Consider the following 129,288-nt stretch of genomic DNA (forward strand, 5'->3'; position numbering starts at 1 on the left):
ACAATTTAATGTTTTTATGGCCAACTTTAAATGAAAACAATTTCATTTTAACATGGAATTTATTTTTTCACGTGCCAAGTTTACGAAAACAAAGTGAATTTTCCAAACAGATGAAAAAACCAAAGAACAACTAGAAATAAACGCTGCTGTAAAAACACGGATACGACTTAAATAGTGGCCATTACTTTGAGGACATTATTACCGGGGGCCAAACACACACACATTCTCTTATACACATGTCGGAAACTATACAAGCTAGAACCTTTTACATGTTCAAAGTGAATAATATATGGTAACAATTTTAGACAAAATAAAAAAAAACAGCAGCATCGGTCCATGCACACCGAACACATCATGTCATCGGTGTCTTGGGAAATAGGGCGCCTTCAAAGCAAGCAAGCAAGCACGGCGAAAAAGGAGAAGAAACACGTCATTGTGGCAGAACTAAATATTTTATTTGTGGAATTTTTGTGTTTTGTGTTTTGTTTTTCTTTCCACCACACCGCAACAAAGCTTATAAAGGCTTTAATGGCCATCCCTTGCCACAACATAAAGCTCGGGCAGTGTATTTTTGTGACATTTTTGTTTGCACCTTTGTGTCCATTCACTTTAAGACCATAAAAACACAGTGAGTGTATGTGTGTACACACATATATATGTACATGTCATTCAATGTCTTTTCTGACACTTTATTTACGTATCGTTACAACCGAATAGTCTCTTTAACGGTGACACAAATGTTGGCCATTGGCTATAAAAACCGGAATGTTTTTTTCTGTTCAGACGAATTTATTTTTTAGAACAGCAAAAAATGTAAACACATAGGACAGGTTTTAAATAAAACAGGGGAAGAATTAAAGCGTTGTGGAAGATGTTTACATGTTCCGTGTTTTCAAATGTTTTTGTCATGTAATGTACAAGCTGGGAGTTGTTGCACACACAACCACATCAGTAGTACCAAGAACAGTAAGGAAGAATTGTTGATGTCAGGACCATTCGATAATTAAATAAAAAAAGGGACGGTATATACCAAGAAAATATAATGTCGGTTAACGAATATAAATACCTGGGAATGATATTAACACCGAAGTTATACTCCTTATATAATTATTATGACAAAAACAAGGAACACTATGATTATTCCGTATATAAAATATATTAATTTTATTCAATATATTCAAATATTCAAATATGCAAAATATGGAATCTTCAGGTACTTTAAACTAAATGTGTAAGAAAATTTGGCACAATAACCATTCTTATAACCGACGAGGGTATATACACTTTCATGGCTTTCGTAATATTTTGTTAAAAACTTAGTTTAAGTTTAAAGGTGAGCAATATCGGGCACTCCTTCAGATACCTCCACCACAAAAGTTCGAAAATGTTACACATCATAATACATATATCTACCAAATATAGGTCTGGTTCGAATATGGGATATTTGTCCACTCCTTATTGTACACAAACATTTCGGAAAAGTTAACTTTAAGACCTGCTCTCGTACGTGTGTCATAAACGTATGTATTATTTACTTCATCCATTTTCAATATTAAAATATTAACAGCTCATAATACTTTAATATTACACTGTGAGACACGAAAAAAATTAACCACATTCTGACACCGCAGCGTGATAGAAGACGAAAAATAAGAAGACACGTTTTTCGGAGTTTTTCCCTGTTACTTCGAATTTCGCGGTTATGGACCCCCTAAGACCTGAGGCCTTGATGCCAAAAAGGATCATTTTGTCAGGCTCATATCTTCTAAACCGCTAAGAATTTTGGCTTACTCGTGGAGGCAAAGTTGTAGCTCTCATCTTAAAGAATTGTGAAGACATTAAATCCATTCATCCTTATCTTCAAGGTCAAAATCGTTAAGGTCAAGTTTCCGTTATAATTTTTTCTTAGATTTTGGCCTACAGATATCAAACCGATCAAAATTGAATCAAACAACCAACTACAAAAATGTACCTTAGATCACAGTAAACAACTTTCTAGAACATAAGAACCCTGTAGGAACGGTTCTTAAAGGTCAAAATAGCAGAACAAATGCAATTTTTATTTTTTTTCGGTTTCTGCTCCACAAAATTCAAGAAAACATTCAACCACAATAATGTAGCGAATATTTCAGTATACAACTTTGTGAAACATCAGAGCCCACTACGAACTGTTCTTAAAGGTCAAAATAGCAAAAAACTTTAGAAAATATTAGATTTTTATACTTTCTTTTTTCTCCGATTCTGGTCCATAGATACCGAACCGTTCAAAATTCAAGAATAAAATGAACTACAAAAATTTTCCTAAGATCTCAGTTAACAACTTGTTAGAACATATGAACATTCTTGGAACGGTCCTTCATGTTCAAAATTCACTAAAAATTATATTATGGTTAATGCTCAGGTCTGGAAATAACAAACTGTTCAACACTCTAGACAATTTGAAAGGTTTGTTATTTACGGACCTGACCAGGAAAGAATGGGTAAAACTAATGGAATTTTGAGCGTAAAGGGTTGCTCCTAGAATGTTCATTTGTTCTAGAAAATTGTTAACTGAGATCTTAGGTACATTTTTGTAGTTGCTTGTATTCTTGAATTTTGAACGGTTCGGTATCTGTGGACCAGAATCGGAGAAAAAAGTATAAAAATCGAATATTTTCTAAAGTTTATGCTATTTTGACCTTTAAGAACTGTTCGTAGTGGGCTCTAATGTTCCACAAAGTTGTATACTGATATATTCGCTACATTATTGTGGTAGAATGTTTTCTTGAATTTTGAATGGTTTAATTTGCTATGGAGCAGAAACCGAAAAAAGAAAATAAAAATTGCATTTGTTTTGCTATTTTGACCTTTAAGAACCGTTCCTACAGGGTTCTTATGTTCTAGAAAGTTGTTTACTGAGATCTAAGGTACATTTTTGTAGTTGGTTGTTTGATTCAATTTTGATCGGTTTGATATCTGTAGGCCAAAATCTGAGAAAAAAATATAACGGAAACTTGACCTTAACGATTTTGACCTTGAAGATAAGGTTGAGTGGATTTTATGTCTTCACAATTCTTATTCTTTAAGATGAGAGCTACAACTGTGCCTCCACGAGTAAACCAAAATTCTTAGCGGTTTAGAAGATATGAGCCTGACAAAATGGTCCTTTTTGACATCAAGGCCTCAGGTTTTTGGCCGCGAAATTCGAAATAACAGGGAAAAACGCCGAGACACGTGTCTTCTTATTTTTCGTCTTCCATTACGCTGTGGTGTCAGAATATGGTTAATTTTCCGTGACACAAAAAATTACACACAGTGTTATTCACCAACCAAGAGTCACTGACTTCATTCATTCATGTTGTCAGTGGTCAGTTACTCCAAATATCTCTTGGTGTCGTACGACATATTATTCACCCCTTTAAAAGGAAGAAGGGAAACTAGAAATCCGTTGTGAAAAAAAAGATATGTCCGTTTAAATTTGAAAATGTAAGAAACCCAGATTTTCACTGCTTTTATCGTTATAAAAAAACAAGTAAAAAAGTATCAGTCGGCTTTGCCTACAGAGATATACCCTCAGCCTGTGCAAATTGAAACACTTTTTTTCACAAAAAACTTATGTATTTAGGGGGTTTCAAAATTTTGGTCGTCTGAACCGACAAAAATGTTGATTAGGATTAAAGTTCAAAAATTTTGCAGAAAAGTTACTTAAAGGAATGGACCGACATAGACCATGGGGGTGCCATAGGGGGTTTTTACACCCTTCGGGCTGTTTTCTCAAGAAGTATGGACCTGCCCCTGAAACAACTTTTACCATCGTGATTGAGGCAGTGAATGTAAGCTGCTTCAACAAAAATCAAAGTGATTCAAAAGCAGGTCTTAAAATGAACTTATCCAAAATGTTGTGTGGGAGGTACATGAAGGAGTGGACAAATATAGACCATATTTCAACCTGACCTATATCTGATAGATATTATGAGAATGTGTAAAGTATGGATCAAATCGGTCACTCCCATCAAGAGTTATTGTGCACACAATTTTTCCGAATATTTTAGAACTTATGTGGGGTAGGTACCTGAGAGGGTGGACCGATATGGCTTATCTACGAACTTAAAGTAAGATTGGAAACAATATTACGAAGGCCAAATTTTTGGCCGGAATCGGCATTTCCGTTCGAGAATTATCTTGCGCTTCCACCCATAAACATTGTGTCATAGGGTTTGTTTTTCAACTTTCAGGCTATTTTTTCAGGATATATGGACTTGCCCCTGAGGAAACTTGTACCTTCGTTTAGGGGACAGTGAATACAAGATGTTACAACAAAAACCAAGGCGACTCGAGAGCAGGTCCTAACTGAACATTTCCGAAATTTTGTGTGGGAGGTACTCGAAGGAGTTTACCGATTGAGTCCATATTGGAACCTCATCTAAGTCTGGTAGAAATTTCATAATGTGCAAAGTATGGACCAAATCGGTTACTCCCTTCAAGAGTTTTCGTACGCACAAATTTTCCGAACATTTTCGATCTTTTGTGGGGAAGGTACCGGAAGGAGTGGACCGATATAATCCATCTTTGAACTTGAACTAAGTTTGGACAAAATATTACGAAAGCCAAATTTTGGACCGAATCGGCAGATCCGTTCGAGAGTAATCTTGCGCTCCAACCACTACACACGGTGTCATAGGGTTTTTTGTAACTTTCAGGCTATTTTCTCAGGAAGTATGGACTTGCCCCTAATGAAACTTACAGCGTCGTATAGAGGACAGCGAATACAACTCGCGTAAACAAAAATCAAAGCGATTCGGGACCAGGTCCTAAACTGAACTTATCCGAAATTTTGTGTGGGAGGTACCCGAAGGAGTGGACCGATTGAGTCCGTATTGGAACCTCATCTAAGTTTCTTAGAAATTACACGATGTGCAAAGTATGGACCAAATCGGTTATTCCCTACAAGAGTTATCGTGTTTTGCGACAATTTTTGAACATTTGTGGGGGAGGTACCTGAAGGAGTGGACCTATATGGCCCATCTTCGAACTTAAATCGAATCTGGACAAAATATTTGGATACCCAAAATTTGAACCGAATCGATTGATCCGTTCGAGAGTTATCGTGCGCACCAGCCTGCCAGACAGACAGACGGACATTGCTAGATCTACTCAAAATTGTCTGAAACGGATATCGTACAAACATACTTGGGGTCTAAAACCATTATTTCGATGAGGCACATTTTTGGTCGTATCAAAGTGTAAATACCCTCTTTAGCCTAAAGGCTGAGGGTATAATAAAACGAAAAGGAACTAAAGAGATTGTCGTAGTCCCTGGATCCCAATACGATATAATTTTGCATCAGAACGCTTGAATATTTTTCTGGTCAACTTTTGTAGCACAGTGCCATTTATAGAAATTTTTCGAAAAGTTTGCACCTTCTCAAGGCTAAAACTGACTGAAGGAGCGTTGCAATGCTTTTGCGATGTATAAGAGAGTTCTTAACTACTGTCATGGAAACAATTGTTGTCCTTGTGCTCGATTCAAAATCTCAATGGTTTAGCTGTTATATGCCAAAAAGTCCAAAAACGTGGATAAAAAACTTAAAGTCAAAATCGGGAGGCTCGATTTTCACGATAGATCTATGGTCTAGAAGACTTTTTTGCTCAGTTCAATCCCAGGAATAAGAAACGCTAAGGGCCCATTAAGGTTTTCAAATGGGCCCGGCCTAAAGTTTATGTTTCATTCAAAAAAGAAACTAGTTTTTATTGCTTTATGAATTAGGTTCATACAATGTGAAAATCTGAACATTGGAAACAATTTTTGAGCACTATTCATATATTGAATGAATTTGTTTTTTTTCTGTGTAGACAGTCTGTTAACGTTGGTAGGAAAGGCGTCTTGGACATTCTCACGATAGCACCTGTAGTCCTTGCGTATGCGTTTGGGTGGTGGATCTCCTATCACAACCTGATGGTTAGAGTGGCCCGACTGATAACACGCTGACGAGACAGCAACGCATTATGTTAATAGCAGCGTCCTGACGTCTCACCCGTAGCAATTCGAAGGGCATTATTTTGGGACGTTTGCAGGATTCTCCACTATGTGTCGCTCTGGAAAAAAGTCCATACAGGGGCTAGTAGACCAATGGCGTTATATGTTGCTATGAAGGTCTCTATAAAGAGTACACCTTCCATAATAATTTCAAAACAGTCATCGAAAAACCTTAAGCGAAATTTTGGAATTGCGATGAGTTTGAGAGAAATATTTGGATTTTTCAGATGTGATCAGTGAACATTACTCCTTTCCATAGTTATCGTGCCAACCAGCTATTTTCGTTGAACACTCTAAGATTTTTCACAACTGTTGGCCCATTATGTCAGGAATCATAGACTTACTCGCCAAAAAAGCTTATGTTGCTGTAAACTGGACCACAGAAATCATCAAAATAATCTCAAGTCTTCCAGTTGTCGTAAGAAACTCCATGTTATGCCTATTCTCTGAGAACCGACTTATTTCATCTAGTCCTGCGCTGGTGAGAAACGGTTGGCTTATGTTCCCGTTCTGATGAATTGAGAGTTATGTATGTTATTCGGATTAATTTCTGGGGTATTCCCTTTTTGTTCAAGTGGTGTCTTAGGACACGCCGTTCGGACACGGCAATAAACAGTAGGTCCCATATCATTGAGCTAATATGAATCGGGGCGCACTCATTGATATGAGAGAAGTCTCCCTTGTCCCATATGGGATGTTTGTGGAACAATTATATTACAGCTGATATACGTAGGGGGTGAGCTATTCTATAGATTGTTCTATTATGACAAATAAAGTTGATATTTAAAACTGATCGGGTGACGTAGGGGATGGAAGATACCAAGCAACGGTCCTGACCGGTTTTAACATGGCAAAGCCCAGAATTTATCTTGGTCCCTCTTTCATCCCAAGTGGACACTGACCTCCCCGTGGTGTCACCTGGGGAACTGCCTTTAACACCCGTTAAAGGTAGTGAGCTAACATGTGCCGCGCGTTCACCCATAAGAACGTTAAAAACTTGGGTTTGGGCGTCGGGTTAGTAACCCTCCCCTAGAAAAAACAGCCTACTATGAAAAAACAAAAGAAAAGAAGAACAAATCCCTCTAAAGTTGACGAACCCCGCAAACGTTTTAAGGACCATGATCTGCGAATCTGCGCATGGAATGTTCGCCCTCTTTATAGAGAAGGTGCAGTCTTCGCATTGGCAGACGTACTTGAAAAGTACAAGGCCGATATTACTGCCATATACAGGAAATACGATGGATTGGGAAAGGCGTCACAACAACACCTAAAGGTGACGCACTGTATTATAGCTACCATGACGTAAAGCATGAGTTTGGTTGCGGATTTGTAGTTAGTCGGAGACTAAAACATCTGGTATCCAGCTTCACTCCAGTGAATGAAAGACTTGCTACAATTCGAATAAAAGCTAAATTCTTCAACATCAGCTTTATCTGCGCTCATGCTCCCACTGAAGAAAAGGACGAACAGACCAAAGATATATTTTACGAGCGCCTAGAAGAAACATATGACAGTCGCCCTGCCCATGACATTAAAATCATTCTAGGCGATTTTAATGCCAAAATTGGAAAGGAGAATATCTTTGGCCCAACAGTCGGGAAATTCAGCCTCCACAGTGAAACATCTGACAATGGTATGAGGCTAATAGACTTTGCAGCTGCAAAAACATGGTAGTTAGCAGTACCAGATTTAATCATCTCGATATTCATAAGGGCACCTGGCTGTCTCCAGATCAGAAAACAAGAAATCAAATTGATCATGTTGTAATAGATGGAAGACATTCATCGAGCGTGTTGGATGTACGATCGTTCCGAGGCGCAAACATTGATTCGGACCACTACCTTGTTGCAGCAAAGGTACGCACCCGCTTAAACGTGGCAAACAAAGTGCGAACAGACACAACACGAAAGTTAGACATCGGTAAGCTGCAATCACAATAGATAGCCACAGCATATTCCACTCAACTAGCCCAATTGCTTAATCAAAGCACTCCTCATCCCAATAACATATCAGCGCAATGGCAAAGCATTGCCCAGTCCATGCAAACAGCCGCAAAATCCATACTTGGGTACCAGAGGCCTCCACCAAGGAATCCATGGTATGATCAGGAGTGTCGTGCTGCCATCGAAGAGAAAAATGCGGCATATAGGGCTACTTTACAATCCAAAGGAGAGATGAAAAACGCCTTTTCCGCAGGAAAAAGAGAGAGATGGAAAAGCGGGAGTGTGAAAAAATCGAGATGTACAGGAACCATAATGAAGTCCGAAATTCTACCAAAGAGTCAAGCATCAAACTGATGGCTTTGGTACAGGCACATTCTCCTGTAGAGACCAGCAAGGTAATTTGTTAACTGATACAGATAGTGTGCTCAGGATATGGAAAGAACATTTTTCAAAACTGTTGGTATCCAATAGCAGCGAAGACGACGAAGATACCACAGACCCAATCCCAGAAGATGGTATTGAATGTATACCGCCCAGCGTTCAAAGGTATTCCAAGCCATGTCTGAATTTGGTATTCCCGCAAAGCTCATCCGTCTTAAACTGACTTAAACTGATACGAGGTCCTCAGTTAAAATAGGAAAGAACCTCTCCGAAGAGTTTAATACCAAAAGAGGTTTCAGACAAGGAGACAGCCTTTCGTGTGATCTCTTCAACATCCTGCTGGAAAAGGTTATACGAGAGGCAAACGTCAAAAGAAGTGGCACAATCTACACCAATAGCCACATGTTACTTGCTTATGATGATGGTATATACATCATGGGAAGATCAGTAAAAGAAGTAACTGATACCTTTATGAAGGTCGAAGGAGAATCTGCTAAAGTGGGTCTGGCGGTAAACAGTGAGAAGACAAAGTTAATGATGTCGACGCGCAATACATCCATTGAGCTCAGACCAACTGTGGAAGTTGGTTCCTATAATTTTGAGGTAGTAAAAGACTTCGTCTACCTCGGCAGCTTCGTAAACACAACAAACGACATCAGTTGTGAAATAAAAAGAAGAATTGTATTGGGCAACAGATGCTACTTTGGTTTAAGTAAGCAGTTTAAAAACAAATCCACATCTCGTCAAACAAAAATAATTCTTCGAAAGATCTACGGACCAATCTGCGTTGACGGTGAATATCGACGTCGCATGAACCACGAGCTGTATCTGATATACAACGACATCAATATAGTTAAATGTATCGAGATGCAGCGATTGCGTTGGCTTGGCCATATCATAAGAATGAGCGAAGATGAACCCGCTAAAAAGGCGTATAAATACGGACCGCTTGGCGGTGCACGCAGAATTGGCAGGCCAAGAAAGAGATAGCGCAAACAAGTGGATGAAGAGATGAAAATGCGCGATATTCTAGAGTGCGAAGCAACAAATAGAGAGAAATGGAGATCTTTTCTTAGTTCGGCCTATGGAACAAATGTTCTGTAATGGGCCAGCTAAGTAAGTAAGTATAAATTTTGCAATAAATCGGTTAATTTTTAAGGAAAGCCTTTAAATTTAACATAATATATTTTCTGAGGCCCCTGTTTAGTTTTACCGATTTTGATAAAAATATAGTTTCGTTCGATGTCCCCTCAATTACGAAAAATACGTAAAATTTTCCAAATTTCATCAATATAAATGTGAATTCATTGCGTGTTTAGTGGATCAAATACATAACATCGGGCGAAAATATATGTAAATGAGACCTATATCGATTTTTGTTAAAATCGGTAAAACTGAAAAAGGACCTGAGAAAACATCCCATGTTGAATTTGAAGGCTATATATCAAAAATTTTCCGATTTATAGCAAAATCGGTTAAGGACATATACGGGGGCTATATCCAAATCTAAGCCGATTTTTATGAAGATCGGTAAAACTATTCAGGGGGCTAAGGAAATAACACATATTAAATTTGAAGGCTATTCGCTCAAAATTGGCAGAGTTATAGCAAAATCGGGGAAAGATATATATGGGGCTATATCCAAATCTGAACCGATATGGACCAAAGTTGAAATTTGTCATTTCTATACCATCATAAGTCATTGTGCAAAAAATTCATCAATCTGGGTCAACTCCTTCTATTTCTGTCCACTTTTCTATGAAAGCGGCAACACTGTGCATCGCTCTTATTATTCGGATAATTTTCTGGGGAATTCCCCTTTTGTTCAATGCTTCCTAGTTGCTTCAACACTTTTTTGTCGTATCATTTATCCGAAAAACTCAATTTTGGTTGGTAGACGTAGGTTTTTAAGCAACTTTCGGAACCCCATTTTCTGCTACAAGGACAAAGACTCTGTTCCAGCTACCTAAATAAATTGATGCTAACATTTAGCTGTGCAAACATTACCATAATTACACAAAGTCAAGTCAAAAGTTGATGAACAAATGACCCCTAACTTTTACTCACAGTTGTTGCCAAACGAGGATCACAGACCTATAAAGGTTTCCTAGAATTAATTTTCATTTAAAGTTTGTTTAATTCTTCTCAAACATATACCCTATATGTTACCAACACATGCAGCACGCACATACATACACACTTGCCATCACACATTTGGTGTGAAGCAAACAATTCATCAGCGTACACCATAACATACTTTCCGTTTACAAAACTAAAACTTTTACAAAAGAAAATTAAGAAAATAAAACAGAAACAAAATTTTCCATCAACATCACAATGACGAACCCAAGAAGCAGAAGTCCCTGCTAGAACAGCCTAAACAAAAAGAAAAGAAGCACGATGGCAAAATAAACTCACTTTTAATTGCAGTATTTTACTTTTGATGCGAACAAACATTTCTTGCACTTGCTGTTGCTGCCACTTTTTTGAGGTTTTGTTTGGCCAAAAGTTGATGTAGCACAAAATTGTAACAGCAGCAACACTAACCACTCCACCAACACACCAGCAAGCCGCCCAATGGGCACTGCTAACGGCTTTGGGTGTGTGTAATTGCTTGCAATGAAAAACTTTTCCTGGTTACCTTCCCTCTGCATAAATTTTTACCAAAAAATTCGACAGAAAACTTCTTTGTTTTTACCAAGAAAATAAAACATAATTTGCAATGACTTGCAGTCCGGTTTTCTTATTTTGGTAACCACCATTCAGCCAGTTGGCGATGGTGGTTTCTCGACGTGCATACATTTAATGCAGTCATAATAAATTCATTATTACCATAATCTGGGGGAAATTTGCAACTTTGTTTCTTTACCACTGGGAAAAAAACAAAACGGAAAATAAAATCCAAACTAAGACCCATATCTGCATTTCACTGCAATTTGTTTTCACAAACAAAAATCTGCAACCATTGCAGGGGATTTTAGTTAAAAATTTAATGCAAACATAAATATTTATAACCCGGAATTAGTATGTAAAGAAAACTTTAAAATACCTTGGAATATTATGGTGGGAATTATACATATATTAAATATTTATAAGGAACAATTTTAGAATTTGTATTATTTTTTCACATTATATAAAATATATTTTAATCTTTTTAATTACAAACGAAACACCTCATAACGCTTATCATTTATTTCCTGTTGTTCACAACTGTCATTGGATTAAGGATAACAACAGCCAACAGCAATCACATTGTATGACTGACTACCTTCCGACATTGTTCCGACATGCCACCCGTACACAGGCACAACCACGCAGACACACATTCATGATGCGTTCGTTCATTTGTGGAAATCTCATCACTCGTCTTGCAAATGTGTTCATTTTTATTCCTTTCGCTAATTATTTATAATGAACGTTGAATAAGACGAACATGAGAGCATGTGAAAAGTGCAAAGAAAATCTGATATGCCAAAGGTATGAAGAAGCGTGGGAAAACAACCGTTATCATTAACATAACAGTAATCAAGAAACAAGAATGGCATCCAAGATACCTGGCTACCAGCGACACCATGAACATGACACAGCCATATAGCACATTACAATCAAATGGGGGCCATGGAGCTCATAGTAACCATTATTTCGTGGGTAATGCGGTATGTGTGGTAGTTGTTTACATGTGTCTGAAGCTAATGTAAAAAAAACATAGAAACATACAGTGAAAACACATGAAGAAAAAACGCTAACAAAGTAAATCCATTTGTGCGGCAGAGTGACTGAATTCAGCGGAGATAACTGAGTGGGCGGTATGTGAAGTTAGTAATAGAGCTACTTATTATATCCTACCGAATTTAAACTTATTACTAATACCATTGCATATGAATGAGTCTCTTGCCGGAACATAAGGACAATACCGAAACATGGACCTATGTTGACAATTTTTCGTGGAGAAATTTCATGACTACAGTTACGAATCTTTCCTATCTCCATTTTTGTGGATGCTAGAGTGGGTTTTTTACAGCACCAACTGCACTCAGATACTCAGATACATTCGCCAAAACAACAAAATGTGCCTCATCGAAAGAATGGTATTAGACCCAAGTATGTTTGGACGAAATCCGTTTCAGACAATTTGGAGCCGATTTAGCAATGTACGTCCGTCTGTCTGTCTGTCTGGCTGACTGGTGAGCACGATAACTCTTGAACAGATTAACCGATTTGGTCCAAAATTTGGCTTTCATAATATTTTGCTCAAACTTAGTTTAAGTTCGAAGATAGGTTATATCGGTCCACTCCTTCCAGTACCTCCCCCACAAAAGTTCGAAAATGTTCGGAAAATTTGTGCGCACGATAACTCTTGAAGGGAGTAACCGATTTGGTCCATACTTTGCACATCGTGAAAATTCTACCAGACCAGATGGACTCAATCGGTCCACCCCTTCGGGTACCTCCCACATAAAATTTAGGAAAAGTTCAGTTTAGGACCTGTTCTCGATTTGCATTCGCTACCTCCATTACGACGGTAAAAGTTTATTCAGGGGCAAGCCCATATCTCTTGGGAAAACAGCCACAAAGGTGTAAAAAAACCCTATGTCACCATATGCGGCGTTCGGAGAGCACGATAACTCTCGAACTGTTCAACCGATCCAAACATAGTTTCATGGGCAATACCGGTCCACAACTTTCGGTACTTCTCCCCAATATTTAAAAATGAATGGGGCAACCAGTTTGGTCCAAACTTTGGATCTCCTAATATGCTATCAAAATTTAGTTTAACTTCTAAAATGACCCATATCGGTCCTACCTAAGGGTACCTGCCCTAAAAAAGTTCAACATTTGTGTCTTAGTGCGGTTAATTCTTAATCCAAATTTTTTCTGGAGAGACCTTAAATACATTCGATCTGTCCGGAGGTGAAATTTTCGCTTCACATTGGCTGATGGTATATATCTGTCGGCAAAGCCGACTGACACTTTTTTACTTGTTTAATGAAAATTAAGCTATTACCTCCTCCTTCAAAATCCGCTATAATATTTTGCTATACGTATTAGTTTCGCGATATTTTGAATAATTTTACTTGTACTTAAAATATAGGCTGTACACACAACAAAAAATATTAGTCAAATGTTTCGATTTTTGAAGCTATTCTTAGAAAATCGCGTTCGAATGAAACAAACACTAATATATTTTTAAAAAGGTCCATGTCCTAGCTGTCAGTTTTGCCAGATGTTGTACCAAAATTCTAACATTAATTTTTTTTATTTTTGGCCAATGGGTGGATCCACTGTAGAACGTGGTTCGAAAGTTCACTCCTCCAGGTACCTCCCCCACAAAAGTTCAAAAATGATCGGGAAAAATGTGGACTATATTTGTCCACTCCTTCGGATACCTCCCACACAAAAATTCGGATAAGTTTTGTCCAAACTTAGTTTCAGTTCTAAGATGGGCAATACCGGTTCACAACTACCGGTACTCCCCCCAATATTAAACAAATGTCACTTAAATTGTATGCACCATATCTCCTGAACGGAGCAACCAAATTTTGTTTAACTTCCAAGGTGGACCATATCGGTCCTCCCCTATCTATCGGAAAGATATGACTTCCAAAATAAGATCTACTTCCATAATGTCGGCCCATTTATTTAAATACCTCCTCCGCAACACTTTTGAACATTTATCCTAATCCACATTTTTGTCGGCAAGCTCAAATGTCCGAAAAGGGACACAAAATTCTGAAAAGATCCTAAGTACATTCGATCTGTCCGTATCAGAAAGTTTAAATTCACATAGGTTGAGGGTATATATATGTTGGCAAAGCCGACTGATACTTTTTTACTTGTTAGTGGAGAAGTTTCGTGACCACTGAAAACCTCAAATGTCAAATTACAGCTAGTTCGGTTAAAAATTGTAGCAAAAGTTCTCAAAATACCGAAAATCGGGAAGGATTGACTTGCCCGCGTAAAAATATATGGTGTTAGTTAGAATCACAAGGGCTACCTTTGATGAAAATTTCAAATCAATCCTCGTAAAATCCTAAAGGAGATACCTAAAGGAGTTGTTCGATATAGTCTATATTCGAGCTATTCAGATGTTTGGACCAATGTGACTCCCTGTTTGTCGCATCAACCAGCCATTTTTGTTGGTCATCTTACTATTTTTGAAAGCTTTCAATTCATTATATCACTGTAACCAGGACCACAAAGAGTACCTTAGGTATTAATTTCAAAACTATGCTCGAAACCGTCCCTTAAGTGAAAATGTTGAGCATTTGTGAGGGAGTTACCCGAAAGTGTTGTCCGATATAGTCCCCCCTTGGCACTTGATTTAATTTTGGAAGAATGTTGATTTATTTTGGAAAAAAGTTTCAGCCCAATATTCAATTCGAAAATAACCGTGCTCATCAGTAGTATAAGTTGGCACCGGCAAAGATTTTTAGAGCTCTTGGAACATTATATCAGCCCTACAATATTTTCAAAATGAAAAATTTTGAAATCATTTTTAAGAAGTGCCAGAAAAATTAGACCGGTTTAGTCCATATTTGAATCTGATGTATGTTTGTTATACAAATTACTGTGTGTATGCGCACCATTTTAGCGAAACATGTGAACTTTTATATGGGAGGTACTAGAAAGAGTAGAGCCTGAACCAGCTTTAAATGAAAGGAGTTTACACCTGAGAATTTTTTGCGGATTCTGAAACAGCAATGTTTATAGTTGAGGAAAATCAAAAAAAAAATCGTTGAAGGATTTTTTAAATAAATTACGGTCAAAGTTCACATTTTTATGTTTATTTTAGATTTTCAGAATTTTGCTTGGAAACGGCAAGTTCTATCGAAATGGGGCTAAAGCTGTTGTAGCTGTGAAAATTCTCTAGATGATTGACGTTTATGATTTGTTCCTAGATTTTACTATTTTTGAGATATAGAAGTTCAGATCACATTTTTATGTTTTTTTAGTTCGGTTTTCACGATTTTACTTGAAAACGGCAAGTCTTATCGAAATGGGAGTAAAGAAAATCTTATAGCTGTGAAAATTCTCTATTAGAATGGCTTTAGCATTTTTTTCCAAGGTTGTACCATTTTTGAGACATATGGTAATATTCAAAAATGTTTTACAATCGTTGAAGTTGAGGTTCACCATTTAATAAGTCGCGAACTGTCAATATATTTTAAACAATATGAATATATTTATATTAATTGAAGTGTTTTAGCCACGATCTCATAATATGGACCATAACAAATAATTTTCGTGGAAGCTGCGTTGGTGGTAATATTAAAAAATGGGTAAAAATGTGTTGAAGTTTACAAGTTTTTTTGTGTTCTTTCTTGATTTCTGGTCAAACCACGGAAAATTCAGACATAAGCTAAAAGAAAGAATTGAGGAATACCCCTCGGGCAACATGATTCTAATGTATGACTTTTCGATATATACACTGCATCCCCCTAAAATCGATGCTGACATTTTGAAGTTTTGAAATCTGGGTTTTTTGAATTTTTCTTACAATTAGAGGGCGCAACCAGATAATTACCCAAACTATTTACTGGATTGTAGAACTCGTGATTCCACGTCGTTTGATGTATATCTCATGAATGTGCTTCATACAGCTTCCTAGTAATAGAAGTCCAAAGTCGAGATTTTGGTGTGTAAATTTTCTTTAAAAACCTATTTTTTGGTTTCAAAATTTACAACTGTGACTTAGGTACCCTTGAACCCCGCGTGATTTTAGTTTTTTTACGCGCCGGATCTAATGAACCCTTCCGCTTTCAAATCCATCCACTAAAACGGCGGTTATAGATACCTTGAAAGTAGGAAATGCTGCAAAATTATATTTTGATGATTCCGCGCATTGAACCGCGATTTTCTTTGGTTATTTTTACATAAATGGAACCTTTTATTCGCGATGATATTATTTTCCAAAACCGTAGGGCATAAATTACCGAGATTCTGGAGTAATATTCGTATTTCATATAAAATAGAATTTGGTAGCACATCCGCGGTTCTTGAAGAATTTGTTTAAAATTTGTTATAATGACGTATTTTTTATAGGCGGTCACTGAAATCAGATGCGCCTTATAATCTTATGTAGATCGCGCAATTTTTACCCACATTAAGGTTTTTTGAACAGTAAGATGCAGCTGACAGCACACTTTGGCCGCTGAATGAAAAGTGGAAAAATCGCTACATATTGACAGAGATGCACTAGCTGTATCTGAAAAGCGCATGCGCCTTAACTGATTTTAACGAATTCGCGAATTATACGTTTTTTAACTTTTATGTTTTTTCTTTGGATGTAATTTCAATATCACTTACTATTTCATAATCCTATTGTTTATCAAAGTAAGCAAATACACTTTCGGGTTTATCATCGCATTTTCCCTGAAGAAGTTTCAGCAAAGTCCGTCAGTCCTTGCATCGAAATTTAGCGAAGTAGTAGAATAACTCCCTAAAATGTTTTTTCTATTTTTCGTATTGAACAAAAAATATATTTTTGAAATAATATTCCAACAATAAGTTTTCGTCTTTTGTTGTTGCTGTAATATGGCAGTTATAAATCCTATCTTTAAAATTTTGGTCTCATATTTTTCTACGCGTTGTCCAGAATCTGTACGTATTTTTAATTTATTTTTTCGAGTTTTATTTGGACTCTAAATTAGAATAAATTAAATTTACTCCAAGATTTTTTCAGTATTTCTTGATTTTCCGCGAAAATAGAAATATATTTAGTAAATATTTAGGCATCTACGGATAGATATTAAATGCTGTTAACGCTTTATATATAAATTTTCTTATTACAACACAAAGGGAATTTTTAAAAATTTTTTCTTTATAAGGGTATAAAATCCCCCCTAACTTTTGGGCGCAGCATCCGATTTTGTGAACGCGAACAGATTTGAAACCACGATTTTTTTCTTAACCCATGTACCAAAAATCGTGAATGTGCTTGTACAAAATGTTTTTAATTTTTTTTCGATGGAATTGTAAAGGAAATTTGAAATTTACCATATAAGTTTATGTTGGGAAATTTCAGTCTAACATTGTTTTATAAGGTGGCGATACAGTCAGTACATTGTCCTAATTTGAACTTCTATATTTCAAAAATGGTAAACCATATGAAAATGTCATAAAAGTCAATTTTGTAGAGAATTTTCATTGCAAAATTCATTCTTTAGACCCATTTCGAAAAGACTTGCGGTATCCTAGCAAAATCGTGAAAACCCAAAAAAACCCTAAAATTTTGAACTTTGATGATTTTTTAAAAAGCTCTCTTCAGAATCAAAAACTTCCCAATTGTAAGAACTTTCCATTCAAATTTGGTTCGGGCGCACCGTGCGGATCGATATAGCCATATTCGAACTTGATCAAAGTTGATCCCTTCGAGAGTTATCGTGCGCACCAGCCAGCGAGAGGGAAGAAGCATCATGGCTTAATCGACTCCAAAACGTATTTCGTCCAAACATACTTGAGGTCTAAACCATTACATCAAAAGTTGTCGTTCACACCATCCACATGATGGTCGTTGTTCTTGAAGCAATGCAAATGTGTTCGTTAGTGTATTATTTCAGTTATCTGGTTCTGGCTCCTCTGTATCCAGTCTCAAAAATTCTGCAAAATATAAAATCAAATAAAAAAAAAGTGAGCAAATAGTCGGTACGGGCCGACAATGTGATACCCCACACCACTACCTTTGTGCATTATCTTTTCACTCGAAAATATTTCTTTTAGGGAGATACGAAAGTTTTCACCTATCTGGCTTTTATACCAAATGACATAATGCGAACTGAACCAAAATAATTAATATTTAATTTTATATTTGACTACTATCGACTTCACCAACATCAATATGCTTCTATCTCTGTGAGAAAATTTCGTGATGATCCGATCAAAATTGCGACCTGTAGTGTGATTGCAGAAAAAGTGGAAAAAGGGATGTATTACCGACTATTGCGATATCTCTATTATTTGATCACCTTGCATCATTATAAAGATGGAATCTTTTACTTTCATAGGCAGGCTTTGCTTTTGGAAAGTCCCGAACCAAAGCTGTGATATTCGTCATATAATTAAAATCGCAAAAATGAAAATTTGGGTTTTATTTGCGACTATTGTGATATATTCGTTGTTTGATCACCTACGAGAACCTACTTTACATCATAAGAAAGGTGATATTTTCTGCTTTTGGTATACCCCATGTAGAAGCTGAGATATTCGCTTTGGGAAAAAACTTTGTCTTTTTATCCACATATGTTTTTGACCCATTCCGACCCCTAAATATTATCCGACCATCACCAAAATCAATAGGCTTCTTCCCCGGCACCCTCATCAATATCCAAAATTTCGTGACGATCCGATCAAAATTGCGATCTGTAGCGTGATTACAAGGTTTATATGGACAGAGGGGCGGACACACATAGCCGGATCGCCTCAGCTCGTCGAGACATTAATTTTGCTATATATAAGTATGGGTTTAAGACCATTATTTCGATATGTTACAAACTTTTTGGCCAAAACCAACTTATAATACCCTCCCCACATAGTGGTGTAGGTTATAATCAGGAGACAGGTGAGTGGGGCTTGCTGGGAAGTCGACATATAGGCCATGTGTTGGGATGGGAGGTAGTCTCCAAGTACGCCATTAACACTGTATCTCCATGTTGCCTGTGCAACTGCATCAGTGTGAGTGCTATTCAAACCTGCCTGATAGGCTCGTTGGTGTAGTGGTTCTCGTTCTTTAAATCATGAAGGTCTCTCTTAATGTGCCTGGATGGTGGAAGCCTGTTCACTAGATCTTGTCAGGAATTCTCATGGCAATAGCGCAAAAGCAGGTACAGCATCGACAAGCATCTTTTTGTGCTGATGAATCGCTATACTATTTGTCTCATCATGAAGATGGTCCGCTGGTGTCATGAGGTGGCACCCTGTTGCAGTCCTCAGGTCGGCATTCTGACAAGTTTGAATATTCTTCCACTGTGTAGCGCTTATATTTGCATACAAATCAGGCGCCACATAGCTTACCGCAGGTAGGCCTATTGCTTTGTAAGAAGTCAACAAGATTTCTTTTTCAGCACACCAATTTCAGAAAGGTAGATGTTGAACAATTCCGCAGATGTCACCCACCTTGGGAAGTCCTTTTTTAATTCCACAAACGACCGGTGTCCACACATATAGTTGGTTATCCAACCGTTTGAAACAAGCTGAAATGTAATCTACTCTATATCCTTGAACAGATTGAAGGTATCGAAGGCCTGTTCGGTTGCACGACCTGTTCTGGTTTTGGATACGGCGTGTAAGACTTTTGTAGTACCATGCATTTTCCGAAATCCACGTTGATTTTGGGGAACTGAAACAGCTTATCATCGCGGGGAGGAGTAGTGCCTCTAGAATCTTTGCCACTGGCGACAGGAGGGCAATATACCTTGCCGGGCTGCAGTAGCGGGACCACCCTGCCAACTTTCGAGGCTTCTGATATAATATGGGTGGCTAACGACAGGTTGATGCCTCTTGTTAAAAACTCAACTCCAGGCTCATCCAGTTGCTTAAGCATTACCATTGCTACTCCATGTAGCCCCACCGCTTTGGATACTTCCGCGTTTCGAATGACGTCTGCAACATCGCCCATCGCAAAATATGGTAGTCCTCCTCGGCTGGTAGGGCTCTTCTTATAGATCGTAGCACACTCATCTTCCCTCTACTATCCTCGGGGTGCTCTATAAACTGCCGGTTACAGTAACACGCGCACCTCTTCGGGTCATCCTTCTTTCCCGGATTCGGGAGTGATTAATTTAATCACGTACCATGTAACATTGCTTCAGGTAGTCTAGTCACTTTTCCGCTTATGTTCGCTTACTATCCTGTTGACTTCAGGAAACAGTTGTGTAATTCTTGGCTCTTCAGGGTTTTTACGACGAAGCTTATGGCGCTTATTTGCTCTATCCCTCTCCTCTGGAGGGAAATTTGGTCGGAGTCCGAGTAGTTGTCCAGCACGTGGCTGCTGCAGTGATAATGATCCGGAATGTTCTCTGGACAGCTCTCTGAAGCAGTGATTGGTAATACAGAAAAGTACGGGTAGTCTATTACGGAGACGATGATTGGAAGGTAGTCTGAAGCAAGGGAAACGACTGGTTGCCGGGATGATATCTGGCGAACTGTTGCAATATCCTCTTATCTTCGTAGGAGCTAACAATTCGCTCGGCCAGCGCTGTACAGCTCTGTTCAGTACCTATAACGGAATTCTATAACCCGTGATGGGCATTGAAGTTCTCTACCACCAGACAGTGCTTGGCCCTCTAAAAGCAAACCGATATCGGGCATATAACGAGGGCATAGCTATTCATCGGCGGTATGTACACATTGAGCAGTTTGATCTCGGCAGTACCACACTTTACTGCTTCCCCATATATTCCATGTGTGGACCGTTAGAGTCAAGCTCAAGCGAGATTGATCTGTACAGGGCAGACTGGTGTCCCCCTCCTCCGCTTCTTGTACGATCCTTCCGCAAACTGTTGCAAGCTACAGGTGACGGATAGCTTTGTTTCCTGTACCGCGGCACCAATAATGTTTTGTCGACTCATAAAATCCAAAATTTCGCGGATCTTGTTGCAGATACCGTTGCAATTGAATTTCAGGAACGATGCGTTTCCGGGCCGCTAAAGAGCAGCTTATGTTAGGTGCTGGGTTTGTTGTTGTTTGGAAGACTGCAAGGGTGTATAGTATTCCGACAACGAAGAATCGAATGACGAAGTTGGAGAATGACGAAGTTGGAGAACAAACATAAAATTATTTTTTGAAACAAAAAAATTTTCAAACTAAAAAAAATGTTTCTCGAAACAATTTATCTTGTGAAGAAAAAACATTCACCAAATGTTCGAAAATCACGGTGCGCCTTAACTAATTTTAAATGGAAGGTGCTTACACCTGGGAAGTTTTTGCAGATTCTGAAACTACAATGCTCATAGATGAGAAATATCAAGAAACAAAAAAATCGCGATTTAAGTTCACATTTTAGGGGTTCTTTAGGTTTTCACGATTTTGCTTGGAAATCGCGAGTCCTATGTAAGTGGGCATAAAGAAAGTGTTGTAGCTGTGAAAATTCTCCACAGAACTGACCATTAGGATATTTTCGTTGGTTTTACGGTTTTTGAGATATAGAACTTCAAATTGAGACAATGCACTGACTGTATCGCCTCCTTATAAAACAATGTCATTACTGCAATTACCCAAATTAAACTTATATATCTTGAAAATGATACAACCTAGGAAAATATCATCCAATCTTGTAGAGAATTTTCACCGCTACACATTTTCTTTAGTCCCATTTTGATATGACTTGCGGTTTCCAAGCAAAATCTTGAAGACTTAAGATAAAAACCTAAAAATTTGAACTGAAAATCTATATCTCAAAAATCGTAAAACCTACGAAACAACCTAAACGTCAGTCTTGTAGAGAATTTTCACAGCTACTACAACATTTTCTTTAGACTCATTTCAATACGACTTGCGGTTTCCAAGCAAAATCGTGAAAACCTAAAAACAACCTAAAATTGTGAATTTTGATCCCGATTTATTTAAAAATCCCTCCGGCGATTTCTTCTTCTTTTTTTTGGTGTTTCAGAATCTGCGATATCCTCCCATGTGTAAGCGGTTTTCATCAAAAGTTAGTTAAGGCGCACTGAGCATGATATTGTTTTATAAGCAGGCGATACAGTGAGTGCATTGTCTCAATTTGAACTTCTATATCTCAAAAACGGTAAAGCCTACGAAAATATCATAAAGGCCAATCTTGTGGAGAATTTTCACAGCTACAATATTTTCTTTAGGCCTAAGGAAAACCTAAAGAACCCCTAAAAATGTAAACTTAAATCGCGATTTTTTTGAAAATCCCTCCGACGTTTTTTTGTTTCTTGATATTTCTCATCTATTAGCATTGTAGTTTCAGAATCTGCAAAAACTTCCCAGGTGTAAGTACCTTCCATTTAAAATTAGTTAAGGCGCACCGTGAAATTATATCGTGTTCGAACTTTTGACGAACAAAAGAACAACGTGCATGTGTACACACGAAACACATTTGCCAAACATTCGACAGTTATAGTCGTTTTCATAAGTTGTGCCGAACATTCGAATAATATCAGCAACTGTTATGGGGGGTAATAGAATTTGATTTCCAAAATATTTCCATACTACCCTCGTTCATTGTAAAATAAATATTCATCTATTTTTTACATCTATGTACATATATTTACAATTTATTTATGTATGTATGTGCTGCGTGTGTTTTGTACAATTTTATTTGGTCCTTTTGTTGTTTCATTAACATTTACTCGCTCACTCAACATTTGATATGTGTTTGTCTGCCTTTAGAGTGGGTTTCGTTGGTTTTGTTGATTACATTTCGCATGGCAGTTCTGTGACCGTTTTTGTCGTTACGTTTTGTTTCATTTCATGTCATTCATTTCACTTGGTTTTGTTCTTTTGTGGTTGGATAATTAGCTTTTTTTGTCCAACTGCCACTTTTGGACAACTCTTGGTCTAACACGTTCACACACAGACACTCACAGTCACACTTACAAACATGCAAACACACTTCATGTCATTTCAATTGCACAAAAAAGTGTGCAATTTTGTGAAATGTTAATGTTTTGTCATTTTCTTGTTTTGCTATTCTTCGGCTGGGTGGCTGGCTGCTCGGCTGGCTGCTCTATTCAAATGTAACAAAATTGTATATTTATATTAATTTACACATAGACTGACACATGTGTATACAATGGTACACGCAAACATACACATAGAGCATTTTCCAATGTTTGTCCCTAATGTTAATAATTTATGTACATAATTACATACAATTAGTTATTGTTGTGTTTATGCCATAAGCATGTATTATGTTAAGCAACAAAACAAAACCTTAGCCTTGCAAACTTTCAGCCAACAGGATAACCACAATTATATTATGGTTAAAAATATATGTATTTACATACATACTTATTTGACACAGGGTTAAAATTGTCCGCCTAATTAAATTATATTAAATTAATTAGGCATAGCATTGTTAATGTGAGTTTACATACAAGTGTATGTATGTATGTATGCATGTATGTAGGATTGTAGACTGCGAGTAATTGGTTCAATAACAAAAAGTCGAAGTCTGTATTTGAAATAAGATGTCGCTTTATAAATATGCAAGATATGATTTTTATATCCTTTACCTGCAGTATGTTTACTGTAACATATTCACATAAACACACATGCACATTAGGACTATAACCAACAAAAAAAAAAAAAAAAATACCACACCATTACCATGTGGGGAATATTGTTCTGATAAGGAAAACTCGCGTTTTACTTTGATTCGCTGTAAAAAATTTCCACACCGACTAAGATTTCTAAATGACTTTTAAACATTTTTATAAAGAAAAAAAAAATAGATTTTAGTTTTTTGAGCAAACATTTATTTGTATACATCACCAATATTTTTGAGTATTTAACATAGTGAAAGCCAAGGTTTACCCTTTTGGAACACGCGACTTGTGATTGTATATTATACAAATTAAATGTTTTTGGCTAAAATTAGATGTTTTTGGACGTGGCAAAAATATTGGCATCAAAAGTTAATTTGCGTGCAAGCTTTGGCTATATTTATGTTAAATTAAAATAGGTAAAAATGGATTGACGCCAATGTGTCTTTTTTTGTTTTCTCTTGATTTGTGAATAAACCAAACTTTTCACGATTTTCCTGTCAAAGTAAAAGTAGAAGCAAACTAAATGAGGATCATCTCGCTACTGTATTACTTTTCAAAATTTGATCTACCTTTACCATTAAATGATGCTGACATTTTGAAGCCAGACTTACAGTGTTTTTTGACATTTCCTTCTAATTTAATTCCGCAAACAGGTTTTTCAAAAAATCGTATATAGGATTGTAGAACTCGCGATTCTGAGTTATTTGATATATGTGTCGTGAATGTAGTCTACACAGCTTCACAGAAATCTGCATCCAAATACGCAAGTTTTGTGCGAACATTTTTCTAAACATCATATTTTTCGGGCCTAATTTTTACAATTGTCATTCGATTTACTCGTACTTGAATGCAAATATTAGATTTTTACGTTGCGGATCTAATAAATCTTTACTAGTGAAATTCCATCTACTAAAACGCGAGTTACGAGAAATTCCAAGGTAGAAAAATCACCCAAAAATGTTTTTGAAAATATCGCGTATTTTATCGCGTTTTCTGCGGTTCGTTTCCACTGCAATGAAACAACTAGTACAGCATCTTCGATTTAGCGGAAACAGAGATTTGAAAACTTCAATGATAAGGAAGCTACATTCATTTTACTCTAAAAAATAGTGTGGGATGCTACATCCACGGTTCTTGATTGATCGCCTTGAAATAGATATATATATCGATATAGATTCCCATGGTGGACATTGACATCGGATGCGGACAAAAATTGTATGCACTTTGCGCAAATTAGCGATATTTTATAGGTATTTTAATGCTAAGATGCAGCTGATGCTACATCTTAGCCTCCAAATTAAATTTCGAAAAATATATTTACAATAAAAGAGATATGGTCTTGCTGTACATGAAAATCACATGTGGACAAATGAATATCTATAAAGCAAAATCCGTATATTTTAATGGGAGATTTAAGCAAAATGAAGGAAGTATTCCTATAGATTTTTCCAAAATTTTATACTACATAATGAATGTGAAAAAATATTTTTTCAAACAAAAAATTATTTTTTTAACCAATATATGTGTTTATTTTGGCTATGACATCGAAACTACAATACCAATTTGTATGATTGTGGTCTCATTTGATTCGCCGTGAAGTTTTGCTTCCTTACGAATTTTTTCGTAATTTTATAGCGGGTAAATGGACCTTTATTTTGAAAAAATTTGACTTACATTCGATAATTTATCAATATCAATTTAATTTATTTAACAAATATTATGCAATCTACTAACTCAAGCCACGTCCAAATAACTTTTTAGTAACAATTGCTCGCGGTAAAATAATCAGCGTTTTTATAATATTTTTTTCTTTAAAACGAAAATAAAACCGCCATAACTTTTGTCCGCATCAACAAAAAACTGACTTGCGAGCTGATTCGTACTGGAAATTTGTTTCTTAACCTATGTACCAAAAATCTTTGATGTAGCGCGAAAAAAAAATTAACATTTTTTTGAAATGGAATATGAAATATTTGACAACATTTGTGACATAAGCTTTATTTATCTTAAAATTAACCCCTTAAAAATGTCGCGATTTGACGAAATTGATGTATGGGCACATGCAGAATTTTCCGATAATAAAGATAGCATTCAATTTTAATAATAATAAGTAAGCAAAGGCTATAGTCGGACGGGGCCGACCATGTGATACCCTACACCACAACTTCTAGGAATTAGCTATGTGCAACCACTTTGCACGCTGAATGTCCGGGTATGAATCCCACGCCTGGCCACCTCAAATTTTCAACAGTGGCATAATATCCCTTTGTAATGCTGCCGATATTTTCTGAGTATTTCAGCCATGAAAAACTTCTCTACAAGTGGCAACCTAGGACATGCCTTTCGGATTCGGCGGTAAAAAATACGTCACATATCAATGATCCATTGGTATAAGATAAGCCTCTCTTGTCCCTACTGGGATATTTGTGGAACAATTACATAAATTATACATTTCTAAACAATATTCCAAAATTGGAAAATTCACATTGATTGTGGGTTTATTGAAGATCTATCGTCCTCACATATGCTTGGTAATGCACGCAGTTTTGTGATTTTCAGGACATTTCGAAAATAGTTCATTGTGATTATATACATATTTTATACCGATAGAAATAACTAATAATGAATTCAATAATTTGCATGCAAATAAATTTATAAATACAAAAATTATTCATATTCAATCACACACTAAGTAAGATAGTATAAATCAGCTCCGCTAACGGTGACATACCCTCAGCATCTGACCAAAAAAGGAACAAACACAATAATTAGGCCGTATACAAAATGTATATATTTTGCATTTTGTAGGTATCGGAATGTAAGGCTATACCAAATCAATTGTAGTAAGCTAACTTCTGATTTATGAAAACGTTTGAGAATCTTCTTCAAAAAATACAAATCGATCCGAGAATGGTCCTAAAATTGCACTGATATAGTCCATATTCCAACCTGATACATGACTGGATGAAATAATAGGATGTGCAAAGTTTGGACCAATCAGAACATCCCCTTGAGAGTTATCTTGCGGATTTGCCATTTCAGTTAGTTTTCTTGTTCGTTTTTCAGGGTATCTTGGACATTTTCGGCCATAATCTCTGGAGGTATGGACTTGCCATTGCACCATTGCAAAGAGGGCCGCAAGGACAATCTGCTGAAAAAATCAAAACGATTCGATAGGACTCTTAAATTTCACATTGTGTGGTAGGTACTCGAAGGTTTGGACCGATATAGTCTTACCCGATCTATATCTGGAAGGAATAATAATATATGGAAAGTTTGGACCAAATCGATTTCGCGCTTGAACTTTGTGGGGGAGGTGCCCGAAGGAGTGAAACTGGGTCTAAAACCATTTTTTCGATGGGCACATCTTTGGTCGTATTTTGTATTAACCTAAAGGTTGAGGGTATAAAATAGGTGGCGAAGCGACCCCATGCTGCAATATTTGTATAAAAGTTCAATTGGACAAATGAACTGAAAATTTCTCTGTCTTGATTGAAACAATTTGTAGTATGAGAGCAAATTGTGGTTCTCTACGCAAAACCCATTATATATTAGGCAGTAGGCCCGTTATCTAGCAGACACCTTATTGCAATTTGCATCAGGGGAAATATCAGTAGTTATTTTTCCATATGTAGGCTACTTTGCCGGTATATGCGATCTAGGAATAAAAATATGGGTCAAAAATAAAATTTGTATATTTTTCATACAAAAGTAATGGTCCATTTCACCCGCTAAATAATATCGGATCATCATCCAAAATTGTAGGCATCTTCTTCAACCTAAATCCTTACCTCGTGCAAAATTTCGTGACTATTGAGCTATAAGTGCGACCTCTACAGTGCTTATGATTACACTTCAGGCAAAAAACTGGATATATGAGGCTGTAACTCTGTTATCTGACCGCGCATATCAATATAATTGGCATCAATGGAAAGGGCAAATATTATCCAAATATAATTTACGTACGTATACCCGGTATATAAAAAATTTTCATAATTTTCACACAAAAGTTATGGTCCATTTAACCATCTAAACATCATCCGATCACCATCTCAAATTGCAAGCATCTTCTTTGTCATATACTGTTACCTTGTTTTCGAGGCCATCGGGCTAATATTGCGACCTACAGAACAGCTACAAAATCAGATAAAAATTATGTTTTTAGTCCATTTCACCCTCTAAATATTTCACGATCATCACCAATTAATCTATTCTATTCTGATGTGAAACAGACATCCATACCAAATTTCGTGACGATCCGTCCATAATTGCGGTCTGGAGTTTGATTACAATTTATAATGGACAGACGGACACCTATTTCAAAATCGCTTTATCTCGCCGAGATATGAAGATGGGTATACCACATACGTAGGGGATGGATGATACCAAGCAACGGTCCTGACCGGTTTTAACATGGCAAAGCCCAGGATTTATCTTGGTCCCTCTTTCATCTCAAGTGGACACTGACCTCCCCGTGGTGTCACCTGGGGAACTGCCTTTAACACCCGTTAAAGGTAGTGAGCTAACATGTGCCGCGCGTTCTCCCATAAGAACGTTAAAAACTTGGGTTTGGGCGTCGGGCTAGTAACCATCCCCTAGAAAAAACAGCATACTATGAAAAAACGAAAGAAATGAAAAACAACCCCCTCTAAAGTTGACGAACCCCGCAAACGTTAGAGAAGGTGCAGTCTTCGCATTGGCAGACGTACTTGAAAAGTACAAGGCCGATATTACTGCCATACAGGAAATACGATGGATTGGGAAAGGCGTTACAACAACACCTAAAGGTGACGCACTGTATTATAGCTGCCATGACGTAAAGCATGAGTTTGGTTGCGGATTTGTATTTAGTCGGAGCCTAAAACATCTGGTATCCAGCTTCACTCCAGTGAATGTAAGACTTGCTGCAATTCGAATAAAAGCTAAATTCTTCAACATCAGCTTTATTTGCGCTCATGCTCCCACTGAAGAAAAGGACGAACAAACCAAAGATATGTTTTACGAGCGCTTAGAAGAAACATATGACCGTTGCCCTGCCCATGACATTAAAATCATTCTAGGCGATTTTAATGTCAAAATTGGAAAGGAGAATATCTTTGGCCCAAAAGTCGGGAAATTCAGCCTCCACAGTGAAACATCTGACAATGGTATGAGGCTGATAGACTTTGCAGCTGCAAACAACATGGTAGTTAGCAGTACCAGATTTAATCATCTCGATATTCATAAGGGCGCCTGGCTGTCTCCAGATCAGAAAACAAGAAATCAAATTGATCATGTTGTGATAGATGGAAGACATTCATCGAGCGTGTTGGATGTACGATCGTTCCGAGGCGCAAACATTGATTCGGACCACTACCTTGTTGCAGCAAAGGTACGCACCCGCTTAAACATAGCCAACAAAGTACGAACAGACACAACACGAAAGTTAGACATCGGTAAGCTGCAATCACAACAGATAGCCACAGCATATTCCACTCAACTAGCCCAATTGCTTAATCAAAGCACTCCTCATCCCTATAACATATCAGCGCAATGGTGAAGCATTGCCCACTCCGTGCAAACAGCCGCAAACTCCATACTTGGATACCAGAGGCCTCCACCAAGGAATCCATGGTATGATCAGGAGTGTCGTGCTGCCACCGAAGAGAAAAATGCGGCATATAGGGCTACTTTACAATCCGTAGCAACGCGTAGCGCACGAGAGAGCTACAGGGAGAAAAGGAGAGAGGAGAAACGTCTTTTCCGCAGGAAAAAGAGAGAGATGGAAAAGCGGGAGTGTGAAAAACTCGAGATGTACAGGAGCCAGAATGACGTCCGAAAATTCTACCAAAGAGTCAAGCATCAAACTGACGGCTTTGGTACAGGCACATCCTCCTGTAGAGACCAGCAAGGTAATTTGGTAACTGATACAGATAGTGTACTCAGGATATGGAAAGAACATTTTTCAAAACTGTTGGTATCCAATAGCAGCGAAGACGACGAAGATACCACAGTCCCAATCCCAGAAGATGGTATTGAATGTATACCGCCCAGCCAAGATGAGGTAAAGACAGCAATAAATCGGCTGAAGAATAATAAGGCAGCAGGAGCCGATGGCTTACCAGCCGAGCTGTTCAAAACCGGAGGCGACACGCTGATAAGGTGTATTCATCAGCTAGTTAGCACCATCTGGCAGGAAGAACGAGTACCCGACGATTGGAACCTGAGTATCCTGTGCCCCGTCCACAAGAAGGGAGATAAGACTGTATGCTCTAACTATAGGGGCATAAGTCTACTCCCTATTGCCTACAAGATCGTGTCAGGGATATTGTGCGAACGACTAAAGCCAATGGTCAACGAGATAATTGGAGCATACCAATGCTGCTTTAGACCTGGCAAGTCCACCATTGACCAGATATTTACCCTGCGGAAAAACCTGGAGAAGACCCAAGGGATGCAGATCGACACCTACCACCTTTTTGTCGATTATAAAGCAGCCTTCGACAGCCCGCTGCGTTCAAAGGTATTCCAAGCCATGTCTGAATTTGGTATCCCCGCAAAGCTCATCCGGCTTTGCAAAATGACTTTAACTGACACGAGGTCCTCAGTTAAAATAGGAAAGAACCTCTCCGAAGAGTTTGGTACCAAAAGAGGTTTCAGACAAGGAGACAGCCTTTCGTGTGATCTCTTTAACATCCTGCTGGAAAAGGTTATACGAGAGGCAAACGTCAAAAGAAGTGGCACAATCTACACCAATAGTCACATGGTACTTGCCTATGCTGATAATATAGACATCATAGGCCGATCAGTAAAAGAAGTAACTGATACCTTTATGAAGGTCGAAGGAGAATCTGCTAAAGTGGGTCTGGCGGTAAACGGTGCAAAGACCAAGTTGATGGTGTCGACGCGCAATGCGTCCATTGAGCTCGGACCGACTGTAGAAGTTGGTTCCTATAATAGTGAGGTAGTAAAAGACTTCGTCTTCCTCGGCACCTCCGTAAACACAACAAACGACATCAGTTGTGAAATAAAAAGAAGAATTGTATTGGCCAACAGATGCTACTTTGGTTTAAGTAAGCAGTTTAAAAACAAAGCCACATCTCGTCAAACAAAAATAACGCTCTACAAAACACTGATACTACCCGTGCTGATGTATGGCTCCGAAGCCTGGGTACTTGCGCAAGCAGACATGGCAGTGCTTGGTGTGTTTGAGAGAAAAATTCTTTGAAAGATCTACGGACCAATCTGCGTTGACGGTGAATATCGACGTCGCATGAACCACGAGCTGTACCTGCTGTACAACGACATCAATATTGTTAAACGTATCGAGATGCAGCGATTGCGTTGGCTAGGCCATATCATAAGAATGAACGCTAAAAAGGTGTATAAACACGGACCGCTTGGCGGTGCACGCAGAATTGGCAGGCCAAGGAATAGATGGCGCAAACAAGTGGATGATGAGATGAAAAGGCGAGGTATTCCAGAAAGCTAAGCAACAAATAGAGAGAATTGGAGATCTTTTCTTAGTTCGGCCTATAGAATAAATGTTCTGTAATGGGCCAGCTAAGTAAGTAAGTATACCACATTGGGGGTGTCCGACGAATATTTCACGGTATTTTTTCCAAATCAAACTTATAATACCCTTTCTACATAGTGGTGTAGGGTATAAAAACTTATTTAATAACGACATGCTATTATAATGGAAAACATATAATAAAAACAGTAAGGAAAGGATCAACGTCGGACTAGGCCGATTATATGAATATGTAAAATATATATGGGAGATACATATAAATCTGAACTGATTTCGATATAATATGGTACACTTATTACTGGACCAAATTCCGTCACACATTCCAAATTTCATCAAAATTGGACAGATATAGGGTGTTTGGTGCAGTAGATACGTGAAATCGGCCGAAAATATATCCAAATCTTCACCGATTTCAATATAATTTGGCACATTTATTTCTGGACCAAATTCAGTCACCCTTTCCAAATTTCATCAAAATCGAACGTATGTAACGTGTTTGGAGCAGCAAATACCTGAAATCGTGCGAAAATATATATAGGAACTATATCCAAATCTGCACCGATTTTCACCAAAAACAATATCGTTCTTCCTATGGCTAAAAAAATCATATCCATGATCTATACGGGTGGTGGCATTTTTGATATTTTCAAAAAAAGCAGAAAAGTTATAACCCTAATGCACATTAATTTACCTCAATATGTCCATGCAAACAATGTGAAGGTAAAGGTTAAGAGGGTCTAAACACATTGTTGGGTTTTTTTCTTTTTGCTTTTCTTTTATTTGAATCTTTTGAGATTTATTTTTTCTCAACATTTTAATTAATTAGATTTGAATCCTTTTGAATAATTCCATGTTTAAGGTTAAGGTAAAAGCATTGTTCAGTTTTGTATACAACTAAATATAAGTATGTCTGTAGTGTTCATTATACATTGTGTGCGAAAGTAGGGCATGTAACAACGAATCTTGTAACGAAACAAAAACTTTAAATTACATATAAAAAATATGTAATTTAATATATGGAACACTTTGACGATCAAAGAGAACGAAATTTAATTAAAACTTATAAAGACGGACCTATATTTATATATAAGTCTAACAAAGAGAATCAAATTAAAATTAAAATGTATAAGGACGGACATATATGTATATTTATGTATATATAAAGGAGCTTAGTGATGAGTGATTGAGTAAGTGACTGACATATCATCGCCCAGACGAAACCGCTGAAGCTTAAAAGTTGACATTTTGACTGTGAGTTGCTGTTGGTGTGTTGGGGTGAGATAAGGTTGGGTTTTTGGAAATTCGTCCTAAACGGGTACGAAATGTACTAAAATATACTAAATATGGTACCCCTTGTTTTCGGCAAACGGGAAGAGCTATAATTCTGAAATTTGGAATAAGGGTGAAATGGAGAGTAAGAAAGATGTACGAAAGGGTTTTTGAAAATTCGAACTATAAGTGTACGAAAGGTTCTAAAAGTTAATAAATTTGTATATTTATACCCTCAGCCTTTAGGCTAAGGAGGGTATATACACTTTGATACGATGAAAATGTGCCTCATCGAAATAATGGTTTTAGACCCCAAGTATGTTTGGACGAAATGTGTTTCAGACAATTTGGATTCGATCTAGCCATGTCCGTCCGTCTGTCTGTCTGTCTGTCTGTCCTGCTGGCTGGAGCGCACGATAACTCTCGAACGGATGAACCGATTCGGTTCAAATTTTGGCTTTCGTAATATTTTGCCCAAACTTAGTTTAAGTTCGAAGATGAGCTACATCGGTCCACCCTTCCGGTACCTCCCCCACAAAAGTACGAAAATGTTCGGAAAGTTTGTGCGCACGATAACTCTTGAAGGGAGTGACCGATTTGGTCCATACTTTGTATAGTGTAAACTTTCTACCAGAGTAATGTGAGGTTCCAATATGGTCTCAATAGGTCCTCTCCTTCGGGTACCTCCCACACAAAATTTCGGAAAAATTCAGTTTAGGGCCATCTCTCGAATCGCTTTGATTTTTGTTTTAGCAACTTGTATTCACTGCCCTCCATACGACGGTACAAGTTTCATCAGGGGCAAGTCCATACTTCCTGAGAAAATAGCATGAAAGTTGCAAAAATGCCTATGACACAGTGTAAGGTGGTTGGAGCGCACGATAAATCTCGAACTGATTTGCCGATTCGGTCCAAAATTTGGCCTTAGTAATATTTTGTCTAAACATAGTTTAGTTCGAAGATAAGCCATATCGGTCCACTCCTTCAGGTACCTCCCCTACAAAAGTTCAAAAATATTCGAAAAAATTGTTCGTACGATAACTCTTGAAGGGAGTGGCCGAATTGGTCCATACTTTACACATCCTAATATATCTACCAGATATAGACCAGGTTTAAATATGGATTATATTTGTCCACTCCATCCGGTACCTCCCATACAAAATTTCGGATAAGTTCACTTTAAGACCTGCTATCGAATCACCTAGACTTTTGTTGAATCAACTTGCATTTGCTGCCTCAATTAGGACAGTAAAAGTTTTTTCAGGGGCTAGTCCATACTTCTTGAGCAAACAGCCCGAAGGGTGTAAACGCCTCTATGGCACCATGTAGTGGCTGGAGAGCACGACAACTCTCGAACCAAATACTGAGTGGATCACCACACATTGCATGTCGTAGTATTTCTTCCAATATTGTACATCCACTCCTTTCGGTACCTCCCCAAAAAATTCGAAAATATTCGCTAAAATGGTACGCGCGATATCTCATAAACAGGGCAACCCGGTTAAGGGTATGTTCGAGGATCACTCAAAAATTTTTACCTAGTGGTCTTGTTTACAGCGATATCATGTTTTTCGTAGGCAAGTACATGCTTTCTGATGTAATGGTCCAAAACTTTTGAATTATATGGTGACCAACTGAAACGACAGGTGGTCGCGATATCTATCGAATGACACCCAAAATAAGACCCACTTCCAAAATAAACTTTTTCGGTCCATTCCTGTAGATATCTTCCCCGCAAAACTTTTTGAGCTTCTTTCCACATCAAAATTTTTGCCGGTTCATACGCCCAAAATTTTTAAGACCCCCTAAATATAAACTTTTTTGGAAAAAAGGGTTTAAATGTTTAATGGTGCAAAATGGAAATGGTGATGCAGTATTTCAATACTGGGTTTAATATAATGGTTGGTGATATGAACATAGATTTATTTAGAAGAACAAAATACCAGAAAAACTTGGTTGATAAATTCAGTTCATATGACATGCAATCTTGTCATATTCTCGTTACTCGTCCGGTATCTAAAAAATGTTTGGATTGGGTCTTTAGCAACAAAGGCAATAATGTTGTTGTTTATAGCATTGAAAGTTCCTTGTCGGACCACAATATTTTGAGCTGCTTCATAAATATGGAGGTGCAGCATATTAGTTCCATAGAAACCATAAAAAGGGTAGAATACGCAAGGTTTGAAGTATTTTTGGACCAAAACCTACATCTTTTGTCAAATATAGCGGATTCATCAGAATTATGCAAACCATTAGTTGATGTTCTGCAGACAGGTCTTAATCAGAGCACTGAATCCATTATAAAAACTGTAAATAGATGGCAGAATATGGCTCCCTGGTTAACAGATGAACTCATATCTCTAATCAATTATAAACACAAATTGCTTTATCTGAGGCGAAGGAAAGAAACGATTTAAATATTGCTAATCGATTAAAGCGGGTAAGCAACGTTATAAAAACCTGCAATAAAACGTTAAGGGATATTTACTACAAAAACAACATTAAATCATGTAACGGAGATGGCAGAGAGGTCTGGAAAGAAATGGGTAGAAATAAGAAGCCTTTGGAGGAGATCGTTGATGAAGAGGGCAACACTTTGACGCAAGATATTGACAAATCGAACAAACTGAATATTCATTTTATTACTTCAGTAGAGCAATTGAGTAATGAAATGCAGCATCAACCAAATGATAACATTAATATGTTTGGAACACTAACAATGGCAACCAGTCAGTTTCGTCTAACCAAAGTTGACAGGAATCGGATTTTAGAAGAACTTAATGCTTTGAATCCAAAGAAAAGTTGCGGCTCAGATAATGTTAAACCTAAGATGTTGTTGATAAGGAAAAATGAGGTTGCCGATATATTACTAAAAATCTTCAATAATATTATAAAGTCTGGGAAATATCCGGATATTCTTAAAGTCCACAAAATAGTTCCAGTACCCAAAAAATCCAATTCAAGAAATATTAATAACTTTCGACCAGTTGCAGTCTTGTCAGTACTAGATAAGGTATTTGAAAGGATTATTTGTGAACAAATAACGGCATATGTGGAGGAGAAGAAGATATTATTTTAAAACCAGTTTGGCTTTAGAAAAGCTTCCGCTACGGATGAAGCTGTATTTAATATTATTGAATACATATGCGGTGGTATTGACTCTGGATGCAAATTAGTTGCAGGAGTATTTTTGGATTTTACCAAGGCATTCTATCTGGTTGATCATGATACCTTGATTAAAAAGATGCATTTTATTGGTTTTAAGCCGGAAACCTTGCTGTTTTTCCAGGATTTTTTAAGAAATAGATACCAATATGTCAACGTTGGTAATGCCCAAAGTTCACGTGTGCCGGTTAAATATGGTGTTCCGCAAGGAAGTGTGTTGGGCCCTCTGTTATTTAAAATTTATATAAATGATTTGAAAAATATGCCTTTCTTTGGAAAACTTGTTATGTTCGCTGATGATGTAAGCCTGTTCTACAAATATAAAGATGAAAAAGTTCTTCGAACGCAAATAGAGTATGATGCAGCGTTACTAGCAGAATATGCAAGGTTGAACCACCTTTTATTGAATTCATCCAAAACTAAATTAATGCGATTTAAACTTCATGCTGAGGATAGTATGTTCGTGTACATAAATGGAGTCTCCATTACTGAATCGAAATCGATAACATATTTGGGTCTGACTATGGAGAATAACATGCTTTGGAACTCTCATATAGAAAAATTAAAATCAAAAGTCTATTCAGCCACACGAATTCTTCGGAAATTTAGACGACAATTGAGTTCAGAAAGTCTGCTTATACCTTACATATCTGCCTGGAATAATGCAAGTAAAAACACTGGATATTTGAAGGACTTGCAAAGAGCGCAGAATACTGCACTGAAGGTAAATTTACACCTACCCAACAGATACCCCACATCTACGTTATACAGAGAGAAAGCCAAATCAATTTTGCCAGTACGTGGCTCATACAAGATGCACATTTTGAAATGCGTCTTTAAATCCATTACATTGAATAACTCTAGATCAATATCATTCCCTGCTAATTTTCAGAGAACTTCAAGAATTACACGTCAATCTAGACAGTTGCATATAGCGAGGTGACGTTTTGAGACAACTAAACAAAGAATTGGTTATGCTGGACCAAGTGAATATAACAAGCTGCCAGTAGAAGTAAAGAATGTAATGCGAATTTCTTCTTTTAAAAATAAATTGAAACACTATTTACTATCTGATATCGATTCACTTCTAACGTAAATTGTATTAATTTCCTCTCCTTTTTTTCTCTTATAATGTAGTTTTGCCCCTACAATGCCTTATGGCGCTGGGGCATTTATATTAACACTTGAATAAATAAATGATTGAGAAAAAAGCTCTAAATTCTACGGTGACACACTGGCACGAAAGGAATCTCTCCCAATATAAGATCCTATCTCAAAATGGACAATATTGGTCCATTCCTTCAAGTACCTCCTCCACAAGCAATGTGTATTTTAATCCAAATCCATATTTAGCTAGTATTCGATCTGTCCATTGATGCAAGTTTTAATTCACACAGGCTGAGGGTATATCTCTGTCGGCAAAGCCGACTGATCCTTTTTTACTTGTTATTATTTATAGTCACATGCAGAGGGTGCCACCATGGTGCAATGGTACGCACACCCGCGCTGAAGTTCGTGGGTTCGATTACCCGGCCAAGCAACATCAAACAATTTCCAACGGTGGCAAAATACCCCTCAATTATGTTGGCGATATTTCCTGAGTATTTCAGCCATGTAAAACTTCTCTATAAGTGGTATCTTAAGACACGCCGTTCGGACTCGGCGATAAACTGTAGGTCCCATATCATTGAGCTAATATGAATCGGGGTGCACTCATTGATATAAGAGAAGTCTCCCTTGTCCCATTATGTCACATGCAGATCCCTGCTAATTAGCGATACAAGAAATGAAAATGTAACATAAAACGCAGACCGGGTCGGCTAGTTATCGTATAAAGACGAACCTATTATCTTACAAAACTATTGATATTTGACATTCAACTAAAAACATGTAAGAACGGCGTTAAGTTCGACCGGGCCAAACTTGTTATACCCTCTACCACGAACTGTTTTAAAGTAAATAGGAACAAATAGTTTCCTTTTCCGAATTGAAAATTTGATTAAAAAAATCCGAACTACATAAAATTTGGCAATATCGGTTCATGGGGGCTAGACTAAAACCTGCATAGTTCTTTGTGTGTAGGGTTTCTACCTTCTGGCAACACAAAATTTCAATTAATCTTCAAAAAATCTTAAATCGGGTGGTACCCCTATATGGGGGTATACCAAAACGAAGGCCTATACTGTCTGTTTTTATGAAATCCGACTGATGCTTGTGTACACATTTTCATCTCGTATGACCCTTTTCAGCAATATGTTTAATAGGTCACACGATAAACTGTCATCTTTTCGGAAACCCTGTTTGGTATTGAACGGCTTGGAGAGGATCACTTATATTTTAAATGCTGATTTAATGTCAGGTAATATTATTATAATCACATTCATTTTGCAGGAATACCAAACCCAGTTATGACTGTGGCGAATGGTTTTATAATGGACGAATAGGTGGTATGTGTCAATTGTTTCTTGAACAGTTCGGCATGCAGCCCATCAGCTCCTGTTGCCTTATTGTTCTTCGTCCGATTTATTGCTGTCATGTCCTCACTTTGGTTGGGTAGCATACATTCATTGCCGTAGTTTAAGATTGGTTCCGTGGTATCTTCATCGATGCTCATATTCGATACCAAAAGCTTGAGGAAATGCTTCTTCCACTTTTGCCGCATCATAACGACGACGGCATAACTGGCTGCTACAAGGAAACGGTCCAAATTGATGTTCGCTCCACAAATCTAGATGTCTGATAGATTTGAGGTGCCAACACACTAGAAGATTGTCTTCCGTCTATCACAACATGATCGATATGGTTTCTCGTTTTACCATCTGGGGAATCCACGTGGCCTTGTTTATGTCGACTTGTTGGAACCTGAAGCTGTTCTCTCTCGAACGGAGCAATAAATTTGGTCCAAACTTTGCACATCGTATTAATCCTTCAGATTTCGAATATGGACTATATCGGTCCACTCCTCTTTTTCCGGAGTGGCCCCAAAATCCCCCTTTTCAACTATTTTTTCCAAACTTCGTTTAACGTAATTTAATATTTCAAGATCTCAGTGAATCGGAAGTTTACTTCTGAAAATGTTTGGTATATATCAATGATTTGGTACGATACGATACCTGCAGATTCCACACATTTTAAAGCAAACTCATATTTTAAAGCAATACAAAATCAATCAATATATTTTATATACGGCATAATTATTGCTTTTTTTCCTTTTTGGTCAAAGGATGAGGGCATATCTCCGTCAGCTGTGCTTTCTTACTTGTTCAGGTTAGGTCAGTGTTCACTTAAGATAAATGAGGTAGCAAGATAAGTCTTAAGCTTTTCCATATTAAAACCAGTCAGGATCGCTGCTGGGCATCTTCCACTTCTATGTCACACCGCTTGATTGTCTTACCTTCTAAGAACTTTTATATATCTTCTTGGCACTTCCTATCACGTCAATAGAACTTACCAAATCCAAAAAAAGTTTGAATATGTCATGACTTCTAGGCATTTTCAAGAAAGAAAGCCACTTTATTCTCTTCAAGCAATTAATGTGGAGCCATTTATTATGATGCTGTCTTATAAAATGTATATACATACCTACATACGTATGTATGTAGGCATGGAGACATGCCTAAAAGTATTGTCATAAAAGTACAATTTTATCAGGTGATCTCTACGTAACAAATGACATGAACGTGACTTTTACTTTGTCTCAATTCAATATAAAATATAAATGTGTGATGCTGTGCGTGTGTGTTTGTGCATTTATACTTTTGCATATGTGTAAATGTGATTGTATTTGAAATATTGATGTAAGTAAAATGCCATAAATAAATGAAAAGAATGTCTAGTTCGTGAGTCTCAGTTTCTCTGCATGAGAGATGTTAAGGATGGTAGGCTTTTTTGTCTGTTCTCTTTTAAAGATATCTGCCTTTCGGGCTTTTACTGGTGTTGCTGTTAGTTTCAGTTTTTGTTAAGCTGGCAATAAACTCGTTTTTTTTTTTGCAACACGTTTTTAAGTTGATTTTGAAGTATTTTAAAGTAAATCCGTTATTTATCTGTTCCATAAAATGTGCCCACATACATTTTCAAGTTTTTTGGTAGTAAATATTTGTGTCACATTTTGTTTTAGGCAAATACGTGATCTTCTTAATTTATGCCAAAGGAGTTGGTTGTCTCGTCCAAGGTAGTGGCTTCTAGTTACATACGTACAAAGATATGTACATATGTAAATCAAATATATGCACGTGTTGTTCCTGTGGCTATATATAGTAACTATTACACTATAAATATATCTGGTGAAAGAGAATGCTAAACAAAGCATTCTAGAAGTTTGCTTGTAATATACATATGGGTAACTAACTAGGCACATACACAACTGGCAATGGCTAGATTATATACCTGTACTCAACTGCATCATTAGTGTTATCAAGGATAATAGCGTTAGTGTTTATATTAAAATGTTTATTTTAGCGGAACTATTAAATGAAGAGATAACACTTTAGACTTGATAGGGTTTTAAGATCGTTAAACATGATACAAAGTAACAGTGGTATTGATGGTAGTTAGAAATCTATGAAGTTACAAACTTTAGTTCATATAAATAACTTGGCTGTGTTATACCCTCCGCATTAGGGGTAAAGAGAGTAAATACTAAGGCATAAAATTGATGTCGGAATTTTTAAGGCAAGTGATTAGTTTTGTTAGATTTTATGATTGCCAAAGTTTGAGCACAATCGGAATATGTCCTCGAAGTTTCCATAGTAATTTGTATGGGTCCAAAGACGAATTTTCACCAAATCGCTCTACAGTCCACATTTAATTTCAAATCGATGAACAAAATGTTACCAGCTCTTGGTTGTGGCTAAAAAACTAATACAATAAAAAAATTGTGAAAATCGGCTCGGATTTTAATATTAGCTATGTATAGGGCCCATAGCATAAAGAATGACCATGAACTTAGTACCTATACCCGGCGAACGCGAGAAGTGTCAGAAGAAGAAAACAAGTAAAAAAAAGTATCAGTCGGCTTTGCCGACAGATATATACCTTGGGCTGTGTGAATTGAAACTTTCAAAACAAAATATTAGGAGATCCAAAGTTTGGACGGTTGCTCCGTTCAACCGATATAGCGCGTAGCTTTTTAGTTACAGTTTTTTGAACTTTTGGGAGGAGGTACCGGAAGTTTCGCACCGATAGTGCCCATCTTCGAAATTAACTTTTGGGAGGAGGTACAGGAAGTTTCGCATTGATAGTGCCCATCTTCCGAATTAAACAAAGCTTGGAAAATATTATGAAAACCAAACTTTTGACCGAATCGGCTGATCCGTTTGAGTGTTATCGTGCGCTTCATTCAGCCACTTTACATGTTTCCATATCGATTTTTACAGCTTTGTGGCTATTTTCTCAGGAAGTATGGATTTGCGCCCTAAAAACCTAGTACCGTCGTAATGGCGAATGCAAGTTATTGCAGAAAATATGCATTTTTTTTTTGAAAATTTGTGTGGGAGGTACTGGAAGGGGTTGACATATGTAGTACATATTCGAACCTGATCTATGTCTCGTAGAAATATTACGTTGCTCAAAGTACAGACCAAATCGGATACTCTCTTCCAGAGTTATCGTGCGCACAAGTTTTCCGAACATTTTTGAACTTTTGTGGAGGAGGTACCGGAAGGAGTTGACCGATGTGGTTTATCTTCGAACTTAAACTGACTTTGAACAAAATATTACGAAGGCCAAATTTTGGATCGAATCGGCAGATCCGTTCGAGAGTTATCTTGCGCCCCAAACACTACACACGGTGCCATAGGGGTTTTATGCAACTTCCAGGCTATTTTTTCAGGAAGTATGGACTTGCCCCTGATAAAACTTATACCGTTGTACATACCACTTGTTTAACCTTGTTATTGCCCAATTCCCAATAACTCCACCGGCGATAATGATATCCGAAACCGAAAGGCACTACCCGGTTCCGCCAAGAACGCGAACCGAACACACGCGTTTATGTAAACCCGATTGGAACACACAAAACACAAGTCTCGCTGGGCAAGATGGAAAAAGTTACACTGAGCCCACTGGAAAAAGCACAAACCCAGTCAGGGAAGCGGGGAAATCGGGGTAGCAAATACAAACCACAAGCCTCGTTGGGCCAACAAAAAAGAAGATTCAACCACAGGTTTAGTTTAGGTTAGGAGATAGATAAACACTTTCTTGTATTCAATGCACTTATCTTTTAGTTCTTAGGTATATTCAATTCAATAATTTATTGGATATTTGATTTCAATGGGTTTAAATACTTGACTTATATCGCTCGCTAATTTCGAACAACGAGAGGCGGCGTTTTACTTTATTTGTCTTGTTTATGAGGTACAGCGTTGTTTTCGTTAAGGAGTAACACAAGAACTGAGAATTCAAAAGCGAAGATAAAACCAAAAAGGCGAGAACTGTCACCAAATGCCAGTGTTGGCACATGCAAAAGTTCACGTACGCAGGGGATGAGTCTTACAATTGGTTTACACTACTTACAAACTTAAGCGATAATTTCTATAAATGTATGTATGATACCCTGCGTACGCCAACAAACCTATTCCTTGTTTATACCCCCATCACTATGAGGAGTCTTAACTTCAGTGTATTTCCTGTTGAGTCGCCTAACAAATGATTTTCATTCACTCCGTAAACCCCAAGGGATAAGTTGTTGGGGTTTCGTCGCAGAAGTTGTCGAGTGCTGGCGTTAAACGAAGTACAAGAGAAGACGTGTGGCATTGACCGCAGTCACTTGAACCGAATCTAACAACAGCCGTCGGTCCTGCTATTCGTGTCGCGATTAGTTTGCTCCCTGTCGATTAGTTCGCTCACTGCAATTCGTTCGCTCCTTGCGATTAGTTAGCTACTTGCGATTCGTTCGTTCGCTCCTTACGATTCGTTCTCTCCTGTTGATTCGTTCGCTCCTTGCGATTAGTTCGCTCACTGCGATTCGTTAGCGATTTGTTCGCTCCCTGCCGATTTGCTTGCTCCTGGCTCCTTGCGATTAGTTCGCTCACTGCGATTCGTTAGCGATTTGTTCGCTCCCTGTCGATTTGCTTGCTCCTGGCGATTCGTTCGCTCTCTGCTACACGTTCGCTCTTTGCGACACGTTCGCTCGCTCTGTTACATAACCATAATCTTTCCTTCCAGAGTAGCACAGCCTATCGACACACTACCACTCACCCGAACGACAACCAGCCGGAAACCGACTGCGGATCCCACGGCAGCGGGTTCTTTGTACCGGATTGACCCGGAACTACACAACATCATTGTTCCGGCCACCGGCTGCCTCCTCAACGTACTTATGTTTGTATTTGTTTCGTTTTTCTGTGTTGGGAGCAGCATATCCCGGAATGCCTGCTCCGAATCCCTTTGGTCCGTGCCGGAACGGAGGAAAACCCAGGACCAATATATATGTGCTCGGTTTGTCACATCCGCATCTTCACCCACATCCAGGCTTCGGTGAGATGCAATAGATGTCAGGAGCGGGTGCATCTAAGAGGTTGCTCTGGACTTGTCCACGTGAGGCACTACGACAGGGACTATGTTGCTGCATGCTATGTGAATACAGTCCCCAGTGAGTCATCATCGGATTACGAAACTCCCTCGTCATCTGATTATGAGACTACCCCGCAGTCACCTCGACAACAACCGCACATGCAGCCTTTAACACCAGACGTTGTTGTCCCAATCCCGGAAAATTCATCATTTTTGCAATTTAATTGCAATGGACTCCGAGGTAAGATCGAGGAAATAGTAGATTTCATGAGTCGGAGGAATATCAAGGTCGCTGCGGGGCAAGAAACCAAGCTCCACAACAACTGTAGCTTACAACGTTGCGATGGTTACAACGTGCTAAGGAAGGATCGCACCAGAAGTGGAGGTGGGGGATTAGCTTTCCTATTGCACCAGTCTGTCCAATACAGACCTATCTCGCTTGAGCCTGTCCCTAATGACCCGTACATGGAATTTATGGGGGTAGCAGTCAAGTGTGGAACTGCCGAGAACGTATACATCCCGCCGAGAAATAGCTGTATCTCAGACTACGTGCCTAACGATCAGAGAGGTACAGCGCTGGCTGAGCAGATTGACAGCTCTACGTTTGGCACGGTCAATGAGGACGCCCCTACCAGAATTAGAGGAGAATGTCACAGTTCGCCAGACATACTCGTAACCATCGTGTCACCTGGTCTGACAAATGACTTTACGTGGCAACTCGTCATTTCCCTTGGATCAGACCATCTCCCCATAATTGTCTCCATTAGCAGACCACCCGATTTCATTACCTCTGAACGCCGCACATTCGTCAATCATAACAAGGCTTATTGGCAGGGTTTCAGAGAGTTCACCAATCACCGCTTCAGAGAACTGCCCAATCCTTCTGATGTTCGGGTAGCGGAAAGGACGTTTCGAGACATCATCACCAAAGACCAAACTTCCCAGTATAGGCGGCGGGATTAGCAAATGAGCGTGATGAGTTTCGCCGAACCAACCCCAATGACCCCAGAGTCAGGGAACTGACATTGGAAGTTAACAGGCTGGTCGGCGAGCATAAGCGGAACAAGTGGTTAAATCATATGAAGAGTTGCAAAATTGGAGCCGGTATAGGTGAATTGTGGGCAACGGTTAAGTCACTCTCGAACCCTGGAAGAAGGGAAGTCACGTTTGGCGACGTTACGTTGACTGACCCGAAGAGGTGCGCAAGTTATTTCAATCGACAGTTTGTCGAGCACCCCGAGAGTGACAGGGCAAAGAGAAGAGTATTACGTCGCATCAGATCTCTTCCTGCCGAGGAGGAACCACCACAGTTTACAATGGATGATGTTTCCAATGCCATCAGGAGCTCTAAATCATCCAAAGCGTTAGGCCCTGATGGAATCTCCATTGTAATGCTGAAGCAGCTGGATGAGCCGGGAGTGGAGTATCTCACTAAAGTTCTCAACTTGTCGCTATCCACCCTCATTGTTGCCGAAGACTGGAAAATGGGCAGGGTGGTCCCTAGTGAATCCTACAGACCGATTTCGCTTTTGTCGCCCGTAGCAAAGAATCTTGAGGCCTTAGTCCTCCCCAGTATCAGAAATAGCTATCAAGTTGTCGATCACACTGTGCAACAAAATGGAGGTGAAAGTATGGGGCACGAGAATTCCTCTTGGGGAAGAAAGGCCTTGTTGACTATATTATGAACCCCGAAGGACAGATCCGCCGTGAGTCGAACTTCCGCGTTATGGGGTGATGAAGTTTTTGCTAGATGCCCTGTAAGCCATCAGGAATTAACGTTATATCTTTGTTCACTGTTGCTTTAGCTTATTTTTGAGATGTCATGTCTTCAGTCAAATTGAATGAGGATTATTTTTGCAGAGCACTTCGACCTTCTAACTCGCTCCCTTCAATGTCCTTTTAGTCCTTTAAAATAACCTATAAAAGTACCACAAGATGACGTTTTTCTGCTTCGAAATGTTCTGCAAAAATGTCGCTCAGAAAGTTTTAGGTACGGCCCTCATTGACAACTAATCGAGTTTGTCGCGTTTTCGTGGTAGTTTTGAGCATTTACCCTGTTTTTGATCAGACTTTCAATTGACACCAGTTGAGGGTTTAACTCTGTCGACAAAGACAACTGATAATTTTTTACTTGTTCATGAGTAGCTTCCTAAATTAACATGCGTGGCATTAAATCTGTTTCGGTTCAATAATTCCAATTTGTTTTTTGTTTATTAAAGCATTATACGCTGTGATTTAAAGTACTTCCTCACTATACCTGACATTCTGTTGCAATACACCACTGTTTGTTATGGTTCCTCTTATATCCACACGTACATATGTATATACAAAGGAAAGTACTCCAAATGGGCTTTATACGTACACATACTCGTACATAAATATATACATTTGTGATTTGCATACAAGAGTTAAGCCTACACACTTGCACACATCTTTGTACATACGTATATACACTTGATATGATAGATGCCTTTTGTTTGTATTCAGCATAACTAATATTTTTCCTGTTTCATTGTTGGTGTGTGTTTGTGTTGATTGTGGTATTGCTGATAGTAGTGGTGGTAGTAGTGGCGGTGGTGGTAAAGTGATATGTCCGTTTATTTGTTTGTGTCTATCCGTTCATCCATCCGTCCGTTTGTGGTTTTTGTGTTCACTGTTAGTAGTTCCCGCATTCTCCAACATTCATACATATGTTTGCATGTACCGCCACTTCCGTATCCGTTTTTATTATGCCCCCACACTTTCACCCACTCTCACTCTCTATCTGTGGCTGCACAAGGATACTTCACGCATCAAACGAAATAAAAGCATCGCAAAAGGAAATGTATGTTACAAGCGGCACAATGTACTTTTCATTTCCTGCCCTTGCTCCCTGGTGGCCCCCTTGCACTTTCATTCCTTTATTGTTGTTGTGAATACTTTCTAAGTGGATGTGTTTGTCTGCCTGTGTGGCGAGTGTTGGTGAGAGAGGCAGAGTGAATGTGGTAATGTTTATGGGCGGCCAATGAATGTTTGGTTGCCGTTTGTGGGTTTCCAGTTCACTTAGAGTCTCTATTGTTCCCTTCTTGTGTATTAATTGAAACGTAATTGTGGATTCTTCGGCTATGATTCATAAACATAGCGGGCCAAACCACACCACAAAATGACATGGTGGGGAATTTGAGTTGTGAAAAGGAGGGTGGGAACATCTAACAAACCAAAACAGTGACTGCCAGGCAGTCCCTTACCGCTAGCGCCTAAAGGTGCCATAAAAAACAGTTCCGCAAGCAATGATTGCATGAACATTTTTATGTAAACATTTCACGATTTCCACGTGTTAAATAAAAAATGTAAAACAACAACATCACAAACAAAACGAATACAATGAAATAACACGAAAAAAATTCAAATTCAATTGTTGTGTAACTCCGGAACTGTGTCATGTAGCAGATGTAGAATTTTTATTTGGTTTGAGATTCCCCCTCGATATATTCCCACGAATCACAGACAACAAAACAAACAAAAAACAATTTTAGAAAGAAGGCTGTGTTGCCTCGTGTTTAAAATGTGCTAATATTAAAGAAATTTACAACTTGTTGTAAAAATTTACATATTTATTTACATCTAGAAGTGTCTGTAAATATTAAATCCCGAACAGCAATAAAATGTTATTCAATGTGACTTTAGAAAATTCCAGGAAGTAAATAAAATATAGTATGTACATTAGGGCTATAACCAAAAAAATACCACCACATAGCCGTGTAGAGCATGAAAAACTATTATGAAATAAGGTGTAATTTTTTCTCTATCGCGAAAAAAGTTTCCGCACCAAATGCATTGAAGTTCTGTAATGCATTTTTTAATTTTAGCTGTTATGACAACATATTTGCTTTAAACTAAATTTTTTATTTTTTTGTAATCTAATTTAAAATCATTACCAAAGCGTTCTGGACCAATCTGTTCTCAAATCGCGCCATTTGGAGCATATTAGGAAATTTTGATACTATTGCAATTTTTGCTTTTTCTTTATAAACTCGTGAATTTTATGTTTATATTTTTTGTACCAACCGGACAAAAGAATATGGGGTCATTTGCAACGAAGTCGCGAAAGTTACAGGCTGTTTTTGTTGACTTTGCCTGTGAGAATCGTATATGTTTTTTACGAAAATACAACACCAGTACCACGTGGGGAATTTTGTTCTAATAATGAAAACGCGTTTCTAAGATCGATTCGGTGAAAAAAGTTTCCGCGCCGACTGAAATTACTAAAACCCTTTTGATATTTTTTCTACTTATAATTTTAAATTTGCCTTGTTTGAATAAATATTCATAGACAAAAATAAATTTCTCACAAGCAAAGTCATTAAAAACTGTCTGTAACTTTCGCGAATTTGTTGCAAATGACACCATATTCTCTTGTCCAATAGGTACAATAAATATAAACATAAAATTCACGAGTTTATAAAGAAAAAACAAAAATTGCAATAGTGTCAAAAATTCCTAAAATGCTCCGAAATGGCGCGATTTGAGAACAGATTGGTCCAGAACGCTTTGGTAATGATTTTAAATTAGATTACAAAAAAATAAAAAATTTAGTTTAAAGCAAATATGTTGTCATAACAGCTAAAATTAAAAAATGCATTACAGAACTTCAATGCATTTGGTGCGGAAACTTTTTTCGCGATAGAGAAAAAATTACACCTTATTTCATAATAGTTTTTCATGCTCTACACGGCTATGTGGTGGTATTTTTGATATTTGCAAAAAAGTGCAAAAAGTTATATCCCTAATGTACATGTTTTATGATTTCTTTATCTCTGATACATACAACAGGTTTAAAATAAACAAATAAACATGAAAATACAATAAACAAGAAATAAGTTAAACCGTCTCCATAAGTTAAGAGCCCAGTCAAACTAGACATAAGTATAAGGGGGAAATGGCATAAATTCCCACAAAACTGAATTTTGGTGGAAAGCTAGGGTTTACCAAAGTCCCCATCGCACAGTGGATGCGTCCAACAACAAAAATCTAAAAATTCATGTCGTCATATTAAAAATTTAAAGATTCAAATCGCTTCAAAACATTCCAAATTTTTGGGAACTCAACTTATTTTTTTTCCATTTTTCGCCGTTCTTAAGGAGAAAAAGCCTCACAAATATGACTAATTTTGAAGAAAACAAGAAAGTATCAGTCGGCTTTGCCGACAGATATATCCCTTAGCCAAAGTGAAGTGAAACTTTCACCTACGGACAGATCGAATGTATTTAAGGTTTCCTTAGAATTTTGTGGCCCTTTTTAGACATTTGAACTTGCCGACAAAAATGTGGATTAGGAATTAACTGCACTAAGACACAAATATTGAACCTTTGTGAGGGAGGTACCCTTAGGGAGGACCGATATGGTCATTTTACAAGTTAAACTAAATTTTGACAAAATATTAGGAGATCCAAAGTTCGGACCAAATTGGTTGCCCCATTCAAGTGATATCGTCCTAGCATTTTAGTGACATTTTTTAAATATTGAAGTGGAGAAGTACCGGAAGTTATGGACCGGTATTGCACCATGAAAATATATGACGAATAATATGACGAATACCAAATGTTGTACCAAATCGGTTGAACAGGTCGACAGTTATCGTGAACTCCGACCGCCACATATAGTGACATAGGGGTTTTTTACAGCTTTCGGGTTGTTTTCCCAAGAAATATGGACTTGCCCTTGAAAAGACTTTTACCGGAGGTAGCGAATGCAAATCGCTTTAACAAACATCAAGGTGATTCGAGAGCAGGTCTTAAAGTGAACTTATCCGAATTTTTGTGTGAGAGGTACCAGAAGGAGTAGACAAATATAGTCCATATTCGAACCTGATCTATATCTGGTAGATATATTTGATGTGCAAAGTATGGATTATGGATTCAAAAGTTATAGCGCGCACAATTTTTCTGAACATTTTTGAACTTTCGTGGAGAAGGTACCAGAAGGAGAGAACCGATATGGCTTGTCTTCAAACTTAAACTAAGTTTGGATAAAATATTACTAAGGCCAAATATTGGACCGAATCGGCAGGTCCGTTTGAGAGTTATCTTCCGCTCCAACACCTCACACGTTGTCATAGGGGTTTTTTGAAACTTTCAGGCTATTTTCTCAGGGAGTATGGACTTGCCCATGATGAAGCTTGTACCGTTGGAGGGCAGTGAATACAAGTCGCTAAAACAAAAATCAAAGCGATTCGAGAGATGGCCCTAATCTGAACTTTTCCGAGATTTTGTGTGGGAGGTACCTGAAGGAGTGGACCGATTGAGTCCATATTAAAACCTTATTTAAGTCTGGTACACGTTTCACGAATTGCAAATTATGGACCAAATCGGTTGCTTCCTTCAAGAGTTATTGTACGTACAAATTTTCCGAACATTTTCGAACTTTTGTAGGGGAGGTACCCGAAGGAGTGGACCGATATAACCCATCATCGAACTTAAACTAAGTTTGGACAAAATATTACGAAAAACAAATTTTGGACCGAATCGGTTGATCCGTTCGAGAGTTATCGTGCGCTCCAGCCAGCCAGACAGACAGACGGACGGACATTGCTCAATCGACTCTAATTTGTCTGAAACACATTTCGTCCAAACATACTTGGGGTCTAAAACCATTATTTCGATGAGGCACATTTTACCCGTATGAAAGTGAATATACAACCGTTAGAAGATTATGCTGAGGGTATAAAAAACCTAAAAATGTGACCTGAACATCTATATATCTCAAAAATTGGAGAATTTTCACAGCTACAAAATTTTCTTTAGCCCCATTTCGATAGGAATTGCGGTTTAAAAGCAAAATCGCAAAAACCTAAAAATGTGAATTTTGACCGCGATTTATTCTTGTTTTTGGATTTTTCTCATATATGAACATTGCTGTTTCAGAATCCGCATAAACTTTCCAGATTTAAGTGGTTCTCATTCAAAGTCAGTTAAGTTGCAACCTGCATGACATTGTTTTATAGGGGGCCATACAGTCAGTACTTTGTCCCAATTTGAACTTCTATATCTCAAAAATGGTAAAACCTATGAAATTACCATTGATGTTAATCTTGTAGCAAGCAAAATCGTGGAAACCTAAAAAAGCTCTAAAAATGTGAACTTTGAACTTTAACTCTCGAACGGATCAACCGATTCGGTCCAAAATTTTCGCTTTCGTAATATTCTGTCCAAACTTAGTTTAAGTTCGAAGATGGGTTATATCGGCCCACCCCTTTCGGTACCTCCCCCACAAAAGTTCGAAAATGTTCGGAAAATTTGTACGTACGATAACTCTTGAAGGGTTTATCTGATTTGGTCCGTACTTTGTGCATCGCGAAATGTCTACCAGATTTAGATGAGGTTCCAAAATGGACTCAATCGGTCCACTCCTTCGGGTACCTCCCACACAAAATTTCGGATAAGTTCAGTTTGGGACCTGCTCTCGAATCGCTTTGATTTTTGTTGCAACAACTTGTATTCACGGCACCCCATACGACGGTACAAGTTTTATCTGGGGCAAATCCATACTTCCTGAGAAAGTAGCCTGAAAATACAACAAAAACCATATGACACGGTGTGTAGTGCTTGAAGCGCAAGATAACTCTCGAACGAATCCGCAGTTTCGGTCCAAAATGTGGCCTTCGTAATATTTTGTCCAAACTTAGTTTAAGTTCGAAGGTAACCCTTATCGGTACACTCCTTCAGGTACCTTCCCTACAAAAGTTCAAAAATGTTCGGAAAAATTATGCGCACAATAACTCTTGAAGGGAGTGACAGATCTGGTCTACACTTTACACACCCTAATATATCTACCAGATGTATATCAGGTTTGAATATGGATTATATTTGTCCACTCCTTTAGGTACCTCCCACACAAAATTTCGGATAAGCTCACTTTAAGACCTGGTCACGAATCACTTTGATTTCTGTTGAAGCGACATGCATTCGGTGTTTGATGTGGTTTGGCCTTCGTCATATTTTTTCCAAACATAGTTTCAGTTCGAAGATGGGCAAAAACTTCCGGTACTTCCCCACAATATTTAAAAAATGTCACTAAAATGGTATGCACGATATCTCTTGAACGGGGCAACCAATTTGTTCAAAACTTTGGAGCTCCTAATATTTTGTCCAAATTTAGTTTAACTTCCAAAATGCCCGATAACGATTTTCTTCTTATTGGACCTCCCCCACAAAAGTTCAATATGTGTGTCTAAGTACAGTTTGGGGTCTGTTCGAAGATCCTTTGGAAATGTATACCGATGCTGTTCGTTGTGGTCCTGTTTACAGCCATATTATGTTTTCCGTGGACAAGTCCATGCATCCTGGCATACTGGTCCAAAAATTATACGATGACCCACTGAAATGACTAGTGGGCGCGATACCTATCAAAAATAAGATTCACTTCCGTAATGGACTATGTCTGTACATTCCTTTAAGTACCTCTTCCGCATTCTTGTCGGCAAGTTCAAATGTCCAAAAAGGGCCACAAAATTCTGAAAAGACCCTAAAGACATTCGACCTCTCCGTAGATTATAGTTTCAATTCAGATAGGCTGAGGGTATATCTTTGTCGGCAAAGACGACTCATACTTTTTTACTTGTTTTCTGTACACAATAAAAAATTGTACCAAATGCTGTACCATTTAGTACTTTTCGTATACTTATGGTATGTATTTCCACATCGTTATCTCAACCCTACACATCAACAGCGACTATAATACCAAATTTCCGAAGTCCACCTCTATTACTATATCCAATATTAAATTCAAGTTTTAGCAAATTCCAAAGGAGCAAAATTTGGTACCATTTAGCACTTTTCGTAGACAAAAGTACGATTTCCAAAAAAACTACTTTCATATATCAGCTCAATATCTCTCCTGCATTCCAACAGTAATCGTTATCCAAATTTCAAAATTCCGGCTCTATCTGTTCACCCAAATCCAGATTGTACTAAAGTTAGCACTTTTCGAACTTCTATGGTTCAAATTTCCTTTTGGTACTTCATCCTTACTCTTCATCAGTGACCCTTATTCCCAATTTGAGGATTCCAGCAATATCCGTTCAACCAAATCCAATTTGTACTAAATTAAGTCAGGGTTTAAAAGCCAGCATCTAAAAATATTAGCATTAGCTGTACACTTCAACTGCTACACAATATTGAGATACACGGCTAAATAAGGAACCGAACGCATATTTATTTTTTTGCATTTTTGCTTTTTTCGTTTTTTACCCCTAATCTTATTTTCGTTAGGCATAATCGATAACCACGCTACATATTTAGCAGTCGGCTGACCATTCGTCGCAGCTAATTAGGTGGTTTTGTGATTGGAGTTGCCAACGCAGTAATAAATAAGTGAGCCAAGGCTATAGTCTGGTCGGGGCCGACTATGTGATACCCTACACCACTACCCCTGTCCATAAGCTTTTGACTGGTAAAATTCAAAATATTAAAATTGGGATAGCTTAGCGCCTTTGTTCTGAATGTCTTCATTAATACAGGTCATAAGTGGGATGTACGCCAACCAGCAATAGGCTTCTTTCTCTGTGAGACCCCGATCAACCCCCAAAATTTCGTGAGGATCCGATCAAAATTCCGACTTGTAGTGTGATTACTCAAAAATGGAAAAAGGGATGCATTTCCGACTATTGTGATATCTCTGATGTTTGACCACCTATGAGAGCCTACTTCACATCATTGTAAAGATGATATTTTCTACTTTCCTTGCCAGGTTTTGCTTTCTACATACCTCTTACATAAGACATATATTCGCTTTGAAATAAAACGTTTGCCTTTTCTCCAAATAAGTTTTTTTTCAAATTCCGACCCCTGAATAATATCCGACCATTACCAAAATCAATAGGTTTTTTCCTCTGTGGGACCCAAAATTTCATGACTATCCAATCAAAAATTCGACGTGTAGCGTGATTACAAAAAAATGGAAAAATGGGATGTATTACCGACTATTGCGATATCTCGTCAACCTTCGTTGCATCATTGTAAAGATGGGATTTTCTACTTTCATAGTCAGACTTTGCTTTTGGAAAGTCGGCAACCAAAGCTGTGATTAAATTAAAAGTTGGGTTTCACTTGCGGCTATTGTGATATCTCTGTTGTTTGATCACCTACAGATCGAATCAGCTCGTCGAGACAATCATTTTGCTTTGCGTTGAAACTTTGTTGCTTATTCTCTTTTCTGATACTTGTTTATTATAGCAACAATATTAAATAGCATCAGCATCGCTAGCAATATTTTTGTGTAATTTGTTGCTACATGCTGCCGTAGTTCATTGTTGCTAAACATATTTCGAAGAAATTTTAGCACGCAAAGCTGCAAATATTCGGTGCTTTTGCTAATTTGGCGTTAGCATTTTAAACCCTGAATTTAGTACTTATTGTACACATTCAGTTCAAATTTCCAAAAACTCTTTGGAACATCTTTCTGACTCTTCATCAGTGACCCTTATTCCAAATTTCAGGATTCCAGCTCACCCAAATCCAAAATGTACTAAATTTAGTACCATTTAGTACTTTTTTAACACTTACCACGGTGCTCTTGAGGCAACTTTAAATGGAAGGTGCTTACAACTAAGAAGTTTTTGCGGATTCTGAAACTACCATGTTCATAGATGAGAAAAATCCAAAAAACAAAAAAAAAAATCGCCGGAGCGCTTTTTAAATAAATTGCGTTTCAAGTTAACATATTTAGGGGTTTTTTAAGTTTTCACGATTTTGCTTAAAACCTGCAAGTCCTATCGGAATGAGACTAAAAAATTTTGTAGCTATGAAAATTCTCTACAAGATCTACCTTTATGGTATTTTCGTAGGTTTTACCGTTTTTGAGACATAGAAGTTCAAATTGGGACAATTTACTGACTGTATCGTCTCCTTTTAAAACAGTGTCAAGACTGCAATTTCCCAACTAAAACTTATATATCTCAAAAATGGTACAACATAGGAAAAAATACCAAAGCAAATCTTGTAGAAAATTTTCACAGCTACAACATTTTCTTTAGTCCCTTTCCGATAGGACTTCCAATAAAATCCTGAAGACTTGTGAAAAAATTTGAATGATTGATCTGAACTTCTATATCTCAAAAACGGTAAAACTTACGAGAATATTGTGCAGGTCAATCGTGTACAGTACAATACAATACAATATTTTCTTTAGTCCCATTTCGATAGGACTCACGGTCCTAAAACCTAAAATAAACATAAAAATGTGAACTTTGACCGCGATTTATTTCAAAATCCCTTCAGCGATTTTTTTCTTGTTTTTGGATTTTTCTCACCTATGAACATTGCTGTTTCAAAATCAACAAACACTTCCCAGATGTAAGCAGTTTTCACTTAAAGTTAGGTAGCGATACAAGCAATGTATTGTCCCAATTTGAACTTCTATATCTCAATAACGGTAAAACTTACGAATTTATCATAATTTATCATCTTGTAGGGAATTTTCATAGCTACAACATTTTTTTAGTGTTATTTCGATAGGACTTGTGGTTTTCAGGCAAAATCGTGAAAACTTAAATAACCCCTAAAATGTCAACTTGTATCGCGATTTATTTAAAAAGCGCTCCTGCGCGTTGTTTTGTTTTTTCTTTTTTTTCATCTATGAACATTGTAGTTTCAGAATCCGCAAAAAATACCCAGGTGTAAGCACCTTCCATTTAAATTTGCTTCTGAAGCACAGTGTTACATTTCGTATTTCTAAAAACCTTTTGGTACATATTTCTAACTCTTTATCAATGACCCTCATACCAAATTTCAGGATCCCAGCTCTATATATTCGCCCAAATCTTAATTAAACTAAATTTAGTACCATTTAGTACTCACCGTATGAGTTACGTCATAAAAACTAACGCATAATATTACGTATACGCAGTTAGTTCATACAAACGACCGGTGTCCATTGAACATACATGAACTACATATGAGGCGCTCAGCGCCAAAACGGCCTAACCCACATAGAGATGGTTTTGAGAAAAACGAAGTTCAAAGAAAGCAAGTTTTTAAAATATTTTTATAATTTTTTTATTAATCATAAATACATATTAGTTGTAATATTTGTTTTAGGTTAATTATTAGGTATTAGTTTACATAGATAAAGACTGTTTTAATCAGTTAATAAAAAAATGAAAGTGGCTTAGGCCGTTTTGGCATCCATTTAAAAAATATATATTGATAGGAACTGAGGGTTAGGCCATTTTGTCTCCATTTATTAAATTCCAATTCCAAATTTACGTACTTGCTGGAGTTCCTTTTTGAAATATTAACTTCTTGAAATGAAACATTTATGTTATTTGAATATTTGTATTGAATTATAAATGGCTTCGCATTTTGGAATCGAAGGCACTGAATCCTAAGCCATTCAACTTTTGAAGTCTTGTCTTCGGAGATTTTTCTGTTTGATACTAGTTTCTCAATTGAGGATATGCTTTTTATTTCATCTGTCGTCATCTTTACCAAGTGACATGGTTCCCTTTTTGCCGTGAGGATTACACGATCCCAATCATCAGGCGTAAAAATGCCCTTATAATATTTTTTCCTTTTCAATGAGGCCAAAATCTTGATCGCATGGTAGGCATGAATGGCCAGACACTAACAATTTGTGGTCTATCCGTTCCACTGAGAAGGTCAAATTATTGACTATGAATGTGCAAATAGTGTTCATTCTTATGTTACGGTTTTGGCCACCACATTGATCGCGATACATTATTAACTTCTTACATTCTACATTGACGCCAGGGCGTAAGTCAACTTCATTACATAACCTTTGGTTTTTACTTACAAAATCTTCTCGAAAATTTATTTTTATATTATTTTTCAAATATACTCCTGACTAAAACGTAACATGCCTAACCCACACGTATTTTTTCCAGTATTCGATTTTGCCTATGTGGCTTAGGCCATTTTGGCGTCCACATTTTTTCAAACTTTCAGTAAAGGATAAACGGTTTTCGGCATGTAGAATAACATAGGGTTAATCTATGCAATTGGGGATTTTTTAGTATTATTACAAAAGGTTCCGGTTCGTCCATCATAGTCAGTTTGATTTTTTTGAAAATGTGGGTTAGGCCGTTTTGGCGCTGAGCGCCTCATATATACTCGTAGTTAAATTGGCACAACTCTAACATAAATATGAAAAATGAACCGGAGCGTATGATTGTTTAACATTTTTCTACTCTATTATCAATACGCCCAACTGTCCCATTTGTGTGACACATCCCAGCAAAATTTATTTGAAGTTGTTCCTTGTGAAGTAGTGATTGAATAGCTTTTTTTGAAGCAGTCCACGCAGAGTCATGAAAAATGCAGTCCGTTCTTCACATTTTGACAATGTCCGATTTGAATCCATTTCATAAATTTCTCACATTTTAGAAATTTAAAAATTTTGCAAAAAAAAAAAAACTTAAAAAGACAAAGAACTTAATTTGTTTCTTGTTAATTATAATAACAGCAATATGTTTGTATCCATAAAAAGTAATTTGTATACAAAAAATAATAAAAGTGATTTCGAACTACATCTTTGTTTGTAGCCAAAGATGTAGTTGAATCATATGTTGTTGTGATTTATTCACTACAAAGAAGTAATGTAAAATGTGTGCTTAAGAAGTAAATTAGACAGTATCCTCACTGCACCATGCCCTTGTAAAAATCATGACTTCTTTCACGTAAAAAGATGTAGTCAGGAATCACTTGCACTCATGATTTAACTACTTCTTTGGCTACAAACATTTTGCTGGGATTGGATGAGTGATTGTTTATTTGTTTCCAGCAGGTAGAAATAGCGTAGACAAATTGTTTAGCATTCAGAATTGCATACGGATAACAAAAAAATGCGTTATCTACAAAGTCCTTCAGGTAATAATTTGTCAAAACTTAGCATAAGAATGAGAATTAAATTTATCAGCGTTTAAATTTGCTGCCGGAAAAGCAGAGATGACACCAAAAATATACATCGCTGTAGAGCACTTCGACAGTTTGCCAACTTCCTAGGTTTGATTCTAAGGCCAGCAGCATCAAAATAAGAATTCAACAAGTAAAAAAGTATCAGTCGGCTTTGCCGACAGAGATGTACCCTCAGCCTGTGTATATTGAAACAATTTTTTTTCCAAAAAAAGCATGTATTTAGGGTGTTTTAAAAATTTTGTGCGTTTGAACTGACAAAAATGTTGATTAGGATTTAATATCAAAAGTTTTGCGGAGGAGATACTAAAAAGAATGGATCTCCATCCACTACATATGGTACTATAGGGGTTTTTTAGACCTTCAGGGATGTTTGCTCAAGAAGAATGAACTTGCCCCTGAAACAACTTTTACCAGCGAAATTGAGGCAGCAATGCAAGTTGCTTCAACAAAAATCAAAGTGATTCGAAAGCAGGTCTTAAAGTGAACATGTATCCGAAATTTTGAGTGGGAGGTACCGGATGGAGTGGACAAATATAGTCCATATTTGAACCTGATCTATATCTGATAGATATATTAGGATGTGTAAAGTATGGACCAATTCGGCCACTCTCTTCAAGGGTTATCGTACGCACAATTTTTCCGAATATTTTTGAACTTTTGTGAGGGAAGTTCCTGAAGGAGTGGACCGATATGGCTTATCTTCGAACTTAAACTATGTTTGGACAAAATATTACTAAGGCCAAACTTTGGACCGAATCGGCAGACCTGTTCGAGAGTTATTTTGCCCTCCAACCTCCTCACACGGTGTCATAGGGTTTTTTTTGCAACTTTCAGGCTATTTTCTCAGGAAGTATGGACTTGCCCCTGATGAAACTTATACCGTCGTATGGAGGGCAGTGGATACAAGTTGCTAAAGCAAAAATCAAAGCGATTCGAGAGATGTTCCTAAACTGAACTTTTCCAAAATTTTGTGTGGGAGGTACCCGACGGAGTGGACCGATTGAGTCCATATTAAAACCTGATCTAAGTCTGGTACACGCTCCACGATGGGCAAAGTATGGACCAAATCGGTTACACCCTTCAAGAGTTATCGTGCGTACAAATTTTCCGAACATTTTCGAACTTTTGTGGGGGAGGTACCGGAAGGAGTGGACCGATATAGCTCATCTTCGAACTTAAACTAAGTTTGGACAAAATATTACGAAAGCCAAAATTTGAACCGAATCGGTTCATCCCTTCGAGAGTTATCGTGCCAGCCAGACAGACAGACAGACGGACGGACATTGCTCAATAACCTCCAAATTGTCTGAAACACATTTCGTCCAAACATACTTGGGGTCTAAAACCATTATTTCGATGAGGCACATTTTGCCCGTATGAAAGTGTATATACCCTTCATAGCCTAAAGGCTGAGGGTATAATAAGAATCAACTGTGGCTAAACCCCCACCGTAATCATGACTTGTATTCCTGAGTATTTTCAGTCATGTAAAACTTAACTAAAAGAGGTGAAGTTAGACAGTTAGACTATATATATATTCTACATCAAAAAATCTGTACAATATTTACAAATGATTTTATAAACAAAAAAAACTTAAATTTATGCCTTAATATCAAATATCCAACATGCAATATTGTTTTTCATCTATTAAGCCACAAACTTAATTAAATCCAATCTATTGATCACTGTCAAACCAAACGAAATAAGAAATATCTCCTTATAGCTTAGCATTTTTCCGTATTTACCCCTCGCCTCAAAATGTGCATAAATCGTTGAGCCACATAAATCAAATATCCAATCACAATCTAAATTAGATTTTACTGTATTTACTTATTTCCGTTTTAATTGCAGATTTTAAACAAAACGAAACAACAACAACAAAACGTTCAAGAGAAAAGAAACCAATGTTGAATCCGAATACACAACAAATGAAAACCCCTAACTGAAGGCCAAGTCTTTCTTCTTGATTTCCTTGGCAAACATAATAGAATGTCATTTCTTTTGTCTGTGTTTGTGTGAGTGTTGTTTTTGTAGTTGTTTTAGTTGGTGATGCAACATTATCTGGTGTACCTTAGAGACCAACAAATACACAGACAGATTAAAGGAAAGAAACCTGAAAACAATAACAAACGAAGGTCTTACAAACAAACATATTATATGCTATCGAAGGTAAATATTACCCCATCGGAATATTTTCGAGTCAATAGCAAACGATAAGTATATAAGGGTGTTTATATTTTTTATTAATTTTCTCATTGGCGTTGAGCTTAATGACCGAACATTTTTATTGCAAGTGAAAAAGGAAAGGCGACGATTCGAACCCACACAACCACCAATTATATGTTTATATGTATGTTTTATTTGATATTTTTTTTGTACGGTAAAATTGTTTGCTCTAGTTAGAGATTTTATTTAATAATGAAGCTTCAATTTATCAAAAACAACATGATGGATGGAATGGCCCTGGCCAACATTGCGGCGTGGTAAAGGCCAGGATCTATTTTAGTCCCTCTTTACGTACATAAAAAGAACAAGTAAGAACGGCGTTAAGTTCGGCCGGGCCGAACTTGTTATATCCTCCACAACGAGTTGTATTGAAGTAAAATGGATCAATTAGTTTCCTTTTGTTTATGAAGAAGACTAAATACCAAATTTCAGCAATTTCCATAAAACAAAGTGGCTAACCTTCAAAATAGTTAAATTCGGGAGGTACCGTTCCATGGGGGCTATATCAATAATATATTAAGGTGAGAACCTATACCAACAAATTTCTGTGGGAAAGTTTTGTTCAAGCAACGAAGACTAAATTCCAATGTTCGGCCATTTCGGAGCAATATTGAGGCCACAACCTTCAAAATACCGAAAATCGGGTGGGTTCGATTCCCTGGCCAAGGAACATCAAACAATTGTCAACGGTGGCAAAATACCCCTCAGTAATTTTGACGATATTTCTTGAGTATTTCACCACGTAAAACTTTTCTACAAGTGGGGTCTCCATATCATTGAGCTTGTCCCATCTGGGATGTTTATGGAACTATTATATATACAGACGGACATGGTTATATCGACTAAGAATTTTACTCTGATCAAGAATATATATCTTCTTCTTATATAAAAGGCAATGTGTGTATGTTAGTATGTTTGTATGTTCCGTATAGTCTCAAAAACTGCTTAACCGATTTTCTTGAAAACTTCAGAGAATGTACAGGGAACACCGATGGTGAAAATAGGCTATATATTTTTTTGCATTTCGGAGGGGGCGGGGAACCTCCCCTATGCCCTATTTTTTAAAAACGCTATTTTAACAAAATTGACGAACGTATCGGAGAGACATGGGTTGTTGTGTCTCCGATCCTAGGTACTGATTTGGGGCTTGAAGACCCCACCACGCCCACTTTTTTAAATAGCTTATATATTAAAAACTGCTAAACCGATTTTCCAGAAAATTTCAGATAATCTACTGGGAGGACTCGTGGTGAAAATAGGGTATATATTTTGTTGAATTTCGGAGGCGGCCCTACTTTTTTAAGTACTCTATTTTAATTAATTTGCAAGACAATGGTTGTTGTGTCTCCGATCCTAGATACTGGTTTGGGGCCCAAAGACCCGACCACGTCCATTTTTTTAAATCTTCTTATATATAAAAGACAATGTGTGTATGTTATGTTTGTATTTTCCGTATAGACTCAAAAATGGCTGAACCAATTTTCTGGAAATTTTCAGGAAATGTACTGGGAACACTCGTGGAGTAAATAGGCTATATATTTTTTTGAATTTAGAGCGCCCACTTTTTAAATATGTAATGTTATGAACGTACAGGGAGGACCCTGGGCTATATATTTTGTTGAATTTAGGTGGGTCGGGGTAACTCCCCTATGCCCGATTTTTTAAAACGCTATTTAAGCAAATCTGAAATGAAAGATTGAATTAATTTCAAACCACCACTGCTCCGAACTTCCATCCTCCGCTTCACCCTGCTTCGAACTTCCACCTTACAAATCGATGTTACTCGGTTGTACTCTTACAGCGTGTTTTTGTAAAAATGCTTGCCTGTCACACGAACCGTTCGTACTAAAACGTATACGTTCAATATTTGGTTCTTGTAAAATTTTACGAACCATTAGTTTTTTTCTGAAAGCTTTCGTCTATTTTATAAAAGCTTTTATATTTCAGGGTTTCCATGATACTTATTTTGTGAATTTTGCATAGGCATCTGCACGTAAAATGTGTTACTTGATGGCAACCCCGATACACAGATGTCAAACAAAAAATGAGAAAAAAATGCAATCAAATTTGTCCAAAAATAATTGTGATAATATGAAGAAACGGATGTACATTTACGCGTGTGCTTCTATGGAAATAAATAAAATTGCATTCCCTTCCAGTTTTCGTGTGTTTTGTGCCATTAATTACTCAAATTATTTAGTTTTCTTTCAAAACGATGGGTCTTTGCCATTCGTTTATTTTTGACGTATTCGTTCGTCTGAATTTGTTACGAAAACCAAAAAAATTACGAAAATTAAAAGCTTTCATTTGTTCGTCACACGAATACAAACGTCAACCGCTATGAAAACCAAATTGTGTCTTCGTTCATGAAATCGACGAACGAATGGGCAAAAACTTTTTACAAAAACACACTGTAAGACTAAACTCTACTTGAGAGTTTAATAAATTACATATATCTTCTTATATAAAAGACAATGTGTGTCGGTATGAACCGATATTCTGAAAATTTCAGAGAATGTACAGGGATCACCCGTGGTGAAAATAGGCTATATATTTTGTTGAATTTTGGAGGGTACCTTCCCCTATGCCCTATTATTAAAAACCCTATTTTATCACGCCCTTTTTTAAATTTCAGAGAATGTACAGGGAAGACCTGTGGTGTGTGTTGAATTTCGGAGGGGGCGGGGTACCTTGCCAATGCCCTATTTTTTAAAAACGCTATTTTAGCAAAACTGACGAACGTATCGGTGAGAAAGTTAACTTGCGAGGCAATAGTGGTTATATCTCCGACCCTAGGTACTCATTTTGGGGCGTAAAGACCCGACCACGACCACTTTTTTAATATGTTATATCTTTGAAACTACTGAGCAGACTTTCATTAAAATTTCAGAGAATGTACCGGGATATTCCTGGTGAAAATAGTCTACATATATATCCCCTGATGAAAATAAGCTATTTATTTTGTGGAGTTTCGGCGGAGCGGGGTTTGAAAATTAATTCGATAGACATTTGCGGCCTTAAGACCCGACCACGCCCCAAAACTACTAAACCGATTTCCACGTCATTTTCAGACGATGTACTGGGTTGGGCCTTGATGGAAAAAGGATATATATTTTGTTCAATTTCGGAGGTGCGGGTTATGCTCTGTGCCATTTTGTGGAGTTTCGGCGGAGCGGGGTTTGAAAATTAATTCGATAGACATTTGCGGCCTTAAGACCCGACCACGCCCCAAAACTACTAAACCGATTTCCACGTCATTTTCAGACGATGTACTGGGATGGGCCTTGGTGGAAAAAGGATATATATTTTGTTCAATTTCGGAGGTGCGGGTTATGCTCTGTGCCATATTTTGTAAAATGCGCTATATATGTAAAACTTACGAACCACAAGACCCAACCACTCCCACTTTCTTAAATACGTTACAAATCATTGCAAATACCAAATGTTATCCATAACGAAGCTTTGGTCTTTTTGGAAAGCAAATGTTTAAATTACAACGCAACACATCGATAGATATAGCTTCATCACTGGACATTCATCTGAATGAAGGCCACACATGCAATATTAAATAGAAGTTATTAACTGACACGAATGTACGATGGCGCAAAAAAATTCTCGAGAAGCTTCAGATCGATTCTTGAAGGATTTAAGAAGCAAATTACGTTTAGATTTCAGACAACCACTTCCAGTTATACTATTGCAGCAGATGAAATAAATGTATGCCTCAAGTCATCAGTTTTTGGCGGTATGTTAAAATTGCATATCGACACCACAATTTCTGAAAATTTTTTATTTATAGTCTCTAATTAGCGATGCAATAAAAATATAATTGATTATTTAATAAAAGGTAACATAAAATAAGGGCCAGCAACGCGGACCGGGTCGGCTGGTATTTATAGAGTCTCTAATTGATATTTCGATGTGCTACAAACGGAATGACAAATTTAATTGTACCCTCCATATTATGGTGGAGAGTATAAAAATAAATAGAAACATTGTTAAACGCTTCTCACCGTGCGCCTTAACTAATTTTAAATGGAAGGTGCTTACACCTGGGGAGTTTTTGCAGATTCTGAAACTACAATGCTCATAGATGAAAAATATCAAGAAATAAAAAAAATCGCCGGAGGGATTTTCAAATAAATCGCGATTTAAGTTCACATTTTTAGGGGTTCTTTAGATTTTCACGATTTTGCTTGGAAACCGCGAGTCCTATGTAAATGGGTCTAAAGAAAATCTTGAAGACTTAAGATAAAAACCTGAAAATTTGAACTGAACCTTTATATCTCAAAAATGGTAAAACCTTCGAAAAAACCTAAAGGTAAGTCTTGTAGAGAAGTTTCACAGCTACAACACTTTCTTTACACTAATTTCGATACGACTTGCGGTTTCCAAGCAAAATCGTGAAAACCTAAAAACCCCTAAAATTGTGAATTTTGATCGCGATTTGATTTTTTCTGTTTTTTATTTTTCTTATCTATGAACATTGCTGTTTCAGAATCCGCGAAATCGTTGCATGTCTAAGCGGTTTTCATCAAAAGTTAGTTAAGGCGCACTGAGCATGATATTGTTTTATAAGGAGGCGATACAGTCAGTTCATTGTCTCAATTTGAACTTCTATATCTCAAAAACTGTAAAACCTGCGAAAATATCATAATGGTCAATCTTGTGTAGAATTTTCACAGCTACAACATTTTCTCTAGGCCTATTTACATCGGACACGATGTTTCCAAGCAAACTTGTGAAAAAATAGAGAACCCCTAAAAATCTGAAATTAAATCGCGATTTATTTGAAAATCCCTCCTGCGATTTTTTTTGTTTCTTGATATTTCTCATCTATGAGCATTGTAGTTCCAGAATCTGCAAAAACTTCCCAGGTGTAAGCACCTTCCATTTAAATTTGGTTAAGGCACACCGTGTTCTCCTTAGTTGTGAAGTAAAACACATTCTCCTCAAAGTTGAAACTGTCAGCGGGAAATCGGCATCTGGAATCAAATGATTATATAATGTAATACAAGGTACATCCATGTTTCAAATATGCATATGTATGTATGTATCTGAAAATTATATTGACGTAATTATTAAATGCGATTTCTTCTTTGTGCAATAAAATATTTCCTTTCACCTTTTTGATTCATTTATAAAACTTCCAATAATAAAATGTATTGGACATTTAATTTACTAAAAAGCACCATTACTCTAAGAAAACACAAAACAATGATTGATTCACACACTTTACGGTCATTACTCATCGATTGTATTTAAAAAACAAGTGAGCCAAGGCTATAGTCGGGTCGGGGCCGACTATGTGAAACCCTACACCACTACTCCTGTTCATAAGCTTTTGACTAATAAAATTCAAAATATTAAAATTGGGATAGCTTAGCGCCTTTGCTCTGAATGTCTTCATTAACACAGATCAATTTTTTTGAAACTCATTTAAGTGCATCGACAGTACAACCCAAATGAAAAATGGAAAAATAAAATCGCAAAAATAAAAAGTTGTGTTCTATTAGCGGCTATTTCGATATCTTCGTTGTTTGACCACCTACGACAACCTACGTAACATCGTTGCAAAGGTGATATTTTCTACTTTCATTAGAAGGCTTTGCTTTTGATATTACCCTTTCAGAAGCGGAGATATTCGCTTTGAAATAAAACGTTGACTTTTTCTCCAAATAAGTTTTTTTCCCATTCCGACCCCTGAATATTATCCGATCATCACCAAAATCAATAGGCTTCTTTCTCTGTAGGATCCCCATTAACCCCCAAAATTTCGTGACGATCCGATCAAAATTGCGACCTGTAGCGTGATTACAAAAAAAAATGAAAAAATGGGATGTATTGCCGACTATTGAGATATCTCCGTTATGTGGCCACCTACGCCAACCAACTTTGCATCACTGTAAAGATGGGATTTTCTACTTTCACAGTCGTACTTTGTTTTTGGAAGATCCCCAACCGAAGCTGTGATATTCGTCATTATTATTAAAATCGCAAAAATAAAAAGTTGGGTTCTATTAGCGGCTATTGCGATATATTCGTTGTTTGATCACCTACGAGAACCTACTTTACATCATTAGAAAGGTGATATTTTCTGCTTTTATTGTCAGGTTTTGCTTTTGGTATACCCCGTATATAAGCTGAGATATTCGCTTTGGAAAAAAACGTTGTCTTTTTATCCACATAAGTTTTTTGCCCATCCCGACCCCTAAATGTTATCCGACCATCACCAAAATCAATAGGCTTCTTCCCCTCCGGGACCCCCATCAACATCCAAAATTTCGTGACGATCCGATCAAAATTGCGACCTGTAGCGTGATTACAAGGTTTAGATGGACAGACGGACAGACGGACGGACGGACTGACGGACGGACACACATAGCCAGATCGACTCAGCTCGTCGAGACATTCATTTTGGTATATATAAGTATGGGTCTACGACCATTATTTCGATGCGTTACAAACTTTTTGGCCAAAACCAACTTATAATACCCTCCCCACATAGTGGTGTAGGGTATAAAAATTATTCATACAATTTGTTTCTTTTCCTCTTCGCTTGCTAGGTCGGTTAATTGTAAGAAACTGTAAAAAATGATTGCTTGTGAAAAAAATCACAACAACAACAACGCACAAAACACACTCGTTTGGCATACACACCTCACCTACTTACTTAGCTGACCCATTACAGAACATTTGTTCCATAGACCGAACTAAGAAAAGATCTCCAATTTTTATTTTTGTGCTTCGCTTTCTGGAGTACCGCGCCTTGTCATCTCTTCTTGTTTTCGCCTATTCTTTGGCCTGCAAATTCTGCATGCACCACCATATGGCTCGAATTTATACGCGTTTTTAGCGGGTACATCATCGCTCATTCTAATGATATGGCCTAGCCAACGCAATCGCTGCATCTCGATACGTTTAACTATATTGATGTCGTTGTATAGCAGATACAGCTTGTGGTTCGTACGACGTCAATATTCACCGTCAACGCAGATTGGTCCGTGATCTTTCGAATAATTTTTCTCTCAAACACGCCAAGCACTGCCTTATCTGCTTGAACAAGTACCCAGGCTTCGGAACCATACATCAGCACGGGTAGTATCAGTGTTTTGTAAAGCGTTATTTTTGTTTGACGAGTTGTGGCTTTTTTTTTTTTTGAAGTGCTTACTTAAGCCAGTAGCATCTGTTGGCCAATACAATTCTTCTTTTTATTTCACAACTGATGTCTTTTTTTGTGTTTATGGCGGTGCCGAGGTATACGAAGACTTTAACTACCACAAAATTATAGGAACCAACTTCAACAGTTGTTCCGATCTCAATGGACGCATTTCATGTCGACACCATAAACTTGGTCTTCTCGCCGTTTACCGCCAGACCCACCTTAGCAGATTCTCCTTCGACCTTCAAAAAAGTATCGGTTACTTCTTTTACTGATCGTCCCATGATGTCTATATCATCATCATAAGCAAGTAACATGTGGCTATTGGTGTAGATTTTCTTTTGACGTTTGCCTCTCGTATAACCTTTTCTAGCAGAATGTTGAAAAAATCACACGAAAAGCTGTCTCCATGCCTGAAACCTCTTTTGACACAAAACTCTTCGAAGAGGTTCTTTCGAATTTTAACTGAAGATCTTGTGACAGTTAAAGTCATTATACACTCAGCATTGATGCTAACGAGGGTATATACACTTTCATACGGGCAAAATGTGCCTCATCGAAATAATGGTTTTTGACCCCAAGTATGTTTGAACGAAATGTGTGTCTGTCTGGCTGGATGGTGCGCACGATAACTCTCGAATGAATGAACCGATTTGGTCCAAAAGTTGACTATCGCAATATTTTGTCCAAACTTACTTTAAGTTCGAAGATGGGTTATATCGGTCCACTCCTTCCGGTACCTCCCCCACGATAACTCTTGAAGGGAAAAACCGACTTGGTCCGTACTTTGCACATTGTGATATTTCTACCAAACTTAGATGAGGTTCCAATATGGACTTAATCGGTCCACGCCTTCGGGTACCTCCCACACAAAATTTGGGAAAAGTTCAGTTTAGGGCATGCTCTCGAATCGCTTTGATTATTGTTGCAACAACTTGTATTCACTACGACGGTACAAGTTTCATCAGGGGCAGGTATACTTCCTGATAAAAAAACCTAAAAGTTCCAAAGAGCCCCTATCACTCCTTGTGTAGTGGTTGGAGAGCACGATAACTCTCGAACGGATCTGCAGATTCGGTTAAAAATTTGGCCTTCGTAATATTTTGTCCAAACATAGTTTAAATTCGAAGATAAGCCATATCGGTCCACTTCTTCAGGTACCTCCCCCACAAAAGTTGAACAATTTTCTGAAAAATTGTGCGTACGATAACTTTTGAACGGAGTGACCGATGTAATCCACACTTTGCGCGTCCTAATATATCTACCATATATAGATCAGGTTCGGATATGGGCTATATTTCTCTACTCCTACTGGTACCTCTCACACAAAATTTCGGATAAGTTTACTTTAAGACCTGCTCTCAAATCACTTTGGTTTTTGTTGAAGCGATTTGCATTCGCTACCTCCATTACGACGGCAAAAGTTTTTCAGGGGCAAGTCCACATTTCTTAGGAAACAGCCCGAAAGGTGTAAAAAACCCCTATGTCATCATATGTGGCTGTCGGATAGCACAATAACTCTCGAACTGTTCAACCGATTTAGTCTAACATTTGGTTTTCGTCATATTATATCCAAACTTAGTTTCATGGGGCAATTCCGGTACTTTTCCCCAATATTTGAAAAATGTCACTAAAATGCTAGGAAGATATCACTTGTTGGTCCAAACTTTGGATCTCCAAATATTTTGTCAAAATTTAGTTTAACTTCTAAAATGGCCCATATTGGTCCTCTCTAAGGGTACCTCCCCCACAAAGGTTCAACATTTGTGTCTTAGTGCAGTTATTTCCTAATCCACATTTTTGTCGGCAAGATCAAATGTCCAAAAAGGGCCACAAAATTCTGAAGAGACCTTAAATACATTCGATCTGCCCGTAGGTGAAAGTTTCACTTCACATTGGCTGATGGTACATATCTGTCGGCAAAGTCGACTGACACTTTTTTACTTGTTTTACAAACCCGAATGAGTTTTGCGGGGATACCAAATTCAAACATGGCTTGGAATACCTTTGAACGTAACGGGCTGTCGAAGGCTGCTTTATAATCGACAAAAAAGGTGGTAGGTGTCGATCTGCATCTCTTGGGTCTTCTCCAGGATTTGGTGCAGGGTAAATATCTGGTCAGTGATGGACTTGCCAGGTATAAAGCCGCAATGGTATGGTCCAATTATTTCGCTAACCATTGCCTTTATTCGTTCGCACAACATCCTTGACACTATATTGTAGGCAATAGGGAGAAGACTTATGCCCCTATAGTTGGAGCATAAAGTCTTATCTCTTTTCTTATGGACGGGACACAGGATGCTCAGGTTCAAATCTTCGGGTACGCGTTCTTCCTGCCAGATAGAGCTAACTAGCTAATGCATACACCTTATCAGCGTGTCGGCTCCGGTTTTAAACAGCTGGACTGGTAGGCCATCAGCAGTATTATTATTCTTCAGCCGGTTTATTGCTGTCTTTACCTCATCTTGGCCGGGTGGTATACATTCAATACCATCTTCTGGGATTGGATCTGTGGTATCTTAGTCGACTTCGCAACTATTGGATACCAACAGTTTGGAAAAATGCTCTTTCCATATCCTTAGCACACTATCCGTATCCGTAGTTACAAGATTACCTTGCTGGTCTCTACAGGAGGATGTGGCAGTTTTAAAGCCATCAGTTTGATGTTTCACTCTTTTGTAGAGTTCTCTGACTTCATTCTGTCTCCTGTACATCTCGATTTGTTCACACTCCCGCTTTTCCATCTCTCTCTCTCCTATCCTGCGGAAATGACGTTTCTCCTCCTTCATTTTCACCCCATACCTCTCTCGTGCGCTACGCATTGCTACTGATTGTAAAGTAGCCCTATATGCCGCCTTTTTCTCTTCGGTAGAAGCACGACACTCCTGGTCATACCATGGATTCCTTGCGGCTGTTTGCATGGAGTGGGAAATGTTTTGCCATTGTCCTGATATGTTACCGGGACGAGGAGTGCTTTGGTTAAGCAGTTGGGCCAGTTGAGTGGAATATGATTTCTTGTTCTTTGATCTGGCGACAGCCAGGTGCCCTTATAAATATTTGGATGCTAAAATCTGGTACTGCTAATTACCATGTTTCTTGCAGCTGCAAAGTCTATCAGCCTCATACCATTGTCAGATATTTCACTGTGGAGACTGAATTTTCCGACTGTTGGGCCAAAGATATTCTCCTTTCCAATTTTTGCATTAAAATCGCCTAGTATAATTTTAATGTCATGGGCAGGGCAACAGTCATAAGTTTCTTCTAAGCACTCGTAAAATATATCTTTGGTCTGTTCGTCCTTGTCTTCAGTGGGAGCATTCAAATTAAGCTGATGTTGAAGAATTTTGCTTTTAATCGAATAGCAGCGATTCATTCACTGGGGTGAAGCTGGAGACCAGATGTTTTAACCTCCGACCAACTACAAATCCGCAACCAAACTCATACTTTGTGTCATGGCAGCTATAATACAGTGCGTCACCTTAAGGTGTTGTTGTGATGCATTTCCCGTTCCATCGTATTTCCTGTATGGCAGTAATGTCGGCCTTGTATTTCTCAAGTACATCTGCCAATGCGTAAACTTCACCTTCTCTATAAAGAGTGCGAACATTCCAGGTGCAGATTCGTAGATCATGGTCCTTAAAACGTTTGCGGGGTTCCTCGACTTTAGAGGGGTTTGTTTTTCTTTTGTTTTGTTTTTTATAGTAGACTGTTTTTTCTAGGGTAGGGTTACTAACCCGACGTCCAAACCCAAGTTTTTAACGTTCTTATGGGTGAACGCGCAGCACATGTTAGCTCACTACCTTTAACGGGTGTTAAAGGCAGTTCCCCAGGTGACACCACGGGGAGGTCAGTGTCCCCTAGAGATAAAAGAGGGACCAAGATAAATCCTGGGCTTTGCCATGTTAAAGCCGATCAGGACCGTTCCTTGGTATCTTCCATCCCCTACGTCACCCACCCTACATCACTTTTTCAGATATTTCTTTCAAATTTAGTTTGCTTACTACAAAATTCTTGGTAAATGATTTGGTATAGCCCCACATTGCGGTACTTACAGATTCCACATATTTTGAAGTAAACTCGTAATACAAAATCAATATACATATTTACATACGGCACAATTATTACGTTGCATCTTTGCTTTTGGTTAGAGGCTGAGGGCATATCTTCGTCAGCGCAGCTGACTGATACCTTCTTACTTGTTTTACGGTTACTTTTTTAGTGTTAAGGAGTGTTAATACTTCTTCATTTCAAATTCCTGAAATCCTGAGTCTGATAACAAAGCGCACGGTATTATTATTATGAATTTTTTGCTACAATAAATTTGGATTTGCCCAAGGCTCATACGCAGAGGTAGGAGTCTGAAGTGCCAAATTGTCGATATGTCGTAATTTTAGCTTTCGTTTCATATAGTTTCATAGAATAAACAATTGCATTTTGCTTTATCTTTTTGGAAATAAAATCTCTTCTCTTGACTCGTAGACTCCAACTCCTGGTGGAACGCGATCCCTTCATTTTCAATTATTTTTACTGCTTTCGATCACGATGCTAAATGTTAAGCGTTGCGATACTTATAGGTTTGCTAGCTTCTTCATCGCAATATACATATAAATAAATAAGGTTATACCAATCATTTGTATTCCCTTTAAAAAATACACTAACAATAATGTTGGACCTAATATACCCAGCGTCAATTAGCTGCAAACCAAAACAATAATACCTTTTTACATGCATGTCCAAAATGTACCCTTAAAAACAAAATAAAAGTAATTTTCATTTTTTGTTTCAGGAAGAACCAAACTTTTGGTGTTCTCCCCTGTTGTTAGACCTTCTCAAGCTTTCTAATAATTTTCTCTTGATTTGCATTTCCATTTTTTACTCTGCATTGTGGACGTTCATATGACCGGTTTGAGTCCCCATGGTTACTTGAAGTTTTATTAAAAGTAAATAAATTCACAATTGTATGTCCCCTTTTTTAATATATGTAGGTATGTACTCAAAAAAAAATTCACAGAACCACACTAAAACTCAAATCGAAATTATTTCTTACCACTTTCCCCTACCGAACCAAAGTAATCCTAAAGGATCGACCTGCTGAACTCATTTCAGCTGATATTGAAAGGTGTGCGTGAGTGTGTGTAGTTGTGTTTTAGAACAACTTTTACAAGTTTCAATTTTTACATCACATTTCCTTCCCCCTTTTCCTCCATAAGCATGTTTCTCTTTTTATGGTTAGGCCATCTGCAACGTCACAACATGCTAGTCTTGTTATGCTATGTATGTATGTATGTGTGTGTGTTTGCATGATGGACCTGAATTTAGTTGAAAGAGTTTTTCTTCCAAAAAAAAATATTTTTCCTCTAGTTGAGATTTACCAAATTTTCCGTCGGCAAAACACAACCAAAACAAAACGGCAATAATGTCGGTCATTCGTTCGGTCCATCATCATAGTCGCCAGCCAGCATCACCAACAGCCATCTGCAATACCAAACTCAGAGCCATGGTATTTATTCATTCGGCAACAGCCGTTACTAACTACGACACACACGATTTAAGGAAATGCCACTCCAAGCCTAGTCGTTCGTTTGTTCGCTCGCTCCTTCGTCTTGGTGCCTTCAAATTGGTGGTTCTTCATGCAGCAAACATTTATTTACATCATTTGTGTGGTAGATGTGAGTTTGAGTGTGCCTTCTCCAAGTATGTTTGGGTTAGTATGCTAGTAGCGTACGAGTGGTAGTGCAGAACAGCGGCAGCAACATCATTATCATTGCCCCATCAACGAATATTTGTCTGTTAACAATTTAACATTTAACCTACATTTTAACCACCGCTGTTAAATTTTACATATTTGAACCAAAGACGAATGAATGCATAGCCAGAGAAATTGTAGTGTGCTTGTTTTCTTGTAGGGGTCGCCCTTGCACCCAATATGCTGTGTGTTCACTCAATTGCATTTGTTTTTGGGTAAATTACAATATTTTGTTACTTTTTTATATGAGGGTGTAGATCCGGCCAAATGCTAGCAACATATTGTCCTTTACCATCATAAATAGCGTAAAATGTAGAGTTATTGCCATTTTAAAAATTGAGTGCCTCGTAAACTGACTCAATACTCAATGAGTGATAGAATTTGACTGAGTGAATTTCTTCATCTATACTATGGTCATTAGTCTATGATATGAATTATGTACATTAACATCATGTGGAACATAATGGCGTTGTGTTATGTTAAAAGGAAAGCTTTTAGAGCAATACATTTCAAACTGTAAGATACTTACTTACTTAGCTGGCCCATTACAGAACATTTGTTCCATAGGCCGAAATAAGAAAAGATCTCCATTCCTCTCTATTTGTTGCTTCGTACTCTGGAATACCGCGCCTTTTCATCTCATCATCCATTCGTTTGCGCCATCTATTCCTTGGCCCTATAGTTGGAGCATACAGTCTTATCTCCCTTCTTGTGGACGGGGCACAGGATACTCAGGTTCCAATCGTCGGGTACTCGTTATTGCCAAATGGTGCTAACTAGCTGATGAATACACCTTATCAGCGTGTCGCCTCCGGTTTTGAACAGCTCGGCTGGTAAGCCATCGGCCCCTGCTGCCTTATTATTTTTCAGCCGATTTATTGCTGTCCTTACCTCATCTTGGCTGGGCGGTATACATTCAATACCATCTTCTGGGATTGGGACTGTGGTATCTTCGTCGTCTTCGCTGCTATTGGATACCAACAGATTTGAAAAATGTTCTTTTCATATTCTGAGTACACTGTCTGTATCAGTTACCAAATTACCTTGCTGGTCTCTACAGGAGGATGTGCTGGTACCAAAGCCATCAGTTTGATGCTTGACTCTTTGGTAGAATTTTCGGACTTCATTCTGGCTCCTGTACATCTCGATTTTTTCACACTCCCGCTTTTCAATCTCTCTCGTTTTCCTGCGGAAAAGACGTTTCTCCTTTTCTCCCTGTATCTCTCTCGTGCACTACGCATTGTAAAGTAGCCCTATATGCCGCATTTTTCTCTTCGGTGGCAGCACGACACTCCTGATCATACCATGGAATTCTTGGTGGAGGTCTCTGGTATCCAAGTATGGATTTTGCGGCTGTTTGCATGGAGTGGGCAGTGCTTTGTCATTGCGCTAATATGTTATCGGGATGAGGAGTGCTTTGATTAAGCAATTGGGCTAGTTGAGTGGAATATGCTGTGGCTATCTGTTGTGATTGCAGCTTACCGATGCCTAAATTTCGTGTTGTGTCTGTTCGTACTTTGTTTGCTTCGTTTAAGCGGGTGCGTACCTTTGCTGCAACAAGGTAGTGGTCCGAATCAATGTTTGCGCCTCGGAACGATCGTACATCCAACACGCTCAATGAATGTCTTCCATCTATCACAACATGATCGATTTGATTTCATGTGTTCTGATCTGGAGACAGCCAGGTGTCCTTATGAATATCGAGATGATTAAATCTGGTACTGCTAACTACCATGTTTTTGCACCTGCAAAGTCTATCAGCCTCATACCATTGTCAGATGTTTCACTGTGGAGACTGAATTTCCCGACTGTTGGGCCAAAGATATTCTCCTTTCAAATTTTGGCATTAAAATCGCCTAGAATGATTTTAATGTCATGGGCAGGGCAACGGTCATAAGTTTCTTCTAAGCGCTCATAAAATATATCTTTGGTCTGTTCGTCCTTTTCTTCAGTGGGAGCATGAGCGCAAATAAAGCTGATGTTGAAGAATTTAGCTTTTATTCGAATTGCAGCAAGTCTTTCATTCACTGGGGTGAAGCTTGATACCAGATGTTTTAGCCTCCGACTAACTACGAATCCGCAACCAAACTCATGCTTTACGTCATGGCAGCTATAATACAGAGCGTCACCTTTAGGTGTTGTTGTGACGCCTTTCCCGTTCCATCGTATTTCCTGTATGGCAGTAATTTCGGCCTTGTACTTTTCAAGTACATCTGCCAATGCGTAAACTGCACCTTCTCTATAAAGAGTGCGAACATTCCAGGTGCAGATTCGAAGATCATGGTCCTTAAAACGTTTGCGGGGTTCATCAACTTTAGAGGGGTTTGTTTTTCTTTTCTTTCGTTTTTTCATAGTAGGCTGTTTTTTCTAGGGGAGGGATACTAACCCGACGCCCAAGCCCAAGTTTCTTAAGGGTGAACGCGCAGCACTTGTTAGCTCACTACCTTTAACGGGTGTTAAAGGCAGTTCCCCAGGTGACACCACGTGGAGGTCAGTGTCCACTTGGGATGAAAGAGGGACCAAGATAAATCCTGGGCTTTGCCATGTTAAAACCGGTCAGGACCGTTGCTTGGTATCTTCCAAGCCCTACGTCACCCTCAAACTGTAAGATGCTAATAGTAAATTTCAAACTTGTGGAACATCAAGAACATCACAGAGCACAGTCCGATTTTATTTGTATATTTCTTATACCCCTAGACTGAACGGAATGTCCGTTCGACGTTCATTAACAAAAGGTATAGTTCATACGAGAGCTGCACTAAAACGACCTGGCCTAGGTAACACCGCGTATTGCCAGGCGCCATTTGAATTTTTTGTTGGAAAGTTTGACAGTTTTTAGCCTAGACTTACTCAGGACAGTTTGTCGTACGAAAATTTTATGTGTTGCTTTCAGTGGCTTCAAAAAATCACTTTGCAAAAAAAATGGAATTTACTTGTGAACATTTTCGTCCAAGATTTTTTCACAACTTTCGACGTGGATAATCACCGCATGAGTGTATCGATCAAATTAAACCTTTGTATGTCGAAAAAGGACCATCCTAAAGGACTATGAAAGACTTGTTCAAAGAATTCAAAAGTGGTCGGCACTCGGCAAAAAAGAAGGTTGTGAAGGTCGCCCAAAATCGGTCGTTGTGCCAGAACAAAAAATATGCCGTGCATGAACCATTATCCGAGATCGCCATCTTAAATACCGTGAGATAGAGACATCCTTGGGCATTTCTTCTACCAACTAACATTTGATATTGCATACACAACTGGTCGCAAAAATGGATTTTTCTCATTAGATCCAGCAAAATTGGACAATCGCTAAAAAAGGCTCCTGTGAATTGGTTCAAAGAAATTGTGCATAAAATCGATCGCGGTGCTTCAAACGACGTTTATAAGATCGTCACAGACGGTGAATCTAAGATCTATGCTTAGGAGCCTTAAAAAACAGCAGGAATCGGCCGTTTGGGTCTTCGAAAGCGAGCCAAATCAAACGAAAGTTGTTTATGTAAGATGCACTTCGAAGCAAAAGGCTGCCAATTCCTTCAGAAAAACACACCGTGTGGCGACTATACGGCTTGAGAAATATAGGACGGTTAATTCTGAGTGGTACACTCTAATTCGTTTGCCTGAAGTCTCCTGAGAAATTCGAAAAACGAACAAGAGAAGACAAATCATTTTGACCATGACAATGTGGGCTTCACACATCGATTCAAACCAGCGCCTGTTTGACCGAAAAAAAACGTGGAATTTATGGTTCATCCGCCGTACAGCCTTGACTGGGGATCCAATGACCTCATTTGATTCCAGCACATGAAGAAAAGCAGGGGTGGTCAACGATTTTTGTTGCCTGAAGATGCTGTAAAAGCGTTCAAAAAAACATGTTTTGGAGTTGTCTCATTCGGAGTGGAGCAAGTCCTTCGCCAATAGGTTTGAGCGCACGAAAAAGTGCATAAATCATGCTGGAGACTACTTAAGAAAACAATAAAACCGTTTTTGATGGTAAATATTCGCGTTTTTCATTGTTAGGCCAGATAGTTATCTATCAGCCGTCGTATTACCAAGTATTACCAGAAATTCAAAATTTCTCAAATCGAAGATCGGACAGTTCCGAGCAGAGAACATAAATTCGGCTAAGAGAAAGAAGAAGAATGGGTGACGTATAGATAGCAGAATCTTATGCAACCCCTATTTTTGGTCCGATTCATGTCAAATTTTGGTACTGGGCATAAGAATAGATTTCCAAAATCACCGATCTTTTGCCTTACTTCTCCAATTTTGGACGCCATGTTTTGTGATATCTTCTTCAACTTTGTCTTTCCATCGGAGTTTTGGCCTTCCCTTGGGGCGTATACCGTCGAGTGGCTCGTATTCAAATGCCTTTTTGGCGGGGGCATCTTTATCCATCCTGCTGACATGGCCAAGCCAACGCAATCGCTGTAGTTCGATAGGTTTTACTATATCGATGTCAGTCGGCTGGTATAGCTCGTGGTTCATACGACGTCGGTATTCACCTTCATCGCATATTAGTCCATAAATCTTTCGAAGAATTTTTCTCTCAAACACACCAAGTTCTGCCTGATCTGCTTTCCCAAGTACCAATGCTTCAGATCCAAACATACGAACGGATAGTATCAGTGTCCGGTGAAGTGTAAGTTTTGTTTGACGAGAGGTGGTTTTGCTTTTAAACTGTTTATTTAGACCAAAGTAGCATCTGTTGGCCAATATTATTCTTCTCTTTATTTCAAGGCTTATATTGTTGGTTTTATTTATGGCGGTGCCGAGGTAGATAAAGTCATTTACTATCTCAAATTTATAATTATCAAAATCCACAGTTGGTCCGAGTCAATTGGACGACTTGCGTGTTGATAGCATAAACTTCGTCTTATCGCCGTTGACTGCCAGACCCACTTTTTGCAAAGGTGGCTTTTACGGCTCGCGCTGATCTACCTATTATGTCTATGTCATCTGCGTATGCAGATGTGCTGTTTTTGTCTCGCATCTCGTATGACCTTTTCCAGTAGGATAATAAATAGGTCACACGATAGACTGTCAACTTGTCTGAAACCTTGTTTTGTGTTGAAAGGCTCGGAGAGGTTCTTTCCTTTTTTAACCGCTGATCTTGTGTCAGCCAATGTCATCCTGCATAGTCGAGTTAGTTTTGCAGGGATGCCAAACTCAGACATGGCTTGAAACACCTTTGCCCTAATTGGTCTAAGTGGTAGTCGACGAATAGGTGGTATGTGTCGATCTGTCTTTCGTGGGTCTTCTTCAATATTTGGCGCAGTGTGAAGATTTGGTCAATTGTCGACTTACCAGGTCTAAAACCGCATTGGTATGACCGGATTATTTCATTTACCATGGGTTTTAACCATTCACACAGTATGCTCGACACACTTTATATGCGATGGGAAGGAGACTTATACTTCGGTAATTTGCACAAACCATTTTGTCTCCTTTCTTATGTACGGGACATAGTAGGCTGAGGTTCGTTGGGTATGTTTTCTTCCTGCCAAATTTCGCAAATTAGCTGTCATTTACGATTGGTTCTGGGGTATCTTCATCGCCATCCATATTTGATACCAAAAGCTTCATAAAGTGCTCCTTCCAGATCCTCAGTACGCTATCGGTATCAGTTACCAGATTCCCTTGGTCATCTTTGCAGGAGAATGTGCCTGCACCATATCCTTCAGTCTGGTGTTTTACACTCTGGTAAAATGTTCGGACTTCATTCTGACACCTGAACATCTCGAGTTTCTCACACTCACGTTTTTCTTGCTCCTTCTTTTTTCTCCTGAAAATACGCTTTTCCCCTCTCCTCTTCTCCCGATAAGTTTTTTCGTTCTTCGTGTTGCTACTGAATGCAGTGTTGTTCTATATGCCGCGTTCTTTTCTTCTGTAGCTTTACGACACTCCTGATCGTACCATACATTTTAGGTGGAGGTTTTTGGTACCCCAGTATGGGTTTTGCGGCAGTCTGAAGGGAGTGGGCTATTCTTTGCCAACGTGCTTCTACATTTTCGGGACAAGGAGTGCTGTTTTGCAGCATGTGAGTCAGTTGAGCGGAATAGGCTTGTGCTGTATGTTGTGTTTGCAGCTTCTCGACATCCAGCTTCCGTCCTGTGTTAGATCGCACTTTTGCCGCAACATTACGGCGAGTGCGTACCTTTGCTGCTACAAGGAAATGGTCCGTATCGATGTTCGCTCCTCGAATCGATCGGACATCTAACACACTGGACAAGTGTCTTCCGTCTATCACAACATGATCAATCTGGTTTCTTGTTTTCCCATCTGGGGATATTCTCGTGGCCTTGTGTATGTCAAGGTGTTGGAATCTGGTACTGCTCACTACCATGTTTTCTGCCGCTGCAAAATCGATCAGCCTCATTCCGTTGTCGGATATTACCTCATGAAGGCTGAACTTTCCGATCGTGGGACCAAAGATATTTTCTCTCCCAATTTCAGCATTAAAATCTCGTAGAACAATCTTAATGTCATGGCCAGGGCAGCCGTCATATGCTCTCTCTATGCGCTCGTAGAATATATCCTTGGTCTGTTCATCTTTCTCTTTGGTCGGGGCATGGGCGCAGATGAGACTGATGTTAAAAAACGTTGCTTTTATTCGGATTGTGGCAATTCTCTCATCAACAGGAGTGAAGCTGGAGACGAGATTTTTAAGCCTCCTATTTACCATAAATCCAACACCTAGCTCATGTTTCGTTTCATGGCAGCTATAATACAGTGCGTAATCGCTTGTTATTTTTACGTCTGCCGGTTCCATCGCACTTCCTGTAAGGCGATAATATCAGCTTTGTACTTTCCAAGTATATCCGCCAGTGCGCAAATTGCACCTGCTCTGTAGAGAGTCCTGACATTCCAGGTGCAGATTCGCAGATCATGGTCCTTAAAACGTTTGCGGGGTTCGCCAACTTTAGAGGGGTTTGTTTTTCTTCTTTTTCATTGTTTTTCATAGTAGGCGGTGTTTTGACGGGGTGAGTTACTAGACCAACGCCCAACCCAAGATTTTAACGTTCTTATGGGTGAACGCGCGGCACATGTTAGCTCACTACCTTTAACGGATGTTAAAGGCAGCTCCACAGGTAACACCACGGGGAGGTCTGTGTCCACTTGAGATGAAAGAGGGACCAAGATAAATCCTGGGCTTTGCCATGTTAAAGCCGGCCAAGACCGTTGCTTGATATCATTCATACCCTACGTCACCCTTTCCACGTCTTAGAAAAACTATTTTTAAAAATCCGCGTCCTCGAAAAATTATTTTTTTTAAATGTTTGTTCTGTTTTGGTTGAAGATTCAATCATATGATTGCTTAAGTCTGGAGTATTCCTCCATTGGCTTAACTTCATTACTATCCTCTTTGCAGAGAATAATGTTTACAAAACGCATTGACAGCTTGCAAAATTTACTGATCGCTACCAATATCATGATTTCATCCCGGCGAAGGGAACTACCAATTGGCTTTTCAGTTTTTAAATTATGATTTTTTAGTGAAAACCTGAACTCTTTAAGCATCGGGTATTCTCATGTTAATGAGAATGATGCTCACTTTTCGGCTTTCCCAAAAAAACACCAGAACAAAATATTTGCAAGGTGCCAGCAAAATCCACGTCATAGAAAAAAAAATTAAAAATTCATGTCCTCGAAAAAATAATTTTTAAAAATTCAGATCTTCGAAAAAATAATTTTAAAAAATTCACGTCCTCGAAAAATAGTTTTTTCAAAGAATCCACGTTTTAGAAAAATACTTTTTAAAAATCCACGTCCTAGAAAAAATATTTTTTTAAAATTCTCTGTTTTCAAAAAAATCCATGTCTTCGAAAATATATTTTGTAAAAAATCCACGTCTTCACAAAAATCCATGTTCTCGAAAAAATAATTGTTAAAAAATCTACGTCTTCAAAAAAAAAATAAATTTTCTCGAAAAATAATTTTTAAAAAATCCATGTCTTCAAAAAAACATGTCCTCGAAAAAATAATTTAAAAAAACCCACGCCTTCGAAAAAAATAGTTTTTAAAAAATCCAAGTACTCGTTAAAATATTTTTTACAAATCCAAGTCCAAATACCCTACTCAACTAGCTGAAGCATTTTATACCATTTCGTCAAGACACATTGTAGATAATTTATCTATTTTTTGCTAATGACTGCACATACTTACATATGTATGTTTGCGTCTACTTAAAACAATCCTGATATTTATTTATTCGTATTACTTATTTTGTTACTAAGTGAATGCCCATCTAACTCACCATAAAATACTCATCAATCTCCACTTGATGACAAAAGCAAAAATCTTCAGTTTTAATTTTTGTATCAAATATTTTGACATTTATTAAACGTTTGTTCGTTAACTTAATACATGTTTATGTACATTTCAATTTAAATTATTTTGTTTGATAGTTTGGAATGTTGAAAACATTTTTCTTCTGTGTCTGTGTGCGATACGACAAAAATGTGCAAAATTATGGACAAAAACACTCAGGAATTTTTTCGAAGTAATATAAAGAAGTAAAAAACCCCTGAACACAAAATGAATAAACTTTAACACAAAAACCATAACAATGTTTTAGTTTTGCAACTTATGCTTATATAATGTTTTATTTTTTCACTCTCTCTCTCCACAGTTATTGCTCTGTTCTTCGTGTTCTTTACAAGTGAAATAGTTCAAAACTATTACCTTTAGGTTTTTGGTTTGGTTTCGGGCAGAGATGTCGAAGTGGGAGTCCAAGACATTTCACGATAATATCTAGTAGGGTTGGGGGGGATTATGCAGAATCCATAATATACACAAATCCTGGGATCGGATTTTCAGCATTATCTGTGAACAATTTGCTATGAGGTTTTATTAAACCCATTTTAATTCTTAAATTTGTTCCAAGGATGATTTTTCTCCTCATTAGAGTCTGTCCACTACCTTAAAATACGACTATGTACTTCGTACATAAAAGGAAAGGTAATGACATATTCTAATGAGTGACGTTTCTATATAGCCCGCCTTTCAGTATCTACGCTAGAGTTTTTAAAACTAACACCAACGATAGGATCACGTCCTACTCGTCAAACCCTTTGTACAAAGGTAATACCGTTCCACGAACGTTAAATCAATAAAAATACAGTCCACTGCGATTAGAAAAAATACTTTCACATCGTGTTTTATTTTTCTCTAATTTTCTTTCCATATTGCTACGCAAACATTGGTCCAATCGAGCCGGATTATACGATCGGTCTCTGCCTTCACAAGGAAAACCCCAAAAAGACAACAAAAAGCAACGACTACGTCGCGCAACAACAAAGGATCTACGATCAACCACATCAATTTATTTTCCAATAAATTGCGATTTTTACCATCACAACAAAGGTATGTACACATTTCATTACGTGAAAAAGTGACATACCAAAATTTACAAGTGTTGTGCAAAATTAAAAGTGAAAAACAAAACCGTTTGTCGTTTTACAATAAATATTTAATGTCCGTCCGCCACCTACGATATTGCCGTCGGTAAAATTCATTTAAAAATACCAACAAAACTAAGTGTCAAATCACCCACTATTTTCTCACATAATAGCAACAACAATCACAGTGATTTTTTATGTTTATTAATTTCCACATTTATTGGTGTTTTCGCACATTTCTTTTATATTTAATATAAATCCATATTGTTATTGTTGTGTTTTCCTTTTATTCTCTTCTTCGTGTTCGCCAAAAACACAAAAATCATCACAACAATAACAATTCTAATATAAAAGAATAAATGTCATTCACTGTCATTACTGCTGATTGTTTCCACCTTTAATTAATACGGGTGGCAGATTTGGCACTTATATACCATTTACACTACGATCGATTGTATTAGGGGTATTCCCGTGTACTAAAAATTAAAATTATTTTCGTAAAGATATTTTAGTGCTGTTTTCTCGTATTTTTTGAGTTGAATCCTTCGGATATTAACTAAAAAAAATTTAATTCGTGTTTTTGACACCGTGCCCCCTACCGTCGGTATTAGTGAAGTGGTTTTGCGAATTTTAATTTTTTTTAATATTTTTGGAAATTTGTTTTCGGCAAGTGCTATCTTCGATACGTTGCCATAGTTTACGTGTATTATACGATACACTCTAAATATTTTACAAAATTTGGAATACACTGAGAGAAAATTGGATTTAGTTTTACATTTTTCTTAAAATTTAAAGAATTTTTTGTGGTTTAATCACGTTAAACCTCAAATATATTGCCGTATCCACGATACATTATGGAAATAGTCTACGACTACTAATAAACTCAGTGTATTTTTCCAATAAAATAATTTTATTTTGAAGCATCACGTGTTTTAAAACTATTTTTTTAATACTTTAGTGAAAATTTACTACCTTTGTTGGATTTTCGCCTACAATTTTTGACATCACGTGTCATTTCCAAAGTAATAAAATAATTTTCGTGCAATTTTATTGAATTTGTACAACTACGTGCATTATTTAGGAAATTCATTTAGTCTTCGACTACATTTAATTTCTCAATACGACATTTCGTGTCACAAATTATCTTTGTTTTTGACTTTAATCGTGAATTTCATTCAAAATGCCCCTCACTCCTTTAGATTTATTCAACAGAGCTGCTGATGCTTTAGTCAAATTTGATGCCTACTTCAGTTCCCAACGGGACGATGAGCTCGATGTTTATATCTTAGAATTGCTAGGAGCTGAGGCGAGAACATTATGGGAAAAAGTTAAACTACAATCTGATATATGCCTCAATTATCTATATGAAGATAAAAATTCCAATAAGGACAACCTTGTAGCTGCCGACATCAAATTCGATGTCGCATACAAGTGTTTTATGAATGTTTTATCGTCCATTAATAGAAAGTTAGGTGTACTCCGGACCTCGTCTCAGTCACCTACTTTCACTTCTCCAAAATCTCATATAGATAAACCTACAGTACCACGTTCTGAAGATACAACGACCATTTCCGATGTTTCACATCGATTGACACCTTCAAATAACACATCCTTCACATCCTGTGGAGATGTTAATGCTGGTCATAGACTTAATTTACCTCCCTGTGACATTGAAGTGTTTAATGGCGATTTTCTCTCCTGGCCTACGTTCAGGGATTTATTTTCTGCCCTCTATATAAACAACAGCGGCATAAGTGATATAGAACGCTTATGTCATTTAAAGAAAAAGACCAGTGGTGATGCCCATGAAATAGTGGCTAAGTTTTCGCTTACCCACACAAATTTTAGTCTGGCGTGGAATGCTTTGCAACAAACTTACGACAATCCACGTATTTTGGTGAACCACCAACTAAAACGCCTCTTTGACCTACCAGTTTTAGAAGAGGAAACTAGCTTAGGGTTGAAGTCTTTGCAAAGAGGAATAAACGGGTGTATTTCGTCCATGTCTAATTATGACGTGCCGACAGAAGACTGGGATCCAATTCTAGTTTTCCTTTGTCTTCAGAGATTACCTAAACACTGCGTTGTGCTATGGGAACAATGCATTAAAAACAAATCTGCATTGTCCTCGTGGGCAGATTTGGATCAATTTCTCACGGAAAGAATCCAAACTCTTACCTGCTTACGTGATATTAGGGGCATAGACTACGTCGAACCTCTAAATCACAACAGACTTTCCCATTCCACGAATGGTGAAAGCACTAAAACATCTGTGGCCTCGCCACAAAGCACACCTCGTTCTTCACGGTATTCTCGTGCACCCTCGCCTAAATCGTGTGCTCTTTGTTCACGACAAAGGCACCATCTTAGGGTTTGCCAAAAATTCCTTCGACTTTCAGTTCCTGAAAGGATAAGTGCAGTTAAGAAACATTACTGTTGTCTTAACTGTTTGTCTCACGGACATAAAGCTTCAAAATGTAATAGTGTACATAATTGTACTATATGCAACAAAAGGCATCACACCCTGTTACATAGGGAGGTCTCACCGCATCGTACGTCTCCGACGTCGCCTGATTCCAGGAGTTTAGTTGCTTTAAATTCCTCTTCTACCTCTACAGGTCATCCATCTGGGTCTAATTCTAGACAAGTATTCCATACCACTCAGAATAGGGAAATATTGTTAGGCACGGCTATGGTCCATATTGTGCACCAAGGTACTACGTACCCAGCCAGAGCTTTAATTGATCCTGCTTCTGAATCATCTTTCATTTCTGAAAATATGCAGAGTAGAATAGGTATTGCCACAAATGCAGTTAAAGCCTCTATTTTGGGTGTGAGTAGGTCAGTTTCTGTCATTTCTGACAAAGAATGTTCCATTCACATTGTGTCTCCTTTGGACGCTACGCATTCAATGGACACAACTGCTCTTGTCGTCCCGACCGTTGCAGATAATCTGCCCTCCTGTGCCATCCCAACTGACACTCTACCACAATTGCCAAATCTACGTTTGGCGGACCCCGATCCATTCTTTTCCCATTCCGTTGACCTTCTTCTTGGTGCAGATCTTTATCCGAAGATTCTGGCACAGGGTTCTCATACTAAGATATTAGGTTCGTTGATAGCGCAAAGTACAGTCTTCGGCTGGATCCTTACAGGTCCAGTGCCATCCACCCATACTGGGCCTTCTATTTAGGGATTCTCCTTGAAATAGTTAGGATAGAAGACTGGGGACATTGAGTCTTTGGGCTCCAATTAATCCATACGGACGCTATTGACAGTCATGCACTTAACCTTCTGTGGTGTATGTGTTGACGGGTTAGAAAGCCATGCTAGGTTAGTTTTCCCACGGAAAACAGAGATTACATCGCCTACACTTCTCCACCACTTGCTACGCAAATATTGGTTCTACGACCATCTACTTAAACTTTGGCCCTACGGCCGTCTATCTTATGGGTTTTAATGGGCACATCCCAAAATGTTCATTAGGCATTTGATTGAAATTTTAATTAATAAAAAGTCCTAAAATATCCCGTCACTGGATATTTCATTCAAGCTCCTCCGGGGCAAAAATATTTATCTATGTTCGAAAGAGGGTATCAATACTGATACTGGAAACGAAATTTAATCCCGACGGCACTCAATCATCCATATTCCCACTCCCACGGAGTTAATTAATAATAGACAATGTTTCGAGGTGTCTACGCGACCTCACTACTTTTTCGTGTTACTGAAAAAATATAGCTTTGATGGCCGTGTTAGAGCCGCGAAGCATCGGGCTATATATATGTAAAACGACCAACGGTTAAGAGGTCCTTCTGACCTAAAAGTTTGTTCTTTGTTTAATTCTCGCTTCCTCTCCATTTTTCTTATGACTTGGAAAATTTCGAATGATGGTTGCGACGATGGTGTGAGGATGACGTCCCCATGCACGACAAGGAACAACAAGCTGACTGCAAAGCCGCCAACCAATGAAGCCTACGGCAAACATGGCAGACGATGCGGCCCTCCTTCGGAAAAAAAAAATTATACTAACCAATTTCGCCCTCGGCGACTCCTCGGAGTTCCTCCAGGAGAAACTTGTGGTCTCGCCACGTATATCTGTAAAAGGTGGTCTTCAATCACCTTTTGCAATCTTTACAAGATGATCAAGTCCTTCACGAGGCATTGCACGATCGTGCCCCACGGGCACACGAATGTAAAGTACTTTTTTAAATAACTAACATTTAATTTTGCAACATAGCTGGATATTGCAAGGCCGGCGGAATGAACAATTTGCTATGAGGTTTTATTAAACCCATTTTAATTCTTAAATTTGTTCCAAGGATGATTTTTCTCCTCATTAGAGTCTGTCCACTACCTTAAAATACGACTATGTACTTCGTACATAAAAGGAAAGGTAATGACATATTCTAATGAGTGACGTTTCTATATAGCCCGCCTTTCAGTATCTACGCTAGAGTTTTTAAAACTAACACCAACGATAGGATCACGTCCTACTCGTCAAACCCTTTGTACAAAGGTAATACCGTTCCACGAACGTTAAATCAATAAAAATACAGTCCACTGCGATTAGAAAAAATACTTTCACATCGTGTTTTATTTTTCTCTAATTTTCTTTCCATATTGCTACGCAAACAATCTGCATAAATTATATTTTAACCAACATTCAAAATAGTTCGAACTCTGGATTTCCCAGAAGGCCAGTATTCCTCTTTTGACATCTCTGCCCATTTGAGAGTTTTGGTGCAATATATGTTAGCTTGTTTGTCTGTCGGTCGTTTGGTTGGCTATAACAACATTTTAACATCTTTCAACGGGGAAAGTTGATAAAAGTTTTTCACAATTGGCTTAAGATCTAACAAGAGCCATATAGCGGAAGAGGTCTGACTAATGTTGAACATTTAAACTTAATTAAAAGTGACCATTCACCATAATGATGATGACGATGATGGGGATGTTGATGAGGCTCTTGTGCATGGTTGGGAAATGATGGCAGTGTTAATAACTAAAACAAATAACCTAGTTATTCTGGTATAAACATGATGTTGTTATGCACTTCCACTTCTCTTGCCCCAGGATCTCCACCACTAATCCTCGCAGCAGCTTTCAGCACAAATTTACATAGCTGCTAAATGTTCCACTACGCCGCTAGTCTGATGTACAACCCGGTGTGCCATAAAGTAAATTATTCAATTTTAATTTTCTCGTATTTCCCGCCTGGGCTCCATGGCCGGGACGACCCCAAAATGTATCAAAGGTCATAAAGTGTTGGTTGGCCAATTCCCTGTCATATTGGCGAGCCAAACTGATTGAACGCCGTTTCATGGCCACCTGGGTGTTGAGGTCATGCTGGTACAATAGATTCGAAGCAACTCCAATACCATCCGAGGTATGAAGTCTAATGTAGTTGGTTAGGGGGGCAGTAATGTATAACAATTATTGTAGTTGTTGGCGTTGTTGTGGGTGTTGGTAAGTCAATTTAGTTGGCGTTGAAATGATGGCCAGTAATTTGAGATGACGGCAGTTGTGATGTGGTGATTCGGTGTTGTTGTTGATTGAATTGAATTGAAACGTTTTATTCAGAATCAATGTTGACAGGTTAGATGAATGGGTGGATTGGTTGTTTGTATGGATGGTGCAGATAAGTTGAAATAATTGTTAGTTTTTTTTATAGTTGAGTATTGTTTTATGTTTCTTTTCTTCTAATTTTCTAGTTCTAGAATATTTTTTATAAATAAATTAATGTTTATCCTAAATATTTATTTATGCTGGAGAAATCAAACGAGAGATATTGCTGACGAAATCATTTTCTTGTTGTTGGCTGTTTGTAGTTGTTGTTGTATCTAATTTTTCTTCAATTTTAATTGAATTACAATAGTTACGATTCTATGGAGTTATTATTATTTATTTATTTATTTTTTTTTTTGTTATAGTTAAAGATGCACACATACACGAAGAAAATGACATTAAGAGACACACATACATAAATAGAAACAAAAGAAAGAAATAGATATGTAACAAATAGAAATATCAAAGAATAGAAAGACAGTTCACAAGAAGTAATGAATATTTTATGAAAATATGAAGATAGATGCAAAAAAAGCTTGGACTTGAAATTATTTACAATGTCATATTTGCAATTTGACAATGATTGATGATCGCAAATAATAATGATAAAATTTAGTTTTAATGCAGCATGCAATTGAAACCATGCAATGGCTGATCATATTTCAGTTTTCTAGTAGATGATCCAATACAAAAATTTGAAAGCCCAGTCAAAAATAAACATCTCTATAAAAGGAAAATAACAAAAATGCCCACGAAGTTGAATTTTGGTGGAGTGCTAAGGTTTGCGATTAGAAGCAATGGCGATCGATCCCATGTGTACAAAAAAAGTTATTTGGATTCAAAGTCATTTTGCGAGACCTTATTCCATTTTTTTCAAAAACGGTAAGACTTATAAAAAACACGGCTAAAGTAAAAGTTGTACATTTAAAAATTGTCTACAAGAATGGTATTTATTATTTTTAAAAATGAAGAAATATACGCGGCTTACAATAGTCGGTTTGTAGAACCTAATATTACCCTGTTTTTAATATGGACTTTCGGGTCAAATAACGGGATCCGCCAATGAAAATATCGGGCAAAAAATATCGGAGAGTTTTCGTTGGAGGGATTCCCGTTGGGGGTACGATTACACATGTGGCTTAAATGGGCTAATCTGGCATAAAATGACTCTTACATGGAACAACTCTACTAAACAGACTCCGATTTTGTTTGATTTTTTTTTTATACTCTCAGACTTTAGGCTAGAATATACACTTTGATATGACCAAAAATGTGCCTCATCGAAATAACGGTTTTAGACCCCAAGTAAGTTTGGACGAAATACGTTTCAGACAATTTGGAGTCAATTTAGCCATGTCCGTCCGTCTGTCTAACTGTCTGTCCGACTGCCTGGACCAACCGATTCGAACCAAATTTTGGGTATCGTAATATTTTGTCCAAACTAAGTTTATGTTCGAAGATGGGCCATATCGGTGCACTCCTTCGGGTACCTCCAACACAAAATTCGGATAAAGTGAATTTTAAGAGCTTCTCCCGGATCGTTTCGAAATTTCTTTCAGTAGGTTGTACTTGCGGCTCTCTTTATGACGGTACCTTTTTTTCCTTAGCCTAAAACCTCCATAAAACCCTGATGGCACGAACCAAATCCGCAAGATAATTCTCTCAGGGAGTTTCTGACAGATTTTGCACATCGTATATCATCCAGGTTAGAATATGAACAATATCGGTCCACTGCTTCGGGTACCTCCCACACAAAATTCGGAAAAATTGAAGTTTAAGAGCTCCTCTCGCATAATTTTGATTCTTTTTCAGTAGGCCTCATTTACAACGGCATAGTTTTTTCCGGATTAAGTCAATACTTCCTGAGATAATGACCCAAAAGCTCCAAAACCCTGCCGGCACATACATAAGAAGTCGACGACCCACAGTGGTGCTGCTCCCTTGTAAACGTGGACAAAAATAGAAGGAGTTGACCTAGGTCAATGAATTTTTGTACAAGTACTTATGAGCGCATAGGAATGAAAAACTCAAATTTTGGTCCAAATCGGTTCAGATTTGGATATAGCCCCCATATATATCTTTCCCGATGTTGCTACATCTCAGTCAATTTTGATCGAATGGCCTTCAAACTAAATATGTGATATTTTAATAAGCCCATAAGTAGTTTTACCGATTTTGAGAAAAATCAGTTCAGATTTGGATATAGCCCCCATATATATCTTATACCAAATGACTTTGTCTACTATCGACAATATGCTTCTATCTCTGCAGAAAAGTGGAAAAAGGGATGTATTACAGACTATTGCGATATCTCTATTATTTGACCAACTACACAAACCTACTTTGGATAATTAGTCAGGCTTTGCTTTTAGATGGTCCCCAACCAAAGGTGTGATATTCGTCATTATTATAATATAATTATATAATTGTTCCACAAACATCCCATACGGGACAAGGGAGACTTCTCTCATATCAATGAGTGTACCCCATTTCATATTGGCTCAATGATAAGGGACCTACTGTTTATTGCCGAGTTCGAACGGCGCACAGTGCGAAATATGAGCACTTTAGTGGAACTTTACTAATAACTTTTAATGTAAAGGACATAGGTTACCAAAATTTTGCACAAATGTTTCTTATAATGGTAGGTAGTATGGGGCTCAATATGTGTCACATAGACCCGCGGTTTCCTATAGCGCTCATGTAAATGTAACGACGGTTTTTATGTTTTTCATTCATTTTTCAATCGATTTTGCTGCAAATTGATTTATTGAGGTTTCAGAGGATATAAAACCTGTGTACAAAATATTTTCAATATAGGTTCGCGATTTAGTGTAGCCCCCATTGAACGGCACCAGCCGTTACGACATATTTCAAAGAATCCAGGCACACTTTCCAACCCATGTGGTTGTATTTTAGCATTGTATGTCCTTAGTACATAGAAAACCTCTATTCGAAATATTAGCAACATAGGTTCACGTTCTGCTATATCCCCCATATGAGGGATCCCCCCCGAAGGTGTAGGACATTTTTGCTAACTGAGATCGTTATACTTGACAATTAGTATTGAGGGAATGAAAAATGTTCTAAACTAAAAACAATTTGCAACATAAGTCCCTGCTTTGGCCTTATCCGCCCGACGCCCCAAACATCCACATACATTAACGAAGGATAATCCAAAAAATATAAAATATATTTTTTGAATTTTTTGGATTTAGTTTCATTAATATAACATATATTTTACAAATTAAACGTTTTCGATTGAATATATGTTTATTTTCTTACGCAAATGAATCGATCAACTAAAAGCATATGGTGTAAATATGCTTTGTTTAAGGTACTTTAAGAAGTCCTGCGAAAACATATCATAGGTAGCCATTTTTTTATAGTATGAATGAATTCGGCCGGAATAGTCTCCAAACTATAAACAGCAACATTTGTTAGCATAGGTGAACCCATTTTGTCTAAAACTAAACCAACAATGACTTCTAATTTCGGTTCTTCCCTCTACTTTTGAAAAATGCAGTTCCGATATGATACTGAAAAATATTACATATTACTAAGAATCGCAAATAATCGCAGCTATTGTTTTAATTTTCCAATAGAGGAAGTCCGTACCTTTCAAATGATATCAATATCAGTACGCTGGTCAACGCCGGGTATAAAAAAATCTTCCAAGAATTATAAAAAATTGTTTTTCAATAACTTTTGAAAAATGCACTTTTTTGCAGACGAATAACACAAAAACTAAATCATATTTTACTAATCTGTAAACGCGAAAGAATTACAACTTTGTCAAAAAATATAACAACAACAAAAAGTCATGGGCCACTGGATTACCATTTGTTTATATCTATACAATAACTTAAATAAAAATAAAAATTTTTTCTTTATAAATAGTACATTGATTTATAAAGAAAAAATTTAATGAATAAAAGGTTGAACTTTGAAGTGCATTTCTGGTTGTTTCGCGGGGAAAATCGCGAAACTAAATATGAGGTATTTATGGTGGGATAGTTACCTATATATTGTCATAAGAATATCATGATTATCTGTACTTCGAAATTTGAGTAAAGTTCCACTAATGTTCCCATATTTCGCACTGTGCGGCGTGTCAACGACACCACTTTTGTAGAGAAGTTTTACGAGGCTGAAATACTCAGGAAATATCGCCAACATTACTGAGGGGTATTTTGCCACCGTCGAAAAATGTTTGATGTTGACTGGCCGGGGATTCGAACCCACGACCTTCAGCGTGCAAGGCGGGTGTGAGTGCATACCATTACACCACGGTGGCACCGTGAAAAGTTGGGTTCTATTAGCGACTTTTGCGATATCTTCGTTGTTTGACCACCTACGACAATCTACATTATATCGTTGTAAAGGTGATATTTTCTACTTTCCTTGCCAGGTTTTGCCTTTTATATATTTCTTATAGACGCTGGAAAAAAGTTGTATTTTTATATAAATAATTTTTTGCCCATTACGACCCCTAAATATTATCCTACCATCCCCAAAATCAGTAGGCTTTTTCATATGTGAGACCCCCATTAACCCTCGTGACGATCCGATCACAAATGCGATCTGTAGCGTGATTTCCAAAAACATTGAAAAATGGGATGTATTACCGACTGTTGCGATATCTCCGTTATTTGGTCACCTACGGCGACCTAGTTTCCATAATTGTAAAGATGGAATCTTCTACTTTCATAGTCAGGCTGTGATGTTCGTCATTTTAATTAAAATCCAAAAATGAAAATTTGGGTTTTATTTGCGATTATTGTGATATCTTCGTTGTTTGATCACGTACGAGAACCTACTTTACATCATTAGAAACGTGATATTTTCTACTTTCATTGTCAGGTTTTGCTTTTGGTATACCCCATACAGAAGCTGAGATACTCGCTTTGGAAGAAAACGTTGTCTTTTTATCCACATAAGTTTTTTGCCCATTCCGACCCCTACATATTATACGACTATCACCAAAATCAATAGGCTTCTTCCCCTCTGGGACCCCCATCAACATTCAAAATTTTGTGACGATCCGATCAAAATTGCGACCTGTAGCGTGATTGACAAACGGACGGACGGACGGACACACATAGCCAAATCGACTCAGCTCGTCGAGACCTTCATTTTGGTATATATAAGTATGGGTCTACGACCATTATTTCGATGCGTTACAAACTTTTTGGCCAAAACCAACTTATAATACCTTCCCCACATAGTGGTGTAGGGTATAATGATAATGGGGGTCAAAATATTTAACATTTTCGCTGAATACAGTCTAAAGGCTGTTTGAGGATCCATTAGAAGTTTTCACCGTACTGATAGTTACTAAAAGTTTTTTTTTCGCTTTTTCGGTGACGTAGGGAATAAAAGACACCCTAACCGACCTTAACATGGCAAAGGTCAGAACTTATTTTGTTCCCTCTCTCATCTCAAGTAGAAACTGACCTCCCCGTGGTGTCACCTGGGGAGCTGCCTGTAACACCCGTTAAAGGTACTGAGCTAGGATGTGCCCCGCGTTGACCCAAAAGAAAGTAAAAACTTGGGTTTGGGCGTCGGGTACTGTGAAAAAAACCAAGAAAAGAAATTATAGATAACACGACATTATGAATGAGGTTGGTTGCGGATTTGTAGTTGGTCGGAGATTAAAACATTTGGTCCTCAGCTTAACCCCAATGAACGATGGTATTGCTACAATTCGAATAAAAGCTAAATTTTCAATATCAGGTTTATTTACGTTCCTACTCAAACTGAAGACAAGGACGAACAGACCTTAGAAGAAATATATGGCCATTGTCCTTCCCATGACCTTAAAATTATGCTAGGCGATTTTGCTGAAATGACACCGTATTTCATAGTAGTTGTTCATGCTCTACACGGCTATGGAATTTTTGATATTTGCAAAAATTGCAAAAAAGTTATAACCCTAGTATATACACAATTTCATATGGGCAAAATGTGCCTCAAGACTCCAAGAATGTTTGGGCGAAATCAGTTTCAGACAATCTGGAGTTGATTTAGCCATGTTCGTCCGTGAGTCTGTCTGGACAGGTTCATATTTCCTGAGAAAATAGCCTAAAAGGTGTACAAAATCCCTAATACACCGCGTGTAGTGATAACTCTCGAACGGATCTGCCGATACGATTCATAATTTGGCCTACGTAATATTTTGTCCAATCGGTCCACTCTTTCAGGTACCTCCCCCACAAATGTTCAAAAATGTTCGGAAAAAAATGTGCGCACGATAACTCTTGAAGAGAGTAACCGATTTAGTACAAACTTCAGGTTTGAATATGGATTATATTTGTCCACTCCTTCGATTACCTCCCACACAAAATTTCGGATATGTTCATTTTAAGACCTGCTCTCGATTCACTTTGATTTCTGTTGAAGCAACTTGCATTCGCTGCCTCAATTACGATGGTAAATGTTTTTTTAGGGGCAAGTCCATACTTCTTGAGACAACAGCCCGTAAGGTGTAAAGGTGTAAAAACACCTATGGCAGCATATGTAGTCGCTGGAGAGCACGAAAACTCTCGAAATGATCAACCGATTTGTTACAAAATTTGGCCTTCGTCATATTTTGTCCAAACTTAGATTCAGTTCGAGGATGGGAAACATTTCCGGTACTTCCCCCCAATATTTAAAAAAAATGTCACTGAAATGGTATGCACGGTATCTCTGGAACAGGACAACCAATTTGGTCCAAACTTTGGATCTCCTAATATTTTCCCCAAATTTAGTTTAATTTCTTAAATGACCGATATTGATCTTCTCCTCAGGTTACCTCCCCCACAAAAGTTCAACATTTATGTCTAAGTGCAGTTTGGGGTCTGTTCGAAGATCCTTTGGAAATGTATACCGATGATGTTCGTTGTGATCCAGTTTACAGCCATATTATGTTTTCCGTGGACAAGTTCATGCTTCCTGGCATACTGGTCCAAAAGTTGTAGGATGACCCACTGAATGACTAGTGAGCCCAATATATATCGAAAAGATATGACTCTCAAAATAGGATCCACTTCCCTAATGGACTTTGTCGGCCCATTTCTTTAAGTACCTCCTCCGCAACACGTTTAAATTTTAATCTTAATCAAATGTCCAAAAAGGACCACAAAATTCTGAAAATACCCTAAATACATACATTCGATCTGTCCGTAGAATAAAGTTTCAATTTACATAGACTGAGGGTATATCTTTGTCGGCAAAGTCAACTGATACCTTTTTACTTGTTCAATGTTGTACCATTTCCAAAACTACCTAAATTCTACACTACAACAGCAATTTTAATTCAAAATATCAGAATTCCAGCTCTATCCGTTCGCACAAATCCAAAATATACCTATTTTTGTACCGTTTAGTACTTTTCGCACACATAACTACGAATTTCCCAAACTTCCTCAATCCTATACTCCAACAACAATATTTATTTCAAATTCCAGGATTCCAGCTCGATTCTTTTACAAAATTAAAATTTTGTACTTTTGTACCCATTAGTACGAATTTTCATAACTACGTCCATTTTATACTCCAATAATAGCCTACATTCCAAATTTCAGGATTCAGGATTTCAGGATTCCAGCTCTATCCGTTCACCCAAATCCAAATTGTACCAAATATAGTACCGTTTATTACTTTTTGTACACATGGGTACACCTTTCCAAAACCACATCTTTATATCAACCGGTCTTTTTAAACTTGACTCTCACTCCAAATTTCAAACTTTAAGCTTTATCTGCTCATAAAATACGAATTGGTATCTAATTTAGAACATTTTAGTACTTTTCGTACGTTTATATTTCGAATATCCAAAAAAATTCTAGTTCTACTGGTTTGCCAAATACATGTGGTACCATTTTTAGTACATTGTAGTACTTTTCTTACCCTTCTAGTTCAAATTTCCAAAAATTCAGCCCTATCTGACACCTTCGAATCAAGAGTGACCCGCACCCAAAATTTCAAGATTCTACCTTCAGCCGTTTAGTCTGGGCGTTGATTATCAGTCAGACAGTGAGTCATAATAACTCAACTCATGTATAAGTATAGATTCGTTGGGACTTATTTCAGCTCTTAGGAAATTTGTACATGAAAATGAAATGATTTCTTTGTGGATAATGAAATTGAAGGATGAATTGAAGTGACTTTACAAACAACTACAACAAACTACAAGGATTTACAACATAACCGAATGATTTTTGCCAATCTCTCTGTTCAATTAAAAATTTCTTAATATTTTTCTTCTTCAAAATTAATTTCTATTTTCTTTCAAATTTTGTTTATCTTTTGCTAATGAATTTTAAAAATAGTATTGCGATGTCTATTTGCTAAATTTTTGAACTACTACTCAATACCACAACAACTAAAAGACAACTAACGAATATGCAGTGTGAACTTTTTCAAGCAACATGTGGTGGCAATGTTATTGATTTTATGATTGTTGTTGCTGTTGCTGGCATTCAGACAGATGTTGCTGTGGTGACACTTTTGTGGCATTTTGGATGCGTACCTATCATTTGAGGCTGTGCGCTTTGTTATGTCCGTTGTTGACAGGCTGATGGGACGATTATAGGCACGACGTCGTGCCAACAATGGCACCAACTCGACACCATTGCCGTTGGTGGTAATTGTGGTGGCATCACCGCATTGTCTATTTGTGGGATGGGCGCTATTATCGGTTGTGGTGTCAGCAGCAGCGGCAGCTTTGTTATGGCGCATTAAACGTGGACATATTTTGGGTTTTGCTTCAGTTGCTGTTGTTTTACTTGGAGCTGCAGGTGCCAAAGGTTTTTGTAGCGGTTTAATGGGACTGCTTGTCATGGCAGGACATTTACATGTACACATGTCACAACATCGGGTGGCTTTACGTGTTGCACGGGATTTACGAAATGTTGGCTTCTCAGCTGGGGTAACGGGATTATCCTGATCCAAATCTTTGAGCATTTCTTTGTTTGTCCAACCCTAAAAATAGAAAATGTTAAAGAAAATATATTTGGAAATCGGAGATTAATAATCACGGTGCTCTTGAACCAAATTCAAATGGAAGGTGCTTACACCTGGAAGGTATTCATAGATGAGAAAAATCAAAAAACGAAAAAACGCCGGAGCGCTCTTTGAATAAATTGCGGTCAGAGTTCACATTTTTAGGGTTTTTTAGGTTTTCACGATTTTGCTTGGAATCCGCAAGTGCTAAAGAAGTAATACTAAATAAAATATTGTAGCAGTGAAAATTCTCTACAAGATTGATCTTTATGAGATTTTCGTAGGTTTTGCCACTTTTGAGATACAGATGTTCAAATTGGGACAATGCGCCTCCTTATAAAACAATCTCATGACTGCAACTTGCCAACGTAGGGGATGGAATATACCAAGAAACGGTCCTGACCGGCTTAAACATGGCAAAACCCAGGATTTATCTTGGTCCCTCTTTCATCTCAAGTGGACACTGACCTCCCCGTGGTGTCACCTGAGGAGCTGCCTTTAACACCCGTTAAAGGTAGTGAGCGAACATGTGCCGCGCGTTCGCCCATAAGAAAAAACTTGGGATAAAATCTTGGGTTTGGGCGTCGGGTTAGTAACCCTCCCCTAGAAAAACATCCTACTATGAAAAAACGAAAGAAAAAAAAAACAAACCCCTCTAAATTTGACGAACCCCGCAAACGTTTTAAGGACCATGATCTGCGAATCTACACCTGGCAAGTTCGCATTCTATATAGAGAAGGTGCAGTTTACGCATTGGCAGATGTACTTGAAAAGTACAAGGCCGACATTACTGCCATACAGGAAATACGTTGGAACAACAATACCTAAAGGTGACGCACTGTATTATAGCTGCCATGACACAAAGCATGAGTTTGGTTGCGGACTTGTAGTTGGTCTGAGGTTAAAACATCTGGTCTCCCGCTTCACCCCAGTGAATGAAAGACTCGCTGCAATTCGATTAAAAGCAAAATTCGTCAACATCAGCTTTATTTGCGATCCTGCTCCTACTGAAGACAATGACGAACAGACCAAAGATATATTTTACGAGCGCTTAGAAGAAACTTATGACCGTTGCCCTGCTCATGACATTAAAATTATACTAGACGATTTTAATGCCAAAATTGGAAATGAGAATATCTTTGGCCCAGCAGTCGGGAAATTCAGTCTCCACAGTGAAACATCTGACAATGGTAGTTAGCAGTACCGGATTTAAGCATCGCGATATTCATAAGGGCACCTGGCTGTCGCCGGATCAAAGAACAGGAAATCAAATTGATCACGTTGCGATAGATGGAAGACATGTATAAAGCGTGTTGGATGTACGATCGTTTCGAGGTGCAAACATAGACTCCGACCACTACATTGTTGCAGCAAAGGTACGTACCAGATTAAACGTAGCAAACAGAGTGCGAACAGACACAACACGGAAGTTGGACATAGGTAAGCTGCCCGGTCCCGATAACATATCAGGACAATGCAAAACATTGCCCACTTCATGCAAACAGCCGCAAAATCAGTACTTGGATACCAGAGACCTTCACCAAGGAATCCATGGTATGACCATCAGTGTCCTGCTGCTATCGAAGAGAAAAATTCGGCATATAGGGTTACTTAACAATCAGTAGCGCACTAGAGATGTATCGGGAGAAAAAGGAGAGAGGAGAAACGTCTTTTCCTCAGGAAATAGAGAGAGAGAGAGATCGGAAAGCGAGAGTGTGAACAAATCGACATGTACAGGAGACGGAATGAAGTCCGAAAATTCTACCAAAGAGTGAAACATCAAACTGGTGGCTTTGGAACTGGCACATCCTCCTGTAGAGACCAGCAAGGTAATCTGGTAACTGATACAGATACATAGTGTGCTAAGGATATGGAAATAGCGTTTTTCCAAACTGTTGGTATCCAATAGTAGCGAAGTTGACGAAAATACCACAGATCCTATCCCAGAAGATATTGAAGGTATTGAATGTGTACCACCTGACCAAGATGAGGTAAAGACAGCAATAAACCGGCTGAAGAATAATATGGCAGCAGGAGCGGATGGCAAAGCCGGCCGAGCTGTTTAAAACCGGAGGCGACATGCTGATAAGGTGTATGCATCAGCTACCTGAGCATCCGGTGTCCGGTCCATAAGAATGGAGATAAGACTTTATGCTCCAACTATAGGGACATAAGTCTTCTCTCTATAGCCTACAAGATAGTGTCAGGGATATTGTGCGAGCGACTAAAGCCCATGGTCAACAAAATAATTGGACCATACCAATGCGGCTTTAGACCTGCCAAGTCCACCATTGACCAGATATTTACCCTGCAGCAAATCCTAGAGAAGACTCAAGAGATGCAGATCGACACCAACCACCTTTTTATACCCTCCACCATATTATGGAGGGTATAATTAAATTTGTCATTCCGTTTGTAACACATCGAAATATTCGTCGGAGACCATATAAAGTATATATATTATTGATCAGCATAAAATTCTATGTAGATTTAACCATGTCCGTCTGTCCGTCCGTCTGTCTGTCTGTTGAAATCAAGATACAGCTCGCAATTTTAAAGATAGAGAGTCAATATTTGGTACAGAAGTTTTTATTACTTGCAGGATGGTTGGTATTGAAAATGGGCTATATCGGTCCACGTTTTGATATAACCCCCATAGAACGGTACCACCCGATTTTCGGTATTTTGAAGGTACTAGCTTCATTAGCACACCGATATGGCTGAAAGTTGGCACTTAGTCTACGTTGGGGGTATAAAACTTTCCCCCAGAATTTTGTCGGTACCGGTCCACGTCTTCATATAGCCCCCATAGAACGGTACCTCTCGATTTTCGATATTTTGAATGTTTTAGTTTTATTATCACTCCGATATGGCTGAAATTTGGTACCTAGTCTACGTTGGGGGTATAAAACCTTCCCCCTGAATTTTGTCGGTATGGGTCCATGCCTTCATATAGTCCCCATAGAACGGTACCTCCCGATTTTCGGTATTTTGAAGGTTGTGGCCTCAATTTTCCACCGAAATGGCTGAAGTTTGGTATATAGCCTTTGTTGGGGGTATACAACTTTCCCCTATAAATTTGTCGGCATAGGTCTACGCCTTCATGTAGCCTACATAGAACGGTACCTCTCAATTTTCGGTATTTTGAAGGTTGTGGCCTCAATTTTCCTCCGAAATGGCTGAAATTTGGTATTTAGACATCGTTTGGGGGTTCTCAACTTTCCTCTTTAAATTGGTCGTATAGGTCCACGACCTTATAAAGTCCCCATACAACGGTACCTCCCGATTTTCGGTATTTTGAAGATTGTGGCCACAATTCTCCTCCGAAATGGCTGAAATTTGGTATTTAGACTTGGTCGGGGGTACTTCAACTTCCCCTTTAAATTTGCCGGTATAGGTCCACGCCTTCATAGCCCCCATGGAAAGGTACATCCCGATGTTCGGTATTTTGAAGATTGTGGCTTCAATATTCCACCAAAATGGCTGAAATTTGGTATTGAATTTTCTTTGAGTTTAAAAACTTTTCGTCAGATATTTGTCCGTATAGATCGACGTTTTGAAATACCCCCGATAGAACGGTGCCTCACATTGTTTTCCCGAAATTGCTGAAATTTTGTATTAAGTCCTCTTCATACACGAATTGAAACTAATTTTTCCATTTTACTTCAATACAACACGTGGTGGAGGGTATAACAACGCCATTCTTACTTGTTGTCGATTATAAAGCAGCCTTAGATAGTCCGCTACGTTCAAAGGTATTCCAAGCCATGTCTGAATTTCGTATCCCCGCAAAGCTCATTCGGCTTTGTAAAATGACTCTAACTTACACAAGATCTTCAGTTAAAATAGGTAAGATCCTCTTCATAGAGTTTTGTACCAAAAGAGGTTTCAGGCAAGGAGACAGCCTTTCGTGTCATTTTTTCAACATCCTGCTAGAACAGGTTATACAAGATGCAAACGTAAAAAGAAGTGTCACAATCTACACCAATAGCCACATGTAACTTGCTTATGCTGATGATATAGACATCATGGGACGATCAGTAAAAGAAGTAACCGATACCTTTGTGAAGGTCGAAGGAGAATCTGCCAAAGTGGGTCTGGCGGTAAACGGCGAGAAGACCAAGTTGATGGTGTCGACGCGCAATGCGTCCATTGAGATCGGACCAACTGTTGAAGTTGGTTCCTATAATTTTGAGGTAGTAAAAGACTTCGTATACCTCGGCACCACCGTAAGCACAACAAACGACATCAGGTGTGAAATAAAAAGAAGAATTGTATTGGCCAACAGACGATATTTTGGCTTAAGTAAGCACTTTAAAAACAAAGCCACAACTCGTCAAACAAAAATAACGCTTTACCAAATACTGATACTACCCTTGCTGATGTATGGTTCCGAAGCCTGGGTACTTGCGCAAGCAGATAACCCAGTGATTGGCGTGTTTGAGAGAAAAAATCTTCGAAAGATCTACGGACCAATCTGCGTTGACGTTGAATATCGACGTCGTGTGAGTCACGAGCTGTATCTGCTATATAACGACATCACGACGTTTCGAGATGCAGCGATTGCGTTGGCTAGGCCATATAAAAAGAATGTGCGATGATGAACCCGCTAAAAAAGCGTATAACTACGAACCACATGGCGGTGCACGCATAATTGGCAGGCCAAAGAATAGATGTCGCAAACAAGTGGATGAAGAGATGACAAGGCGCGTTATTCCTGAAAGCGAAGCACTAAACAGAGAGAATTGGAGATCTTTTCTTAGTTCGGTCTATGGAACAAATGTTCTGTAATGGGCCAGCTAAGTAAGTAAGCTTATATATCTCAAAAAAAGTACAACCTAGGAACAAAATTACAAAGGCAAAACATGTAGAGAATTTTCACAGTTATAAAAATTTCTCTAGCCCCATTTCCATAAGACTTGCCGGGTTCAAACAAAATCTTGAAAACCTAGCAAAAAACTCTAAGTTTTGACCTGAACCTCTATATCTCAAAAATTGTAAAACCTATGAACAAATCATACAGATCAATCCTCTAGAGAATTTTCACAGCTACATAATTTTCTTTACCCCCGTTCGATAGGACTTGCGGTTTCCAAGCAAAATTGCGAAGACTCAAAATAAACCTAAAAATGTCAACTTTGACCGCGATTTATTTAAAAATCCCTCCAGCGATTTTTTCTTTTTTTTTAGATTTTTCTCTTCTATTAACATTGCTGTTTTAGAATCCGCAAAAAACTTCACAGGTGTAAGCGGTTTTCATTTAAAGTTAGTTAAGGCGCACCGTACATGGCATTATTTTATAAGGAGGCGATACAGTCAGTGCATTGTCCCAATTTGAACATATATATCTCAAAAATGGTAAAACCTACGAAAATATCATAAAGGTCAATCTTGTAGAAAATTTTCACAGTTACAACATTTTCTCTAATCCCATTTCGATAGGACTTGCGGTTTCCAAGCCAAATCGTAAAATCTTAAAAAACCCTAAAAATGTGAATTTTGTCCGCAATTTATTTAAAAGACTCTTCGGCGATTTTTTTCGTTTTTTTGATTTTTCTCATCTATGAACATTGTGGATTCAGAATCCGCAAAAACTTCTCAGGTGTAGGCACTTTCCATTTAAAGTTGGTTCAAGAGCACCGTGTAATTTAATCCACAAAGGAAAGTGATATTCAAAAGTCGACACTCGTGGCGCTCAGTAATAGCTTCAATGCAAAGAAAAACGTACAGTTCCAAACATACCTCCAAAAAGTATTTCGGAACTTATGCCTGTCAATGAAACCAGACCATCCCACAGTGGATCCACTTGTATGGAGAAAGTGGGCAAAAATATTTAGAGTGTAAAAATCAAGCCAAAGCGCCGGTCACAGCTTTGTGCTGCTGCGAAGAGTGTTTTAAGAAACCACGAGCGTAACATTCTCCCCCCTTTCCCCTCTGGAGGGGGTATACGGTAAGAATTGTCTTATGCTGCTTATACAAAATGACATGAACAAAGGTTCCGATTATCTTATGATGCAAAAATAGGCTTGGGGAAACAAAACAATCTCCAAAACAACATAAAATCCAGCCAATTTAGCGGATTAAAAAAATCAACATTTTTGTCTGAAAAAAATTGGTAAATTGGTAAAATTTTTAATATAGATCTTATAGCGTTCTTCCTGGAAGGCACGTACCGCCAACGTAAGACAAATTTGGAAGAAGATTTCATCATCTTGCCACTGATACCAATTATGATAATGTACGTGGTCAGATAACAGAGTTATACGCTAATATATCCATAGAAACCCTATTCTAGGGCAGCTTTAGTCAGCGGCCCACCATTTATAGTCTGGCACTAGATGGCAGCTGATTTTAATACTGAATAATCTTAAACCCATGAACTACTTTGGGAAATTATTCCCGAGGTGGGCACTGGTGGGCATCATGAGTAAAACCTTAGGTCAAATTTAAGTATATGATCGAATTGGCATTACAAAATACACTAAGAAAATATGCAGCTAACTAGAATTCCACAACATGCTAAAACACTACTTTTTAATTAAAATTAAGCTATTACCTCCTCCTTCAAAATCCACTATAATATTTTGCTATACATATTAGTTTCGCGATATTTTGAATATATTTACCTGCACTTAAAATATAGGTTGTACTTACAACAAAAAATATTAGTCAAATGTTTTGACTTTTGAAGCTATTCTTAAGAAGATCGCGTTCGAATGAAACAAAAATTAATATATTTTTAAAAAGGTCCATGTCATAGCTGTCAGAGTTGCCAGATGTTGTACCAAAATTTTGACACTATTTTTTTATTTTTGGCCAATGGGTGGATTCACTGTGCATCCGTACATAATATTCAACACTTCTTCAAACTTACCAACGACTTCATAAATGTAGTTCCCACCGATTTCGGACTACGCCATGGTTTTCCACCCGGTCCCGGTTTACCCCAGGGATCTTTGCTAGTCTATTACAAAAGAAATCACACAAGAAGAGAAAGCAAAGAAAAAAAAAAGAAATTGAAAAGGAAATCAAATAATATCATTAGGGTACACATAGGCGTTGCAGTAAACCATTCTCACCGGTTTTTCAATTTTCTCCAGCGTTTTCTTCTGCTTCAAACCATGCGGCCCAACTGCACCCGGACAATGTTGTTTCTCCTCTACAATGGGACATTTATCACTTTCAGTAACCACAATTTTTTCCAACATTGGTTTACCCTTACCGGCCGCAGTAGGTTTGTATCGCACCTCAATGTCAACATGACCTTTATTACGAAACGACATTGAGGGATGATCTTTTAAGGTGATTTGTAAACTTTCGGCATTCTTACCGCCAGTTGGACCAGCAGCAACAGTACTGGTACCAGTTGTGGGTATATCACGATCACACAGGGTCACCATACTGGTGGCCCCACCTATTACTGGCCGATCGGGTATATGTTGCACGGTATGGGTGTGTGTGGTCAAACGCGGCACGGAATGGTGATGATGATAATGATGCGGATGATAGGCTGCAGTTGGATCGAAACATCGTTTGTGCTTGAGAAAATAATCGCTAAAACGACATGGCGGCAGGGAAGCCAGACGATGTGTTGTACTCTGAAATACAGGTTAAACAATAGAATATAAGTTAGAATTAAAAAAAATTGGAATATCCTCAATTTGTGACAAAAAATAATTTCAAAAAAATGAAGAAGCCGTCATGAAACTTAATGGTGGCTCTTACGCCCTCAGTTATCTGGCTAATAAGGGTGGGGCCTTTGATACTTTCGGCTAATTAACTAGAAACGTATGGAGAATATACAAATGAAAAAGAATCAGGCTTTGCGGACACAAAAATGTTTGGTATTGATTTAAAGTTCAGACGGACATTTCTGCTGGGAATATTTCAAGAGAAAATCTGATAGTAAATGTGAACACTATCAGATTTTCTCTTGAAATATGCCCAGCAGAAATGTCCGTCATTGAAATTCCAGAAATTGAAAATTGGTAACGACTCAGTTCATCAGTCCATATTTCGTAATGCTTCCCACATAATTATACCGGTCACTTCGTTTCTAAATTGTTATGATTTATCTGGTTCTGGAACCTCTGTGTGCAGAGTCAAAAATTCTGCAACCTGGATTGGCTTTGTCCGCAAAGATTCATGAGACAGGTGAGTGGGGCTAGCTGGGCAGTTAAAGAAATACAGCATGTCGAACGGTCCCAATTCACATGTGTTGGGTGTCATGTGATCAATTCGGGCGGATACATCCTCCGTATCTTAACTAAACTTAAACCACTCATATTTGCCTTGGCTGTGATGGATGGGGGTGGTCTCCAAGTACGACTGTCACATTGCACCTTTGTACTGCCTGTATCAGTATGAATGATATTCAGTCCTGCCCAATAGGCTCGTTGATCTAGAGGTTCCCGTTTATGCCTTTGGCTCTCTCTAAATCATGAAGATCCCTAATAAGGTACCTGGGTGGGGGAACCCGTACGCTAGATTGAGGCACCCTATTGCAGCTCTCAGTTATCCCAAATGCTGCCGGCCAACGACTTGAGGACTTTTTTCCTACTACTGATCTTGTCGCAAATAACTGAGGCTTGCGCGGACGACTAAAAACATGCTGCCAAATGTTAAACCAAATATTTTGTGGTAGTTTGTGGTCGAAATCAGGACATCTTCAAGGGGAGTCTCATTTCAGGCGTCCAGGCGGTGAACAGTGTGGCAGTAGACTTAACTGCGGATATTATTATATTCCTCATATGGAAGAACTACACTAACCCCCTGTTTTTGTAACAAAAGCCAAATATGCAATCATATGTTCGTTCGTCTATATTCGTAATAATTTAGGCATTCATATCTTAACCCCCAGATGACATACAGAGCTAATTTTTCGTAGACGCGTTCCGTACATAGTCAAGAATTTCTCATTTTAAAATCAGCGTTCTACATTTGTGCTAAGGGGAGTAAATCGATCTACAAAATTTGACAATTCGTGTGAAAAGAACAAAACATTTTACAAAAACAGGGGGTAAGTTAGTTATGTAGACATTTAAACTATCACGTAAGCCATTGACGCCAGGATTGTACAATCATCCGCATACATTACGATCTCAATGTCGGTGGAGAATTTCAGAAAGTTGTGTTTTAAACAATTGAGGAGTTATTACTCCGCCTTGAGATCGGCCTGTACGATACGTCTCTATTGGCATCAGTGTCCGACTTAAATAGCTGAACCATCCTCCCAACTTTCCAGGCTTCTGGTACAATATGAGTGGCTATCGATATATTGAGGACAACTGTCCGGGTTCATCCAGCTGTATAAGCATTGCGTTTGGGATTCAACGTGGGCCCAACATTTTGGATAATTTCGCGTTTCGGATGACTTCTACAACATGTTCATCGCAAAATGTGGTGGTGGTACCTTCTCGGCTGAGAAGGCTCTTATACGGCGTAGCACACACAAATTTGCCCTATCACCCTATCTTTGGTGCTGTCTAACGATCCATATAATTCAGTGCAGGATTGCTTTATTGTCCTAGCTATAGAATTTTGTACTATGATCTGAACGACTCTTTATAGGATAATACCCATAAGAAAATATCCTTCCAAAAAATCATTGGCTGCAACGCTAACGCAAGACACTGATAGAGGTGAGTCAGTTTTAGATTTCATAAATACTAACAACCTCACAATATGCAACAGAGCCACTAACCCAACTTTTGTATTTCCAACCTCGGAGAACTTTAGGGGGTGGCAGAAGGTCATCGACCTCACGCTAGTATCATACAGATGACGAATTGAAATAGATAACTGGATAGTATCCGATAAGAGGTCCTTCTCAGATCACAATAGGATACTATTCAACATATCAGAAAAATCAACGCCCACTAAATGTTTTTGCAATCCTAAAAGAACGAACTGGGAAAAGTTCAAAAGGGCTCTGAAAGACAAACTTCCAAATATTCCACATGCAGATGAAACCACAGCAGATATAGAAAAATATGTATCCATTCTAGAGAAAACCTTAGATACAGCTTTTAAAGTCCTGGCAGCCATATAAGGTTAAGCGTAAGGAATACAAAAAAGTAATAGCCAAGGCAAAAGGTAATCCTGGATACTGCCAAAGATACAGCCAGACTAAGCAAAGTTATGACAAATGGTCACTCAGATCCCACCTACATAAAGAGAAATAATGGTACCTGGTCAGAAAACTTAGTCGAATCTCTTGAAATCCTTCCTACGACGCACATTCCCGGTTGCACGGATAGAGCCATCGAAGAACAAACCAATATAACTATAAATAAAGACAACATTGGAGCCGAAAAGATAATAAGTCCGAGTAAAGTCACATGGGCTATTAACAGCGTCTCTCCCTACAAATCTCAGGGGCCAGATGGTATTATACCAAAAATGCTACAAAGCGCGGAGGGCATAATTAAGCCTTGGTTAGTACACATCTACAGTAGATGTCTATCCCTAAACTACGTCGCAACGAGTTGGAACAGGTAAAGGTTGTTTTCACACCAAAACCTGGAAAATGTGGTTACGAAAATCCTAAAGACTTTGGACCCATAAGTCTCTCATCATTTCCGCTTAAAACACTCGAAAGTCTCATCGATGTGTATATTCGAGAAAAGATAGAGAACTCAAACAACATATCGTCAAGTCAACAAGCTTGCCTTAAAGGACGCTCGAGAGACACAGCCCTACACGAAGTCGTTAGGACTATTGAGATGTCCTTGGAACACAAACAATACACCTTAGCCGCCTTTTTGGATATAGAAGGCGCTTTCAACAACGTTAGCACCTCAGCAATGGAACAAGCTCTATATAAATTCGGGGCGGAACCATTCAACAGTAGTTGGATAACCACCATGCTGCAGAGTAGAGTCATTAATGCCACACTGGGAAATAGCATGCTGTCAAAGCACATAAATCGAGGAACTTCACATGGAGGGTTGATCTCGCCACTGCTTTGACTCCTTGTGATTAACGAAATCCTAAGCAAACTTGCTTATGCGAACGATGTGCTGAGTGACTTCATGAGCGTGGCCCTGAAATCACTGGATACTTGGGCCACAAGTAGTGGTCTGGGGGTGAATCCAGGCAAACAGAGATGGTGCTATTTACTACAAAAACCAAACGCCAATTACCTAGGCGTTATCCTAGATTCATGGAAATGTAACATGGAACATCGTGCTCATAAAGCAACCGTTGCATACTACACATGTCGCAAAATGTTTGGGAGTCGCTGGGGCCTCAAACCCAAAATGGCGTTGCGCATGTACACCAGCATAATAAGACCAATACTAACATATGGAGCACTAGTTTGGTGACCAACATTGGGAAAGAAACCAATTCCGAGAAAACTATACAACATACAAAGATCCGCATGCATCGGGGTGACAGGGGCAATGAGAACTTGTCCGGCCGAATCCCTCAATACAATGATGCATATTGCATATACCGCCAACAGATATACACACCAAAGCAACTGCGGCCTGCAATGCTGCAAGGCTAAGTGCTCTAGGAATGTGGAGAGATAGAGCTTACGGACATGCCTGCGTGCTTCTCAAATTAACGGGGAAAATAGCAACTAATGCTGATTACTGCACACCTTGTAACGTGACCGTTACAAACGTTCCACTTACCTATACGCCCGTTTAATTTTTTATTAACATCTTCGCCAAAACAAACTGCAATCCCTTATTTTCATATTTAATGAAATTATTACAATAAGTTAATTCATAAAATAAAACCAATGCTGGTTCTATTCCATACAGCTAAACCCTTATTATCAATAATAATTAATAAAATAAAACCAATACTGGTTTTATTTAATTTTACATATCAATTATTTCCCCAATTCACTGAAAAATATTCATTAACACTACCCATCCTAATACACGTTTTACCCTCGAACCTGGACAAACATAAAGCAGTTGCCTATTCGTCAACACTACCCACCCTAGCATACGTTTGGCATCAAAGGCAAACATACGTACGCACACCACACATCACTCTTGTTGACAACGCACTTTAATTTCGCATCACCATTCATACTGCAGCCACCATGTTAACATTGATTCTGGTGCATTTTTTGACAACTCGCGCCACATGTGCTTCGCATTCACTTTGCAAACGCATATATATCAAAATTTCACCATTGAGTTTGTCGAGGCCTAACCGTGAAACCAGCATAGTGATGTGTGGCATGTCCGCAATCTCAATTGCCTGTTAGTGATCTTAAGTTATCGGACCCTGAGACCAGCTATTCATAGCCAGCTACCGTGGCCAGCTACTTGTAGCCAGCTATTCGCTCTTTGCCAGCTCTCCTGCTCTTGCCAGCTCGATAAATACCCGTGGCCAGCTACTTGTAGCCCGCTAACCGCTCTTGCCAGCTCCCCTGCTCTTGCCAGCTCAATAAATGCTCTTTGCCAGCTCCGCAGCTCATTGCCAGCCTGCTGCCCAACGCCAAGAGCCAGCCATTCGCTCGTGATTAGCCTGCCGCCCAACGTTTGTGATCAGCTTGCCGTCCACGCCGTAGCCAGCTACTCGCTCAACGCCCTTACGCCGCTACACCCTTGCAAGCCGCCCAGCTCCCGGACATAGCTGCACTCTCGCAGTCCGCTCACCGCTCCGATTCAGCGACGCCCGTAGCCAGCTACCCGCTCAACGCCCATACGCCGCGACTCGCTTGCAACCCACTCGGCGTCTGGACATAGCTACACGCTCGCAGTCCGCTCCGAATCAGCGACGCCCTTAGCCAGCTACTAGCTCAACGCCCGTTCTCCGCTACACGCTTGCAACCCGCTCAGCGCCTGAACATAGCTATACGCTCGCAGACAGCAGCTGGCATTCCGCTCGCCGCTCCGAATCAGCGACAACTCGTAGCCCGATTCACCGCTCATCACCGTCAACGCTTGCGGCCAGCTACTCGCTCACCAGTCAACGCTCGTAGGCCGCTGCTCGTCCGTCACCAATTCACCGCTCATCACCGTCAACGCCTGCGACCAGCTACTCGATCACCAGCTAACGCTCGTAGCCCGCTGCTCGCCCGTAACCAATTCACCGCTCAGCACCGTCAACGCTTGTATCTAGCTACTCGCTCGTAGCCATCTCGTTGCTCGCATCCAGCTCATCGCTCAGCAGCGCTCAAGGCTCGTGGCCAGCTACTCACTCAGCAGCGCTCAACGCTCGTAGCCAGGTACTCGCTCGTAGCCATCACCCTTCTCGCATCCAGGAAATTCCACTAACGTACTATTCATTACATTAACACCCACCAAACTCAATATGAATTTTTGCCGAAATTAAGCGGCGCTCCTAGCATTGAATTCAAACATTGTCACATCAAAGCTGGTGAATGAATGTAAAGAATAACATGCTAAGCTAGGGCGTCTGACCAGAGTAGTTCTTCCTTGGATCCCAGGTCATAAGGGTCTTGTTGGTAACGAAAAAGGGGACAAACTAGCTAGAGCGGGATCTGCCTCTAACGAACTTCTTAAGGAGTCAGTCGCAACACCAATTGGAGTAGTTAAAGGGGATATCTTCAGCTGCTATCTTTCACAAGCAGAGATCAGATGGGTCAAGACTGATACTTGTAAAAAATCAAAATCTATATGGTCACTCTACAACATCAAATGTACAAAGTTCCTGATTAGCCAAAATCGACGGAACCTGGCAATACTTATTGCAGTGTTAACCGGTCACTGGGCAATTGGCAACCATGCAAAGCGCCTACATATTCCACACAATGACTACTGTCGCAGCTGTGGAAACGAAGAAGAGGAAGAAACGGTTGAACACCTCCTCTGTTCCTGACCTGAACAAATGCAAATCAGATTGAAAATTCTAGGACGGCCGTTCCTACACGATCTTGCGTACTATTCATCGTCGGACTTACTGCCTTTTTTACTTGTTTTGAGAATAATTAATTTATCGATTCGTGTTATCCTACAAACCAGTAGAAAACGATGCTGAAATAAAACTCACACAGAGCTTGGACGAGGTGATTTACCCAAGGTATCTCCTAAGTGTTTAGTACGTTCAGAAGCAGCAGACTTCTCCATATATATTCGATAAGAAAGAACATGTTTAGCGGAATACGACTCTTATATTTCCTTCGTTATTCTGTCACAATATCTTCAGTAACATATCACACACATAATTTACATTTCCTTTGGTCTTATTAGTCATTTATACTTACAATGGGTTGTGTGGAATGTAATCCAGCAGCTGTAATATCTTTGCGTCTGATATCGATGTTTGGGGCACCTCCACCTGGTTTACCCCATGGGCAGTGTTTAACCATTAATTCGTAGTACTAAAAGAAAAAAGAAAAATAAAAATTATTATTGTTTTAATTGCCATTAAATTTGTTATTTATTAGGATTTCGATAATAGAAAAATAACTTCACAAAACAATTATTGCCTGACAAAAATTTATTAGCCATTATCGTATGGTCATAATTGTTATTTAGCCCCTAGGTGGCGAACTTATAAATGGCTAAAACGTGACACAATGAGACTAGACAAAACAAAAAAAAAAGGATTTTGATGATAAATTATAGTGTGTTAGGGTGTTATGTACTTCAAACTTTATGAGAAAAATATCGCGAACACACATTCAATTATTTTATTCCAATCGATTTTACTCATATCTATTGGTAGCAATACAATCATTTCATATACGTCCCAGTATTTCAATATTATTCTTGTCAAACCATTTGCAACCAACACCTTCACCCCTTGTGACATCCTCACAAATACTAGAACTAGTTTCCAACTAATTTTTCCGTTTAGCTATTTCGCAGTAGCGAATAAATACCATATTTTCTATACATTTAATTTATTTCATTCCCTCCCCATCCGTCCATCGTCCGTGTAATTGTTACTAAATCGTTATACAAAATGTAGTTAAGAAACTCATTTATAGGTTGTTGTTATAGTTGCAAATCAAAACTTTATTTTGACTTTGCCAAACTGGAACTCTTGGAGCACAACCGACATTAATCCAACAAGTCACGCAATTGCCAAAAAAATTAAAGCAAAAAAGCTGGAATTGGCAAAGTACCGAATGATTGTGGGTTGGTTAGAAATCTGAACAGCTGAATGTCATATCCCTAACCAACCACCCCTCATTCCACTTTTGTTGCCTTTGCTCCACAGAAATTCACGTTTATTTCTAATGTATTTCACCTGGGAATGTGTTGAAGTGACATTCCGCCTGCCTGCCTCCTTTTGGGAAACTTTATTTTTGGCAAATTCCTTTCTATTCTAAGAAATTTTTCTTCTTTTAATGGAAGTTGTTAAATTTATTGTTACAGCCGTCAGTGGCAAAGGTTATTAACCCTGAAAAACAAAAATTGATTTCCTTCTAATATTGTTTATTTCCGTTTCGATGTTAGAAGTAAGTTGTGCTAGGTTGAAGGTGGAAGTTATTTTTTCCTCTTTTTTTCTCCCATCGGACGCCTCCCCAGGTGGTGGATAGGGGAATGCTCATCAGATATGACGGGTACCGCAAAAATAAAATATGCGGGGCGAACCAAAAAAAAAAAGGAAAAGGCAGCGTCTGACCAAAGGATTGGCGGCAGCAAACAGCGTCTGTACTCCATTGGAGCGGCTGAAGATGTAGAAGGAAAACTATAAACCCTCCAGATGGCAAGGGGAAACCGCTGAAGTATCTCTCCCTCGAAAACCATACAATTATGAACAATGAAGAAAATACACGGCCCTTAGTCTCCGGCAACACAAGGGTGCTAAGAATCCCCGGAGGTAAAACAAAAAGAAATCTTAATATCGGTACCTGGAATGTAAGAAGTCTCTACGAACCGGGAAAACTGGCTAATACAATAAACGAAATGAACCATTATAACATAGACATATTGGGTGTAAGCGAAACATGGTGGCCCGATAATGGCGATTTCACTTCCAACAATATGAAGATATACCACTCTGGCAATCAGAATAACAACCACAGGAATGGAGTTGGAATTATAGTAAAAAACAATATTGCAAGTTCTGTAAAAGGATTTATACCAAAATCAGATAGAACAATGCTCCTTAAAATAGAAGCAAAACCAATGAATATAAATATAATACAAGTATACGCGCCAACTGCAGATAAAAGCGATGAGGAAATTGAAGCATTCTATGATGAGATCATATATTTATTGAAAACGACGAAATCCCACGAAATAAACATTATACAAGGCGACTTCAACGCAAAAGTTGGAGAAGAACCTGTATCAGGTGTAACAGGAAATTATGGACTTGGAAATCGAAATGAAAGAGGAGATAGACTCATTCAACTATGCCAAGAATATAAAATGAAAATAACGAACACATTTTTCTGTCTTCCAAAAAGAAGACTATATACTTGGAAATCTCCACAAGATCGGAAAGATAACATCGTGAGGAATCAAATAGATTATATAATCATAAATAAACGGTTTTTCTCTTGCATAAAGAAAACATCGACATATCCAGGAGCTGATGTACCATCCGATCATAATCTCTTAATGACGAAAATGTGCTGCAAAATATCCCTATCAAAGAAAAAAATTGGGCGAAAAAAATTTGCTGTTGAAAAACTGGATAACCACGATACACACACAATTGTGAAGCAACATATAAATCGAGAACTACACAATATTAACAGAGATGATGTAGAGAGCATTTGGTATTCTATCAAGCACTCATTAAAATTCATTGCCAGCAACAATCTAGGAAACTACAAAAAACCTAAAAATAAAGAATGGATGACGAACGACATACTCAAATTAATGGAAGAACGTCGAAAGTACAAACATACAAATTATGAATTATATTTTGAGCTTCATAGAGAAATACAATCGACAATACGCATTGCAAAAATTGAGCACTTAAATAGTCAATGTCAGGAAATTGAACGTCTCCAACAGCGTCACGATGACTTCAATTTACACAAAAGACTTAAGGAAGCCGCTGGAGTACGATTTAAGTCAATACCGAAAGTACTATACGTTAACAACAAAGCTGTCTTTGATACAAATGAAAAGAAAATAGTGTGGAGTGAATACATAAGACAGATATTTAATGACAATAACCGATCGGTCAACGTTCCAGCTAACCAACAATCGCTCACTGGGAACCCAATCACTATATCTGAGGTGGAATGTGCAATAAAATTACTACGTAATAAAAAAAGCTGTGGACCAGACGAAATTCCCTCCGAATTGTTAAAATTAATAGATGACGAAAACCTACAGCTTTTGGTAGTGCTATTTAATTACATATATGACTCAGGCCGATATCCTCAAGACTGGCTGAAATCAACTTTCATCACAATTCCAAAGAAAAGCCACCCAAGACAATGTAGCGACTACAGACTTATAAGTTTAATGAGCCACGCTCTCAAAATTTTTCTAAGAATCATTCACTCCAGAATTTATAAAAAATGTGAAGAAGCCATGGGACTATCTCAATTTGGATTTAAAGAAGGCATGGGTACAAGAGAAGCCCTACTCTCTATTCAAGTGTTAATACAGAAATGCAGAAATGTACATAAAGATGTTTACCTATGTTTTGTGGATTACGAAAAAGCCTTCGACACCGTACAACATGACAAAATGGTGGAAATCCTCACATCTATTGGCATCCAAGGAAAAGAATTACAATGCATCAAGCAATTATATTGGAACCAAACAGCACAAGTCGACATTAATGGAGAACTGACAGAATGCATTGCAATATCGAAAGGAGTTAGACAGGGTTGTATATTGTCGCCATTATTATTCAATATCTATACCGAAAGAATTTTTGAAGAATCAATGTCCAACGCTCGTAAAGGCGTATATATTGGTGGAAAATTCGTCAACAATATCAGATATGCAGATGATACCACTTTAATTGCGAGTAGTGTATCAGAACTACAATTTCTTTTGAGTCGGCTAAATTCCTATAGCGAAAAGTATGGGTTAAAGATTAATATATCAAAAACTAAATATATGGTGATAACCAGGTCTAGAAACCAAAGTACAACCGAAATATATATAAATAATACACATATCGATAAAGTACAGAACTTTAAATATCTTGGCGTCAAAATAAATGAAAACTGGGACAACTCGAAAGAAATACGATGCAGAATTGAAATGGCAAGAGATGCATTTTTCAAATACAAAAATATTTTATGTAGTCATGACATAAATATGGAAACAAAAATACGATTTATTAAAACTTATGTCTGGTCGGTTCTGCTGTACGGCTCAGAAGTATGGACACTAAAAACCGCTGAAATAAAGAAATTGGAAGCCTTTGAAATGTGGATCTACCGTCGTATCCTAAAAATTCCATGGACACATCTAACACCAAATTCTGTGGTTCTTTCAAGGGTTAACCGTCAACGGGAACTCATTGGAACAATAAAAAGAAGAAAAACATCATATCTTGGACATGTAATGAGGAACGCAAAATACAAACTGCTCCAAACCATAATCACTGGAACAATAGAAGGGAAGCCATCCAGAGGACGGAAAGAAATATCATGGATTGACAATATTCTTAAATGGACCGGCATTGGAAATATCTCAACCCTACTGAGTGAAGCCAGAAATAGAGACGCCTTTATGGAGATCATGGAAAATATATGAACATACCTTAAAATTTGTAATAGATAATTATATGTAATTGTATTGGTCGCTTATATTCGGAGATCGAATATGCAAATAAAGAAGAAGAAGAAGGTGGAAGGTTGTGCTAGGTGTTAGAGGAGGAAAAAAATACACAATTGTATTTGGTTAGGATGCAAACAAAATCAAATTAAAGATAGATTATTTTTAGGAATTTAAGACGATTTAGATAAATGACAATAATATGAGTATTGAAGACGACTGGAGGTAGAGAAATCATATGTCCTAGGAAGTTGAATGCATTTTATCCATACGGTTAAAACTAATGTTAACATAAATTATTACAATGGATCCAAATTAGAGTACATGTAAAATAATTCACAATATTACATGAATGTCATTTTTTTCGGGAATATTTCTAACAAAATAAATGGGGTTGGTATACTGGGTGACATTATGGCTAGGCTTAACCCAAAGTTCCATAATATTTCTATTGTACAGTGATATACACCAACAAAATATAATGATGAAGATTCAAAGATTTATTTTAATCTCTCTACCGAAGGGAGACATCAAACTTATTATCGTTGATTTCAACGCTAAAGCGGGTTGCAATAACAGCAATTTAAACAGTTTTGGGCACACAAGACCTTGGAGACGTAAGAAACGGCGATTGATTTGGGACAGAAGTCATCTATTTATTGGCAGCTCAAAGGATGTGAAAACGAAACGCTAAGCGCATATCGAACCAGAGAAAACAGGATAAAAATCCCATTTGCTTTGTTATTTTAACTTTTAAGAACCGTCTATACAGAGTTCATATGTTCCCGAAAGATGTTTATTGGGATCTGAGTGACATTTTTGTAGTTCTTTGTTTGCTTCAAATTTTATCGGTTTGATAGCTGCAGACCAAAACCCGAGAAAAATTTTTAAACTAAATTTGACCTTGGCGATTTTGACCTTGCATATGAATTTTGATGATTATATGTGTTCACAATTTTTGTTCCTTAAGACAAGATCTACAACTTCGTCTCTGAGAAAAATTCAAAATTCCTAACGGTTTGGAAGATATAGTCTGGAAAAATGACACCATCTATAACGAAGTTAAAATTGTGCCAAGCGCAAGATATACGTTTAAATCTTTTAAAAGCCGAAATAACGTTGAAACCATTGTCGGTTACAAATACAGAATTTCCCAACTTGTCGCCTTCAATATCAAATTTAGCAAGATAAACTACTTATTTTCAAAGACAGTATATTGCCTTAACCCGCTGAGTTGTTTTGTATTTGCTTCTCTCTCATAAACAAGACAAATGGCAAACAAACATCATGTTTTTGTTCTGGCCTCTCCATAACAAAACGGCAAAAAGTACCGGAATACAAAAACGAAGCAAATAATTTTAGGAAAACTGCAGTTGGTGAATTTTTTGGTCAGTTTTATATTCTTGTTCGATTTTTGTGTTTAGTATGATCTCTTGCACGATTTCTAAAGGGTGCCCAAAATTTTGCACGATCGTGGCACATAGTGCAGATCGTGTTTGGTCGTGTCGTGCAAAATCCTGCCTTGAAAAAAAGCACGGTAATGCACGGTCTAAAATTTATCCCGGCACGACACGCACAAACACGGCGATTTTCGAGAAAGCACGAACGCGCACTACTCACGGCACCACACGCGTCCCCTCTAGTTACGCTTATATGGGCTACACATAAGCATAAACCTATGATGAAAATTTTTTGTGAAGAACCACAAATGTCAAATTACAGCTGGTTCGATTAAAAATTTTAGCTGAAACCCTACAAAATACCGGAAATCGGTAGGTACCGTTATATGAGGGCAATGCCAATGCATGGACCTATGTTGACAGTTTTCTGTGGAGAAGTTTTGTGACAGCAGGGAACATGAAATATCAAACTACGGGTAGGTCAGTCAAAAAATGTAGGTAAAACCGTCAAAATAACGAAAATCGGGAGGTACCTTTATATGAGGCTACACCTAAGCATGAACCTTTGATGAAAATTGTTGATGAAGATGTGTTGTAACCCCTTAGAACTTCAAATGACAAATTACAGATAATTCGGTTAAAAATTGTAGCTATATATATAGTAGCTATACCTAAACATGGATCTATGTTGACAGTTTTTGGTGGAGTAATATTGTGTCCACTAGAAACCTTAAATGTCAAATAACATTTAGTTAGGTTAAAAACTGAGGATTAAACCCTCAAAATACCGAAAATCGAAAGGTACCGTGGCAATTTTTTTTGTGATTTTTTGACTACTGGGAAGTCCAAGTGCCTATTTTTTATCTAATTCGGTCAGCTAAAAAATGAAATGGTCAAATGGGCCTAATAGCTTCAAAATTCATTAAAATAACGCGTACTTTATACGGGGCGTTATATGAGGGCTACACCAAAACGTGGACCTATATTAATAATATTTGGTAAAAATGTTTTTTAGCCTCTAGGAACACAAAATACCAAATTACAACCAACTCGGTGTTAAAATGGGACTAATACCTTCAAAATGCCTCAAAACGTCGACGCGTCACGCGTCAGTTTGTCCCATTTTCAATACCAAAAGTTGTATATACCTGCAATAGACGTTATCAAAATTGTATCCACCTACTTCAATCCGGTCGGATGCTAGAGTGATTTCCACAGACGGACAGATAGACGGAGGGATACCCACCAAAAAAATTCCTCCCAAAACCATAGGTTTTGTAAGGGATTTTTGGCAGCCGTAACTACTCGCAAACCCCCTTTCTTCCCTATTATTTTTACAAGGGCATGTCGCACTCAGTTTGTAGTTATTTTATGACCTATTTTAGTGGTCATAGTTATTCTGTGGCCACTAGAAAAAAAAATCTATTTTTAGAACAGTTGATGTAGAGATTTTTTAATTTCATCACACTTCTTACTTTTATTTTACTTTATTTTATTTCGCTTGCTGTGTGAGTTGAACACACGAACCCTCTGATTTCTAGCCAAAGACACTACATACTATGCCACGCACACGAACATTAAGGGTTGCTTAAGAACTGAAATGTGCAGTGCACATGTGCACCAAGAACTGTTATTTTTTAATTTAAAAAACTCGAGTGCCGACAGTGAGCGTTGAGCCATAACTTAGTGAGGAGCAAAGTAAGTAGGTTTGCCTTGTAATTTTTTAAGAAGTATCCCATTACTTTTCAGATTACTTGTAATGGGAAAAGAAGCTTGTTTACATTACTTTGTAATGTGTTACGTAATGACTAATGGATTCGAATTTTTGCTGGGTATGGCTAAATCGATGTAGAATTGCTGATCCAGAATATATACACTTTGCGGGTTCTAAAATTATTATTTTGAGGAGTTACTAACGTAATGACAAACCAATTTGGTCTAAAATTTGGCTTTCGTAACATTTTGTCCAAACTTAGTTTAAGTTCGAAGATGGGCCGTATCGGTCGACTGCTTTCATTACCTCCCCCACAAAAGTCCGAAAATGTTCGGAAAATTGTGCGCTCGTAGCACATAACTCTTGAAGGGAGCAACCGATTTGGTCCATACTTTGCACATCGTGAAATTTCTACCAGGCATACACGAGGTTCTAATATAAACTCTAACGGTCCACTTCTTCGGGTACCTCCTACACAAAATTTCGGATAAGTTCAGTTTAGAACTTGCTCTCGGATCGTTTTAATTTTTGTTGTAGCATTACGAAGATACAAATTTTATCAGGGGCAAGTCCATACTTCCAGAGAAAATGGCCAAAAAGTTGTAAAAATCCCCTATGGCACGGATCTGCTGATTCGGTCTAAAATTGGGCCATCGTTATATTTTGTCAGTTACTGATTTGGTCCATACTTTGCAGGTCGTAATATTTCTACGAGATATGGATCGGTATTAAATATGGACTATATATGTCAACTCCTTCGGGTACCTCCCACACATAATTTCGGAAAAATGCAGTTTAATTCCTGCTTTCGAATCGCTTTTATCTTTATTGTAACAAGATGTATTCGCTGTCCCCATGACGACGGTGCAAGTTTTTTTCAGGGGCAAGTCCATACTTCCTGAGAAAATAGTCCGAAAGCTGTAAAAATCCCTATGGCACTATGCGTACGAAAACTCTCGAACGTATCAGCCGATTCCGTCTAAAATGTGGGCTTCGTAACTAAGTTTAAGTTTGAAGATTAGCACTGTCGTTGCGCACCTTCCGGTACCAAGTTAATTTTTATCGGCAAATTTCAAAAAGGGCTACAAAATCCGTAATCGGTACATTCGATATTGTCAATAGATGGGCGTTTCAATTCACACAGGCTGAGGGTATATCTCTGTCGGCAAAACCGACTGATACTTTTTTACTTGTTCTTGAGCAAGTCCGTACTTCCTCACGTAGTGGCCCAAAACCTCTAAGTTATACTGTGACCAACTGAAATAACTGGAGGGCGCGATATCTTTCGAAAAGGAATGACTTCCAAAATATGATCCACTTTCAAAATGGACTATGGCGATCCATTCATTCCTAATTCACATTTTTGTTGGCAAGTTCAAATGTTCAAAGTCTAAAAACCCCTAAATACATAATTTTTGGCGAAAGTGGTTGTATTCCGCTATTCGAACTGTCCGTAGATGAAATTTTCAACTCACAGAGCCGACTGATACTTTTTACTTGTTTCTTAATCAACATATTTGAGATGTATTTTTATACCCTCAGACTTTAGGCTAGAAAGAGTAAATACAACGTGTCTCATCGAAATGGCTGGTGCGCATGATAACTCTCAAACGGATGTGCCGATTTGGTCCAAAATTTGGCTATCGTAATATTTTGTCCAAACTTAGTTTAAGTTCGAAGATGCGCCATATTGGTCTACTCCTAGAGGTACCTCCCCCACAAAAGTTCGAAAATGTTCGGAAAATTTGTGCGCACGATAACTCTTGAAATTTGTACCAGATTTAGATAAGGTTTCAATATGGACTCAATCGGTCACTCCTTCGGGTACCTCCCACACAAAATTTCGGAAAAGTTCAGTTTAGGGCCATCTCTCGAATCGATCTCATTTTTGTTTTAGCAACTTGTATTCACTGCCCTCCATAAGACGGTACAAGTTTCATTAGGGGCAAGTCCATACTTCCTGAGAAAATAGCCTGAAAGTTGCAAAAAACCCCTATGACACCGTGTGAGGTGGTTGGAGCGCAAGATTACTCTCGAACGGAGCTGCCGATTCGGTCCAAAATTTTGCCCTAGTAATATTTTGTCCAAACATAGTTTAAGTTTGAAGATAAGTCACATCGCTTCACTTCTTCAGGTACCTCCCCCAGAAAAGTTCAAAAATGTTCGGAAAATGTCTTCATACGGTAACTCTTGAAGGGAGTGGCCGAATTGGTCCATACTTTACACATCCTAATATATCTACTAGATATAGATCGGGTTCAAATATGGACTAAATTTGTCCACTTCATCCGGTACTTCCCACACAAAATTTTGGATAAGTTCACTTTAAGACCTGCTATCGAATCACTTTATTTTTGTTGAAGCAACTTGAATTCGCTGCCTCAATTACGTTGGTAAACATTTTTTTAGGGGCAAGTCCATACTTCTTGAGCAAACATCCCGAAGGGTGTAAAAACCCCCTATGGCACCATATGTAGTGGCTGGACATCCACTTCCATAATGGTCAATGTAGATCCATTCCTTTCATTATCTCCTCCGCAAAACTTTTGATCTATAATCCTAATGAACATTTTTGTCGGTTCAAATGGCCAACATTTTTAAAATCCCCTAAATACATACGTTTTTTGGGAAAAAATTTTTTCAATATATGCAGATTGAGGGTATATCTCTGTCGGCAAAGCCGACTGATACTTTTTTACTTGTTCACATTATAAATAACTTTTTCATTATTTATCCCGGCTGGTTCTGTAACGTATACGCAATATTTAACGAACATTACAAAATAACTCATTCGTTATGGAATTTCTAATAGCAATAAAATGTTTCCATAGCAGAACCGAACACTAATTATAATATAACGGTTGATTGCAGAACATGACAATGGAAGACACAAATGGAATGGAATGCATCCACTACAATTATTCATGTTTTGAAGACTTCCCAAGGCACATAAATTGTACTTAAATGCATTTATTTCATTTAATAGACCCTGACATCTGCCTACACGATTTTTCTTTACATTTTTTTCTTGCTTGGTTATTTATTTTCACTCTATTGCACCTCATACTTACTTCCTGTTTATCCTTTTCTTTGCGGGCCATTTCTTCGGTTTTTCTTCTACGCCACATACGCATACTTTCCTCGGCATTTTTACGTTCTACCAGACGCCGCTTCTCATCGCACCACATCAACGGATGTTCAATGTGGTCGTGGCAAAATGCTTCATCGCTAGTCGTCATTATGGCTTAGACTCTAACTAAGCGTTTCCGAAGTTTCGCGACATAAAAGGACGTTCTTACATTACGTGAGCCGTAGCGGAAACGACTTTTCGAGTTTTTTGTTCAGTTTTCTTCCACTTTTTTTCTTACACACTTAAATCACATAGACTTATTGAAAGCAGATAGAAAAAAACGCATTTTTCCAAGAAGCCAAACTTAATATTCTTGCAAATAAATTTGATTTTATTGTACTTATTCTGCTTCTTCGTTTTTTTGTCAAGGATAATGTAACCGGAAGTAAAGAGTGAGTGAGTGTTGCGTTCAAGTTATTGTTCGAAACTGAACTTCAATGCAAAATCTCCTACCAACAAGAAATTGGCAATACAACAAAAAGTGAACAAAGCCACTAAGCAGCTAGTGCTGCTACCACAACTGGGCTTGAATGTGAGTGTGTGTGTTTGCACGACAGAGTTGAGGCACCTATTATGCCCGTACCAGGATGTGCCTTGCCAAGAAGTATTTATGCACAAGAAAACTATATTTCGTGGCAGACAGACTGCTAGACTAAAAGAAATTGATGCGCGCGCTTTATTATTTCCCTACCGAAAGCTATTCAAAGCGTTTCCCTGCCACAGTTAGGTGCCTTTCACATTTCTGCACGTGAGCTATTTAAATATAGAAAATAACAACAGCAACAACAACAACAACAACTCAAACAATATTTCAATAGTCAATAAATGTTAAGCAGACATTCCAATACCCCCAAGTAAATCATGAATATGTTTTACCTCCTCCACCCCCTTGTCAGCTTTTGGCATATTGTTGCACATATCGACAATGTCCTTGTCAATTATGCTAAAATATTAGAACTTTGTCAATCTTTACTTCTTTGCCATTTTGTTTGTTTTACTTCAAGTCGAATAGCGCAATAACTGGGTAACTGGTCTAATAAATATTTGCCCACCTTGTTTTTTGTTTGCCGTTTTTCCAATGTAAACATATCACCATCACTATCATCGAAAGCATCGGTACATTAACACAAAAAAACCCGCTGACCCCATTTGCATACTTCAAATGTTGTTTGTAAACAATTCATGAATTGAAAAGTTCACTTTAAAGTGATGTTTTAAACATGTTTGAGTAGCAGAGTCACAGTGGAGAGGAGTGCGTAAAGAGAGGAGAATGTAAAGCAGTGGAAAGATTGGGATTTTAAAAAGAAAAACAGAAAACCAGTAAAAAATTATCAGTAGGCTTTGCCGAGTGTATATGACTGTAAAAAAACAGTAGAAGGGATTGTGGACATAAATGTCTAATAAACATATTCCTAACTTAACTAAAAAAGTGTAGAAAAGGGTCGAACTGTTTTATATATGAAATACATGTTACGATCTAAAATGATAATAAAAATAGGTAAAAAACTTTTTAAGTTAAACGGTTTTATGTTAAACATACATTGCAATGTTTAAGATAAATGTACTAAAAACCAAAAAATAAAATAGATACAGTCGTGGGAATTATAAACATATGCATACACTAGACTAAAATAAAACCGTGGGGCACGTCAATTGTCTACAATCGTTGATTAAAATGTTTGCGTTGTAATGTTACACTATAATTAGGCAGTTGTTCAACCGACAACGATGAACGTGTGATAAGAAGGGCTAGAATGTGCCCCACGGTTTTATTTTAGTCTAGTCTATGCATATGTTTATAATTCCCACGACTGTATCTATTTTATTTTTTGGTTTTTAGTACATTTATCTTAAACATTGCAATGTATGTTTAACATAAAACCGTTTAACTTAAAAAGTTTTTTACCTATTTTTATTTTCTAGTTTTTAGTTTCTATTTCGCATTCTGTTTAATTCATTTAGTGCTTCATTATTGCAAGGTTTCTTGCCCGTTAGTTTATTGCAGTCCAACGGTTTTATGTTAAACATACATTGCAATGTTTAAGATAAATGTACTAAAACCCTTTTATTTGATACCCACATTGATGGGATTGATAAAACCTAGCGGTCGCCATCTTGGATTTCAATTTTTTATAGTATATTGTATTCTGCTTGTTGAGCCCTTTCATTTGATACCCATATTTATGGGATTAATAAAACATAAATTATCCGCCATTTTGTAGCGGTGGCCATCTTGAATTTATAATGATAATGAATAAACATAATTGTATTGTCACCAAAATCCAAAGTGTATACAAAATTTCAGATTAATCGGTTGACAGGAAGAGGGTGAAATTTGAATTACTAAATTTGACCCAAGAATAAATAATAAAACAAACGGGGTGAGCTAAATAAAACCATTTAAAAAAGTAGGAAGTTTTAGAAAATATCTGAAAATGTAGATTAAAACTTGTGACCTATATCCGATGTGTTCACATTGTTTAGTGCAAACGTTTTTGGCCACTGTGTATAGGAAGGATCTGATTTTTTTCTTTATAGTATGTTGGCATAAGAACGTTAAAAACTTGGGTTTGGGCATCGCGTTAGTAACCCTCCCCTAGGAAAAAACAGCCTACTATGAAAAAACGAAAGAAAAGAAAAACAAATCCCTCAAAAGTTGACGACCTCCGCAAACGTTTTAAGGATCATGATCTGGGAATCTGCACCTGGAATGTTCGCACTCTTTATAGAGAAGGTGCAGTTTACGCATTGGCAGATGTACTTGAAAAGTGCAAGGCCGACATTACTGCCATACAGGAAATACGATGGAACGGGAAAGGCGTCACAACCAGGGTTTCGGAGTCGAGCCATTTTTGGTCAGACTCCGACTCCGACTCCAGTCTAATTTTTTTCTCGACTCCGACTCCGACTCCAACTCCGGAGTCGACTCCGAAAATACATAAAATAAAATTCACAACTTAAATTACAGTCATTTCAGTTTGAACTTTGAAGATACATTACATTTGGAGGATACCAAAACATAGACCTATATTGTTCGTTTTTTCTCGTTGACAATACGGAATACAAAGTAACAAGCACTTCAGCATACTTCACACTTCAGAACATGTAGCAAAACCCTTCAAAGCAACTGCAATCGGACGGTATCGTTACAAGGTTCCTCTACCTACCGACGTTCGAGTATATTTACAATTTTCTGAATTTGACTTATGTACCCAATGAGACTCGAAATACCAAATTACCATAATTACACTGTACAACACAAAAAATAATTACAAGATAATTCGGCCAGATTATGAAAGAGGACCGAAAAAAAGAAGACACGTGTATCGACGTTTTGAAAGTTTACGTCGAGAAGTAACATAAATAGGCGTGGCAAGTTCCGCCCATTTCTACAGGTTTTGAAATATTCGACATCAGATTTCTTGGAATCCTTGAATTTTAGGTATAAAGTGTCTTTGGCAATATTACTGACAACAATACGGGGTATCTTTTTATGAAAAAATTAACCCTCATGCGAGTCACAAAATGGGTCTTTTTGGTCCATTTTTTCAAAAACGTTTAAAAACTCCTTTAAAATGAGTTCGTATCAGATCATAAAATTTTACTATAGGTCCCCGAATACACCAAAACTCTAAATCGTACCTAAACGCCAGGAATCTGCCAAAAGTAAAATCACGTTTTAGGGTTAATGTTGTACTTTATCTGAGTTTATTAAGTTTTGTCCCACAATACTTCATTCTAGATAGAAGACGTCGAAGACAAAAATATTCTCCATCAAATTTCAATATAAGTCGCCGAATAAATGAAATATGTATTTACAATATATATCAAGAAAATACACATCAATTTGACAACAAAACACCCAAATATTTTTTGTATAAATTAGTTTTGTTCTTTTTTCGGGTTGATGTATGAAAGTAACATGAAATTTAGTTTCAGACGAAAGTTGTTAAAAGAAGAAATATTCTACACAAAATTTCACTATAAGTCCTAGAACAAACTATATATCTAAGTAAAACACTTTGTTAAGAAAATGACGTTACAAAATTGGATATTACAGGTAGAAATTATTTGTTAAACTTTTAGACTCTTAATTACAATTTATTCCATACTGAGTCAAAATCTCCTAAAATACTTCACTTTTTGGGGATTGTGTCAAAAGAAGAAATATTCCAAATCAAATTTCATTATGAGTCTCTGAACAAATGAAATTTGTAGATATATTATTTAACATCTCCCTAACATCCATGATTTTGGTATGGTCCTAAATACTCTAATGATGGCAGCTACTCCTGCTCTGACAAAATTGACTGAATTAACCCTTGAAATCGAAGTAACTAGTCATATCTTAACTAAATTAGTTATGATCGTTCATTATACACAAATGTATGTTAGTTTCTAGGGTTAATTCAGTCAATTTTATCTGAGCAGGAGTAGCTGCCATCATTAGAGTATTTAGGACCATGCCAAAATCATGGATGTTAGGACTCGTATGTCAGAAATATATTCACTGGACAATAGCCGTAGACTATCCCCGAATTTTCACATACAACAGCAGGAGCATACGACTTATCCTGATGACTTTATTTTAGTTTATAGTATTAAAATACGTAATTTTACAAAGTCCGATCTTGGTTGTCAATATTTCCCTACATATATTCACCATAGATATTTCAAAAACAGTTTGGGTCGAGCACACACAATCTTCTGAAAGAATCTATTATGAAAAAACATCAATAAAATATATTTTGTGACCGCAGATAACGAAAATGTGAATAAAAACGGTAGAATATGGTCCTAAATCATATAAAAAGCAAAAGCTTCGGGAGATGTTAAATATTATAGCTACAAATTTCATTTGTTCAGAGACTCATAATGAAATTTGATTTGGAATATTTTTCTTTTGACACAATCCCCAAAAAGGGAAGTATTTTAGGAGATTTTGACTCAGTATGGAATAAATTTTAATTCAGAGTCTAAAAGTTTAATCAACCCGAAAAAAGAACAAAACTAATTTATACAAAAAATATTTGTGTGTTTTGTTGGCAAATTTGATGTATATATTTTCTTGATATATATTGTAAATACATATTTCATTTATTCGGCGACTTATATTGAAATTTGATGGAGAATATTTTTGTCTTTGACGTCTACTATCTAGAATGAAGTTTTGTGGGACAAAACTTAATAAACTCAGATAAAGTACAACATTAACCCTAAAACGTGATTTTACTTTTGGCAGATTCCTGGCGTTTAGGTACGATTTAGAGTTTTGGTGTATTCGGGGACCTATAGTAAAATTTTATGACAAATAATTTTGTAGAATATTTTGATCTGATGCGATCTCATTTTAAAAGAGTTTTTAAACGTTTTTGAAAAAATGGACCAAGAAGACCCATTTTGTGACTCGCATGAGGGTTAATTTTTTTCAAAAAAAGATACCCCGCATTGTTATCAGTAATATTGCCAAAGACACTTTATACCTAAAATTCAAGGATTCCAAGAAATCTGATGTCGAATATTTCAAAACCTGTTGTAATGGGCGGAACTTGCCACGCCTATTTAGTTTACTTCTCGACGTAAACTTTCAAAACGCCGATACACGTGTCTTCTTTTTTTCGTTCCTCTTTCAAAATCTGTGCGGGGTTTCTTGTAATTTTAAAAAAAGTTCAATTTTGTTGTACAGACTTACTGACCGGTAACAGTCTTTGTAATTTTTTGAGTTATGGAAATTTAACGATATTTTAACACCGCAACGTTATAGAAGACCAAAATAGCGTATTGCCCCTTAACATACACTTTCGTGGTTAAGGTTACTTGAAACCTTTATGTCAAAAGGGATCATTTTCTTCAAACCGTTAAGAATTTTTATTTACACTTGTAAGCCTTTGCCTACATAACTCTTCATCTTCAAGGATAATATCTCGGATTCTTGTACGTCCATAGTTATTTTTTACGTATTGCACCACGTAATGTGACAAAAGAAATCCTTTGAAATACATAAAATCGGCCCGCGCCGTTATACTAAATCGTAATCCTATACCGGCAATTTTATATCTTTATACTTTATAAAGTTCCCGACGAATATTTCGATGCGTTTCAAACGGAATGACAAGTTAGTATCTTATGGCAGAAAGTCTCTTTTGTCTACCACCTTAAAAAGAATACAAGTAAAACCAACATTTAGTACGGCTAAGCCGAACTGAAAATCGGAAATGATGAAATTGTTCTAGAAATTTATATATCCACCATCCTGTAGAGGCAATGCTCATAATTTAACGTCAATTTGTTAAATATTTTTCATTCCTCAGCATAAATATATTGACAAATTTATCCTAGATGCATGACTTAATCAAAAATCATTTGATCTTTTCTCATCTTAGAACAACAGGAAAGCATAGGAATATCCCCTTAAATAGAAAGAGAAATGGTTAAGTAGGTTTACTTATAGATAACCACACACTATTCTATTATAAAAAAGCAGACTTCTTTATAAAAGACGCATGGTTCTTCAAAAGACCGAATATGTCTTTTAGAAAATAGCAGGAACATCGTCTTTAAGAAGATTCTAACTTTTCTCATACAAATTCAGCAAGAAGTCTAGTAGGTCTTTCGTATGATTTCCCTTAAAGTACTACAAGGTCTTTCATAGAAGTCCAACAGGCTCTTTCGCAGTAGACATAAATGACTTATAATAAAAAACAAAAAGAGAAGACCAGTGAGTCTTCTATAAAATGGCCTGTAAATCTTCTAAAAGATCTTCCCTAGGTATATTTGGAACATGCAAACATTATTCCAATCAATTGACCCAAAAATGCATTTTGTAGTCAAAATAGAGATTAAGTGTTTTTAAAATTATGATCATTTAAATAATTTAAATTGATTTGACAAATTTTGATAAATGTAGAACAGATTGTTGCCCGGAGTCGGAGTCGAGCTTTTTTTCACGACTCCGGCTCCGACTCCAGCAAAATTTGCTAGACTCCGACTCAAGACTCCAACTCCGACTCCGAAGCCCTGGTCACAACAACACCTAAAGGTGGCGCACTGTATTATAACTGCCATGACACAAAGCATGAGTTTGGTTGCGGATTTGTAGTTAGTCGGAGGTTAAAACATCTGGACTCCAGCTTCACCCCAGTGAATGAAGGACTCGCTGCAATTCGATTAATAGCAAAATTCTTTAACATCAGCTTTATTTGCTCGCTGAAGACAAGGACGAACAGACCAAAGATATATTTTACGAGCGCTTAGAAGAAACTTATGACCGTTGCCCTGCCCATGACATTAAAATTATACTAGGCGATTTTAATGCCAACATTGGAAAGGAGAATATCTTTGGCCCAACAGTCGGGAAATTCAGTCTCCACAGCGAAACAATGGTATGAGGCTGATAGACTTTGCAGCTGCAAGAAACATGGTAGTTAGCAGTACCACATCTAAGCATCTCGATGTTCGTAAGGGCACCTGTCTGTCGCCAGATCAAAGAACAAGAAATCAAATTGATCACGTTGTGATAGATGGAAGACATGCATCAATCGTGTTGTCGTATCGTTCCGAGGTGCAAAAATAGACTTGGACCACTACCTTGTTGCAGCAAAGGTACGTACCAGATTAAACGTAGTAAACAAAGTGCGAACAGACACAACACGGAATTTGGACATCCGTAAGCTGCAATCACAACAGATAGCCACAGCATATTCAACTCAAGTGGCCCAACTGCTTATTCAAAGCACTCCTCGTCCCGATAACATATCAGCGCAATGGCAAAGCATTGCCCACTCCATGCAAACAGCCGCAAAATCAGTACTTGGATACCAGAGACCTCCACCAAGGAATCCATGGTATGACCAGGAGGTCCGAAAAGGAGAGAAGAGAAACGTCTTTTCCGCAGGAAAAAAGAGAGAGATGGAAAAGCCGGAGTGTGAACAAATCGAGATTTACAGGAGACAGAATGAAGTCCGAAAATTCTACCAAAATAGTGAAACATCAAACTGATGGCTTTGGAACTGGCACATCCTGCTGTAGAGACCAGCAAGGTAATCTGGTAACTGATACAGATAGTGTGCTAAGGATATGGAAAGAGCGAATTTTCCCAACTGTTGGTATCCAATAGTAGCGAAGTCGACGAAGATACAACAGATCAAATCCCACAAGATGGTATTGAATTTTTACCAAACCGGAGGAAGAATAATAAGGCAGCAGGAGCTGATGGCCTACCAGCCGAGCTGTTTAAAACCGGAGGCGACACGCTGATAAGGTGTATGCATCAGCTAGTTAGCTCCATCTGGCAGGAAGAACACACACCCCACGATTGGAACCTGAGCATCCTGTGTCCCGTCCATAAGCAAGGAGATGGCAACACATTGCCCACTC

At 38.0% G+C, this 129,288-nt stretch overlaps 1 protein-coding gene across 5 annotated transcripts; it reads right to left on the reverse strand.

Moving 5' to 3' along the window:
- Positions 1-80,374: 80,374 nt before the first annotated feature.
- LOC141389916 (uncharacterized) lies at positions 80,375-121,604 on the reverse strand. 5 transcript variants are annotated; one of them, XR_012409218.1, is made up of 8 exons: positions 120,854-121,604; positions 110,222-110,338; positions 103,247-103,622; positions 103,104-103,183; positions 102,899-102,988; positions 95,552-96,003; positions 86,105-87,354; positions 80,375-80,893 (listed from the first exon to the last, which is right to left on the reverse strand). XR_012409218.1 is itself a non-coding variant. In XM_073962160.1 (7 exons), the coding sequence occupies exons 1-7, from the start codon at positions 121,019-121,021 to the stop codon at positions 86,617-86,619; spliced, it is 1,533 nt and encodes a 510-aa protein (XP_073818261.1). In that variant the 5' UTR covers positions 121,022-121,604; the 3' UTR covers positions 86,453-86,616. The 5 variants fall into 5 exon arrangements, 3 of the variants coding, with proteins under 3 accessions (XP_073818261.1, XP_073818260.1, XP_073818262.1); XR_012409217.1 differs by having other exon boundaries at positions 103,104-103,622; XM_073962160.1 differs by lacking the exon at positions 80,375-80,893 and having other exon boundaries at positions 86,453-86,866.
- Between the last annotated feature and the right edge of the window lie 7,684 nt (positions 121,605-129,288).

This window comes from Musca autumnalis, unplaced genomic scaffold, assembly GCF_047663935.1.
Source record: "Musca autumnalis isolate F117 unplaced genomic scaffold, ASM4766393v1 scaffold_1, whole genome shotgun sequence".
Lineage (NCBI taxonomy): Eukaryota > Metazoa > Arthropoda > Insecta > Diptera > Muscidae > Musca > Musca autumnalis.

Bases quoted from the DNA above. Each gene is read 5' to 3' on its own strand.
- LOC141389916 (XM_073962159.1), bottom strand. From the start codon at position 121,021: ATGACGACTAGCGATGAAGCATTTTGCCACGACCACATTGAACATCCG. The intron at 102,989-103,103 runs GTGAGAATGGTT...CTTTTGTAATAG, and splicing joins TGGAGAAAATTGAAAAACCG to ACTAGCAAAGATCCCTGGGG. The intron at 86,867-95,551 runs GTACGCATCCAA...CAACTACATTAG, and splicing joins CGCACAGCCTCAAATGATAG to ACTTCATACCTCGGATGGTA.